General features: G+C 43.0%; 1 protein-coding gene across 2 annotated transcripts; it reads left to right on the forward strand.

The window, feature by feature from the left end:
- Positions 1 to 7,147: 7,147 nt before the first annotated feature.
- slc35b3 (solute carrier family 35 member B3) lies at positions 7,148 to 53,440 on the forward strand. 2 transcript variants are annotated; one of them, XM_078539937.1, is made up of 10 exons: positions 7,148 to 7,221; positions 8,654 to 8,900; positions 9,302 to 9,423; positions 24,118 to 24,272; positions 26,594 to 26,701; positions 30,208 to 30,305; positions 42,197 to 42,289; positions 45,779 to 45,890; positions 48,803 to 48,872; positions 50,033 to 53,440. In XM_078539937.1, the coding sequence occupies exons 1-10, from the start codon at positions 7,199 to 7,201 to the stop codon at positions 50,178 to 50,180; spliced, it is 1,176 nt and encodes a 391-aa protein (XP_078396063.1). In that variant the 5' UTR covers positions 7,148 to 7,198; the 3' UTR covers positions 50,181 to 53,440. The 2 variants fall into 2 exon arrangements, with proteins under 2 accessions (XP_078396063.1, XP_078396065.1); XM_078539939.1 differs by lacking the exon at positions 26,594 to 26,701.
- The last annotated feature ends 90,739 nt before the right edge of the window (positions 53,441 to 144,179 follow it).

The following is a 144,179-nucleotide window of genomic DNA, read 5'->3' on the forward strand; positions in this document are numbered from 1 at the left end:
CAGATTTTGCAATAGGTATAATGGTGAAGCTATCAATGTTCACTGTTATAACTGAGTAAATCAGGCATCCACAGAAATACAGAAACTGCTAACAGAGATGTCCCTGTTCCTCCACAGGCTGCACTGATACAATCCTCACTGCTAGGTTCAATATTGAAAGACATGCAATAGTGTGAAGTTGGAGCACTTGCATACTATTTCCTCACTAAAGGCGTCAGAAAATGTCAGGGCTGGTGAATTCAGGAATGATTTTTAACCAAGTGATAAAGGATAAGTACATCCAAACAACCTCTTGCCATAAAAAATTAACTTTATAAGTGTGTAGTCTCATTCCTTCAGAAGTTAATTTGTGCTGAAGATTAGAAATAAATGATTTTGTTTAAATCTTCAACACTAATTAACATCTGAAGAAATGAAACCCTACATTGTACTTTTTACGGATTCTGCTTTTATTTTTCATTCTTAATCCCATCTGCCTTTCCCAATCTTTATTTTGTTTCCTGTACATGATTTAAATCTAATTTTAATCTCCCGGTTTTACTTCCTGATCTGGACTCCACATGGCTCAGCAAGGATTCTTCAATCTGATTGGTTGAAGCACCTCACTGTTTCTTAGGTTATTCGCAGATGCCACAGATCCCCTGCAGAGCGTGCTGCACTGGGTCAGATGACCAATGACATTAAGCCTTTGCTCAAAAGTCCGCAAACCCTTTGCAGGTAGCTATCAACAAGCTGAACAACGAGCACCGTTCCTTCGGCACTGACAGCATAATCTGAGCTAACACTTTGTTCCTTTACACAAGCTGAAGAAAAACAATTCTTTGTTTCAATATGTATTCTAAAAGGTATCAAAAGCAAGAGGAAATTGGCATAACTTTTTGAACTGCAATACCAATGGTCCTCCATTAAAACAAGTGGCTTAGTGTTGCCAGAGAAGTCAGAAACACTGGGCAACTGCCTTATCATGATGTTACCTAATGACTTAACACCGTCATCATATATCTTATAAAATACTGGGCTGAATCTTCCGAGGACTGGCAATCACCATCAGATTGCCACTCTGCTCCTATATTTTTACCCTAAGATGGAGCTCCGCATTTCTGGCCCAGAAATCTGAACTGGGCCTCTTCAGGTATGCAGAGCATACTGTTCTCGGAGTCCTTCATCGTAGGGCAGGATCGTCATGGCGAAAGGACACCCCCTTTTTAAGGCACTAGCTGCCCTATTTTGGTAAGTCTTCATTCACTAACACACTGAAAAGCTTTGGGGCATTCACTATGTTAATGAATGAGTGTGAGTGAGGTAAGTGGCTAGCTTGGTTAGGATGGTAGGTGGCAGGGTGGGTAGGGTTGGACGGTGGTAGATGGCAGGGTGCATAAGGTGGCAGGGTGGGTAGGGTGGAAAAGGGTGGCAGGGGTGTAGGTGGCAGGGTGGAAAAGGGTGGCAGGGGTGTAGGTGGCAGGGTGGGTAGAGTGGAAAAGGATGGCAGGGGTGTAGGTGGCAGGGTGGGTAGGATGGTGAGGTCAGGTCAGGTTGGGTCTGGAGGAGTCGGAGATTCAAGGGGGTCAGAGGGTCAGGGGATTCAGCAGGTCATGGGGGAGTCAGAGAGTCTTGGGGGTTGGGGTTGAGGGGGCCAGATCCAGGGATTGAGGGGGGAGCCGGAGGGTCGGGGAGACTGGAGGGTCGGGTGTCGGGGGGGGTGTTGGGTGGGGGAGGTCAGTTGTATAGTTACCCAAGAGTTCAACATGTTTTTTCTCTGTCCAACATTTTCTGGTAAATATCTAGGCAAGAGTTGGAGGCTTTTTCGGAGGGCCCCAGGGAGCAGAATTGCTCATTGGAAGTTGAAACTTCCTGGAGGCGAAATGGAAGTGACCTGGGGCGCCTTCATACTTCAGGCAACCGATATCTCTCAGCAGCAACACCAGCAGCATGTGCAGAATAGCCTTCTGCCAAAATTGCATTCAGCAACCGAGCCATGAGCAAGCACCCGTGACAACGCTGCTCCAGCCTCAGAAAACCCCGGATCCCACAGAAGCACCCAAACCTACGGTAGAGAAGAAGACCAGAACACCCGTGATTTGCATTTTATTAATTACATTACATTAATTTCATGATAATTGCATTCCTTGTGCCCTGCCTTCCACCTGTGTCTGTCATTCTAAGTTTAGATTGATTTTTAAAATGGTTAGATGAGTGTTTTATTTTGCTTTTCCCAGCAGCTTTCTCCTTCCCCTCTTTTAATCGATGTGGACTCTTTCCTGGGTTACTGTTCCTGGAGCATAGTATAAGTAGTATGTCATAAATGATCAGCTGTCCTTTTTTACTAACAGGCAGCTTGATGTTCATTCTTGACCATGCGCAACTTAGAATTATCAAAAAGCAAAGTGTGATTTTCTTTAAAAAAATTTAAAAATAAAGTTCAGGATTAAGATCATCAGTTGAAACTTCCTGGGCAATTCCCGCAGAGTCCTTGCGTTGGAATTACGAGAGGTCCTGTAGTGCATCCTCCAGGTTATATCTGACTCCAACCACCCAGAGACCAGAAGATCTGGGCCATAATGTTCAAAACAGGTCCATCAAATGGGCAGCTGTTTGCTTCTCAAGTTCCTAAGATATTCCTGTTTGTATTGTTATAAAAGGCCAGAAGTCTGAAGTTCCTGGGTTGTGGAGAACAGAAATCAGGTGTTTTGCTAGGAGCACTTACTTTGGGGTGCAATTTCAAAATTTCAATTGCATTTGCCATCCATCAGAATCCCAATCGTGTACCTGTTCCTCACATCTCGAGAGAAATTTGGAGGTGTATCTGGGTGAATTTCAGGGATCCTCAAAAATTCTTCACAACTCACCCCTTTTAGGCCCAGCAAGTTCTCAATCAAGTTCGTCAACACTATACTTTTCCAAATACCAATTCATTTTGTCCAGGATTATTGTCTCTACAAGTGTCTATCAACATCCTGGGGGTTACCATTGACCAGAAACTGAACTGGACCAGCCATATAAATGCTATGGTTATAAGAACAGGTCAGGGGCTGGGAATTCTGCAGAGAATAACCCACCTCCCGACTCCCCAAAGCCTGTCCGCTATCTACAAGGCACAAGTCTAGTGTGCGATAGAATACTCTCCAATTGCCTGAATGAGTGCAGCTCCAACAACACTCAAGTAGCTTGACACAATCCAGGACAAAGCAGCCCGCTTGATTGGCACCCCATCCATCACTTTCAACATCCACTCTCTCCACCACTGATGTACAGTGGTAGCAGTGTCTACATCTACAAGATGCACTGCAGCAACTCCTTCGACAACACCTTCCAAACCCGTGACCTATACCGCCTAGAAGGACAAGGGCAGCAGATGCATGGGAACACCACAACTTGCAAATTCCCTTCTAAGCCACACACTATCCTGACTTGGAACTATATCGCCATTCCTCCACTGTCACTGGGACAAAATCTTGGTACTCTCTCCTTAACAGCACTGTGGTTGTACCGACAGCACATGGACTGCAGCAGTTCAAGAAGTTCAACTCATCACCACTTTCTCAAGGGCAATTAGGGTTGGGCAATAAATGCTGACCTAGCCACTGATGCCTACATCCTGTGAAAGAATAAAATATTTTTAAAAAGTTTCCCCAGCCTGTAGTTACTGTGGTTTATCCTTCTCACCTGGTTTAAACAGGTGTAACATTTGCAACAAAACTTACATTCACAATTCTCAGATGTACACCTGTTCAGCCAGTTGAATTTTCTACGTTTTTTTGTAATAGTTTCCTTCTGGATGTTTATCTCCAGCAATGACTCTTCTGTACCCTCCTCAGGCACCCTACATGCCCTTGTTTACTTTACTCCATAACAACTGAGCTGAAATATTTATTAAGCATCTCCATCATTAGCTCATTCCCAAACACAAGCTTGTTCCCTTCACCTCTAAGTGATCCCACACTTTTGTTAAGCAATGTTTGACTTTCATGTGCTTGTGAAAATCTTTGCTGTTTACCTTTCTGTTGGTGACCAAACACCTACTCAATCTCATGAGGACTCGAAACGTCAACTCTTTTCTTCTCCACCGATGCTGTCAGACCTGCTGAGTTTTTCCAGGTAATTCTGTTTTTGTTTTGGATTTCCAGCATCCGCAGTAGTTTTTTGTTTTTACCTACTCAATCTTCCTAATTTTCCCTTTCCTACTTTTTAATGTAAATTGTGCATTATACTCCGATACTTCCCGGTTTTTCTTCTTTAAACCTTATTTTTGCTCTAACTCTTTTATTTATTCTTGAATCCCAATATTTGACACGCTGGCCGCCGGAGTACTGCGGGCCGAGTGCACTCATGTTATGAATCAGCCAGGACTGACAGAAAAATAGGCCAGATGCAAAACATCCCGCACTGCTTTTCCCACGGCTTCCTCTTCCAGCAGATGCCCAAGATGCATTCAGGGATACCCAGCACAGCTACTTAAATGAGGTTAACTCGCCAGATCCTGAATATTAGAGAGGTCAGGAACAAAGGTCCCAGGCCCTTCCACTGAGGTCCATGTACTTTACTGATTTCTCATCTTTACCCAGAGTGGTGTGAATGTGGAATTCACCTCTACAAGGTATTGTTGATGCATAGTTTAGATATATTTAAGAGGAAGCTGGGTAATTACAAGACAAAGGATTAGGTTTATGGTGTGAAAGTAGTAGGGCGGGACAGGGTTTATATGATTCAGACACCTGTATAGACCATTTGGGCCTGTTTTTGTGTTACAACATTCTATTAAGTTTACATATTCCCCTATGGGTCCATTGTTTTGAGCTGCACCCACAGCTCTGCTTTGAACAAGGGGGTGGGAATGAGATTTTCAGGAGCTACAGAAGACAGGAAGCATCCACAATGGTAGCTGTATCTATCCCCCCTCCTCCTTCTTAGGCAGTCCCTCTGGATCAAGCATGACTTGCTTCCAAAACAAAAACAGAAATACCTGGAAAAACTCAGTAGGTCTGGCAGCATCGGCGGAGAAGAGCAAAGTTGACGTTTCGAGTCCTCATGACCCTTCAACAGAACTAAGTAGAAATAGGAAGGGGGTGAGATATAAGCTGGTTTGGGGTGGGGGGTGTTGTTGGGACAAGCAAGCAGTGATAGGAGGAGATAACCAAAAGATGTCACAGACAAAAGAACAAAGGTGTTGAAGGTGGTGATATTATCTAAAAGAATGTGCTAATAAGAGTGGAGAGCAGGACAAGCAAGGTAGCTCTAGTGGGAGTGGGGCGAAATAAACCATGGGTGGAATACATTTAAAAGTAATGGAAATAGGTGGGAAAAGAAAAATCTATATAAATTATTGGAAAAAACAAAAGGGAGGGGGAAGAAACGGAAAGGGGGTGGGAATGGAGGAGGGAGTTCAAGATCTAAAGTTGTTGAACTCAATATTCAGTCCGGAAGGCTGTAAAGTACATAGTCGGAAGATGAGGTGCTGTTACTCCAGTTTGCGTTGAGCTTCACTGGAACAATGCAGCAAGCCAAGGACAGACATGTGGGCAAGAGAGCAGGGTGAAGTGTTAAAATGGCAAGCGACAGGGAGGTCTGGGTAATGCTTGCCGACAGACCGAAGGTGTTCTGCAAAGCGGTCACCCAGTCTGTGTTTGGTCTCTCCAATGTAGAGGAAACCGCATTGGGAGCAACGAATGCAGTAGACTAAGTTGGGGGAAATGCAAGTGAAATGCTGCTTCACTTGAAAGGAGTGTTTGGGCCCTTGGACGGTGAGGAGAGAGGAAGTGAAGGGGCAGATGTTGCATATTTTGTGTTTGCATGGGTAGGTGCCGTAGGTGGGGGTTGAGGAGTAGGGGGTGATGGAGGAGTGGACCAGGGTGTCACGGAGGGAACGATCCCTACGGAATGCCGTCAGGGGGGGGTTAAGGGAAGATGTGTTTGGTGGTGGCATCATGCTGGAGTTGGCAGAAATGGCGGAGGATGATCCTTTGAATACGGAGGCTGGTGGGGTGATAAGTGAGGACAAGGGGGACCCTATCATGTTTCTGGGAGGGAGGAGAAGGCATGAGGGTGGATGCGCGGGAGATGGGCCCTGTCAACTACCGTGGGTAGAAAACCTCGGTTAAGGAAGAAGGAGGACATGTCAGAGGAACTGTTTTTGAAGGTAGCATCATCAGAATAGATGCGACGGAGGCGAAGGAACTGAGAGAATGGGATGGAGTCCTTACAGGAAGCGGGGTGTGAGGAGCTGTAGTCGAGGTAGCTATGGAAGTCGGTAGGCTTGTAATGAATATTGGTGGACAGTCTATCACCAAAAATCGAGACAGAGAGGTCAAGGAACTTTACAGCCTTCCGGACTGAATATTGAGTTCAACAACTTTAGATCTTGAACTCCCTCCTCCATCCCCACCCCCTTTCAGTTTCTTCCCCCTCCCTTTTGTTTTTTCCAATAATTTATATAGATTTTTCTTTTCCCACCTATTTCCATTATTTTTAAATGCATTCCACCCATGGTTTATTTCACCCCACACCCACTAGAGCTACCTTGCTTGTCCTGCTCTCCACTCTTATTAGTACATTCTTTTAGATAATATCACCACCTTCAACACCTTTGTTCTTTTGTCTGTGACATCTTTTGGTTATCTCCTCCTATCACTGCTTGCTTGTCCCAACAACCCCGCACCCCCCCCCCCCCCCCACCCCCTTAAACCAGCTTATATTTCACCCCTTTCCTATTTCTACTTAGTTCTGTTGAAGGGTCATGAGGACTCGAAACGTCAACTTTGCTCTTCGCCGATGCTGCCAGACCTACTGAGTTTTTCCAGGTATTTCTGTTTTTGTTTTGGATTTCCAGCATCCGCAGTTATTGGTTTTTATTTTTATGACTTCCTTCCACTCTGGTTCATGAGTTCTGAGATGGCTGATAAAACCAATGCGCAATCTGTCAACTCTGCCAGGGCAGGTGGTGCTTGACGGTTTGGGCAGGTGAGCAATGCCCAAACCAGCTTACACTCCCGGATTTCATTAATGATCATCTCCCGGAAATATATCTATTAAATAGTTTCTCAATCAAACAACTGAATTGGCTTTCATTGTAATTCTTTTCAGTCGCCAAGCAGCAGCACAGATGCGGAGTACGCAGGCTGGTCACAATTCAGGAAATTGACAGCATAATTTGATCCAGAAAGCGCCCATAGTTCATAAAGTCACTCAAAATTACGTACAAGGGATGACCAGCACGGAGACTCCCGGGTAAGACAATAATGCAGCTATTAGCAATTTTAATAACTGACCTACAATAAGAGTTGTGCAAAATCCACGCACATTTGCAGTCGTGGATCTCCTATGCACCGTTTGTAGTAGGCTGAGAGAATGCGGCTTTATGATAACCGAGGCATTGTGCCATGTAATATCGCAGTGTCTTGTCAGGGTGGATTTATATCAAATAGACCCAAGTTGCAGAATATTGTTGAATTGCTACCTGTATTTTGGAAATTGAATTCAGTGATTCTGTCCTTGAAAATGTTTCATCAGTGGCCTTACCGGCTATGATTTGTTCCTTTGCCAATGCATTTAGTTTTCTTTCCCTGATGCTTAGGGATCTGGGAGTGTTCCCAGTGTCAGGCAGCACTGGAGGGGTGGGACACTAAATCCAGTGGCACTGGGGGGGGGGGCCCTGTCCAGGGTTGCACAGGAAGCCGCCTCCAAAATTATGGCAGCACCAGAGAGAGACGGAGCCGTTCGTTTCCGAAACCTGATTGTCGGTAGACAGATTTAAGATAAGGCGCCTTCAGTGGCGGGAACTGCATTACAATGAGCACTGGGAGGGAGGAAGGAAGGAAGGAGGGAGGGAAGGAGGGAGGGACCACAAGCGACTTGGTCTCCCGGCGTCGACGATGCTTCACTGCGCCGGCGCGTTCAGTCAGGTGGGGAGGGAGCTGGGCGAAGTAAGAGAATGGGCTGGAGACAACTGCGCACGCGCGGCGGCTGACCCTTGCTCATCCTCATCCTCGCCCCGCTCCCTGATGGAACGGGGGCGGGGCAGACCTGCGCACGCGCGACGGTCAGCATTGCCCCCTCCTCCTCCTCCTCCTTCACTGATATCGACAGGGGCCCGCTCAGCGGCTGGCTCCTCCTCTCCCTTCAACCCCCGCCCCCTCACTCCCAGATTCCAGGGGCACGGCTGCGCGCGCACGCGCGGCGGCCGGCTCGGGCTCCTCCTCCCCAGGTTGGCTGGGGCAAGCTTGTCGGCGTTTCCGCGGCGACCACGATGACGGTTATGAATGAAGGCGGGTAAGGTAGGGTTGGGGCCAGGAGAAAAGAAGAGATCTCCGCCCGGCTGGAGGTACTGCGCATGCGCGAAGGCCGCACTGTGCAGGTGAGGCCCCACACACACCCCCCCCCCGGGGAGGGTGGGGGGGCTGGTTGGTAAGGACGAGGCCGCGCGCCTGCGCACGAGCCACGGCGGTGACAGTTGGCAGGTTGTTGTTGTTGTGGGGGAGGGGAATCCGGGGCCTAACCCGGAGCGGGAGAGCCGATCCATGGGCACCGGCTACAGCCATTAATAAGGGTCAGTGACATCGAAGCGGGGGATCGCGATGCCGATAAAGCGGTGATTGTGCCCCCGGGTGGCGGGTCACGTTCACGGCTCCCTATCCCGGTGTTCTCCTTGTGTTTACTGCAGCGAGGAGCCTACCGAGGGCGGACGGCCCTGCTGGCGGTGGCTGGAGGAGGCCATGAGCGGCTCCGGGCCCAGGAAGTACATCTCCATCAGCGTCCCCGACAAACCCGACTCCATGTCCCCGCACATCAAGTCGGCGGAGGAGCTGCGGGTGATCGGCTTCAACCTGAGCGACTTCTCCAGGACCGTGCAGTTCCTCGTCTGTGTGGCCGGCGTCTTCATCTTCTATCTCATCTATGGATACCTGCAGGTCATTAACACATTAGCACTTGTTAAATATTACAAAGAGGGGCATTTTTTTTTTAAATTCATTTCATTTAATCCCCCACTCCTTCAAATGCAAAACCAAATGAAATCAGAGCACACCGTGCAATCATTTGCAGAATTGTTGCATTTCTAAGTTAAAATTGGCATTTGCAGGAGCTCTATTTAATTCCCCATTTTTTACAAATGCAAAAAATAATCAGCACACCGTGCAATCATTCGCAGATTTGTTGCATTTCTCAGTTAACATTGTAGAAGCTCTATTTATTTTATTTAATTTCCCCCCCCCCCCGTCATACAAATGCAAAACAAAATAAAATCACGGCACCCTGCGATAATTTGGAGAAGTGTTCCATTCCTAAGTTAACCTTGTTTTTATTTTTGCAGGAGCTAATTTTCTCCTTGGAAGGCTTTAAACCATTCGGCTGGTACCTCACCCTGGTTCAGTTTGCTTTCTATTCCACCTTCGGGCTGATCGAGCTGCAGCTCACGCAAGACAAGAGGAGGAGGTAATTAATGGTCGGTGATTGTGTGTTTTTTTTTAAAAGGAGTTGCTGAGATCTTGCAGGGGAACTTGAAATAAAAACAGAAATGCTTGGAAATACTCAGCAGATCAGGCGTCCTTATTGAAAGGAGACTTGTTAATTCAGTGTAAATTGTTTACACGCCGCTTCAAATTGTTTTCCGTCAACTATCTTTTAAACCCTGTAGGTGGTGTAAACAGATGAAATGATCAGTATCAGCAATGATGCTTTGAACTACTTGGCAACAATGATTGCCTAGGGATCCCTGCTAACCACTCTAGCAGGATATCTGAACAGCAGATATTCAAGCAGAGAGGTGCACCAACTATGTTTTTCTCTAATCCTAAAGAAGCAAAGCTGCTAATTCCTATTCCCTGTAAATACAAGGACATAAGAGTTCCATGCATGTACACTGATACATTAACTAACTTGTCTAAAAATGGGAGATTGTAATAAAATTGCTTTGTTTTTTCAAGTATTAGAATTATATGATACTGTGACAGTCATTTACTTTCTGATGCAACTAAAGTAAATTAAAACTAGAGCAGCTGATTTCAAATGTGCGTTTTAGCTGTATTTAAAACAGCTTAATACATAAATGGCCTAATATTTTTTCACTGTTCAGTACCAACTCTTTGATGCTCATCAGGCTCATTGCTTAGATCATTCAACTCTTCCCAAACCTTTGGGAGGCATACACATCTTCAGATCTTGCAAACCACAACAGCTGTAATTTACTTTCTAATTTGACCTTTGTACATTTAGAATTATAGACTGGTCGTAGCACAAAAGGAAACCATTCAGCTCATCATTGCTGTGCTGACTCTCTACAAGAGCAACTCAGCTGGTCCCACTCCACTAGCTTTTCCCCATAGCCCAGCAATTTTTTTCTCTTCAGTTAATTATCCAGTGAAAGCCATGATTGATTCTATCCCCACCAGACTCTCGGGCAGCGCATTCCAGATCCTAATGACTCTGTGCAAAAAAAGATTTTCCCCCCATGTCACTTTTGGTTCTTTAGTCACACTGTGCACTCTTGCTCTCAACTCTTCTGCCAATTTCTCTCTATCCACTCTGCTCAGACCCCTCATGATTTTGATCACTTATATGAAATCTTCTCTCAACCTTTGCTTCTCTAAATACAACAGCCCTAGCTTCTCCAATCTATCCACATGGCTTCCTTCTGTGCTACAACCTGTCTATGATTCTAAATGTACAAAGGTCAAATTAGAAAGTAAATTACAGCTGTTGTGGTTTGCAAGATCTGAAGATGTGTATGCCTCCCAAAGGTTTGGGAAGAGTTGAATGATCTAAGCAATGAGCCTGATGAGCATCAAAGAGTTGGTACTGAACAGTGAAAAAATATTAGGCCATTTATGTATTAAACTGTTTTAAATACAGCTAAAACGCACATTTGAAATCAGTTGCCCTAGTTTTAATTTACTTTAGTCGCATCAGAAAGTAAATGACTGTCACAGTATCAAATAATTTTAATACTTGAAATAAAACAAAGCAACTTTATTACAATCTGCCATTTTTAGACAAGTTAGTTAATGTATCAGTGTACATGCATGGAACTCTTATGCCCTTGTATTTACTTGGCAGGCAATAGGAATTAGCAGCTTTGCTTCTATAGGATTAGAGAAAAACATAGTTGTAGATACTATTTCAAAAAGTACAGTTTTGAACAGTTTATAGTGTTTGTGAATGACAGAGATGCCTCGAATATGATGAGAGAAGAAGGCAGCTGAGAGGAGATTTGATAGAAGTATTCAAAAGATGAAAGGTTATCTGGGGTTGGTGGGAAAGTGGAGATGAAGTTACAATCAGAATAGCCATGATCTTATTGAATGGCAGAACAGGCTCGAGGGGCCAAGTGGCCTAATCCTGCTCCTAATTCGTATATTCATTTGTACGTTTGTTATGTTCAAGACCATGGGGAGTCGGGGCAGAATAGATAGAGAGAAACTGTTCCAACTTGTGAAAGGATCGAGAAGCAGAGAGCACAGAAAAGAAGCAAAAGCGACACGAAGAAAAACTTGTTTTGTGCCAGAGTGTGTGGTGGAGGCAAGTTCAATTGAGGCATTCAAAAGGGAATTAGACCACTACTTGAAAAAGAACAATGTGCAGAATTACCGGGAGAAGGGAAATAGCACCAGGTGAACTGCTCATTCGGAGAGCCTATTCAGACATCATGGGCCGAATGGTATCCTGTGCTGTAACATTTCTGTGATTCTGTGAAGGAAAGGGTAATGACAAGGGACACTGCACAATTAGATTTGGCTGTGTCCTGGATAGATCAGATTTATGACCGTTCCAGATTTTTCATGGCCTAGAAAATGTTTCAAGGCAGCTAATGTCATGCTGCAGTCACAATATGTTGAATTTTTATGGCTCTTTTTTAAGAAGCTGCCCTGCTTTGCAGTAGAAACATTTGCAATTGATGGGAAGAGTTACCCAATTCTAATGAGAAAGGAGATGAGTTAATCTTATACCTTTGTGATCTCTTCAGAAAGATGATATTTGTAGCAGCACAGAAGGAAGGGCTGATGTGGTTTGTGTTATCCTCAATGTGCTGCATGCAAATGATAATAGAAAGCTTCAGCAAATAAAGAAATGGTAGTTATTGGTTACTGCCTATTTGTGCAGTGTATCTAATTTAAATTACGTTCCAAGGGGCTACCCAATGGCTCTGATCTTTTGAAGATTTTGCATTTTCCTGAATGCAAATGAGTTTAAACATAAAACTGGGCAAAAAGAAACACCTAAAACCACCTATAGCACAATTTTGAGGATATGTTTGGCTCATTCATTTTCAAATAGACCTAATGGTTGTTTTGATCTGCTGTAAATGTTAGGATTGCCAGCGATAGATAGACCTTTTTTTCCATTTGGTTGTTATTTGCTACATAACTTAGTCTTTGTTATTTGTTCATTGTTTATAATCAACCCAAACATTCTCTTAAGATGTTCCAAGTACAGTGTACATCCAAGGCATTGTTACAATTGCTTTTAGTAGATTAAACAAAACTAGCACTGCTAATTACATTTGTAGTTGATGACAGTTTCCTGTAGCTACATTTTTTTGGCATCACAGTAAAAATCAATCATGTGTAGTGTCTGTTTTCAGTAGGCTAACTTGCTGCTCCTTATCTTTCCAAACAGAGAAATTTAAATACCATAACAAATTTATCATATTCTTTATCTTTTGAAATAATATAAATATTGGTAGGCAGAGACTTATGCTAGATTTAAAAGATGGGTAGGATTTATTTTAGAAAATTGTAAGCCAATTTTCTTCCTCTTCTGAAGACATTACTGGGAGCCATTTTACAAGCACTTCAGCCACTGGAGTCAAGAGACCATACGTATGCATGAACCTTGATTGCAATATAAGTATCAGCAAGCTATTTGACTGTAAGGAACACGACAACCAAATCCAACCCTGTCCTTTCTGATGTGGACTACTAGCAGTGGGCCACTGGATAATGATCCAAAACCAACCCAAAGCACTGCTGTCAATTGTAGTACCCAATCAACAGCCTGTCTGAAGCATTCAATAAGGTGCCAAATGCAAGGCTGTTCCACAAAATAAGGGCTTATAGAATTGAGGATAATATATTAGCATGGATAGCAGATTGGTTTATGGACAGAAAGCATTTTCATGTTGGCAGACTTACTAGTGGGGTGCCGCAAAGATCAATGCTAGGGTCAAATAGCTTGCTGATACTGATACTATTTAATTTCTCAGTTATTAACAATCATTAATTTAGAAGAAGGGACCGAATATAATATGTCCAACTTTGCTGGTGATACAAAGCTTGGTGAAAAAGTAAGCTGTGGGGAGGACACAAACTCTGCAGAGTGTTGTATACAGGTTAGCGAATGGGCAGATGGTGTTACTGTAGGGAAATGTGAGTTTATCCACTTTGGTAGGAAGAAATTATTAAATGTTTCAGTTCTGAGGGATCCTTGTGTCCTTAGACCTGAAGCACAGAAAGTCAACATGCAGTTACAGCAAGTAATTTTGTCATGGGGTTAAAATACATGAGTAAGGCAGCCATGCTGCAACTGTACATGGCCTTAGTGAGACCACATCTGGAGTACTGTGTACAGTTTCGGTCTCTGTACTGAAAGAAGGATATACTTGCCTTAGGGTGTATCAGAGGTTCACTAGATTGATTACTGAGATGAGAGTTGTCCTCTGAAGAGAGAGTGAGTAAAATGGGCCTCTACTTTTCTGGAGTTTAGAGGAATGGGAGTAATCGCATTGAGATATGTAAGATTCTAAAAAAGCCTGACAGGGTAGAGACGTGGTTTCCTCAAACTGGAGAGCCTTGAACTAAGCGCATAGTCTCAAGAGAAGGATTCAGTCATTTCGGCGTGAGATGGAGGCATTTCCTCACTGAGAGGGTTCTGCAAATCCTTGTAATTTTCTACCTCAGACTGTGGATGTTTGAGATGTCCAAGACTGAGTGTCATGAAGCTATTAATGTATATAATGTTATTGGAAATTATTTTTTTTAAATGGAGGTTTAGTCTTTGGGTGTGTCTTTGTGTGTCTTAATTGGTTTAAAGCCAGCTAGTCTGGGTGCTTTGATGTATAGTAGTTTTGAGATGTAAATAGAGAGGTATGGGGTATATTTGCATTTTGTTGAATAGAGCATTCAAGAAGGGGAGAGAAATCTTGTACCTAACTAGGAGAGTAATGTTTATATTACTAATAAAATTAGTACAATGAAAGGGGTTTTATTGTTAGAAGAGATGGAGTTCAAAGGGCCTGGTGATACAAGTAAAATTTACATTCAAAGAGAAGTACTGGGTATAACCTGAGGGGAGTTTGTGCACGCAAAGCAGAGGAATGTAACATCAAAGCAGCTGTGAGCCTACAACTGTCTGCAAAGGAACCAAATTCAAAGGAACCTTATTTTGAATTCGTAAGATGAAATGCTTTGCCTGTTGTCTGCTTAAAGTCTATTGGTTATGGTTGCCTTAGGGGAGATTAATTTGAGAAATTGTTAAAAAGTTATGATTTGTAGCAATGTGTATATGTTTAATTTGTTGTAAATTAATAAGTGTCTCATGTAGTTTGAGATAAACACCTCGAACTGGTGGCCTTATTCCTGAATTTAGAGCTGCAACTCAAAACATACACAATTGAAAATGTAGGTTATGACAGTTGTTTAAAGTTTCCCTCTGGGATTTTAAATAACAGCCTTTACCAACTGCTGTGTCATAACAACTGGGGGCTCTTGCGGGATAAAAATTATAATTCCTTGATTGGTTTGGAATTGGTGAATCTTAAGGTTACGAATACGAGAAGCACTTCAAATTCAGGAGTTGGTGAGATATTTTTAGAAGTAGTGAGACTGCAAGATGACTTTGGCAATTGCTAAGACTTGCCTGGGAGTAGAAAATATAACTCTGATTGGGTTGGAAAAAATAGCCAACAATAAGTTAAGAGTTGGCAGATAAGTTAAAATTGGGGTTACCTGAGGGTGCTAGGAAATCAGATATAATTAAGAGTGGAGCACATCATCGACAGTTGGAAGTGAAACCTGACACCAGTGAATCACAGCTGGAGGTAATGAGTTCCAAATGAAGATGCTTGAATTTAAACAAACAAAGGAACTGAAAAAGCTTGAATTAGAAGCAAAGGACAGAGAAATGACCAGGTAGAAAGGCAGGAGTGCGAAAGGGAGCTAGAAATTGTGAAGATGAAGGAGGAGGAAAGAGAGAGAGAGAATTCCAACTGAAAATGTTGACAGTTAAAGAGACACCAGTAGGTGAGGAAGGACTTATCTCCAGAGTAGAACCTAGTGGGGAGATGTTTAAATTTGTACAAGCTCTTCCAAAGTTTGAGGAAAAAGATATTGAAGCATTCTTTATTTCATTTGAGAAGCTAGCTAAACAGATGAAAATGGCCGCAGGAAAACTGGACGTTATTATTACAGTCTAAGTGGATACTCTTTCGAGTTACCAACAGTCACAGATTGCAACTTCTTTCGAGTACAATCACAGTTCTTAGTTTTCCAGGAGTGGGACATGAACCCACAACCCTCTGATTCAAAGGCGAGGGTGCTATGAACTGAGCCACAGCTGACACCTCCTAAGTTAGTGGATAGGGCACATGGGGTATATGCTTCGCTATCAGAAGAAATGTTAGTGAATTATGATGTGGTTTAAAAGGCTATTTTGAGTGCATATGAGTTGGTTCCTGAAGCGTACAGGCAGAAATTTAGGAATATGAGAAAACAGCCTGGGCATTATATTGAGTTTGAAAGAGTAAAACAAAGTAATTTTGACCGGTGGATACAGGCATTAAAAATAGAGACAACGTATGCAGCTCTTCGGGAAGTAATTCTTTTGGAAGAATTTAAAGATTCAGTCCCTTCGGTAGTGAGGACACATGTGGAGGAACAGAGGGTTGTTTCTGTAAGACAAGCAGCAGAGATAACTGATGATTAGTTAGTTCATAGAGCTTTTTTTGGTCACCCTTACAAATTGGAAAAGGATAAAAAGTGGGAAGGTGAAAGGAAGGTAGGTAGTCAGGGAAGAGGAGGAGTAGCTGGAAGTTCCCAGGAAGTTTTTTCTCAGGAAAAAAAAGGTGCTAAAGGTAGAAGTGACATTCGAAAATTGAGGTGTTTTCATTGTAATAAAGTGTGGGGCACACGAAGTCAGTATGTTGGAGATTGCAGGAAAAATCTGTTTGAATTGTTGGGATACAGAAAAGTTCAGGAAGTAGAAGTACTGTGTGTTCTGAGGTTCAAGCACAGGAGAAACCAGTGATTTGTGTACAGGTGAAACAGGGAGAATCAGTGATAGGTGAAGAAGTGGGAATTTTGTTCACGGTTTACTCAATCTGAGGATCAAGTTGCAGAAATGTTTAAATACTTTGTGTGTGAAGGGAAAGACTTTCCAGGTGTACAGGGTGGAGTAGGTAAAGATCTTAAAATTTTAAGAGACATAGAGCCAATCCTTAATGTTGTGGGATAGTGATATTTGTTCAAAAGGCATATTGCAGTAGCAGGTAATGATAAGTGCGGTTCACGGAGATGCTAAAATTATTCCGTTGTGGAAGGTAAATTTAAAGAGCAAATGGAAGGCAGGTGAAGTTATTGTTGGAGTGGTGGAAAAATTGCCCATTGCAGCGGTTCAATTTATTCTGGGTAATGATATAACTGGACCGCAAATGTGGATGATGCCTATGGTAGTTGAGCAGCCTGTAGAAGTGTTTTCAACAGAGGTGTTACAGAAGGAACATCCTGGATTGTTTCCTGATTGTGTTATAATGAAATCAAAGGCTCATAGGGAAGAACAAGAAAAATGAGAAAGGCAGGCAGTTCATAGGCAAGAAGAAGGTGTTGAAATCCAATTAGCTGGCACTGTGTTTGATAACATTGTTCAAGAGGAAAGAATACAGGACAATTCAGCTGAAGTGTTTAACTCAAGGAGGCTAGTGGAGTTACAGAAAAATTATTTGCAATTAAAGCAGTCATATCAGAAAGCTTATTCAGAAATAGAAGCAAAATGTATTCCAGTATGTTATTATCTTTGGGGAGATATTTTAATGTGAGATCATGTCTCAGCAAATGAAAGTTAAAGGGAGATGCATCAGATTGTAATCTCATTAGGGTATAGAAATGAGATTCTGAGGATTGCTCATGAAATTCCAATGGGGGGACATTTTGGAATTAGGAAAACACAGGAAAAGATAGAGGGGTTTTTTTGGCCAGGATTGCACAGGGATGTAGTCAAATTCTTTAGAACCTGTCATGCATGTCAAATAACAGGAAAACCACAAGCAATGATTAAGTCGGCACCTTTAATCCCAATACCAGCATTTGAAGAACCTTTTACAGGATCATAATTGATTGTGTACGACTAAAAGTGGAAATCAGTATTTACTGACAATAATGGATGTGTCTATCAGGTTTCCTGAAGTGATATCTTTAAGAAATATTACAACTAAGAAAATTGTGGAGGAGTTAATTAAACTTTTTACAAGATATGGTTTACCTAAGGAAATACAATCAGATCAGGGGTCAAATTTCATGTCATAGCTGTTTAAGGAAGTAATGAACAGCTTGGGGATAAAACAGTTTAAGTCAACAGATTATCACAAGGAGTTTTGAAAAGATGGCATCAAACTTTTAAAACTATGATGAGAGCATACTGTCAGGATTATGTACAAGATTGGGATACAGGAATTCCATTTTTGTTATTTGCTATTAGAGACACTCCTAATGCATCAACTGGTTTTAGCCCTTTTGAACTAGTTTATGGTCATGAGGTAAGGGGACCACTGACATTGATTCATGAGAAATTGGTGGGTCATAATTCAGAAACTATTCCCTGGATTACGTATCAAAGTTCAGGGGAAGGTTGAATAGAACATGTGAGTTGGCTAGGGAACATTTAAAGATATCACAACAAGTAATGAAAGTGAAGGCAAATAAGAAAGCTAAAACTCGCAGCTTTGTTTCTGGAGATAAAGTACTAGTTTTGTTACCAGTACTAGGTGATTCAATAAATGCAAGATTAATGGTCCTTAGAGGATTGAAAAGAAATTGAGTGAAGTAAATCATTTAATAAATACTCCAGATAGAAAAAAGAAGCAGAGGGTGTGTCATGTAAATATGCTTAAAAAGTACTTTGACAGGGAAGAGGAACAAAAAGAGGGATTAGTGATGATGGATGATGAGAAAGAGGTAGAAGTGCAGGACTCTGAAATTGATTTTCCTCTAATCAAATTGGTTAATGAGGGGCTGCTTGAAAATTTAAATAAAATATTGAGCTACCTTCCAAGCAAGTGTCAGTGATTTGGAAAAGCTATTGCAGTCACACACAAACCTATTTGTGGAAATAAGTTGGGAGAGGGACATTTAGCTATACATGATGTATGTATAGAAATTTCATCTTCAATATAAATTAAATCCGGCGAAGTTATCACAAGTACAAAAAGAAATTGATTTCATGCTTCAAAATGATATCATTGAGTCCAGTTGCAGTAACTGGAGTTCACCTATTGTACTGGTACCGAAACCGGATGGAACACACAGACTGTGTGTGGTCTATTGAAAGGTGAATGCGGTGGCAAAAGCAGATTTGTATACTATACCACTGTTGGAAGATTACATTGAGAAAGTGGGACTATCGAAATTTATCACAAAGATTGACTTGCTAAAAGGATATTGGCAAGTACCGTTGTCGGAGGGAGTAAAGGAAATATCAGCTTTTGTAACGCCAAGTGGACTATATCAGTTTAAATTCATGCCATTTGGTATGAAGAATGCACCTGCGACATTTCAAAGACTGACAAACAAAGTAATTGCAGGACTGAGCAATTGTGTTGTTTATATTGATGATCTAATCATTTTCAGTCAGACGTGGGAGAAGCATTTACAGCATCTGAAAGAATTATTTACTTGACTACAAGAACCTGATTTGGTGGTGAACTTGGCTAAAAGTGAATTTGCAAAAGCGCAAGTTACATATCTAGGCCATACCATTGGACATGGTAAGGTAGCTCCGAGAGATGCGAAAGTCAAGGCTATCATGGATTTCCAGGTGCCTACAACAAAACAAGAAGTTTTGAGATTTCTGGGCATGAATGGGTTTTACTGGAAATTTGTACCAAATTTTAGCGAGTGGTTGCTCCACTGACTGAGTTATTAAAAAAAGAACAAGAAGTTTCAATGGACACAGAAGTGTCAGAAGGCATTCGATAGTTTGAAGACTGTATTAACAATGACATCAGTTTTGGCAGTACCCAATTATGCCAAGCAATTCAAGTTGGCTGTTAACACAAGCGATATAGGCATTGGGGCTGTACTGTTACAAGAAGATGACACTGGAATTGAAAAACCGTTAGGGTATTTTTTACGGAAGATAATCAACGATCGAAAAAGAGACTGGGCTTGGTGTTAGCATTGCAGCATTTTGAAATTTATGTTGCAAACAATTCATCAGAAACAATTGTTTATACAGACCATAATCCTTTGAAGTTTTTGGGGAAATTTTGAGACAAAATTGCAAGAATTTTCAAATGGAGTCTATTATTACAACCATTTATTCTATGGATTATACATATTGCTGGAAGAGAGAATCTGCTCACAGATGCATTATCAAGAGTTTGAAGTTTAAAAGAAAATTGGACATTTTTTTAAAAACCTGGACACTGAACTGGAGTGAGTTCTGTTGATACCAAGGACTTCTGTATATATATATATATTATATATATATATATATTATGTTACTGCATGCATCTGGTAATGCAATCGTGTAATAAGTATAGGAAATAGTGTGAGATGGGTTATTACAAAATGAAGCCATCTTTTTGAATTATGACGGATCATTTTTTAATAAGAAGGGGGATGTCATGAAGCTATTAATGTATATAATGTTTTAGAATTTTTTTTTAAAATAAAGGTTTAGTCTGCGGGTGTGTCTTTGAGTATCTTAATTGGATTAAAGCCAGCTAGTCTGGGTGCTTTGATGTATAGTAATTTGAGATGTAAACGGAGAGGTAAAGGATACGTTTGCATTTTGTTGAACAGAGCATTCAAGAAGGGGAGTGAAACCTTGCACCTAGCTAGGAGAGACCACGCAACATTTTATTACTAATAAAATTAGCACTTATGAAAGGGGTTTTATTGTTAGAAAAGGTAGAGTTCAAAGGGCCTGGTGATACAATGAAAATTTACATTCAAAGAGAAGTGCTGGGTATAAGCTGAGGGGAGTTTGAATGTGCGAAGCAGAGGCATGTAACATCAAAGCAGCTGTGAACCTACAACTGTCTGCAAAGGAACCAAATTGAAAGGGACCTTATTTTGAATTCGTATGGTGAAAATGCTTTGCCTGTTGTCTGCTTAAAGTCTATTGGTTATGGTTGCCTTAGGGGAGATTAATTTGAGAAATTGTTAAAAAGTTATGATAGTAGTAATGTGTATATGTTTAATTTGTTGTAAATTAATAAATGTCTCATGTAGTTTGAGATAAAAACCTCTCGAACTGGTGGCCTTATTCCTGAATTTAGAGCTGCAACTCAAAACATATGCAATTGAAAATATAGGTTATGACAGTTGTTTAAAGTTTCCCTCTGGGACTTTAAATGACATCCTTTACCATGTCATAACACTGTTATATTTTAGGGCTCTAAGAGAATCAAGAGATATGGTAATCAGGCAGGAAAGTGGAGAATGAGATGGAAGTGAAATGGAGGCTGGAGAGATAGCAGAGGTATTGAACGAGTGCTTTGCATCTGTCTTTACAAAGGCAACTTGCTATCCAGGCCGAGGTGTGAGATGAGGTAACTGGTACACTAGAAGAACTTCCAATACCTCCCTCCTCTTGATTGTGAAGGCTATCTTTACTCAAAACAGATAAGGTGCCAGGACCGGATGAGATGCATCCAAGCGTACTGAGGAGAGAGAGCGTGGTAATTGCACTGGTGATAATCTTCCAGCCTTCCCTAGACGCAGGGAAGGTGCTAGAGGACTGGAGAACTATGAATGTTACACCCTTGTTCAAAAAGGGGTGCAAGGATGAAGCTGGCAACTACAGACCAGTCAGTTGGACCTCAGTGGTAGGGAAACTTCTGGAAACTATAGTATGGGATAAATCAATAATCACTGGCAGGAATAGAAGGACCTTGGTGTTTAAGTACATAGGTCATTGAAGATGGCAGGCTATGTTGAGAGAGCAGTTAATAAAGCATATAGTATCTTAGGCTTTATTAATAGGGACATTAAGTACAAGAGTAAGGAAGTAATGTTAAACTTGTATAAGACACTGCAGGATAATTAAGGAAAGTCAGCATGGATTCATCAAGGGAAAATCATGTTTAACTAACTTGGAGTTTTTTGAGGAGGTAACACAGATGGTTGATAAAGGAAACACTTGATGTGTTGTATGTGGATTTTCAATAGGGATTTGATACAGTGCAACACAACAGGCTTGTGAGCAAAACTCTAGGTCATGGAATAAAAGGGAAAGTAGGCACTTGGATAAGAAACTGGCTGAGTGACAGGAAACAGAGCAGTGATAAATGGTTGTTTTTCAGATTGGAGGAAGGTTTGTAAAGGAGCTCCTCAGGGGTCAGTGTTGGGACCCTTGCTCTTCCTGATATATGTTAATGACCTAGACTGTGGTGTGCAGGATATGATTTCAAAATTTGCAGATGATACAAAGATTGGAAATATTGTCAACTTTGATGGGGATAGTCTTGAACTTCAAAAGGACATAGACATGTCGGTGGATTGGTAGACAAGTGGCAGATGAAGTTCAATACAGAGAAGTGTTTTGGCAGGAAAGATATGGTGAGACAGGATAAAATAAAGAGAGGGCCTCTAAAGGAAGGGCAGGAATAGAAGGACCTTGGTGTATAAGTACATAGGTCATTGAAGATGGCAGGGAATGTTGAGAGAGCAGTTAATAAAGCATATAGTATCTTAGGCTTTATTAATAGGGACATTGAGTACAAGAGTAAGGAGGTCATATTAAACTTGCACAAGACACTAGTTAGGCCTCATCTGGAGTACTGTGTCTAGTTCTGGGTGCCATACTTGAGGAAAGATGTGAAGGCATTGGAGAGAGTACAGAGGAGATTCACAAGGATGATTCCCGGGATGAAGACCTGGAGATATGAGGATAGATTGGAGAGGATGGGACTGTTCCTTGGAGAAAAGAAGGCTGAGACTTGATAGAGGTATTCAAGATCCTGGGGATTATGCACAGGGTAAATAGAAACTGTTCCCACTCGAGAACATCAAGGACTAGAGGGCACAGATTCAACATAATTGGCAAAAGGAGCAAAAGTGATGCGAGGAAAAAAATTTTCACCCAGAGGGTGGTTGGAGTCTGGAACAAATTTCCTGAAAAGGTGGTGGAGGCAGGTTCTAACGACGTATTCAAAAGGGAATTGGATTGCTACCTGAAAAGAGAGAATGTAGAAGGTTACAGGGATAAGACAGGGGAGTGGGATTAGGTGGAATGCTCTTTCAGAGAGCCAGTGCAGACTCAATGAGCTGAATGGCCGCCTCCTGCGCTGTAAAGATACTGTGGTACTGTTATACTGTAAAAAAAAATTGAAAGTTTGTAAAATGTGTCCAATTAATGTCCTTGCACCACAACAAGCGGGTGTAATTGGCATACATGTACATTGCCAGATTGAATTAATCACCAATGTAGCCTGTTTCATGGACAGGACCAGATTCCAGCACAATTTTTTTTAAACTAACTCCAGGTTGTTGAAACCTGACTTGCAATGAATGTAATTTATGCTTGAAATATCTTGATTTTTTGCACTGGCTTGGCTAATTTTTGGAGAATTGTGCTGATCTCCCTGGTTCCTGTGGCTTAGGTATTTACTGATCCGTCAGAGGAGCCTGTGTTTCAAAGAAAATTGGCAGATTTGCTCTTAACTTTGACTTGTTTGCGGTTATTGTCTAGAACATGCCCTGACTTAAATGGTTGTTTTTTGAAGTTCTGTGGAATTGGGATAGACTTACTATATTCAAGAGCATATTTATTTCCAATTAACTAAAATTTCCAAACATTGCACCATTTTCAATTTTATATAAATCATATTCTGTATACATTTTAAAAATCAGATTGATGCAACTATGTTAACTTCTCAGCATAAATATTCAGAATAGTGCTATCAACTTGTATGAGCTTTTGGGTTTAATTGTATTGAGGCACTAATCTCTCATGTCCTGCCCAGCGGAGCTGGTTTTGTCATTCGTATGGCTGACGCCAGACCCCCAAAGCAACTGCTCTACTCAGAACTCTGTCATGGCAGGAGACTCCCGGAAGGACAACAGAAACACTTTAGGGATGGCTTCGAAGCGTCCCTGAAGGGATCAAACATCCCCGCCGACTCATGCGGGTCCCTGGCTTGTGAACAGTCAAAACGGAGAAGCTTCATTCGGGAAGGCACTGAACACATTGAAAGACTTTGTTGTGAGCATGTGGAGGCATTGGAGAGAGGGCACAAGTCTCCAATAGCTCATCTACCCGACCCTCCAAGCAGGTGGCAGAATTTGCAGATTGCACATTCAACTTAATCAACCATCTCAGAATCCATCAAACCAGAGTGGAAACAAGCCATCTTCGATCCCAAGGGACTGCCTAGGCAGAGAATCATATTTAAAACTAATTTATGTACAATGATGATTGGAATAAACACTTGGAATTGAATTGGACCCTTTGCTTTATGCAGGTCATTGATTCTCCGCAGCTAGCCAATAAAAAGAAAAGAAAGAATGACTTGCACTTCTAGTGCTTATAAAGCTTAAGTGCCACAGGACATCTCACTGTGCTTTACAGCCAATGAAGTTTTTTAAAGTGTCGTCATTGTTTAGGGAAACCACAAGGCACAGATGAGCTTATTGAACACAGTCTGATAAGGAATAGTTTCAAATGACCGTTGTGTTGCATGATGTAGCATTTTCAAAAGTAAGTCTGGTTTACGTTTGAACATTTTACCTGAGCATTTTTTGACTTGGGTATAAATGAAGTCGGAATCCCCCATGGAAGGTAGATGTTGTGTTTTTTTTAACTGTATAATTAAAAATTATAAACGATGATATAGCCATCGTCTACCAACAAAACCTATTGAGCATCAGCATTCACTGAATTTGGCTTTCAACCCTTCCTTTATGTCTTGTTTTGCAGAATCCCCTGGAAAACATATATGCTCATAGCATTTCTTACAGTGGGCACTATGGGCTTGTCAAATACCTCTCTGGGTTATCTGAATTATCCAACTCAAGTAATCTTTAAATGCTGCAAGCTGATTCCTGTTATGATAGGAGGAGTCTTCATACAAGGTACACACGAGAGTTGTAAATTCAGTTCCTAAAATGCAATGCAATGTTATCTGACAGAATTTTTGCAAAACCAAACTTTGCACGAGATTTGTATTCCACGTTCCTTTTGCTGAATAGAAGTGTTTTTTATAATTAGCATTTAACATGCCTTAATTCCTGTGCTGAGAGTAATTTTGCTGTACACAGTTTGTAAAACTCTATTTTTGGAAACATAGTTATCCGCAAATTTTCATTTTTCAGTGATTGGAATAGTGGCAGTTAGGTTACAGTATATTGCCTTTGAGTGTGTTTGGTTATTGTATTAAATATTCAATGGGGAAAAATATAGAATATTGTTTAAATGTGAATGATGACTATGTTACAACAATATGAGATTACTGCACAGTTTTTTTGGGTTTTTCATTTGTGGTTTTCACAAACCTAAGTACCTCAAATTGCACTTCGAGTGGACTTAATTCTGTTAAAAGTAACAGTAAAAACTGAGCAATTCCATGAATCTTAGAAGGTGCTGATCCCAATTTAAAATGTTAATTAGTAAAGATATTTGTCAGATAATTGTCATTTCAGACTATTATGTTGATAGAACACAAGTATGCACCCATATTTCCTGCTGTTTCCAATCTCTCACTTCAAGTTGGAAAACATAAAATAAATAGTGGAATTTCTCTCTTTTTGCTCTGGAGTCTGTCAGCTAAAGAGATGTGTGTTGGGTGATGCTGATTGCAGATTTCGAGAAGTAATGCTATTTTCAGGCTAGCTTGATGAACGAGAAAAAAGCACCTTGATTTCTGAGTACAAATGGTCCAGCTCTACAGATACTGTTAGTTTATTTATAGTTAATGTCAGAGATTTGTATAAAAGTTAATGAGATTGTCTATATCTAAGGTCAAAAAAGAGCATTTGTCTATCTAGCCTGTCTTTTGTACTGTCCTACCAGCTGCAACTGATAAATATTTCTCTTCAAGATACTTGCCTAATTTGGTCTAAGCTACTTGACCCGACAAGCTCCCTTGCTAACCAATTCCAAAAAATCACCTTCTCTTCAGCGAAGAAATGCTTTGCTACATCCTGCTCGAGTCTTTATCAACTTCTACAAGTGTAACCTTGTACTATTATCCTGCATCTAATCACATGTCCTTGACTGATGCCTGGTTCCTCTGAGCATTAGTAATTTAAATAACATCTTAAATCTATAAAGCACCTTTTCATATGATAAAATGTTCACCAGAGGCATGAGAAAAACTGACACTGAGCTGAACAAAGGAGGAGAGATTTCAGAGTGGCCTACACCTTGGTTTAAGAAATGGATTTTAAGGCGAGCCTGAATGAAGGAGAGAGAGGTAAGGAAGTAGAGGGGTTAAGGGTCAGAGTTCAGGAGGCAAGAATCAGGGATGGTTATAGGACTGGAGGAGGTTGCAGAGAAAGGGGTTGTGTGGCAATGGAGGATTATAAACACAAGGATAACCATTTTAGATTCAAGGTGTTGGGGGAGCCAGGAGCTTGCATAGATAAGGGATAACGGGTGATGTGGAGGATAGGATACAGGCTTCAGGGTTTCAGACGAACTAAGTTTATGTAAGATGGGAGGTTTGGGAGGCTGGTCAGAAGAACATTGGAGTAATCGAGTTTGGAGCTAACAAATGCATGTCCAAGAATTTCAGTGACAGATGGGCTGAATTAAAGTGTGGATAGAAATAGATAGTCTTTGTATTGGAGACGTTATGGGGTTGAGCTTCTGCTAGCGTTAACACAGGTTGCCAAGGTTGCATGTTCAATTTGAGGAAAAACAATGTGAAGCTGAATTTAATATAGCATTTTTCACAAAATGCTTCACGGTCAATAAAGTCTTTTTGAAATGTAGCCGCTACTGTATCTATAGTAAGGTCCTGCAAACAGCAGTGAGACAAATGATCTGTTTTTGGCACTGTTGGATATAGAATTAAATGTTGGCCAAAACACCAAACAAATCAATCTGCTTCACAAAGATTGCATCAATTCTTCCAGTGACCATTTGCTCCATTACATATTCTGTAATTTTACTTGGTCAATTTCACTGACAAGCGCTTAACGTTCTGCAAGGAAAAGTAGATACAGTGAACTGTGGATGAAAATTGATGGTATTACATTGTCATTTGGATCAGTATTAAGCAGAATAGTTAATTTTTGAAACCAAGCCTGAGTATCTTGTGATTATAGCCTGATTTACCTTGACCCCCACCACCCCAGACCTTGCAGGTTTTATCATTGGAAAGCTTTCTTAGAAGTAAAACTATCAATGTACATCCATAATCACTTGTTAATTTGTTTGCTTCCTATAACAGGGAAACGCTACAATATTATAGATGTGTCTGCTGCACTTTGTATGAGTTTTGGTCTGATTTGGTTCACTTTGGCTGATAGCACAGTGACACCTAATTTCAATTTGACAGGTAAGGCATGTAATTTCTGTCAATTTAAAAACTTTTGTTAAGAACTTGAGTGTTGGCTATTTTTATGCTATCCCTGAATATCTGGTTTCTCTTCCGGGCGGTTGTGTAATAGAGTGTTTTGATTCTTAACAGCTGAGAACTTGTGCAGTTAAGCAGTTGGGTCTGATTTATTGCATTTACGTTTAAACTGGTGTCTTTGGAACTTAGTAAACTTGCAGAATATCTTGAATTCCTTTTAACCATCCAATTTTTATATGTCCATCGATTGCAGTTATCATTCGCAGCACAGATTTTTAACCTACTGAACCAACATTTGTAGAGTTGCACTGAAACTAGCATGTAATGTATCACCTAAAGGAACAGATGTGCTCACAAATTTTTCATCTTATGAACCAAGTCAGAGTATAACTATGGCTTTGAATAGTTAACTTGCTTCTAAAACATTTGTTTCAAAAGTGCATAAGTGCATTTTTTTAAAAAATAAAAGCAAGCCTATTCAATATTGGCTGTAAACCTCACTGATAGTTTCTTGGAATTTGAACATTATTTGTATAAACTGTTCTGATATACTGAGTATTAAGTTTCAGGTAGTGAATACACATGAGGTCAACTGCCTGAGGGTTGATAGAGTGGCTGACAGTCACTTCAGAGACCAAATTTACTTCCCTAACGTATATTTGCTACTATTTTGGTATCACTGACACACAAAATAAAACAGGAGCACCTGCATTTTCACTGACCAGCAGTTTCTTCGGAGGAGTAAAATGCCTTGGCAGCTGTATAATCCTGAGTAAATCCGATTTGCACTGGACAGTTTTGCCTTGAGAAGCAAAATTTTGCCTTTTGAGTACAGTGGTGTGTGATGTTATGAAATAAAACTAGCCTTCTAGACAAAGTCAGTTGAAGCAGTAGAAGCTAGAGTAAACTAATGTAGAGAACTGCAGTCACCTTGTGGTCAAGGCTCTTATTAACAAATGGCTTTTGTGCCTCTCTAGGCATTCTCTGAAGGGCCTTTTGATCTGTTACTGCCTTCTAATAAGCAGCAACCCTCACTTGTCCCAACATCTCATGGATTTTCCCATCTAGCGCACCTGCTGGGGGCTAACCTTGTCAACCTTTAGTACATCTTGTCCACTACTTGGACTCTGCCAGTGGTTCAGCAATCACTGCCCCCCTTGCCATTTCCCGTCAGAGTGTCCATTCACTTATACACAACTGCTTTATTGTGGTCAATTCCATTCACATCCTAGCTCTGATTTGTACGGATATTTGGTTCATGAGCTCCATACCTTCTGTCATACTGAAGTTTCCAGCCTACGCTATGCTTTATATTGCCTACCCTGCCCAAGCCGCCATGGATTGGCGTAGCCCTTATCACCAAATCTGTCTCTTTTCCCTGACTTTTCTGGTGCTCCTCCTTTTTGAGCACCTTATCTTGACCACACACTTTTTCCACCCCACCCATCCCCACCTTCCCGCCAGTGGCAGTCCAAGTTTCTCTCCAAAATCTGCTGCTCCTCCTTCCACTTCGCCTCCGCATTGAGTAACTCCTCATCTTTGGTGATTTCAATCTTCACCTCAACTTGCCTTTCTCTCTCTTTAATTTCACTGTCTTTTTGTTCTCCTCCAACCTCTCCCTGCATATAAACTCTCCTACCCAAATTCATGACTAAGCCCTCAGCCTAGAAGTCCCACATGGCTGCACTCTTCCCATGATCTCTATCACTATCTTGAATCCCTCATACCCACATACTCCTACCCTCTTCCAACCCTACTTCCCATGTCCATGTCTGGGAATAAAAACTAACTTAGAATTGCACTTTTGTCATACTTCTGCAACTGTTGACATGCTCAGATACTCCCATCGCCTCCACCCATGAATCTGTTCCAAGTAAAATCTTAACTGGTCAACCCTCATGGTATGCAGCAACCCTGAACGATGCCTTCTCTCCTTGAAGTTGAGCTTATCAGACACACAACTGGCTTAGCCATCCATTACCAGATCTGATTGAATCACAACCATTGTCGTGCCTCACTCTCTGCTAAACCTGCTCCAAGATCATCCCGGAGATCCAAAGTAACTCCTGGCACCTTTGCTTGAGCATCAGCAGTTTCTTTAAATCCCTCCCCCTGTCCTCTTACTTCCAACAAGTGTGAAAAGTTCATGGCCTTTGAGTAAAGTTGAAGCCACCTATTAGCTGTTTCTGCTGCTCTCCCTTCTTCCCTTAGCCCTCACCCTAAACCTTTCACTGAATATTTCATGAGATGCAACTTCTGTTCCCTTGACCCCATTTCCACAAAACTCTTTTCTTAGTGTTCTTATTAGCTAACATTCATAAAATGGTTGACAAGAACAGAAAATACTGAAAACACTTGGCAGGCCAGGCAAAATCTACAGAGAGAAGTAGAATTCTCATTCCAGGTTGACCTTTCATCAGAATGGCCTGGCAAAAGATCATCGACCTGAAATGTTAACTTTGTTCCTCTCTGCGCAAACACTGTCTGGCCTGCTGAGCATTTCCAGTATTTTCTGTTCTTCAGATTTCCAGCATCCACAGTGTTTTACTATTGTAAATGGTTGTCTCTCCTCAAGTAGTGACCCCCTCCCTTTTTAAAATTGCCATCATCAAACAGTTCCTCAAAAAATCCATCCTCAATTCTTCTGTCCTTGCAAGCCACTGTCTCATCCTCGCACTTCCTATTATCTTGTGCATCTCTTTGCTCCACTATCTCTGGCTGTGACTTCAGCAAACACACTCTGAAGCTCTCTTCCCACCATACCCCCTCCCCTGACATCTCTGCCTTCCTCTCTTCTTTTAGGACCCTCTTTAAACCCACCTCTTTCATCAAGTTTGCAGTCACCTACCTAAATATCTCCTCCTTTGGCTTAGCGTCCACTTTTGTCATATTATGCCCCTGAGAACCGGCTTGAGCTGTTTTTTCTACTTTAAAGGCGCCATATGAATGCCAGCTGTTCTAAGAATTTATTGTCTATTAGAATGCTTGCTTCGTCGCTTTTTAATATTACAGTATATTTCAAAATAATATACATTTATTGGTTTTGAAAACCTACTTGCTTCCCCCTCCCTCTGTCCACATTCACCCCACCGCCACTGATGCCAGCATTGCTTTGATTGTTGACACTGTTGAGTTGACCAAATATTAAATATAAAATACTTTACTATAGAAGTTCTAAGTTGAATAAATATTGTACAGTTTTATTCAAGATGTTGCAGTAAATAAAATGCTAGCCGTCTTGGTAATTGCATGTCTTAGTTGAACGTTATTTTATCAAAGATGAGATGTTAATGCTTGCTTGCATCATTGGCAGTGAAAGCATGTGCAGTTTAATTACAAAGATTTTGTTTGGTCTTGCCAAGAAGGAAGAATTCTGAAACAAATATCTGAAGTGTTGTTTTATTAACATAGCACGTCATGTTTGACTAAAGTGGATGATTGTGATTTCCTTATGCTTACGGTTAGTTTGAAACCCTCCTGTTCTCTAGGAGTAGCACTTATCTCGATGGCACTTTGCGCCGATGCAGCTATTGGAAATGTACAGGAGAAAGCAATGAAACTACATAATGGTTCAAATTCAGAAATGGTAAGTGATTTCATGCCCTACCTCCTTGGCCAGTTATTTCGGTATCTGTTGAAGGCATGACAGTGTAGACCAAATTCAAATTAATGGAACCTTATTAAAATAACCTTTATGTTCTGCCGTTTGCATTTGGAGCAAGACATGCTTCAGATTTTCGCCACAATGGATTGGATCTCCACCATGGTAGAAATGCCCAAAAATTGGAAACCCCGCCCCCGAACACAGCACTTCCCATTTTCATGAAGGCAGGGTCCATTTCGCACATGCTCGGTTTACGGAGGCAGCTGGCCATTTAAATTGCCAGCTGCCTCCACTGAAGTGTGATTTTAGTAGATCAGGAGTGTGAAACCTGATGTGTGCAGGTAAGAGCAGGTCTGAACTTGGTGAATTTGTTTGGTTAGCCAGAGTACCCCTTTGGAGAGGTACGGTACCCTTTTGGATCTGGTCCCAGGGCACCTTTGGTGAAGGTTAGGTGCCCTTTGGAAGTGTTAAAATTAGGTATGAATGTGCGTAAAAATGCAGAAACTCATTACTGTCAAGCTTATTGAAATTGTCAATGGACCTGTCAAAAACAATTGTTATAATTATCAGAGCACCTGTCAAAAGAAGCTGTGAAGGCATTTAAAAGTCCAGCCATTTAAATAATTGAAAAATAAATGTCTGGAAAGTTTTTTTTTTAAAAAGTTATTGCTTGCTATTTAACTTTGCCTGTTGACATTAGCCTGAGGACTCTTATTAGTGGTTTAGTGCCGCCTGACTGATTTCACAACTGTGCATTATCACAGTAGGGTGCCTGCCATTTTACAGTTTATAGGACAGCTACAAGCTGCTATAAATTCTTTGATGTGGGACTATGAATTCGAATGCGTTTTGTTATAAGGGATTGTGCACTTGAATGAAATGTTTGTTGTTATAAGGCTTTATGTAATTGAAGAAATGTAAATGTAGTAAATAGCCTTTTATGAATGAAAGTATTTTTTTCCAATATGTTGAAGTCTGTAATAGACACTTAGAACTTTATAGAACTTTATTTTATCTAATCTCTGCATGGGCCCTGAGGTCTGCCGACGGTGGATACGAGGCGAGTTGGCATGGTAGGTGTAACTGTAAAGGGTGGTTGGGGGGGGGGCGGACATGGGTTGCATGAATTGGCAGTAAGTTGGCTATAAAGAGCCACTGGGTGTGGAGGGGCATAGGTTGGCATAGGGGCTATAAAAGGCCATGGGGGATGGGTGCAGGGCATAGGTTAGCATAGATGGGCTATGGGGGATGTGAGGTGGGGTGAGGGCTGGAGGGATGTTCTATGTTTTAATCTTTATTGTTATATTTGGACTCAGGCCGGAGCCCCAAGGTCTTGCACCCAGCCCGCCTCTGCACCCAGCAGCCTCCTCACTACCTCTTCCCAGGTTGCCTGCCCTGAATTTTAATCCAACCCAACTCCCAGACCGAAAATCTGACATCTGGGCAGCCATCTTTAAAGGTCACATTCGTGGAGCCAGGAATTCTCCTGACTCTGCGCACCCAACCCAGGAGTGAAAATCTGGGCCATGCTCTTTAAAGCTGCAGTATCCAATGTAGTTGGATTTTAAAAATCAAATTATTTCCAAGTGCCGTCCATTTTAAATCCTGTCTGGGAAAATATTTGCCTTTTACAATTTAATTGTCTTGATGTGCTGGCCCTGGAGAGGAGGTTCATGAGAAAGATCCCAGGAATGAAAGGCTTAACATATGAGGAACGTTTGAGGACTCTGGGTCTATACTCGATGGAGTTTAGAAGGATGAGGGGGGATCTGATTGAAACTTACAGAATACTGAAAGGCCTGGATAGAGTGGACGTGGGGAAGATGTTTCCATTAGTAGGAGAGACTAGGATCCGAGAGCCTCAGAGTAAAGGGAAGACCTTTTAGAACAGAGATGAGGAGAAACTTCTTTAGCCAGAGAGTGGTAAATCTATGGAATTCATTGCCACGGAAGGCTGTGGAGGCCAGGTCATTGAGTGTATTTAAGACCGAGATAGATAAGTTCTTGATTGGTAAGGGGATCAAAGGTTACGGGGAGAAGGCGGGAGAATGGGGTTGAAAAACGTATCAGCCATGATTGAATGGCGGAGCAGACTCGATGGGCCGAATGGCCTAATTTCTGCTCCTATGTCATATGGTCTTATGGCCTTATAATTCAGATTGTGATGTACAATTTGATATAAATATACTTTGCTAAGTTTTAGTTGTATGAAAGTTAGCCATTGATGTAGCCATTCCTTATGTTGCTCTTCCCTTTTTTTTTGCCACTCTACATACCACTGTTTTTCACAAAGGAGATACTACGTTTTAAAAAATGCTTTCCCATTCCTGACAAAATTCAATAGATGTGTAAAGCTGGCAGCCATGTCCCGTTGTTTTATTTTTGTTAGATATGGAAATAACAACTCTGGCTCAACTAAATGCTGATCAGGTGGAACATCTTTCAGTTTGCATAATGCATAAAATTTAAATATAATCTTCTTGGAGCTGCATTTTGCATTTGATAGCAAAATGCCTGTATGGAACCTGCATGTTGTAAACCAAACAGTTATTTGACAATTTCATGACCTAATGTTCATAGCCAATTCAAAGTGGAGTTCTGCATTAACATTTTCCAGATAATTAGAGTTATGTTAAACTGGCAAAACACCATGGATAGTGTCCTTAAGTGAATCAATTGGTAGCTCTACTGTACAGTTGCAAATTGTACTGAATAGCTGCTCATACTGGGGTGACACAATCTGTCATATTGGTGAAATCTAGCCATCAGTTCCATTAACTGTATTAATCAACTAAACAGAACAAAATATAATAGCAGGCTTCTCGTAACAATGCTCGCAGTGTGTTGGTGCTTTTTCTTAAGAACAGTGTCACTGATTTATCAATAAAGCTGGGTGTAGTCTAGAAGCACTGCGACAAGGGATCTGGGAGCAATCAGGAGAATTGTCTCGTTATTATTGATAATTTGGGAATGGTTCTGGGATCAGGAAGCACTGGAAATGCGCTGTTTAAGGGTTTGTGAGCATTGAAAGGTGTTCTCAGGCCCTCGGATGTGGGCTTTGCTGGCAAGGCCTACATTTATTGCCCTGGAGAAGGTGATGGTGAACCACCTTCTTGAACTGATGCAGCCCATGTGATGTAAATGTACCACAGTGCATTAGGGAGGGAGTGCCAGGATTTTGACCAGTGACAATGAAGGGGCGGCGATATCTTTCCAAACCAGGTTGGAAAATGACTTGGAGAGGAACTTGCAGATGGTGGTGTTCCCATGAGCCTGATGCAAGTGTTCTCCTAGGCATTAGCTGTCGCAGATTTGGAAGGTGCTATTGGTAAGCCTTGGCGCATTGCTGCAGTACAAAGTGTAAATGGTGCACATTGCAGCCACAGTGTGCCACTGGTGAAGTGAATGAATGTTTAGAGTGGTAGGTGAGGTCCCTGTCCCTGGTAGACAGACTTTGGGGAATTTGGAGGTGAGTTACTAGCCACAATAACTAACCCTGTTCCTGTAGTCGCAGTATTTGTGTGGCTGGTCCAGTTAGGTTTCTAGTCAATGGTAACTCCCAGGATGTCGATGGTGGGGCATTCAGCAATGGTAATGCTGTTGAATGTCATAAAGAGGTGTTTGGATGATCTCTTGTTAGAGATGGTAATTACCCATCACTTGGGTGGCATGAATGCTGCTTGTCACTTATCAGCCCAAAACTGAATGTTGTCTAGGTCTTGCTGTCTGTAGGATTGGCATATTGTGGTCATTTTGGCATTTGAGGTTGTTGGGCTCTGAGGGGAAGCTGGCCTTAGCTGTCTTTTGTGATCTCTAGGATTGCAGAATGTGCCTTAAACTGTCCATGGTCCCTTCTAAAAGTTTTCAATTCAATCCCACCACCAACAGCTCAATTTTTGCATCTGACGTTTAATTGTCCCCTCCCCACCCCCACTGCTTGTCCAATTGTTGCCAGATCTTGCCTTAAAAGTGTTACTGCTTCTGAAAGTTAATGGTCAAGATTACAGGCTTCAGCTGGTATTTTCCTAACATGTAGCCCTGTCTTGCACCAGGAGCATAGAAATGGAAAATCTGCTCTATACTGCACTTTAGGTGAGGATGCTGACTTGTGCAGTTTTTAACAAGCATGTATGTCCATAAACAAAAGTTACCCACAATAGTGCTTGTTCATCATTAACGGGGGAAAAATCCTTTAGTCTCTGGTTCAGAGAATAGGCATTTTTAACTGAATTTTCATGAAAGAAAGAAATGAGTGGTGAAGTGAGGAATTCTTTCTTGATAGACATTCTTTTGTTTTCTTTTTTAACCATCCGAGAAACACAGCTACTCTGATCAGAAGTGTTGTCTGCCTCAGCAGTTCAAAACAGAGAATAACATTTGTTGATCGATTAATTGCAAACAACCTGAAATAAAGCTTTGAAAATTAAATTTCCAGTTTCTGTTGAAGCCTTTTGGAAAAAGCAAAGAAACTGTCATTGTCATAGTATTAAAGGAGAGAATCTTCTACCTTTCATCTCCTGCTGTTACTCAGATTGCATGCTGTGAAATTCTACAAACTGCACATGCTAGAATGCACAGATGTGGTTGAAAGGTTGATGGAAATATTCAGTTGAAGCCAAGGCAATTGAGACGGGCTGAGGCCCAAAAGAAAAAGCTTCAATGAGGTTTTGAAGAACACACACAGTTCTGTGGGTAAATTCAATCAAGTTATTATGAAACGTGCAATTATTTTGTTTAAAAATTAGAAATTTCGATTACTAAACTGCCAATAAACATTTTGTAATTTGAATTGGTTTATGTGACCACAAAATATTGAGCTACTGATTTTTTTCCCATCCATATTTTGCTGAAAACTGTTTCAAGAAGTAATATTTAGAGTGCATGTGCGCACAAGGTTTTTAATTTGCTGATATATTTATGTATGAAATACATCACTTCAGATACAGAAGCTACTTCTATGGAAATACTGTGTGGGCAACATTTCCCCCCTCCCCCCCGTTGGGGGGAAGGTGCAGAGCTACCATTTTACGGGCCCGCCCAGCGTGATGTGCGCCAGGAAGTGCAATGTGCTCCCTCTGCTGGGGAGGGGGGTATTCCCTCAGCCGGGAGCGTGCTCTTTCGCGCATGTGCGTGAAAGAGCGCACAGATCTCTCTGAGTCAAAGTGCAGCTCTGATTTAAAATTTTCAATAAAGGTGATTAAATAATTTCCCTGCCATGCCCCCTCATGTGACACTGTCACACGAGTTGGGACATGCCCATAACTTTTATTGTAAAATATTCTGCATCTTTTAAATCACTCATGAAACCTCATCCCGCCCATGGATGAGGTTTTATGTTTTTTCACAAGCCCGCCTGGGCTCCCGGCCTGCCTGCCAACCTTAACGTTGAACGGGCAGGTCCATTAATGAGTTCATTTGGCTTTTTAATGGCCTTAATAGGCCGTTGACAGGTCGGAGGCCGTGCTTCCGAGTTGGATGTGCCGCCGAACTGACAATCTAAATGACGGGGTGACGTCAGGATACTTGCCTGACGTCACACCGCGTCATTTTACACTCCCGCTCACTGACCGGAGATGCTGGCCTATGAGAATTCCCTTGTATATCACTCAAACTGAGTGACTAGCCTTTTTTTATCAATCAGTTCCACTTAATTTCCCATGGAATCTTTTGAATTACAATTGAGTCCCAAAATGAATGGCAGAATTTAATCCAGATTTGAGGGTCTCAACTGGCAACAGTCCCATACCACCTCCTTTGGGGACGACCCACCATATCAAGTGCCTCTCAGGCACTTAAGCGTCCAGTGGTAGGCCTCTCCTAAGATCAAGGGTGGAAAACCTGTCCCCACCAACAGCAGACAGCAGCAGTGAGAGTGGTGGCAACTGCCAGGGCAGTGCACCCAGCAGAGGCCCAGGATCAGCGAGGAACCCCAAGCCACAGGCGAGTGAAGGCAGCAAGGGCAGGGCAGTGGATTTCGGCGGCCCCCCCCCACCACCACCACCACCACTGTCTTTTCCTCCCCATTCCACCCCTTCCCTGACGCTGGGTCCTTTGATCAGACACTGAGTGCCTTTGAATGAGGAACCCCTTCCCTCTTTCAAAGAGCTGGCAAAGGCACAATGGGCCAAATGGCCTCTCTCTCTGCAGTATGATTCTATGCATGTAGCTTTACTGTACTTTTTAAAGACCCTTGTTTGTTTTCATGAGTTTGTGCTCTTGAAAAACAAACTGACTTTGTCCAAATTTAGCAGGCTTTGTGGGGTCCAGTTTTCCCACTGAGTTTTCTGAGGGGGTTTTGTACCAATCATAGAACTTGAGCAATAAAGCTTTTAAATTGGCAATATAAACTGATTTTAACAATCCTTATCATTTACGGAAATAATAGTGGTGTAAGTGCCTTCCACCGTGTACTCTGGAATCTGATTGTCAGTTTGTTCAGTGGAAAGAATGTGTTTGAAAATGTTTAGTCACTGTACACGTAGCGCATGAGAGGCCAAAGTATTGCTTGCGCGTTCTTGTTGTCCAGCAAATAATCCATGATTCACAAATTACATTTCTTGTGTAGCAAGATGCAAGAGAAAGCATAAGTTAAGAATTCCATTTGCTGGAATCATTGGCACATACTCTAATTTCATCTTCTGTCACCCTTCTATATATTCCAGGCCAAACAATTAATAACTTCTTATGCTGTCAAACTTTAATCTCTTGTGCCTCACCAGCTTGTAGTCTTGTGTTCCTTTGGATTTTGAAATTTGGGTTATACTTGTTTTTTTTTTAAATCACATACTTACCTTCTACAGAGCATGGTAGTAAACTAGTTGGTGATCCCTCAGATCTGACTGTGTGATTGGCAATTTGCAGCCATGTTCTACTGTCTGATGGTCTCTCCTACTCCTGTCTTCTTTCGTGTAAATTGGAGGTTGTGCGTGCAACAGAGACCAATATTGCTTCCCCAGTAATTTCTCATCATTTAATTGGTAAAGTGTTGCTTTTCTGATGGATTGTGTGTTCCAGCTCCATTTCTGTACAAAACTTCTACATTAATAGAAAACTCACTCATAAGAGGGTCAAGTGTCTTGTTTGTTATATGTTAAACCATGGCAAGATTGAGATGCTGAGAGGAAACTTATTTGGTATTCCTAGGAATATTGTAAATTCCTCACATTTGCTAACAAATAGAAGCCCAGATTTCTAATGTGGTTTCACTACCAACTATGATTTAAGACCTTTAGAAGTCATTTGTGGTTTTGCTGCTCGTGAATAACCTTTCTTTCTTATTAAAAGACTGTATTCCATAGGCACAAGAGAGCGGTTGCTCCTTGAACTCACATTGATACATGTTGCTTTTTTCAGATAAAAAAGCAGCAAGTGGTAGCAATGAAATATGAATTTAAAAAACTCTTATTTAAACTGACCACACACTAAAAGAAGAAGCTTGTAGCTTGATAATGCACCAAAGGAAGCACAAGTTTTAAAGCTAACTAGAATTAGACAAAATACATTTTTCATTACCCATTTTAGTAAAATATTAACATGCTTGCACATTTCATTTGAGTTTACTGATCTCACTAAAAGGAGATTGTCTCATGTCCCTTTTGGCAGTATATTGTATTTTGGTATAATTTATATCCTAAACAGCTTTATTGTAAAACCTGAGGGCATGGGGTTGGTAAGTCTAATGGAGTCTTTTTAAAATCTTGCCATCTACAAATAAGATATTCAACAAGTTTATAAAGCTAAATGGGTAGAGATGGACCCTGAAGTTATGACATAGGCTTATAATTTACAAATGCTTAAATTTGTTTGAAATCCTTGACTATGCCATATAAATGTGAGTATTGAGAACATATGCCTAATGACTGTCAATTTTTATTTTCTAATCAAAAATGGAATTAGCCACATCTAGATTCCTGACGTGTGACTGTTGGACAATGCTGAAGCAGGTCTCCAGAATAGGTGTTCTGTGTTACAGCAGTAGTTTTTTGTTTTTTGTTTTTATCATTATTATTCATCCTTACTGAGATAATTTAATAGGCCTTTTGTTCCCATTGTTACTGCAAGAAATACGCAGCTGCACAAAAAGTAACCTGCTGTCTGGAAATTATGGGGGAAAACAAAAATTTTCAAAATACATAGTAAGTCAGCATAAGAAAAAACAGATTAAATCGGGTTAAAACCCTTGTCATTTTACAGTATTATAATTCAGCCCTTGTCTAGTAAATGATGACTTGTAATAATGTGCAGTGAAGTAGGCTGACTAGCTGTGAGTGAATTTACATAGTACAATCATGCAGAAAAAGTCTTGAAGAACAAAATGAATAACCCAAGTGCTCAATTCAGATTTATGATAATAGGTTTGAAAACTACTGGATTGATAATATTATGCTTCACCAGCTCATGATGTCTGGATTAGCCAGTATAAAGCGTACTCACCAACACTATTAGAAATATGGAAGGCTCTCCCTGATCTACTGCTGTGGTAAAGAGCAATAATGAAGTAATGAAAGTACAATTCAAGTTATCCCTCCTCCCTCCCAGTAATTTCGAGAAAATATATTTTTAAGAAGCTCAGTTAATTGTTCAGCTGCTCAAATATAATGATTTCCTTTTAGAATTTTGTGAAATATTTGGTTTGATGTTTGAGCAGTTGTATCAATTGTTTTGTTTTTTCTTCCCCTGCTCCCAGTATTTCTCCACTTATTGCATTAACTTCCCTTTTGAAGACCATTGGTGTCACCTCTGCTGACATCTCCAGACCTAGGCTGGTATTTCTCTGTGGTAACCCAGAGATGTGGGTGGGTGGCTGCTGCTGTCTGACCGTCCTCTGTACCACTGTATGTTATTTTAAGCGCCCTCACCTTTCTGGTTAGTTTGATGTATGTAACTGAAGACCTACTTTCCTGAAGAAAATAAGAGAATGTTAATCGGCATTGTGTTCTTGCTAGATATCATTCTTCTAAGTGCTTAAAAAAAAAATTCTCTGCTCCATTGAGACAGGTTGAGAAATTCAATTATTGGATATGTGTAGCAAAACAAAACAAAAAATCTAAACTTGAACATGAGGACTGAACAATTCTACAAAATGAGAGGAGGCACAATTTTAAGTGAAATTGAGAAGCTGTTAAGGATGCGTTGTTGTTGAATTTATTAAGTTATTGAATATGGTATGATCTCTTTTTCAAAAAAAGGGAAAAATCTCAATGTGTAAGTTTGTTAAAATTGAGGGCAGTCCAGCCTGATGGATGACCTTGCAAAATTGTCAACCAATCACTCCTTCAGTATTGTTAGAAATTCCTTGCACCATAATTGTATACTAGATGGCATTCTGAAAAGCTGCAACGAACCGCAAAAACAAAACTGTGGCTCAAATGATGACCGCAAATGTTGCTGTCGAATAGAAGTTACTTTTGTCTGTACCGGTATTGAGGAAAGCTGGCCAACAGTCCCTTTAGATTGTGATCTGTAGTGATCTTCCCCCAGTCTCTTTTATATACCATTCCCCTTTCATTAAAAATCTTCTTTCAGCCTGAGGGTAATTCCACAAAAGATTTAAGAATGTAGGTAGAGCCACAATGGCAGCTCCTGTGATTCCCCCCATGAGTACCTGACTATACACCTCTCTCTCCTTCTTCCTTCAGTGCATTATGTTGGTCCTCGTCCTTCTATGACAATTCTCCAGATGATTCAAGTCCTTCTATGTTTTAAAAAAAACAAATGTAAGATCAGTGGTTCTCAAATTGCAGTCTGCAGATCACTGCCTGCGGAGACCCTCCAAGAAGTCCATGACAAAGGGCAGCTTTATGGGTAGGCACCATGGTCAAGAGTAAAAGACCCCCCACGACGGGCTCCTGCATTCGCCAGGTCCGTGCACACTGACCCCTCTACCTGGGCAATGTTTCCCCGATGTTCTCGTTCCCTGAGTGCCTTCTCCATATCCTGCCTTCTGTGTTTCTGGTCACTACATGCTCCTGCCAAGTATAGACTCTGCAGTGAGAAGCCAGCATACCCATCTCAGATATATGTAAGCAAGTAACTGTTCAGTTAAAAACAGTATCAAGGCACTCTTTAAATATGGCACTCTTCATATTATGATTATTATGTAATATTGAGATTTAGAAGGGGAGTCCATGATTACTCATCCTTCAACCAAAAAAAATATTTGAGAACCACTGGGCTGGATAATGAGCACTGTCCTGTTAAAGTGTGTTATGACCATTGCAGTTGGTAAAGCGGAGTTATTTTTTAAAATCCCAGAGGGAAACTTTAAACAACTGTCATAACCAATAACACTTAAAGTTATGTTTGAGTTGTGACTCTAAACTCAGGAATCAGACCACTAGTTCTCGAGGTTTTACATTAAACTAAATGAAACATTTTATTAATTTACATAGGTTAAAATATATGTACACATGGCTACAAATTGCTACTATCATAACTTATAACAAATTCCCAAACTAACCTCCATTAAGGCAATAGCAACTCATAGGCCGGAAACTTACCTATGTTGGGCAGGGGCGGGCGCAGAGCTGATCGCCGCCCGCAATTGGCTGCATGCTGCCATTTTACATGGGTTGGCCAATTAAGGCCCGCCCAGTGTGACGCACGGCTGGTAGCGCTCAGCGCTACCTGTGTGGGTGGTGGGAGGAGGGAGAGTCAGGGCCTGCACTCTTTCGCGCATGCACGTGAAAGAGCACAGCAATCTCCCTGAGGCACCAAGCTGCCTCAGGGAGATTAAGTTGATGTTAAAATAATTAAAACATTTAAAAAGTTATCTAAACATGCCCCCTCATGTGACAGTGTCACCAGTGCCACCAACCTTAGGGTTGGATGGGCAGCACTGTTAATTGGCTTAATTAGTTTCCTAATGGCCTTAATAGGCCTTTACTGTCTCTGGCGCGCGCCCGCCGAACGAAAGATCTAAATGACGCGTGATGACGGCGGGACGCACGCCCGACGTCATCTCGTGTCATTTTGCACCTTGGCATGTTGGGCCTGCCCTCACACGTTGATGGCAATATTCTGGCCATAGACTTAACCAAACACCAGGCCAAAGCATTTTCACCTGACAAATTCAAAATGAGGTTCTTTTCAAGCCAGTTGGAGGCTTGCAGCTGCCTTTTGATCTTACATTACCTCTGCCTGCACACCCGAAAACTACTGAAGTTATACCTACCACCACTGATTGAATTCAAATTCTCATTGTCTCACCAGTCTCTTTGAACCTTACCTTTAACAATGAAACCCCTTTCATAATACCAATTTTATTAGTAATATATATAAACATATTGCTTGGTAGCTGCTAGAAAGGCGTCAAGTTTTCACCACACTTCTTGAATGCTCTATTCAAAAAATGCAAATGCACGCTATCTCGCTTACATCTCAAAACTAGTACATATCAAAGCACCCAGACTAGCTGGCTTTAATCCAATTAAGACAGACCCGCAGACTAAACCTCTATTTTAAAAGAAAAATATTCTCCAAAATAGTATATTCATTAATAGCTTCATGACAAGTATACATCATTAAATACATGACCACTAGTTGTGCGCAAACCTGCTACAGTTGTTGGAGTTTATTTTATTTGGCAAACTTGTAGGAGGGATCGGAAATTAGCTTTTTGGGGTATTTCGTGCCAATGAAGTACTCCAGTAATTTAATATGCTTTAACTTAGAAAGTAAGTCAGGTCAGAACCATGTTAAAACAATTTTAGATGTTTGCTATTTGGCATCTTCACTGCCTATTATTTATCACTTGCACCCATTCTCTGATTTATTATATCAGTATGTGTTTGCTTGCAAAATTTCTGCATTCATTTTGAGCAGCTACATATCCAAGGTTGTTGATGCACGTATTTGTCTCCTCTTGTTTCTAGGTTTTATATTCCTATTCGATAGGTTTTCTGTATATATTAATGGGTTTGTTTTGTACCCATGGACTGAGCCCTGCTTTTGCCTTTTGTTCAAGGGTAAGTGTGTTCAACTTTGTACTCTTAACTAATGTGTGCTTTTAAATCTGTTCACATTAAGTTCCAACAAAAAAAATTTCAAGGAATAATATTTATGGTCATCCAAGTGGACATTTATGACTAAATGAGCTGAACTCCATAATCCAGGACCCATTTCAAACACTGCTTTTTAGCCTAACCATTCATTTTATTTTTCCCATCTACAGTATAACAATTGAAATGGAGTATGGCTAAAAAGGGGTTTTAATAAATTAGGATTTTCCGTGTTGCTTTTTTCATTATTATTATTATTACTATGTAGAAACTCCCTACACTGATACATGCTATGTTATGAATACTACTTTATATGGCTTGACAAAAATGGAGCACATAATATTGGTGAATTAGTTTAATCCAATGATTCATTATTTTCCATTTTATCACCCTCCTAACTTTCTCACCTTTGCCCTGTGGGACAATGATTTTTGCTGGGATAGGGTTCCGTTGATACTGGCAACTCTTGGGTACTTTGCCGAAATGGCGATATTACTAGCTAGATATTGTTTATGTAAAAGGATCCCCAGTTGGGACGAAGGCATCATAGCTGACCCTGACTTCTGTTCAAATGCACATTCCAAAAAGTGTCTTTGGATAGTAAATGAGCGCAAGAGCTGAAACCATAGATCAAATCAATACAGACTGGGAATTGAACAAGATTTTCCTGTCTCTATGGCCAGGATTTTTCAGTCAGCGGCGGGGGCGGGCCTGACACACCAGCGCGTAAAATGATGCACGATGACATCGGGTGTGCATCCTGCTGTCTCGTGATGTTTCGTTCAGCAAGTGTGCGCCTGAATCAACTATACGCCTGCCGATAATTGAAAGGCCTATTAAGGCCATTAACTAGATAATTAATTTCAAGTTTACACTGCCTGTCCAACCTTGCGATTGACAGGCAGGCTAACAGGCCAAGCGGCCTTTACATTTTTAGGAAACCTCATCCATGAGCAGGATGAGGTTTCCCAAAGCTTTTACAAATGACATAAAAAGTTTTTCTGAAAATTAAAAACATGTCCCATCTCATGTGACTGTGTCACCTGAGGGGGACATGTTTCAATAAATTTTTATTACATTTACTTATGTTTTTCAAAAGCGCTTTAATCTTCCTGAGGTAGCGCTCAGCACTGCCGCTCATGTATTATGGTGGACAAGCCTTAATTGGTCGGCCCGCGTAAAATAGCAGTGCGGAGCCGATTGTGGGCGATGGTCGGCTCTGCGACCGCTCCCAGCCGAGCCCGCCCGACGCAGGAAAAATTCAGGCCTATGGGTAAATATGGTATTTGATTCATTGCACAAGACCTTCGAGGAACTATTTGGTTTTGGTACAAATTTTAAGATAAATTCAGGCTACCAAAGGTCATTCACACAAGACTATTAAATGTTCAAAGAAAAATTTTAGCGTGGGCTAAATTTGAACCCATGATTGAACTCCATCATTAAGTTCCTCTGTTGGTCTATCCGCAGGAAGCTTCTTTTGTTGTTGAATCTGCAACTACTGCTTCACAGTTTAGGGCATTTCTACATTCTGATTCATGCTTTGTGATATGTACATTTTTTGAAAGACTTATTTTACTGCTGTTCAATGAGAAATATTGTATGTATTGTAAAATGTCTCTGAGTGCACAGAATTATACATTATAAAAATTCTACATTAAATATGACAAATTGTCAAGTAAGCAAAATTCCTTTAAACACCTCTAAAACTACTAAGGCAACTGGTTGAAAGGGATCCCCTAAGGTAATATTTCTGCAACAAGATCAAAGCCATAATTTTGCGATTTAAGAAATTGTTTTTTTTTAAATTCTATTACACTTCCTTAGAAAATAATTTTGTAAAGTATATAAAGGGTTCAGCCCTTCAAATGTAAAAGTACTGAAGTGACCAACAGTTTGAAGTAATTGTGAAAATTTCCATTTCTAGAGCCCTAATATTCAAACACACAGTAAATCCGATTTATGAATATACAAAAAAACGAAAGATTGGCCCCATTCATCCTGGCATGGTGTGACTTCTGCATATCATCTTCCTGTTATTTCACTTTTCCTCTCATCTGTGCAGTCATGCAATCTACTGGACGAAGCAAAAAAAACTAATGTTTCTTACTGAAAAATGGCATTCAGTACAATAAATAAATTGTTGATAGCCTGTGCACTATTAAACATTCCAGCCTAGTAAGACTGCCAGTATGGTTTTCAGCATGGCCATTCCACTTGTGATTGTAGCTTATGATACACATCTTTGAAATTCTACTGTTGAATAATAATTGTCACTGCATTAGGCATCTCCAAAGCTTTTAATGAGATCTGATACTGTACATTTATTAAGAGTTTATCATGTGCTTTTCCACTAAAGCAACGATCACCTCAATTTATTGAGCTTCATCCACTCCTTTTCTGATTCTTTTATAGCAATCAGGTTATATCGATTGCATGACCTCCTTGAGTGTACAATTTTTTTTTCTTTCACGGTACATTGCTTGAATCCATATCCTTCAATGGGGCATATTTTACATTTCAGTAGTGCCCATGTGCACCAGTCTACACCAGGCATTACTGAGCTGAAAAGGGGACAGACCTGTAACTCTGGACATCTGTTCATTTTGTAAACTCCTGCCTATTTCATTATAATATAATGATGTTAAGAGATGCTATTATACCATTTTCATCTAATTCTATTTAAGAGACTGGTGCAAAACCTCCAACCTGCCCATTTCTAGTTTTAACAAAGGCAGGGCAGGGGGTTGGGCAACCAGTCCTCTCCCAGGAGGCACCTTGTCCACTTAAGTATTATAACGAGCTGCATGCCACACATTTAACCTGCCTTCTAGATTTAACCCTGGCCAGCTGGGTTTCCTGGGCTTTGGAAAAAATCTGGCAGCTAAAGGGCAGTGAGGACTGCACCGTAGAAAAATGTAAGTGCCGTTACAACGTTGTTTGTAGGCCAGGAGGAGTAGAAGTGCTTCGTCCTGCTCACACTGGTCCTAAGCTTTACCTTCTTCCCTGTCTGCAATTGCTGTCCCCCTCCTCTCGCTGTATTGTCCGCTTGTAAAATTTAAGAACTTTTGTGCAGTTTCCTACTCTTTTCTGTGAAAAATGTTGCCATAAACTACAATCTTTTAAACTCAAACTGCTAATCATCTGCCACTGACTTAACTGGTCATGTATTATTTCAACCTTGGTGATGTACTGCCAATCCATCTGTACTATCCTACTGCACACCTTATCCTATCACCATAAACTGGCAACTATTGATTTTTTTTTAACCAAGGACAAGAACAGATAATTGGTGTTACTGACTTGGAAAATTTATTCTTAGAGAATGCCACTTGTGCACGTTTTTAGCTTTTTAAATGTACAATGTCAGCCTATAACATGGTGTGCTAGGTACTGTTAATCTCTGTGGTTTTGGGGTCATTGATAAGCTATGATTTCTGTTTCCATGTTTTGCAGCATCCTGTGCAGACGTATGGTTATGCATTTATGTTTTCATTGACTGGATATTTTGGAATTTCCTTTGTACTAGCTTTGATAAAGCTGTTTGGTGCACTTGTTGCTGTAACAGGTAATATACACCTCACACATTGTTCATCAGAAAGGCAAGCTAAAATTGGAAATCCTTTAAGTCCTTGTTTCAACTGAAAGTATGATTTGGAGCCTCTGCCTGCGAGGCTACTGTAACCTTAAATAAAAACTTAATAGAAACTTTGTTTTTCCTCTTTTGCTAAAATTGTACATGTAGTGCACAAATTTTGCAAGGTTACATAAAATCTGTGAAGCAGCTAATGCTAGATCCCAAGTTTCAATCACTTTTTCTTAAACAAAACCCCAGTTTCACAGTAACCGTCATTTCTCTTTCTCTGCATCCATTATAAACAGCTAGGATAGGCCAGAATGTTCTTGTATTCCACCATAGACAAAAATCAAACAACCTTCCTTTAAGATGTTATGGTAGTGAAATGATGGCTACTTGTCATGCATGTGTCCTTTCCCACACTAGCACCATATGAAAGAATTGCACCCTTATTAATTTTTCAAAGTTGGAGGATGATGCTCCATGTAATGCATGTTTCTTAAATTTTTTTCTGTTCCTCTCAAAGTGAATTAATCTCATCAAAATCTCTGTCTAAAGCCCCCGGCATGCTTAACACTTTGTGCCTGATGTACGGCCCCTGCTGTGTTGCCAGCTGCTGATACTTGTTCATCAGTCTGACAACCTGTTTTACACGCCTGATGTTCTTCCCAATACTAGTTGGTTCTGACCAATCAAATATTAAAAAGCAGCTTGTTATAAGCTGATGCCAGTTGTTCAATACAACTTCGCACTACACGAATAAGCCAAACCAAAATGTTGGTTATCAGGACCATTGAGAGACTGTGACTCATTTGCGTCGTATATAAGTAATTGGCTCCAAGATGAGAGACTGTTGCTCCCTATTACCACTAAATATTATGGAGGCAATGATGCTGCTTGAAACCAACCTATTCAGAGGTATATCTGCCTGAAAACCAATATCTCAGCAGCCAGGACTGTTAACTCCTTGCTTTTAGATTCCCCTATTTTCTGGCCATGTTGGAGGCTACTCATACTGTTTCCTGTAACAACTGGGAGATATGCTCATCCTCAATATGATGTCACCTGGGAAAACAGCTGGTGTTTATTACTGTTGAAAGTAGTGGGACTTTGTGTTTTGGGGTTTGATTCCATCAGCTTTTCAGCTTGTGTCTTCTCCATGAGTAATACAGTCCTCATCCAAACTACCTGCTTGTAGCCCCACCAGTCAAAGTGCTAGAGTGCCTGGATGGAGACAAGTGCAGAGACTCATGGCGGGGAGGGGAAAGGTGGCCTAGGGTTGGGGGGTGGTGGTGGTGGGGTCATTGTGCTTTGAAGGCCAGGCAGGAGGGAGCACCTGGGGGTGCCTGATTTGATACTGGAGGCTCTCCCCACCCTCCACCACACCTGAGGCCCTACAAACCTACCGACAGGGGTGGTGGGGACAACAACATTTAAATTTCTGCCCATGGAGTTGAGCTTCTAGGTTTCCAGCTCAAAGCACCCAAAATCAGCAAACCAGTGCAAAAGATCAAGAAGATTCAAGTGCAAGTTAGACCCTGAGTTGTTGTAATCATTTGTGCAGGTTTATAAAGTCAACCTTGCCCACAAAACTGGCCCTACCCTAATTAATTAATCACCATTGTGAAGTTCTGCTAATTGCAACTGTTTGCGGGCCTTCAAGAAGGCTCTTAAAATTTAGCACATTTTTTAGGTACAAAGGCATAAATGACACATCTTAAGTTTTTAAATATTAAAAAAATAATTTTCTGACTAGTGTGTGCCAGTTAAATAGAAAATGGTTCTGTATAGACTTTTAAAGTAATTTTCAGTCATTTTAAATCAGGTTACAGGTGGTGGACTGGACTCTCTTTTAAAAATGCTTATTTCTTGTGATAAAGCTGAAAATGTACTTATTAATAGAGCTGCACCAGGTTACCGCTCTTGTATATACAGCAGCACAGGATATTTTTTAAAGGAGAAAAAAAAATGTTTTTTTTTACAACACTGCCTGATTGTACTGATTCATTGAAAATTTTACATTTGTTAGTGTGCTTAATAAATCTGAGTGGAAACTTGGATCATAACTTCACCTTAGAAAACTAGAGTAGTGTTGATGGCAATTGGTCCCCAAGATTGCACCCAAAGCAGAAAGTCTACCTCAATGAGTACAATCTTGAAATTTGCTGACAATGCAGCATAACAGCGAATGATGAGGAGGACTGTGAAAGGCTTAAGGTAGACAGGTTGGTGGAATGGCCAGGCAGGTGTCAAGTGCAAAGTCCATGTGGATAAGTTTGATACATTTCGGGAGGAGAAACAAGTAAAAGATACAGAAGGGTATGGATGAACAGAGACACCTGAGAGTTCAAACACATAACTCACTAAAAGTGAGTGCAGCCAGATGAGGAAGTAACGGCCAACAGCATTCTGGGTTTTTTAAAATAGGAACAGAGCGGAAAGAGATTTAGAGTACTATGTACGTTTTGGGCACTTTAATATTGAATGGTACATTGAAGCCATCAAGATTACCCTACCACAAAAATGAGCACATACTGGACTGGATTGCATCTTCTGTGCTGTAACATCCATGGCTCTTTCATCATGCAATCCAACTAATACTGGTCCACATTGAAGTGGGGTTGAAATCAATTGTACAGTTGAACTTACTGTTGCAAGCTAGAAAAGCAGTGCTTCTTTTAGAAATTTCATAGGCCGCCAATAATTTTGTTTATAGTGCTATTCATTCACTTGACAAGCATGGATGTCTCATTGTTAATTATCCGCCAACTGATTTGAAACTTGGAATTTTAAGCTTTTCACAGAAGTGTTCAGAAAATGACTCCCCAGTTTTTTTTCATTATCTTTGTAGCTTAAAAAAAATTTCTGAATAGAGGTGAACATCTGTTTTTATTTATTTGCAGTAACCACTGGAAGAAAAGCAATGACAATTGGGCTTTCATTTTTGTTCTTTTCAAAGCCTTTTACCTTTCAGTAAGTAAACCTTCATTTTGTGCAAACAACATGATCAGCAAGTGCCTTGCTAATTGTTTGAAATTGCATATACTTCTGCGAGACCACGGGAGCAAGAATACAGTATGATATTAGACTCTGCTTCAAGTAACTACAAGCAAATGCCCAAATAGGTACGGTGGTCCTGGCTAAGCAAGCAGTGAGATGCTTAACAGTATCTTGTCGTTAACCATTTTCATGGAGTAGTCCCACCTACCAGTAATTTCTCCATAACTCTCCATTCCATTTTCTCTAGAGACACATCAGGTAGGATTTTCAAAAGGGACCGGAAAAGGAGCAGGCACACCTTCAAAAGGGACCGGAAAAGGAGCAGGCACACCTTTAAATTGGCACTCCTGGATGACGGTTCAGTGTCTCAGCGTCTCCAGGATGCTCTGGAATTTTCAAGATGGGTGGGTGGGGTGCCAGGAACCTGCTTGCTTCCAATTAACAGCCTGTTAAGTTATTTGGGGAGCTTGTTAATGGGTCAGGGAGAGCTAGCGGACTATTTTCAATTCATATTTGTGTGTGCCGTGAGGCTGCTGCCCCTGCACTGCTGCTCCCTGTTTTCAGCAGGCCCTATCATGGTTGCCATCTGCCTTGCTCCTGGTACTCTTCACACTACTCCTGGTAACACTCGGTGCCCCTAATTAGGTGCCAAACACGCCGTTGGCTAAATTAGGGCATTTACATTTGAAGATTGCCGCATCTGCATCTCTCACGCAATGCATCGGGCCAGGACCTGAAAATTATCGAGATTGAAAATCAAGCCCTTTGTTTCTTGCTCTTGGGATGAATAAGTTCCATCTCTTTCTCCTAGCTTCCTAATTTTAACTTTGTCCTTTGGTGTTTGAATCCTTCACCATAGTGAACAATTTGCCTGGATCAATTTTGTCAATCCTTTTTGTTGTAAGTTATTTAGGTTTGCTTCTATCCCACTCCTGGCTCTCTCCATTCATTTTGGAGGTGGGGAGCACCTTTTGGGTGTGGAAATACAGGAATACTGCTAATGGGTAAACTTGTCAGAAGCCTCTGATATTTGCTGACATTGAGATGGTATTCTCAGGATTTAACCTTTAACTGTGAGCACTACAGATTCTATCAATTCGTACAATACTAATTATACTTTTTTTCTCTTTAAGCTACATATGGTCAGGTCTTGTGGTCATCCTTGGTATCTTCCTAAATATTTACAGCAAAAATATGGACAAAATCCAGCTGCCATCACTGCTTGATCTTTGGAATGTAATCAAGAAAAAACAAATGAGGTCAATGTCCCAGACTGTGTAGAGCCCACGGCAGTATCCACTATTGGGATTTGGTCAGACCAAGCAGTCATTAGTTGACTGAGTGAGGACATTCTGCAGCAGTAGACCTGTGAGATCGACCCATGATACGCATGCGACTGATGACTTTAGTTTTGCTGAAAAGCAAATTTGACTAGTCAACAATGGGGAAAATATGAACAGCACAGGTGTGGTAAAAGGGAACAATACAAGACTTGGTCAATGTTGTGCATAATTTCACAAAGATTGTTTACTAATAATGTATGTAAAATTCCTGATTTATGAATTTCAGTCACATCGCTTGGCTTGATTCTTATTGCTTTGTAAAAGAATCAAACATGTATTCTACATTTTTTTCATTCAGTGGAAATTACTGATCAGGGCCAAATGGTTTTTAAAAAACTCCTTGTGCGTGTACAGTTTGACAAATAATTGTGTGGTACAGTAGTATTTAAAGTGATTATTTATCATGATTGTACAATTAAATATACCTCTCGAGTACACTTAATGCATCTTGATTGTACTGAGTTCCTAAATCAATGCACAGCAGTTGGAAGATGTAAAACATTGTGGTTATGAAATTTTCATTGGACAGTGACCTTAAATAGATAAATATTTCTTTATTGCACTTAATTTATTTGAGTGCAAAAAAGTGCCATGTTAAGATATGATTGCCGAACTTTGCCAAAACATTTCCTAGTGCACAGCACCTCGGGTGAAGTGTACTGCTCATCTTTTTATTAACATAAGAAAAGTCAGGGACGAGAGAAGTCCCAACTATCCCATAACAAAATCAATTTTGTGTTGTGGCCTTTATATTATTCTGATTTTGCACAATGCCTTTTTAAGCCTTTATGATTTTTGAAAAGAATGATAAATTGTATTTTAATGTGTTAGAGGTAAATGTCTTTGAATACAAAAAAAATGAAACTGAGTAAAGCATATTGCTAAACTTTTGAATTTTTTGCAGTTGCGATCTTTTTACCTTGGATTCATGCAAGTTTGCAAGATGGTCATGCCCTCCACTTATATAATCATCATTGCTGAAAAAAAGACATGTTTAAGCTTTTCGTCTTGCACTCATCAGGACACTTTGCAAGAATACCAATATAAGGAGAAAACAACAATTTAAACTATATGTGAAGAGAGTGCTGACTAGTTGGCAAGTGGACTCTGGTAGAGGCATTGCCATGGAGAATGCACCGGTGATGATGACTGACCGTTAACTGCCAAGCATTATTTGAAATTTAAACCAGCCAGCTTGACTCTGGTTGAGGCAATGTCCTGAGGAGTGAGTCAGTGAACGGCTGTCACTTATTTCGTTTAACTGAAACAGGCGCAATGTGTGTATATGTTCTTTCTTTGTAAACATCTTTGTTGGGTTCCATGAGAAACGTGTCTTCAATGGAATGACACCTAACTTCATACCCCCTCGCATTTTTCTGATATGTAGACGATACATTCGTTATATTTAAACCCACAGCTGCATGTAATAATTCCTTACATGCCCTTGTGGACTCCATCCAATGCTCAAATTCACCTTTGAAATGGAGCAGTCAAATGAACTCCCCTGCTTTGATGTAGTAGTTGAGAAACCTGCTGGGGGTTCTCTACCATGGTCTACCACAAGGCTACCTTCGCTGGTCGGGATTCTTACGGTTCCACATGTTATTAGATTGGTCTTATTGGCAACCTTGTAAATAGAGCCCAAGCCATTCTCTTACCATGTAAGCCTGATGCTGAAATAGGGCGCATCAAAGTCATCTGCAGGATAATGGTTACCCTGATCAGATCATTTAGGGCTTAAAATCTCACAAACTCATGAACAAGCCCAAGGCCATCACTTTTGACCCTGAAAAGTGCCCAGTCTACCTAAGATTACCCTGGAAAGGCAAGGTATCTCAAAATTTTGAGCAACTGGTGAAGCTAAGTGTTTCACGCTGCTACTATGCAGTAGCAACGCGAGTGGTATTCGTCACTAATAGGATGCTGCCATCAAGCCAAAAAGACATTCTGCCTAAAGACTGTTCCAAAAATTGGCGGATCGTATCAAACAGCATGCCCAAACTACCGTTTGCAACAGGCAAGATACAGGCTACCCATGCTTGCAAAGCTCAAAACAGTGTCCAACATCAAATGTGATTCCGCAATTGGATAACATTTGTTAAATAATCCTCAGAGTGCGCTAAGAATTACACTGACGACCAATTTAAGATGGTCAGTTGGCCTCACAGTATGGCGCATTTGCTTGTACTGGAAGCTACATATTAATACACAGGGCCCTGTTCTTTGCAGACAGAAAGAACATGTACACACATTGTGCCTGTTTCAGCTAAACAAAATAAGTGACAGCCATTCGCTGACTCATTGGTCAAGGCATTGCCCTGAGGAATCAGGGTCAAGATGCCAGGTTTAAATTTCAGCAATGCTTGGCAGTTAACTGTCAATCACCATCACTAGTGCATTCTGCATAGCAACGCCTCTACCAATCAGAGTCCACTTGCCAATCAATCAGCACTCTCTTCACATACAGTATAAATTGTTGTTTTCCTCATATTGGTATTCTTCAAAGCATCCCGCTGAGTGCAAGATGAAAAGCTTTGACATGTCTCTTTTCTACAGCAATATTCAAGTTCAGTACTACCAGCGAATAATCATCATTGTTTAAATGGAGCACACTTTTTTATTGCAGAATATGAACAGATTTATTTTTCATTCGGTTTAAATACAGAGTAAACTTTTCACTGTGATTGGATCTTTATCATTGAATATAAAGCATTGTATTTGAGGCCAGTATTGAAATGCAACTCCAAGTGGATAAGTAGGAAATTGTAGAAGCATGTATAGTACCAATTAAGTCTGTGTGAATACTGCTTCATTTTAGAGTGCTGAATATTTTCAGTATCTAGATCCTAGAGTAACCAAGGTTGTGGACAATTGAACTTTAGATTGTGCTGTATTGGAATCCTGCATTCTGACTGGCTAGTAATTTGACCAAACTTCACATTAAAAAACCTAGTTTTTCTTTAATTTCGAAAAATGCAATCTAAATATATATTAAGTTCAGAGTTATAAGTGCAAAAGTCACAATAATGCAGAGGGAATCTTGATTTTATATCCACTGTGTTAGGCAGATGGTTCAGATGGAAATAAGCACCAAAATGTTTCACAAACATGTCTTGTTACACAAGAAGGTTTTTAAAACTTATAGCCATGACTACCTGGTAATGGTGAAAATGAATAAAAAGTAAAATTTGATATTGATCCCCATTCCAGCACTTTTTCAATTTGCATAATTTCAAAACTTTTTAGAAAAGCTTGCACATGATATGCCTCGTGCTTCTATTTGTGACGTCTCTTTTTCTCCTCAAATAACATTTTCTTCAGTCATCACTCATTTTGTAAAGGGAAATGAAGAAAACTGTTCACGTTGAAAATTGTTACAGATTTAGCAGATCGTGGTTGATCACTGGATCATTTTAGCTAGAGATCACTACAACTTTTCAGGGAAGCATAAGTAAACTATTCAACGTAGAGACAAGTACACATGAAGTAATTTCAAGTCAGCTAAAAATTCACCTTGAATGTCTTACTCATTTATTTATCAAACCTGGCACTAGAATGCATTACTAAAGTTTTACAGCTTTTCATTTTAGGTATACTTGACTAAGATTCAGAAATGAATTGGCTAATTGAAACAGACTGAAGTGCTTTCACCAACTGCATGCGTTCCACTAGCTGGGTCATTGTTTAGTATTCAAGTTTCATAACTAATAATCTCTCAGCATTTAGTGGTGAACATTTTCCAGAAAAAATGCACCAGAATAGAATTATACATATCACTTATTGTCTTGTACTCAAGGTGTACGATGTCAGTACTGTGCAAATGGAATTCTCTCCATATGAGTGTCTTTTTTTTCTTCCATGGGATATGGGCTTGCAAGCTAAGCCAGCGTTTATTGCCCATCCCTAATTGCCAATGAGAAAGTGGTGGTGAGCTGCCTTCTTGAACTGCTACAGTCCATGTGGTGGAGGTACACCCAGTGTGCTGTCTAGTATGTGATACACAGTAAGAATACTTTCACTGCGCCTCCACAATGTAACTCAGGCCCAACCTTAAGAGTGGCCACTACCCCACCAGTAGTAGTGACAATGGGTTGAATTTTACAGAGTGCTGGCATCCCCTTCTCTGGCAGCTAGCCTGCAGGCATTTAACACTCAGGTATGTTAATTGGTTTAAGGCAGGACTTCTGCCCCCCTCTGGGCAGGAATCCCCACTTTTGAGAGTTGTTGGTCCATCAAATGGCTGGCAGTTCTCCAGTCCCAGCAGTGCCACCCGGAGCGGTGGATGCTGCAGGGTGGACTGCATTCTGCCCCCAACCACGAGGAGTAAAAAGTAAGTGGGGTGGCGTGGGGGCATCACTGGGAGCTAGGCTAGACGTCCCTAGCGAGGAAGATTATTTGGGGGGTGTGGGCAGGCCTCCAATGGATCCAAGGGTCCTGTTAAGGAGACACCTCACCTTGTCCGCCACCAGTCCACGCAGTGAAAGCTGTCAGGCTGGATACTTGGCATAGGCCTCTCCCGCAGCTGTTTAAATCTTTGAGAGGCCATTAATTGCACACTTAAGGGCATCAACCAGTCCACGTGTGTGTGAGCCTCCCAACATCCCCCACCCCCCTGCTGCTGGTAAAATTGTGGCAGCAGTAGGTGGCGGGTATGGTGCCCATGCTATTTTTAATGGGCCTCGGAGCCCATAAAATCCAGCAATTATTTCCCATTTCTCACAAACGGCCATCCTGAAACCTGTATGAGCGACATTGCCAATGAGTTCTCAATCAGAAACATGCTCACTGACTAGTGGATTGACGGCAAGGACATTTCATTGGATAAAACTCTTATCAGTCAAAATTTGAATCCAGTTTCCAGAACTGAAAGGCCACTCCCAAGATAATTTTGTTTTTCAATAATTGGCCAAGTAACCCAGTAAAGAGCTTTCTTGTGAATTAAATAAAAAGATGTGTTCAAGTCTGTTATATCCTTGAATTTGTCTGTTTCATCCTTAACTCTGATGCCAACTAGGGTGTTACAGGAGTACAGTATTGGTTCTCTGATTCGTAGTAATTAGTCCTGTATTATCAGTAAACCAGTTGGAGAATTTTACTGGCCTGATTGAACTGGTAAGATGTGTAAAATCACACAGCAAAGGAAAGCCATTCAGCCCAAGTATGTATCCAATTTTAATTTGTAAATGTTATTGAACCTGCTTTCACTTCTCAGACAGTGGAATCTTAACATCATAACTCTCTGGATAAAAATAATTCTCCTTTTCCCCTTCCTTTTTGCCAATTACTTTAAATCTCTGCCCCCTGCTAATGGAATCATAGAATGGTTACAGCTCAGAAGGAGACGATTCTGTCCTGTGTGTGTGCCGGTTCTCTGCAAGAGCCAATTGACGAGTCCCACTCCGCAGCCTTTTTCCCCGTAGCTCCACGGTTTTTTTTTCTCTAGTCAGGTGCTTATCCAATTCCCTTTGGAAAGCCACGATTGAATCTGCCTCCATCGCCCGTCTCTGGCAGTGCATTCCAGATCCTAACCAATCGCTACATTTAAAAAGCACAGCATTTCCTCATGCCACCGTTTAGTTCTTTTACCATTCGCCTTATATCAATGACCTCACCCCCGGCTCACTGCCCTTCCAGCTGCTCCATATAGAATTCTTACAAAAATAAAAACTGTACTAAACTATTTCAAAATGGTATTTGTTAAGGTTCTGTACAAGTGAGAAGAGATTTAAGATATTTTTAAGATGATGGCAGCTTTTTTCCTGTCTTGACTACTGAGAAAAGAATATTGTGTGGTTATGAAGTAGCACCACTAGATGCCACTGGTGCACTCAGTTACAAAAGTTTGCAAGTTCAATTACGAAAAGGCGCAATCGGTTGTACCTATAGCAGCCATTGTTTTCAGAATTTTAACTTAAGTTTGAGAAGTGAACTTTCCAAAGAAAAGTGATCATTCCTTTTACAGTGCAGCTTCTTACAAATTCATTTTATAGTCACTTAAGAATCAAGCTTTCCTTTTTCAGTGCAAAAGCTACATTTTAAACTTGCTCCCAACTGTTCATTGGGGTACTCTGTGGAGGCCATCCTTTCCTTTATTAATGTCAACTACATCAGTTAGATCAGTGACCTATGGTTTTCTTTTTCCACTGGTTCTCTAATAAATTATGGCAGATGTCTGGAGCTCATCACAAATGGGTGGTACATAATAATGTCACTACAAATAGGGTGGTATATAATAATGTCATTACAAATAGGGTGGTATATAATAATGTCACCCTCTCAAAATTGCCACAGCAGGGAGGGCTGGCAGCCCATCCATTACTCGGTTATTTCAGGCTAAAGTTTTTTTTTACTTTGTCCTTGGACTTTGGAATGGAGCCTGTAAAGTTCAATTGTTAGAAGAGGCATTCTGTGAAACCCTTACACTTGGAGGGCTGATCGATATGGACCTGTGAGTTTAGTTGATAAGAGTGTAGACTGTTTCTGCCTCTCTCTCCTTCCACCCTCTCCAAATAAATCTAAATGTTAAAATTGATGGAGCCTGATGTTTTCTTTTCCCTAAAGTTGACTGGATTTTGCTTCCAAAGTAATAGATGAGGTTGCACTACACGATGTTACATTTGAGACCTGCAAGGATGTTAATGGTTTTTTTAAAGATGTAATAAAAACCTTTTCCTCCCCTTTTTCAAATAATGAGCATTAAGAAATCTAATTAGTTAATGCTATTATTACCTTTTTTTATGTAATCTTACTGACACTGAGTATTGCAACAGGGTAGGCGATGAACCTTTGTTGGAGATTCGCTCTGTCAGCATGCAAGAAACAAATGAGTTCCATTCACTTCATTCACGTCAGAATTCAACAGCTTGAGTTGTACGCACATTCTGCAGTCACTCATGAAGAGAAATTTTTAATAATAAATATCTAATAATTAATGGGCTAGTAGCTGTGGTTGTCTTCGGGGCATAATATCTAATTTCCTTGCAATGTTTCATATCCTTACTTTTCACGCTGCAACAGTCTATCATTAAAACCAAATGTAGGTTTCTATCACTTTTATTTATTTTTCAAATCAACTTATAAATCAGTGCCAGGACTTGTTACAGATGAGTTCCAATAAATTATCAGCTGTGGACAAATTCCGCATGTTAAATACTTTCTTTTCAACGCAGTTGTGGGAAGTCCTGAGGGCCTGGTTTGTGTAGGTAATTCTGTTTGGTATGAAACTATACGTTAATTAAATGCTGCAAATAATACATGCACTATTTTGCGAACACAGATATGTTAGATTTACTTTTGAATAGATTTTACATATGAAAAATTAAAATAGCACATTCTTTTCTAAATGTGTTCCAGAGCATAAATACAGTAATAACTTTACCAGTTGTGTCTTTTCCACAAAACAAGGAGTAATTTAACGCACCAGCGGCAGTTGCCTATTAATTTGAATAGAAATACAGAAGCCTGGAAGGGTGGATTTAAGCGACAATATGGCATCAGAAAGTATTATGTATTGCTTCTGATGTAAACAAGCATCATTGATGCAGTTATATTCCAATATGACACAGGTTCCTAAAATGAAAATTATGGCTCAGGAGAAATCAAAGCAACGTTAATTAATGCAGCTTCAGGGTCCTTTCGTTTAACCCCTTCAGTGTTAAAGCCTGAAGGCTGGCAACCAATAACAGGGCCTGAGGTCCCAATCAACAAAATCTCCCAATATCTCTTATATTTCCCCCTTGGGTAATTGGAAATTTTATAAAGTGATCTGAAAGCATGTTTTGGAATTTTATCAATTTATTAAATGTAACTGTATCACTGATTTAATTACTTGTATCACCAAGAAATAAAGTATTTTACTGTCCATTGTGTGGCTGTTCAGCTCTACAAGCCTTCAGTGAAGCTAGGAATGAATGAGTACCGTTGTTTTCTTCCTGCTTGTTCATAAGACATGCAAATGCAGCATAATCCTTCCTGACTAGCTCACCGTATTTCCTGAGCTTAGTCAGTGGTAGGATACTAGTCAAGCCAGTGGTAATTTAATTTCTGAGCACAGGGTCTCAGAAAATGTGAAAAATGGTTGTGCCACAAGATGCCGCAGAGGTTGCACTTTGGGACCTGAGGTCACTGGGAATGCAGCTTTGGAGCTGTTTAGCAAAACCCCGCAGCTATTCCATATTTGGCTTTAGAGCCTACCATTATTATACGGTAAATCAGGAACAGAAGCGCAAAGGCTGTGTACTTTCTTTTTGAAAATTTAGAACCAGCAAAGTTATTTATTTACAGACAAGGTTTCTGTTGTTCTAATTTACTGACTGACCCACATGGACATTAGCAGATAAAGTGAGGCACCAGGCTTCTGTATGAGCACCATAGCAGGCAAAAGATTGGAAGAAATCTTTTGCCTGATTTTAACCCCCTTCCCCCTGTGCCCAACAAGGAAAGGAGGCAATGTGTGAAGGATTAAAACCAGGGAGCATAGTTCCTTGTTTGTTCCAGGCCATCCAGTTTTCAACAGCTCCAAGTAGGAGTGGAAAAGAACCAAGAAGATGCGTTCCCCTAAAAGGTGGATGTTTTCATATGGGATAGGAGGAGCAGAGGTTCTTCACTATGCTCCACAATAACACTATGGGCCTTCCCTACCTCGAGCTTCCCCAACCCCAGTCACCTTTAGACAAGGATGAAGGTGTCAAACTTGGCCAAATCCCTAATTCTGTGCTAATGACTTTTGAATTTTGTCCCATATCGTGTTCCCTAAAAGTGAGTTGACAAATTATATTAATGCATTGTGGCAGAATTATGCTGAATATCAAAGCAGGGGACGGAGGAATTATTGGTGGAAGCAATGAAAGGTCTGAATAGAACTATTCAACTTCTTCAATTAAAAACTTCAGGAAAGGCATGAACATCAAATACAACTAAATCAAGCATATTCATTCCCCAACCCCACAGTCTGCCACACTTATTTTTAAGGTACCACAGTGTTACCTACATCCAAATGGCTTTAAGTGAGTGAAAAGGACCATGGATGAACTATCAATTATCCTTTAATTTTTGTTTCCTTTATCTTCAATGTGAAACAGATAAAACAGATAACCCTGTGATAACACAGCCAGGGTCAGGATCTTGCAATGCTGGGGATGATGATTAGAAATTCCAAACAACATCCGGCCAGACTTGCTAATTTGACATTAATAACTAAACAGGCCTATAAAAGGTAGAAATGAGCCCACATGATAACCATAAAGTTCATCTGAGGCATTCAAGGGGGCATTGGATGATTATTTAAATAGAAACAATGTGCAGGATTATGGGGAAAAAGGCAGGAGATTGGCACTGAGTTAAAATGCTCAGAGAGCCAGTGCAGACCCGATGGGCCGAGTGGCCACCTTCTACACTGTAACAATTCTGTGATTCTGTGATATTAAGGCAATTAAAGAGAAGCAAAATTATTAAGTGATTAAATAAAGTTTTATGTGCTGGAAGATGAATAATGAACTGATTAAAATTTATCAAATCTATTCAAATCATTCACAAGGTTTCTTGAGCTAAGTGTCATTGCTACCCAATGTAACTGCGTGAAATTCCAGGCAGTTCTGGATATGGCCAGGGGTGAAGGAATTTAGCCATAAGGTTAGTTTGGAGAAGCTGGGGTTGTTCCCCTTGGGGCAAAGGAGATTGAGGGGAGATTGATAAGATTATGACATTTTTAGAAAAAGTAGATAAATAAAAGCTGTTCCCATTAGCCTATGGTACAAGGACATGGGGACATAGATTTCAGGTTTTGTGAAAGAGATACAGGGGGATTATGAGGGACAACTTTTTTTCACGCAGCCAGTGGTAATGAACTGGAAGTCGCCGCCTATGAGGGTGGTTGGAAGCAGAGACAATCAATCATTTCAAAAGGAAATTGGGTAAGCATGTGAGGGAAATAAATTCACAGGGCTACGGGGATCGAGTGGAGGAATAAGGCTGACTGGATTGTTTTACAGAGAGATGGCATGGATTTGATGAACCAAATGGCCTCCTTTTTGCTGTAATGACCATATGACTCTAACGTTTCTGAATGTGCTGCTTTCCTTGGGCAGAATTTTTAGCTGAGTGGGCAGATGTGCGCCTGGCCCACATCAGGCAAACACCCCGATGACATTGCGCACTCGTGCCATATTTTGGTCAGCAGGCCCGCTGCCAATTAAGGCTATTAAATTAATAATTAAATGGAAATTTTCGCCAGGTGAATCAGCCAAGTGGCCTTTGGATTTTTTATGAAACCTCATCCACGGGCGGGATGAGGTTTCCAACAGGAATTAAAAATGCAATAAAAATGTTGGAATATCATTTATAACATTTCCCTACCCATGCGACAGAGTCAAATGAGGGGACATGTTTTTAACATTTTTAAATCCTTTATTTGTGTTTGTAAAAACCTTCAGCTCCCTGAGGCAGCTGTGTGGCCTCAGGGGGATTTCATTGCACGTGCCTGCATGCATGCGCAAACTTCTGCGCTCACCCTCCTCCCGCCCTCATCCAGACAGCGCTCAGCGTTGCAGCGCGCGATTTACGCTGTCCATTCATTGGCCAGCCAGCGTGAAATCGAGGTCGGGGGCCCGATCGCGGGCAGTGGTCAGCTTCGCAACCGCTCCCGGGCCCGCCTGCCACGCCCGCCTGACAAGGTAAAAATCCTGCCCTAAACTCTCTATCCTTCACACAGCCGCACACATTCTCCCTTTCACGCAAACAGCAACAGACAACGTACACTCAGTGCGCACTTCAGATTGCAGGAAATACCTCATGGAAACTCCTTTCTTTAAGTTTTATTTAGGTGGTTTTTCTTTCTTTCAGCTTCTATTGTTTTTATTTTTAAACCCACGGATAAGTGAACATTTGGGCCCCCAATGGACTGATAATACAAAGGTTTTTGCACAGGGCGAAAAAGCAAGTCACAAAAGGCGAGACTTAACGATATCAACAAATATCTCTGCGTAAATAAAATAAGCATCTGCTGGGTATTTTGGATGTAACGATGTGGTACTATTTATAAGAATATGGGAACAGGAGGAGGCCACTCTGCAAACCTGTTCTGTCACTTAATAGCCGATCTATGACCTAACTCCATCCCACACCCCATAATACCTTCGTTTAACAAAAACCCATCAAGTCTGCATTTTAAGAATCGACCCAACATCAATTGCCATTGGCAGAAGAGAATTCCAAACTTCTAGCACCTTTTGTATTTTCGCTGGTAAAAAGCCTGGCTCCAATTTTTATATTATGTCCCCCAGTCTTCGATTCTCCAACCTGCGCAAAAATAGTTTCTCTCTGTCTGCGCTTTGCATTCCTCTTCATATCTTGAAAGCTTTGATCGATTCAAATTTGATCAAATGACCTTCTAAATTCTAGCCAAGGTTGCGCCATCTCTCCTCGAAAATTTAACTCTTTAACTTCTGTCAGTTTTCTCCTACCTCCAACCATAATTTCAGCAGAAGATCAGTGGGATTCTTAGAGCAGTGCCCTAAACAGGCATTAAACCACGTTTCAATGAAGATTCAGGAAATCCGCCCTGCAGAAAACCCTGGATTTGAGTCTGTTTTTCCATCCTGGTAGCAACATCCCTGATGGAAGGGGATCATTTCTGACTGCCGAATTATAGAATGGTTACAGCATAGAAGAAGGCCATTTGGCCCGTTGTGCCTGTGCTGGCTCTCTGAAGGAGCAATTCACTTAATGCCACTCTCCTGCCTTCTCCCCGTAGCTCTGCACATTCTTCCTTTTCAGATAATAATCCAATTCCCTCTTGAAAGCCTCGATTGAATCTCCCTCCATCACGCTCTAAGGCCATGCACTCCAGATCCTAACCACTCGCTCCATGAAAAATATTTTTCTCATATTCGTCATTGTTCCTTTGGCCAGTGACCTTAAACGTGTGCCATCTGGTTCTCGATCCTTCCGCCAATGGGATCAGTTTCTCCCTATCTTCTCAGTCCAGGCCCCTCACGATTTTGAATGCCTCTATCAAATCTCCTCTCAGCCTTCTCTCCTTCACGGGGAACAGTCCCAGCTCCTCCAATAATTCACCTCAATACAGAGGTTCCCTCGCTGGGCTGCACAGCACTGCAGCAATGAAGAAACGCTAAGCCGGCAGGTCCATCAAGATGGAGGGAAACCGCCCTCCACTGGATCGAAATAGGCTGAGGCAGTGGCCTTTCATGCTCACGGCCCCACTCCAGCTCCAATGACCATCCCCACTCCCTCCCCCCCAGCCTGCCGCAGAGAGGCCAGCTCCAGTGAGCTGGCAGCCTCTGTGCGCAACAAGGGGCTGCTTCACTGGCAGAGAACCGCTGCAAGGCTGGAGAATAACTTTTAATCGGGGCTTTTACCCATCATAATTAGTTGCCCGCCTCTCCGGAGTGGACAGCTGGTCCTATTCCCAGCCCAGCCCTGGGAAAGTTCTCTGGTGGCAGCAGTCCATAGGGAGCATCCCCCAACATGGCTTCCCCTATTCTCACAGCTTTCCCCCCCCAACCCCCTCCCCCCACCTTCCAAAGCCCACCACCATGGGGGAATTCAGCCCATGAGTTCAAACCCCAACATGGAAGTGGGAGATTTAAATTCATTTAATTAAATAAATCTGGAACAAAAAGCTGGATATCAGTGATGGGGACCATGAAGCATCCAGATTGTTGTTAAATGACACCTGGTTCGCTAATGCCCTTTAGAGATGGAAATCTACAGAGCCCACCCCGTCTAGCCTGTGTGTGAGACTCCAGATTTATTTAATACGCTCTGAAATGGCCTTGCAAACCATTAAGTTGTATTCAAGAGGCTGGTTCACTGCCACCTCCTCAAGGGCAGTTTTGGGGTAGACAATAAATGCAGTCCTTGCCAGCAACCTCCTGTGCATAAGTTAAATGGGGTGAGAACATATAGTTTGTGATCACAGCTTTTTCTGTGCCCTATTCCAAGTTCACTTCTGCATTCTACCTGGGGGTCTGAGAATCATAGAACAGTTACAGCACAGAAGGAGGCCTTTCAGCCCATCATTCCTGTATGCAGCTGGTACAAAACATTATGAACCTCTTAGGATGGCGTGACCCTTTTCTCTTTTGGGATGGGCTCGGCACAGGGTAACTCATAGAAACATAGAAACTAGAAGCAGGAGTAGGCCATTCGGCCTTCGAGCCTGCTCTGCCATTCATTATGATCATGGCTGATCATCCAACTCAATAGCCTGTTCCTGCTTTCTCCCCATATCCTTTAATCCCTTTCACCCCAAGAGCTATATCTAACTCCTTCTTGAAAACACACAATGTTTTGGCCTCAACTCCTTTCTGTGGTAGCGAATTCCACAGGCTCACCACTCTCTGGGTGAAGAAATTTCTCCTCATCTCAGTCCTAAATGGTCTACCCCGTATCCTCAGACTGTAAACCCTGGTTCTGGACTCCCCCACCATCGGGAACATCCTTCCTGCATCTACCCTGACTAGTCCTGTTAGAATTTTATAGGCTTCTATGAGATCCCCCCTCATTCTTCTGAACTCCAGCAAACATAATCCTAAGTGACTCAATCTCTCCTCATGTCAGTCCCACTATCCCAGGAATCAGTCTGGTAAACCTTCGCTGCGCTCCCTCTATAGCAAGAACATCCTTCCTTAGATAAGGAGACCAAAACTGCACACAATATTCCAGGTGCGGTCTCACCAAGGCCCTGTATAATTGCAGCAAGGCATCCCTGCTCCTGCACTCGAATCCTCTGGCTATGAAGGCCAACATACCATTTGCCTTCTTTACCGCCTGCTGCACCTGCACGCTTACCTTCAGCGACTGGTGTACGAGGATACCCAGGTCTCATTGCACATTCCCCTCTCTCAATTTATAGCCATTCAGATAATAATCTGCCTTCCTGTTTTTTGCTACCAAAGTGGATAATCGCACATTTATCCACATTATACTGCATCTGCCATGCATTTGCCCACTCACTCAGCTTGTCCAAATCACACTGAAGCATCTCTGCATCCTCCTCACAGCTCACCCTCCCACCCAGCTTTGTGTCATCTGCAAATTTTGAGATATTACATTTAGTTCCCTCATCTAAGTCATTAATATATATTGTGAATAGCTGGGGTCCCAGCACCGATCCCTGCGGTACCTCACTAGTCACTGCCTGCCATTCGGAAAAAGACCCATTTATTCCTACTCTTTGTTTCCTGTCTGCCAACCAGTTTTCTATCCATCTCAATACACTACCTCCAATCCCATGTGCTTTAATTTTACACGCTAATCTCTTATGTGGGACTTTGTCGAAAACCTTCTGAAAGTCCAAATAAACCACATCCACTGGCTCCCCCTCATCAACTCTACTAGTTACATCCTCAAAAAATTCCAGTAGATTTGTCAAAAACGATTTCCTTTTCATAAATCCATGCTGACTCTGTCCAATTATGCCACTGTTTTCCAAGTTCTCAGCTATTAAGTCTTTTATAATGGACTATAACCCCACTACCGACTTCAGGCTGACTGGTCTATAATTCCCTGTTTTCTCTTTACCTCCCTTTTTAAATAGTGGGGTTACATTAGCTACCCTCCAATCTGTAGGAACTGTTCCAGAGTCTATAGAATCTCGCAAGATGACCACCAATGCATCCACTATTTCTGGGGCCACTTCCTTAAGTACTCTGGGATGTAGATTATCAGGCCCTAGGGATTTATCAACCTTCAATCCCATTAATTTCTCCAACACCATTTCCCTACTAATACTAATTTCTTTCAGTTCCTCCCTTACACTAAACCCTGTGTTCCCCAACATTTCTGGTATGTTATTTGTGTCCTCCTTTGTGAAGACAGAACCAAAGTATGTATTTAGTTGGTCAGCCATTTCTTTGTTCCCCATTACAAATTCCCTTGTTTCTGACTGTAATGGACCTACATTTGTCTTCACCAATCTTTTTCTCTTCACATACTGATAGAAATTTTTACAGTCAGTTTTTATGTTCCCCGCAAGCTTACTCTCGTATTCTATTTTCCCTTTCTTAATCAATCCCTTGGTACTCCTTTGCTGAATTCTATAGTGCTCCCAATCCTCAGGCTTGTTGTTTTTTCTGGCCAATTTGTATGCCTCTTCCTTGGATCTAATACTATCTCTAACTTCCCTTGTAAGCCATGGTTTGGCCACCTTTCCTATTTTACTTTTGCGCCAGACAGGAATAAACAATTGTTGTAGTTCACCCATGCGCTCTTTGAACGTTTACCATTGCCTATCCTCTGTCATCTCTTTAAGTAACGTTTCCCAATCCATCATAGCCAATTCGCGCCTCATACCATCGTAGTTTCCTTTATTAAGATTCAGGACCCTAGTCTCAGAATCAACCATACCACTCTCCATCTTGATGACGAATTCTCTTTACCATGAGCTCTTTGGCAACTATGAAGGTTTCTGCTGAGCTAATGGCTATAGCATCTCAGGAGATGACCACAAATGCATCCACACCAGCCTCTCCATTGATTCTGAGAACAGGACTCTCGTTGACAATGATAAGTGAAAGAGCGCGCCCCACAAAATCAAAAAGGTCCTCCAAACCCTGGGATTGAGTCCACTGAATATCATTCCCTACCTCCAAAATACTGTGTAATTTATAATCTGGTTAACAATGACCTCTCCAGATGGTCCAAACAATAACTGGTGTCCCACATTTACCATTATTTATTTTACAATCAACATCACTAAAAACGGATAATCTGTTCATTATCACCTTGCTGTTTTTGTGGGAGCTGCAGTTCCTAAACTACACGCCTGGCTACACTTCAAAAGTCCTTCATTGACTGTAAAACTCTTTGAGACATTCCAAGTTGTGAAAGGCGCTATACAAATGTAAGTCTTCCTTTCTTTAGACTCTCTTGCCTGACTTTCCTGTTGTGCGAGGGAAGGTTTACAAAGGTTCCTGTGGCTGGCCAGTTTCTCCAGGCTGCCCTGCAGTAACATATTGCTGCTCAGCATAGGGAGTGACCTCTGCTGACATCCAAACCATTTGCCTCATGGTTTGGGAGAAGTCGTGCAGAACCTTCATGTGGTAGAAGCCCCAATGTCCCTAGGACCCCTGTGGTCATTGTCCGCTAGCTCTGAAGCCAGGGGCTGACATCCATTATGCCTCTGCTCAACTATATCCAGATCCAGTTCCACTTTTTTTTTTAATTCACCCAGGGGATGTGGGCATCACTGGCTAGGGTGGCATTTATTGCCCATCCCTAATTGCCCTTGGGAAGGTGGTGGTGAGCTGCCTTCTTGAACCGCTGCAGTCCCTGTGGTGTAGGTACACCCACAGTGCTGTTAGGGAGGGAGTTCCAGGATTTTGACCCAGCGACAGTGAAGGAACGGCAATATATTTCCAAGTCAGGATGGCGAGTGACTTGGAGGGGAACTTCCAGGTGGTGATGTTCCTCTGCATCCTTTGGCGTTCCTGGTGCTCTGTATCTCACTATCACTTTCTCATCCATCATGTATCTTCTCGAATGGTTATCTTGAGGCTGCTGAGTGCAGTAGAGAGGCTTTATTAATGGGGTAGGTGAGTCTCTTCATAAATCTCTGCTGCATCCAGATTTTTAGCCTCTGGAAGAAAACGAATACTGTTTGGCATACTTGAGAAGCTTTCAGCCCTCATCAGCCACTAGATTTCTTATGAGGAAAACGAAAGCTGATAGAGAAATTGAAGAGTGCACAGAAACATTTTTTAAAAAGTAAACGTTCTCATATACCCTCTGAACACAGAGAGAATCCAACATCTTCAACCTCAACCCCAGGGCCAGAATTGAAGTTAGTTATTGCCATTGTTTGCTGCCAAATGCCAGGTATGGACACATCCAGTAGCCCAGTGTTCCCTGGCATGGTGTGCTGTATTCTGCTACAGGAGACATGTGGAATGTGTTAACTAGTTGTGGCAGTCATCAGATCCTGCGGTCACAGACAGTTACAGGACGTGAAACACTGATGGTGGCTGTTGCCAAGTTGCTTTGCTTCTGTGATGAGGGGCAAAATGTCATGTGATGCCCTCAAGAGCAAAGTTTGTCTACTGTTGCTAGGAAATATCCAGGTGCTGCTCAATTATTTGTCTGATAATTTTCTTACCTTTGCTGACCTGGTGAGGTCATTAAACGTCTTTTGACACTGCAAGTGGGGCCTGGGGTTATGGTTTCCAGTCACAGCCACAGTCACTTCCTTCCACATGGCTACTGTGTACTGATGGCCTCTCCCTGGTACTCCAACACTGGTAGCCCTCCATTTTCTCATTTGTGACAGGAGCCTCGGAACAGTTATAAGCTCCTTTTTTTCCTCTTCAGCTCCAGCTTCAGTGCCATAATTTTCTCAGCCTTTTAACTGTAAATGGGGAAGTGATGTCATTTCTCTGACCCCACTCTCCCCCCGTTCTTTATGATGGGGCTCCCACACTCACTCCAATAGTATTGCTTTTAATCTTGCCTCAAATGGAAATAGAAATCAGGAGAAAGGTAACATGGACTGTCGACTCACAATTTCCCTTCTTACACTCTATCGCACAAAGTCAAGCTCTACTCCACATTGTGCAAAGCCTCCCTGTATTGGGAAACTTTGAAATGCGCTTGAATTATCTGCCCTGTCCATCAGGCATTCTAGATTCACCTGGCCCGATTCAGTCCCAGAACCTGAGGGTGTCCCATGACTGCACTGTTGTTAAATTGGCTTTTACCTGCAACTGAAAGAGACTCAGCTTAAAGTAAGATCTCTCTCAACCAATTCTATCCACTGACTTAAAACATTTTTATTGATGCAGGCATGCAAAACAAAAGTCACGGTAAAAACAAAGCAGGTATTTCTTGTGTCGGGATGCGAATAGATGGAAAATGAATATACCGAGTGTCATCTTAAATCTATTAATACAATCTAGGTAAGATTTGTGCATTGTGGAATATTAGTAGCTTTGTCTAGTTAAGCTGAGGTACCTTCAGCTTAACATTAAGAATCATTCGGGTGGAGTTATCTTTTGAATATAGCAAATGTCATTTTACATATAGACGTTATCGTGTAGTAGCTTAAACAAAATTCTTTATGCATTTCTAATGGCAAATCTTACGAAATAGAACAGTAATGAAATGAAGCACATTGTAATCATGAAGCATCAAATTGCCCTGTTTATTAGGATCTTTGTGCTGATAGGAGATGGAATGCAAGATGCAGCTGAGCTCCATCAGCACTTACGTGTCTTGCTATTGGAGTATAACTGGAGCTGGCACAATGCAGGAGAAACCAATGTCTATTGTAACATTGACACAGGTTATAAAAGCAGTTTCAGGTGCAAGAAGGCATATGAGAAATACAGAATTGCAGCCACATTCTGGATTTTCCCTCCAGAGTAGGAAAACCAGAGGTCAGGACTGTTTCAGGGCAGCAAGCTAAGCCCCAGGAGAAATCAGTCACTCATTGGGATTTTAAAGGGGTCACACTTCCCCCTCACCCCCCATATTGTCTGGAGACAGGGTCTCCATCCATTTAAAGGTGGTGGGCGAGATCTCAAAGTCAGAGGGTCAACCAGAGGCCTTCCAGCTTGAGAGGTGCAGAGGCTGCAATGGAAGGTAAGTAGAATTGAGGGTGCTCCAACATGAAGGTGCCCTCTCTCCAACTTTTTAAATCTTCAACTGAAAAAAAGAGATTCAGGCCACATATCAGTGCTGCAATAGTGCACTTGCATGTACTCATTTAATATATAATTTTGTAAATAACTATGTCATCACAGGAAGTCATGCAATGTCACATGATGCAGAAGCCATCTTAGTTAGTTAGTCTGCACAGTGAGCAGGAGTAAGAAGAAGCCTCCATTAAAGAGCTATGTCCAACCTCTACACCTGCCGACAACTTCATTTGTATCAGTCGAGGAAGAGATAATGCAACATGGTGGCAGTGGTAGTGAGCCAACAACATTGAGCAGCGGCTGAAAACAATGATTTAAATTGGACACCCGACTTGAAACACTGTGGCTGTATCATCATTTTCACATCAGAGATCGCCTGTCTGAGCGGTGTAACCTGGTTTTACCCAAGTCAGTAAAGAAAAGGCAGTTTCAGCTGCAGAGTTCAGTGCAGCGTCCTGTTGTGGTCCTTCCTGTCATCGCTGCATTTGCCTCCTATGAGCCAAGCCCAAAGTCTGGGCCCCTCCTGCCTGAAAGCTAAAAGCCTGCCCTGCTGCAGCACAGCTCATGGTGCAGGTCGCTATAGCTCTTCAAACAACAGCTGTTCCTTGGGGGAGAAAAGAACGGAAAGGCTGAGGCAAGGGCAGCAAGATTTCCACAGATGGACTGGAAAGTACCCAATGTCCCAGAAGAGTTCAGACTGTTCAGGCAGGGGATTGAACTATGTTTCCATGTGGAGAAGCAAGCTATGAGGATTAGGATTGCCATGGGAAATGAAGGTTTGCACAGGATGAATGCCCCTGGTCTGCCTGAGGATGACTAGAAGAATCCAAGGAAGCTATAGGCAAGATTGGAAAATCAGCTTAAGATTAAAGTGAATTTCAGGCTACCCCACTTGGAATTCATGCGGAACAGACAGAAAAGCAACAAAGGCCTGGACGACTTTGTCAACTGGTACAGGGAGAAAGCAAAAGACTGATTTCCTTGATGCCGAACTCTCGGAATGAATTATGGAGTTGGTTATCGCCTCCACCTCTGTTGGGGCATTCCAGAAGGGCCTCCTGGAAAAGCCGAAATGACACAGCGTGGAGAACATATTACAGGATGGGTGCAGATACAAGGCAATTGCCACAAGGAAACAATGTTTGGGAGCCTTAGGGTCTAAAATGTCTGTAGGTACAATATCCAAGGCACCCAGGAAGAGCAAGATGTGTAGTAAGTGCGGACTCACCCATAAACCATAAAGATGTCCGACATATGCCAGCACATGCAAAGCCTGTGAGCTTAGAGGGCACTGGGCCAAACTTGGCAGAAGATCCCAGCAGCAGGAACGTAGGGAGAGGCCAAAGTCGGAAGTGTTCAAACCACAGAACTACATCAACAAGAGGCGAAGGGAGGTGAGAAAGCGTCAGGAATTGCCAAAAGCACAGACCCACACGCAAAGTGGGTGAATGCCTGGCCAAAATGGCGGAGGTGGATCGAGGTGTAGACACTACAGGGGAACAACTATTTCACTCTATCACCTCAGTGGGCCAGGCCAATTCTGTTAACAAAATGGAAGCCTTTGCAACACTCCGATTGTGTGCCTGAACAGGCCTGACGAGCGTCAACAGAGAGTGAAGATTGACACAGGTGTAAGTGCCAACACTTAAACTTTCCGCATTCTCAAAGGCATATACCATGAGGCATGGAGGTCTGGGATCCAACCCACAATCATGAAGCTCACAGCATACAACAGATTGACAATAAAGTGCCTTGGATCCCTAGACCTGGAATGCAGGTATAAGGAGTCAACATAGTCTACTCAGATATTCTAGCAGCAGTAGCAGGTTCGCCAGTGTGCAACCAACTTAAAATGGTCACCATCCATGAGCTAACCCAGTCCAAAGACTGCAGCAATCAAGGTGTGTATACAGCCCGAGAACCCAAACAGAATGGTTCAGAGTCCGTTCGGGAAGTTGCTGATCTGGTTGTGGCTTAATTCCACTTTCCTGCTTGCCTCCCATAACACTTGACTCCTTTGTAGATCAAAAACCTGTGTAACTCAGTCTTGAATATATTCAATGACCCAGCTTCCATTGCTCTGCCGAGCAGAGAATTCCAAAGATTAACGACCCTCGGACAGGGGAAATTCCTTCTCATCTCCATCTTAAATTGGAGACACCTTATTTTGAAACTAAGCTGATGACACAATTTGCTGCTGACACAAAAGCATATGGTTTGGCCAAGAATGAGAAGGGCTGTAAAAGACTTCAGGAAGATGTAGATGGGTTAGCAGAATGGGTGGACGGTGGCTGATAAAATTTAATGTTTAAGTGTGAAAGTTAGTAAGAAAAACAAGTATACCCTCAATGGAAAGATGCCAGGGTGTGATTGAGCGCAAAGATGGGTTCAAATATACAATTCCCCGCAGAGGTCTCAGTCATAAGAAAGTCAATAGAAATTTGGATTTTACAAATATGAATGTAGTAAAGAATTAATGACAAATTTACTCAAGACATTGGTGAGGCCACAGTTAGAAAGCTGTTTGATTTGGACACCCCAATAAAGAAACTACATTAAAGTGGTAGAAAGAACAAAATGTAGATTCACCAGGATGCCGAGGATGACAGGCTACAGAGCTGAGACAATAGGACTATATCCATTGGAGCAGAGAACTCCAAGAGAAGATTTAAGAGAGCCGTTCTTAGAATTATAAAGAATTTTGATGGTGGAGAGAGAAGATCTGGAGAGTGGATAATGAGGATCCAACAATTTATAACTACCATTAAAACAACGAGGCGTGAGGTTAGAGGGAATTCCTTTATACAAAGGCTTGTTCTAACATGGAAGACTTCGCTACAGGGATTGGTTGAAGCAAGGTCCATTGTGTCTTTTAAGGGAAAACTGGATAAATTTATGAAGCAGATGAAAATACGGGGCTATGGAAAATGGCAGGGATTAGTTTCCAATTGGTCTAGCAAAGAACCAGCACGGTGGGTTGAATGGTCACCTGTACTGTAGATGTTTATGGTTCCAATGCGATTTTTGCTGTGTGACATTTTCCTTCACTAAGCAGAGAAACCACAGGCTAAAACTTTACTTTGCCCATAAGCATTCTTCTTAAGTTTTTTTTTCTTATTTTTTTCAATATATTGTGGAGGCCCTGGTGGTGCAGTGGGTAGCACCCCTGCCGCTGAGCCAGAACATCTGGGTTCAAGCCCCACCCCAGCACTTGGTGGCTGTAGAAGATGTGTTCATAATGTGGCCAAACAGGCTGAGGATCAACTTGCAAATTCTTCCAACACACACCAATGGCAGGAGGTAAGTGTGGGAAAGATTTCTGGTCACCCATGCGATGGAAAGACATTGGAGCCTCTACCATCGCAATCCGTAGCTCTGGACTACAACATGCATGTAAAAGTGTGTGTTGCCATGGCAACTCAGACTCCCTGAGTGAACTGTAACACACCACCACCACTCAATCTTTCAATGGTTTAGACTTATTCAGCTTTGATGCTAGGAATGTCTTCCCAGCACTCAGAGGGTGAAAGTGTTAATTGCCGGATGCCACTTTATTTTAAACCTGAAACTAATATTTTTCGTCAGCCAAGAAATACAAGCATTCCCCAGCAGCCCGCTGTTTGAGCAACAAATATGTGACAAGATTAACCTGTGCGGTGCTCACCACTGAAACAGTACAATTCCAAAGCGCATAAATAATGAACAATGAAGAGCTGAGCTGGAGAGACGACAGTATCTTTAATCACCATTTTATCCTTCTGCAATTTGAACACAACAGAGCAGACATGGGAAGCTTTCCTTGGGCTGGGAATGGACTTGTGCAACGAGAAAAGAAACCTGGAACCAGGCAAGGTTGGAGACGTCATAAAAATCAGAAATGCTGGAAAATATTCAGCAGGTCAGGCAGCCTTTGTGGAGAGAGGATTAGAGTTAGAGGACGGAATTTAATGCCCTCTCCTGAGTGGAGTTTGGTAGCGGGAGGCATTGAATCGGGCAGGAGGGTGGCAGCTGGGGACCACGCCACCTTCCTGCCTCCACCCCAATTAAGCCCAGGCGGGCAAGGCTCGTGGACAACCTTCCCGCAATTAATGCCCACCTAAAGGCCACATCCCGCTGCCGTTGGCCTTCACCCAGCAGCGGGCAGGGGAGGTCACCGTGCGGGAAACCCGACAAACAAATCCTTTTGGGGTTGCTGAGGGATTCCATGGGAGTCCCCTGTTCAAAGGCACTTGGTGCCTGATTGACAGACCTGGCACTGGGAAGCGGAGCCCCCTGCCCTTGTTGCTAACGCCCCCCTTCCACCACCTCCCCTCCCCAGGAACCCCAGCCCCCTGGGTCCGTCGTTGGATCTTGGACGTCGGGTGGGTGCATGGACGGAAACTGCCACCCCCCTCCCCCCGAAGCGCTCCAAATAAAAGTGGGGAATGTAGTCACGTGCTGCTCCCTTCAGGGCCAGGCGATGTCAGGAGCTTGGGTCTGCCCAGGAGGCTGGGGCTGAGTTAAGCCGTCACCAGCTCGAAGCGCCTTCTCGCCAGCTGCACATTCCCCGCTGAGTGCCACCTGCCTATCAGCCCACCCCACACTGCACAGGGGACCCCCCCATTGTCCTTAATCTCGGGGAAGGCCCTCCACTGCCCGGTTAAGTGCCCGAGAGACGGGCCATCCCAAAAGGAAGCGACGCGGGCTTTTCTCTGGCTCTCCAGCTGGCAGAAGAGACCCCCCCCCACCCACACCCACCCCCATCCCTACCCCCACCCCCATCACGTTCAATAAATTCCACTCAATGTTTCAGATCAACTACCTTTCGTCAGAACTGGAAGTTACAGATCAAACAGTTTTTAAGCAAGTAGGGAGGCTGGGATAAGGGGAAGAAAGGACAAAGGAAAGGGTCTACGATAGGGTGAAGGACAAAAACAAAAGAGATGATGGTGCAAGGCAAATGGGGACGGTAATGGGCCAATAAAGAAACAAAAGGTGGGTCTAGAGGAGGTGTGAATGGCAACAGCAGAACCATTGCCAGCATCTGCTGCCCTAGAAAATGGGAGCAGGGGTTATGACCTACCCTGTGGGGTGAATTTTGCAGTTGCTCCTCCATCACCATTCCTTTGCCGAAGTATCTGCTGCGCTATTGGCCGAGCGGGAACAGCTTTGAGGACGTTCCCGGCCGAGGACAGGCCGAGTAGATGAAGCACACGAGAAAGGTTGAAACACTGCACAAGCAATTTGCTATTTCTATTCAGTCACAGCATAATGTGTACTGTATTTCAGTTCATCACGTTCTTACATTTCAAATCTTTCTCAATAAATGTTGCGTTTTCTTTCACAATTTAACCTTCTTCCTGCCTGTGTGTGTGTGTGCAGTCGGATCCACATGACCTCTTATCACCCCCATGAGGACAAAATGAGCTGAACTCTCCATCTGTTATGGATTAGCACCACCGTAGGAATATTAGCCACCAGCCTGCCACAAACCTGCTTCAGTTTAATCCCGGGGCCCTCATTTGCTATGCCAGGCAGGTCTAAAGTGATAATACCATTCCTAACAGGTTTTTCCATTACTGCAAGGGTGGGAAACATGATTCTGGCACAGCTTCTGAAGGCTGCAACCAGTTAACAGGAACCATAATTTCTGAGTAGGAGGAATAAAAATGGCAGAAATGTCTGAGGTAGTACCTCAATAGCACCTCAGGGGTCAGGGGAGGGGGGGAAGGGGTGATCAGCAGCTGCAAGGGCCACCCGGATTCTCAGATGTCTCTCTGCAAGAGTCGCCGGCTACAGTGAGGGCCAGAAGAGGTAGAATCCCGAGCTTGGTAGGCAGGAGGTCCCCCAAGGGCATAGTGCATCCTGCCCAGAGGCAGGCAGCAGAGGCAGTCTGTGTAACCTGCGCCACCCAAGCGCACAGTGCAAGAAGAGGTTGAATAACTCCACAAAAGCGATCAAGATAAGCCGAGGCACACTGACCAATAGTAGGGTTGCCAACCCTCCAGGATTGGCCTGGAGTCTCCAGAAATTGAAGATCAATCTCCAGGATAAAAACAAAAAACTACTGCGGATGCTGGAAATCCAAAACAAAAACAGAATTACCTGGAAAAACTCAGCAGGTCTGGCAGCATCGGCGGAGAAGAAAAGAGTTGACGTTTCGAGTCCTCATGACCCTTCAGCAGAATCTCCAGGACTCTGTTGTGCGCAACCCTGAAGAAAAATCACCTGGACATTAAAAAAATATTTTTTTTTTTGGCATTTTCTTTGAACATTTCTCTTTACCAGATATAAAAATATTGAAAATGGGGTAAAAATAAAAAAGCCGTTTGGCTGATAGTCAACCATCATCCAACTGAATAATGAGTCTTTTCACTTTCCTCTTGGCGTGGGATGGCAGTGCATCACCAGGATGGATGTGTTGGCCAACTAATGGCTGGAGTGTGGGGGAAAGTCATGTGATGGAGCCTCCAGGACTATTTATCACAGTTGGCAACCCTAACCAATAGGTATTCTTGACTACTGTGCTCGCATCCTTAACCACCACGCTCCTTAGGGTTTACTTTTAGATTCACTGACAGCTCCACTGTAGGAATTTACTGCCGGGATCCACAAATTCAATCAACTACTGCCGTTCCCACACCAACTCCGTCACGTCCCCTTACTTTTGCATGTGCCAGCGGACAAACACCCGCTAGGGAGGGAGCGGCTGGTGAGTAAGACAGGCTATAAACAGGTGGAGCCATTGTGTGTGATGAGCATATGAGAGACTGGGAGTGGAAAAGAGGGACAGTGCAATCCCTCAATGAAGATTTGAAGAGCGAATGCCCTTGGCTGAGCAGCCTAGAAGCCTGGGGGCCCACTCTCCGAAAGGACCATGTTAGAGAGCTTTGATCTTACAAGGAGGCAGTGAAGACTGTTCCCACACATTCTCATCTGTATTGGGCAAACAGAACGATGAGTAAATTTGGATTAATTCAGAATTATTAAGATTATTTTTTGGTAAGGAAATTACCACAGGGTAGTTACAGTACAGAAGGAGGCCATTCGGCCCTTCACAATCTGTGCTCTGTGCTGTCACTCTTCAAGAGCAGCACAGATAGTCCCATTCCACCAGTTACACAATAAAATGATTTATTTGTGAGCTGGGATGCGGTCTGATGAGCCTCTGAAATGGGAATATTGGAGTTCAGGGCACAAACCAGAAAACAGGGGCCGGAATTTTCTGGCTCTGTTGGAGTCGGGCATCACGGTGGGGAGGGGAGACAACTTGGTGAGCCAGCGAAAAACCAGTTCCATGCCATTGTGAAACCAGTTTGCGATTGTCCACTCCAGCAATCAATGGCAGGCTGCATTTCCTGCTGCCGCACATCGGGAACTTAATTTCAATACTTTAGCATCTCATCAGAAGCCCTGCTTACAGGAATCATCCCCCCCCACGTTGGATCACCTGGGCATGACAGCAGGATTGCGCACCGACGTGTTTCACAGCTGTATATAAGCAACGTGCACCTGGCCAGCTACACTTCAGTCAGGACTTTGAGGTTTGTTTACCTACCTTGCTTCGGACAGTACTCACAGTCATCAGCGCCAGGCTTCACAGACAGCACCACATCACGGGGCTCACGGGCAGGTCATAAAATAGGGGCGGCTTTTCAACGGATACAGGCCTAGGGCTTGCTTGGGGAAGGGGGAGAAGTGGCTTCCGGGATGAGGCTGCAGGGCGAGAGATGTAATGGGGAAGGGGGGGGTATCCCAGGGTCTGTGTGTGGGGGCATATGTTGATCTGTGCAAGTGGACTCAAGCAGGTGAGGGCTGAGGAGGCAGTCTCCAGAGGAGACTGGAGATGTGAGGGTGTGTGTGTGAGAGAGTGAGTGGTGATGTCCCTTGAGCTGGCAGTGAGTGAGATGCCAGTGAATGTGTGATGGGCTTGCGAGTGTATGAGTTTAGAGTGATGAGATGGTTGCCTTACCCTGGCAGCACGGATGAGATCATTCATCCTCTTTCTGCACTGGATGGCCGACTTCTTGTGTGCAGCATTGGTACTGACCACCTTCGCCACCACCTCCCAAGCCAGAGTGGTGAGACTGAAGGGCCTCCTGCGGCCAGAACGAGGGCAGAGGACATTGTGGCAGGTCTCAATGGTGCCCAGAAGGGACCCAGGGATGCGTCACTGAATTAGGGGGCTGAACTCTCCTTGGCTTTTGGGGCTATGTCTTCACTGGAGCAGTCCTGGGCTGTGAGCATTGAGAAGTGTGCTGTCGGCTGCAGTTTAAATATGGCGCCTTGCATGAGGAAGGGGTGAGGTAACAGCGTGGCAGGCAAATCGGAGGCTGCCCGCCAGCGAGACGGCGTATTTCCTGTGGCTGCATAATTAATGAGGCAGGAATGGGACAATACAGCGCGAAAAGCCACCATTGCAGCTAGCGGGTAAAATAACTTTCTTCCCGCCTGCTACCACACTTTAAGCGCATCTGGGACGATTCCGCCCAGGGTGTTCCACCTTAAACTCAGGCTTACGCAAATCCTGCTTTGACATTCCATGCCATAAATTATATTTCAGCATATATCTTTGTCGTTAGCCTGTAATGACTTCCCTCTTACTCACTGGGCCATCAGGTGCTTGGGCCTCTTTGCTTTGCCGGGAACACTTAGGGTCCTCGGCATTGCATAGCCTGGTTCGTGAAATCACAGATCGGCCGGAAACCTATGAAGACACGAGTAGGGTATTTTTTTTTTTGGATCATCAAGCTGTTCCATGTCAATTCAATGCCCTTGTGAAACTGCGCAGCCTCAAGGTTGTCGCTAAGTGTTCAGAGGTGCCCTAATCAGCAAAGCAGTGAGTGCTGCTGACGCTAAGGTGCTCATTCAAATTAGATCAAGTCTGGTCAATAGCAGGAAATCTCCATCAGGGACCTGACGTTGCTTAATGTGACACATTTTTTTTTTTTTTTTTTTTTTTTGTAAAAATATACTTTATTCATAAAAAATCTTCAATCACATTCAAAACCATTTCAAAAACAACATTACAAGGGTACAATCCAGGTTAAACTTTTACAAAATGTATCACCAGGTGCATCAGTACAAACAATGTTACAATCATTTACAGCCTTTCATTTTGATCTGTACAGCCCGAGGGGCTCTAAACAGTTCCCAGTCTCTCGGTGCGCTGTGGTAGAAAGGTCTTAGACAGCGACCCTTCCCCATTGCGCCTTTGCGGCAGCTGCCCCAAGCTTTAGTGCGTCCCTCAGCACGTATTCCTGGACTTTGGATTGTGCCAGTCCGCAACAATCGGTCGGGGACAACTCTTTGTGCTGGAAGACCAACAAGTTTCGGGCAGACCAAAGCGCCTCTTTCACCGAGTTGATGATCCTCCAGCTGCAGTCGATGTTTGTCTCGGTGTGTGTCCCTGGGAACAGCCCGTAGAGCACAGAGTCCTGTGTCACAGAACTGCTCGGGATGAACCTCGACAGCAACCACTGCATCTCTCTCCAGACTTTCTTTGCAAAGGCACAATCCACAAGGAGGTGAACAACGGTCTCTTCCCCACCACAGCCACCTCGAGGGCATCGTGCAGAGGGGGTGAGACTCCTGGCGTGTAGGAAGGATCTGACGGGGAGGGCCTTTCTCACCACCAGCCAAGCTACGTCTTGGTGCTTGTTGGAAAGTTCTGGCGATGAGGCATTCTGCCAAATGACTTTAATGTGACACATTAGCATATCACTGGCAGGAACGGTAGGAGGGAAAGGAGGGGAGGAAGCCACAAATTATCTCAATCAACCGTGATTTTAACCCTTTGAAGGTTAGGGTAGCACAAGGTTGAAATTTTCCAAGGGATAACACATTCAGGGAATATTGGATTGTTTTTCCACCAAAACGCACGCACTTGAAATTTAGGTCTACGTGGTTTATTACAGATATATTACAGATATGAATGATGGGTTTTTTTTTCTAAATGATACAGCAAATTATTAAAACTAAAAAAAAACTACAGTTAGGGGATTATGGTGTTTTCTCCTCTTTTGTGTAGCCATCTGCAGAAGAAATTAAGATCTGCCGCACTTGGCTAAGTTTCATTTCTTGAATTTGCATTTTAACAATAGAACTCGTGTCAATCCAAAGTCATATATTTGCAATAAAAAAATGAATTTTCCAATTATTTGAATGAATCAAGTTTGCATTAAGAATAGAGAGATCAATATCCAATTCATTGTGTTTACACCTGCGATTTCTGCCAAAGTTCCCCAGTGTGAACAGAGATCTAGATCTGCACTCACGGCCTCAGTGGTGTGGGCATCCAATGGGCCATCGATCTCCTGACCAATTCACCCTCATGCAGCATGTAGAATCCTGGCCTCTTGTGCATGAGGTGAGTGAGCAAAACTGTGGGGTCCAATGGGGATAAGTCAGAGGTCATCTGGGAGCTGGGAACTGTGGAGGAGCAAAGAGATTTAAGGGGTGCATGTACAGAAAACAGCTATGGGACAGGTACAAAAAAAAAAGCCTATTGGAATTTTGGCATTTAAGGATTGGGATCCAAAGGAGCGGAAGTTATGTTAAAGCTGCAGAGAACTCTGGTTAGACCCCAAATGCAGCATCGCATTTAACTCTGGCACTGTTTCACAGGAAGAGTCCATTGGCCTTGGATGGAGTGTACTACAGATTCACCAGAAAGATACCAGGCCTCAAAAGGGGTTAAGTTGTGAGCACAGGTTCCATAGATGAGGCTTGTATTCCTTTGAATATAGAATATTTTTTTAAAAGTCATCTAAATGTAGCGTTTAACATGGTTAAGGTATGCAGTACTTGGCAATGAAAAGTGAAAGCCACGATAGTCCCACTAGACGCTCTCTCATCAGAGAAAGATAGCTGGTGATGGGTTTAACCTGAGGGTGACCACGCCTCAGGCAAGGGGTGAGGTTGAGAAGGCAGGGCCCTCATGATTGATCTGAGCCAGTAATGGAATTGAGCCCGTGCTGTTGGCATCACTCTACACCATGAACCATCTGTCCAGCCAACTGAACCAACCGACCCCCTAGATTGCAGTAGAGCCCAGAACAATGTCGGGGTGCCTACACCATGTGGACTGCAGCGGTTCACGAAGGCAGCCCACCACCGCCTTCTCAAGGGCAATTGGGGATGGGCAAAAAATGCTGGCCTAGCCAGCAATGCTCACATCCCGTGAAGGAATTTAAGAAAAAAGGGGTGGGGGGCATTACCTTAAAATTAGAGCTCAAGCGTTCAGGGTGTGATGTCAGGAAACGCTTCTTCACACAAAGGGAAGTGGAAATCTGGAACTCCCTCCCTCACACAGAAAGCTGTTGAGGCTGGGAGTAGATTGAAAATTTCAGAACTGAGGCTGATAGATTTTTGTTAGACATGTTAATTGTATATCAATTAGGTATTAATTGTATTCAGATGGTGGGGACTCACCTGTGCACATAATATGTGTGTATATATGTATGTATATATATATATATATATTTATATATTATATATGATATATGGGAGTAGAATGAAAGAGGGTTCATTTTCGGCTGTGTATGCTATATGTCTCTGTAACCAAAAGACTTATAAATGTAGTTTTCTTTCATTCTTTCACAGGATGTGGACATTGTTGGCAAGGCCAGCATTTATTGCCCATCCATAATTGCCCTTGAGAAGGTGGTGGTGAGCCATCTTCTTGAACTGCTGCAGTCCATGTGGTGCAGGTACACCCACAGTGCTGTTAGGAAGGGCGTTCCAGGATTTCGACCAGTGACAGTGAAGGAATGGCGATACATTTCCAAGTCAGGATGGTGTGTGGCTTGGAGGAGAACTTGCAGGGGATGGTGCTCCCATTTGTCTGCTGGCCTTGTCCTTCTAGGTGATGGAGGTCGTGGATTTAATGATGAGGATTCGGTTCTATTCTTCGCTGCTTGACTACCTGAGTGCTAACAAAAAACAAAAAAAACCTCTTTAAGTGGCTTGGTGTCAAATTTTGTTGAGTACTGCTCCTGTGAAAATGCATTGTGATTTTTCCTTTAATTTATTCTTTGATGGGACGTGAATGTCACTGGCAAGGCCAGCATTTGTTACCCATCCCTCATTGCCCTTCAATTGAGTGACTTGCTAGGGAGTTAAGGGTCAACCACATTGCTGTGGATCTGGATCAGGTAAGGATGGCAGATTTCCTTCCTTAAAGGGCATCACTGATGGGATTTTACAGATAGTTGTCATGGTCACCATTATTGACAAGCTTTTAATTCCAGATTCATTAATTGAATTTAAATTCCACAGTGGGATTTGAACCCATGTTCCCAAAGAATTAGCCTGGGCCTCTGAATTTCTAGCCTAGCAATGTTGCCACTGTGTCACATCTTTTCTGCTTTCTTATTTTCCACCACCAACCTCACTTTCCCCCACCTCCCCCCAACCTCCCAGTTTTATCTATAGTAAAGGTGCTATATAAATGCAAGTCGTTATTGTTGCACAAGTTTCGACTAATTAAAAAAGGCACACAAAACACTTACTGCATATATTTTAAAAACAAAGACACTTAGTTGTATGGTATAAACAAAATACATACCATATTACAGGTATATTCAATAAACAACAAGGGAAGGAGCTAATATAACTCCGTCACTTCCCTACGGTGTTCCTGAGCCTTGACTTATTATTGTCTTATTTTTCACAATCCACAATTTCTTGATCTGGATCCTCAATATCTGCTGGTAATCTATTCAGTTTGCACTAACCTCCACCTAATCAATAAACCTGTGTTGGCCATTATCGCAAAGGCTGCATTTTGCATCTACTGACATTAAATTATGAACCTGGTCATCCAGGTAACTCAGTCCGGAACACCGTGTCAATAAACAGTTCAACTTTCAGTCATAAAACTGAAAGTTACTTATGTATTAAATGAGAAGAGAATTCCAAGCATGCTATTTTGTGGGTTTGGAGGATAGCTCACATTGATGGCTTGTGACTTCACCTGAATGCCTTAATTGTGTAACTATTCACTAATTAACATTTACTCACCCCTCCTGGCAAATCCTCCATGCCATTTTGCAGATGTATTAAAAATGTCTGGTGATGCCAAGCACAATTACAAAAGCCACTCGATATTTTAATGGTTAACTTCGTCCAACTTTTCCCTTGACTGCTTGCATTTAGCTAACCTGGCCTCCGTGGCTTAATAATAAGAAATGGTCCGATATATATTTTGTGGAGATTTGCATTTAATTTTAGTTAATTGAGTGCTTTTTTGTCTTTTTCTTTCCTGCTCAGCATAAAATAGCTTTCAATTTTTCAAGCATTTGTGGCTAGAAATCTCTTTTGAAACCTCATAAATGGGCTGCATTTATTACCTCGCCATTAATAATGGATAAATGTCTTTGCTACTGAATGTTCTTCAAGATCCACATAAATGTCAAAAAGAATATTTTCATATAACCCAAGGTTTTACCAGCAGCACATTATTGAAAAAACAATATAATACAAGCTTTAAAATTAGAATGTCTACTGTTAAAGGTTTGCACTATGGCATTGATTCCTCTTCTCGAAACTCCAGCAGTCAGTTTGTCTTGGCAGTCACACGAAATTAAACTACTGGTTTGTAAATCTTCAGAGCGTGAGCACAAATCCCACACCCCACCTACACCAACCCCCCACCACCCACCACCCCCAACCCCACCCCCACCTCCCCACAATGACCTCAAACAATAGAATTTGTGTGTCTTGTTTCTGTTCCCTCATCTGCTGCCAGGGACATTATTTTAATCACCTCTAGAGGGGTCAGGAATGAAATAAATGGTGTAATAATTGCTGTCTTTGGCAAGAGAAACGCGGCCTCATCTGAAATGCAGAGGCTGCCATCCCCAGATGTTGCAGAAGCATCAACTACACCCAAGAAAAATTGGATTAGTCACATTCTTGTCTTCTAATGGATACACTCTGTGATCTTTAGAGCTTCATTTACTGTGTTAATAGTGCTTTGCCTGAGTTCCTTTCAGAACCTGTAAGAAGAAATATTCCTGTGCAGGCCGCAACCACTGACACGAGTAATATCATATTCATCACAAGCAGACCTCATATCTCATTACTGCACGGAGAGTTTGCCTGAGGCTTCTGCGCGCAGTCAGGCCAGACCATCATGTGGAGTCATACAGGTATATTGTGAAATGATTTAATGCGATAATAATGTCCACTTTGTGAGACAGATTGTGTTTTTTATAGTAGCTGATGGTTAATGAATGATACATTAGCAAACACACTAAAACATTATTGGGAAATGTAGATGAAGACACAGTCCTCTTCTCTGAATAAAAGATGAAAGACGGGACGATGGAATCAGTGAGATTGCCAGGCTTTACTTTTGAAATATGTCAACAAATTCACTCAGGAATATTAAAGAAAAAGCCATAAAATTATTACTGACATGGACTGATATACCTCATCTTTAATCAAATGAAGAGCAGCGAAATGGCAAAGTGAACAAGGGCACTATTGTGCCAGTTTATTAGATCAACATTTTGTGGATTAATCTGGCTTGGTCTTTATCTAACACCGCGGTGAACGTACTGCTAGACTGTGAAATGACTTAAGAATAGAGAGTTCTGCTCCAGCAGCTCTCTCCCAATGCAGAAGAAATTATACCGAACCATTACTTTGCTCAGGATCTCTTTATTACAGTTTTATGATTGAAAGAACAAATGCATCTGCGTGCTCTTTAACATTAACAGCAAGCGATGCCAACAGGCTAAATCTGTATAAAATGACTGGAACTCTCTGAGGTCTGCGATAACATTGTTGCACCACATTCACAAAATCTGTCATACTTACAATTATTTGGTTTATTCAGTGAGTGTTATTAGTGAAGGAGTACATCAAATGCTGGCAATCTCTATTTTTCATTGCTCATTGATTTTTAGAATGTTCACTGTTGGAATGTGACAGGACATATCTTCTTTGGGTCTGTGTTAAAAAGGAACAAATGTTCTTCTTCGTGGCATTCGCCAGTTTAAAGGTTAACAAAGGCAACATGTTTAAGTACAGTATCAGCACATTAGGACTTTTTTTTTTCACAATAAGGTGCGATGACATAACCTCGTTTTTTTTTGGGTCTGGAGAATGAATTATGTAAACCCTCTCAACCTAAAACTGTTTCAAGTCAATTAATTGTTGTAATTACTTAAGATTTCTTCTTGATGACTATTGTTCTCTGGAGGATTAGATGATAACCTGTCATCTGTGTGCCTGATAAATTAGACCTGATTTGTGCTTTGCTACAAGCCCCTATTTTTGCTCTGGGATGAAAGCAGCCACTGAAAAGGAGCAATGAAAAAAAAAATCACTTAATCACTGCGTTAGTTTTGGAAATCAATCTTTCCATCACACACCCGACCTACAACAATAGATAGCAGCTACACTCACTTTGTATGTCCCCTTTACACCCTCACAGAACTCAGCAAGTTCCTTTTCTACTGCAGTTGTTCTGAGGCGTCACGACGTCAGCCACACAAAAATAAAATTTAAACATTGAAGCGGATTATATTGATTTTTTTTGATCTGAGCACTGACAGGGCTGCTATAACTGACTCAGCACCTCTGGGCTTAGCCTGAGCAAAAATCAATCAGGGTCCCGCCTGTCCGCTGACCCCTGCTGGAAAGTGTCTTTGCTTGGACCTGGGGGGTTGCAGGCAGGATTGAGCGCAGCTGTGCCGCCCTCCACAGTCGAGCAGCCAGCTAGCACACACTGTTGACTCTCAAATACGAAGAATGGGGCTGTGAATGGGGCCAACTGGTGTCCGTGGAAACATGTCCAACTTCAACCAGTGACCTACAAAAACGTAAGACAAGAAGGCAGACACACCTGAGTTATTTGCAGTTAAAATAACTAACATTCTGCAAGATACGAGGCTTCACTTCTGTGGTTATTAGTTTCGCTGACTTGGCAGGTAATTGCCTGAGTTGGAACTGGGGTGCAACCAAACAGGCAAATGCAAAGAATTTAAATACATTCACACAAATACACATGCTTACCAAATACACACAGGTAAGAAACAGAATAAGGATGCTTAACGTGTTTTCATATTTCAGTTCCTCCCTCAGTGTAATCACTACATCTCACCATCAAATCCATGGTTAAACTTCATTAAAATGAAGCCTTATACAGTTTAAAAAGCTGCAGTGTTTCTCGTGCCCCTCGTGGTTCCACAATACGAATGTGAAATGGACCTTCCCAAGGCCTCTGCAGCTGTGCTGCCAGCTGATACTAGTCTGAGTTTATAAGGCGTTGTCCAGCCCAAAATTGACATAGGGGACCCATAGGCGTCCTGGTCTGACTCGACGGGGCAGGGGGCACTCTCCGTCAGACCACCTGTAGGCCAGGGGGTGGGTGGGTGTGTGGGGTTGTAGATAACGCCACGGCTACAGCAACAGTGGCAACTATACAGTAAGTTATTGCTCTGGCTGCTACCGCCCTTACCTCAGCTGGGCAGGAGATTTGAAAATCCATATCCATATACAGGCCCTCATTTAAAGATTGCATAAGAGCTGTAAAGGCCCCATGTGCTCTTTATTATATGCTAATGATTATTACCTGTTGGCTGTTTGTTCAAGCCCCATTAATCGGTGGTTCCATTCCATGCTATTAGTATGTTACCCGCTTCTGCATCCTGCTGTGACCTATGGTCCTCAGGGATCTTCTGGAGGTGATGTCCTTTCAAGATGTGATTTCTTTTTTTATATTCATTCAAGGGATGTGGGCTTCATTGGCTAGACCAGGATTTACTGCCCATCCCTAATTGCCCTTGAGAAAGTGCTGGTGAGCTTCCTTCTTGAACCACTGTAGTCCATGTGGTGTAGGTACACCCACAGTGCTGTTAGGGAGGGAGTTCCAGGATTTTGACCCAGCAACAGCGAAGGAACGGCAATATATTTCCAAGTCAGGATGGTGAGTGGCTTGGAGGAGAACTTGTCCTTCTAGATGGTAGCAGTGCTGGGTTTGGAAGCTGCTGTCTAAGGAGCCTTGGCGAGTTTCTGCAATGCATCTTGTAGATGGTACACACTGCTGCTACTGTGCGTCAGTGGTGGAGGGAGTGAATGTTTGTGGATGGGGTGCCAATCAAGCGGGCTGCTTTGTCCTGGTTGGTGTCAAGCTTCTTGAGTGTTGTGGGAGCTGTACTCATCCAGGCAAGTGGGGAGTATTCCATCACACTCCTGGCTTGTGCCTTGTAGATTTTGGACTGGCTTTGGGGAGCCAGGAGGTGAGTTACTCGCCACAGGATTCCTAGCCTCTGACATGCTCTTGTAGCAATAGTACTTATATGGTTAGTCCAGTTCAGTTTCTGGTCAATCGGAACCCCCAGGATGTTGATATTGGAGGATTCAGTGATGTTAATGCCATTGAATTTCAAGGGGCAATGGTTAGATTCTGTCTTGTTGGAGATGGTCATTGCCTGACACTTGTGTGGCATGAATGTTACTTGCCACTTGTCAGCCCAAGCCTGGGTATTGTCCAGGTCTTTCTGCATTTGGACATGGACTGCTTTATTATCTGAGGGGTCGCAAATGGTGCTCAACATTGTGCAATCATCAGCGAACATCCCCACTTCTGACCTTATGATGGAAGGAAGGTCATTGATGAAGCAGCTGAAGATGGTCGGGCCTAGGACACTATCCTGAGGAACTCCTGCAGTGATGCCCTGGGGCTGAGATGACTGATCACCAACAGCCACAACCATCTTCCTTTGTGCTGGGTATGACTCCAACCAGCGGAGAGTTCATCAAATCGATAGTCCCTGATGCAGTGGAACACTAACCCCAATTCAGAAGCGTGTGGAGACTTTCCATGAAATAATGTACCCTTCTTCAATGACAGAAGAGTGGTAAAATTCACTGATCTCCATGTCCCTGAGCAAAACATGTTCAATGCCTAATAGTGATTGTGCTGGCATAATAAAACAGTAAAGATCTGCAGGGTTATCGGGTCACTATTCCAGAAAGGGTGGCAGCTGATGAACGGCGCAGGGAGCAGAGTTGAAGGCTTTGGCTAAGCAATGGAGTGGTCGTGCTACAGTGGCTTCTGCCTGGTGATCTGCTAGTAATGGCTTTTGAGGCAGCACATACTACCACACCAGTCATACTCCTACCCATTGAAAACTAATTCAGACCACCCAAGGCACAGGATAATGATGTGTCACAACCAATAATAATGTTTTTTTTTTGTCGTCTTTTCTGTGTTTAAAGTTTTCCGGGTACTTTTTCAGTTATTGTATTTTTTAAAAGAATTCCAATCGAATTTAAAAAATGAGTTTTGCATTTGTTGGTTGAAAATCAAAAATAACTCAAATGTTTCAACAACATTTGCATATCTTTTACCCACCTCTAATTTTTCTTTTGAAAATACTTATTCTTCAGATTTTATTTGATTTAGATTAGGGGTGAAAGGCTCACAGAACCAATCTTGTGAGGCTCCTGAAAAATGACATGATGTTAGTTTAGGTTGACAGCCCTGCCAACTTCCAGGTGAAAGCCAGTTAAAAATCGAGGAGAAATTATTTTAAAAGGCAGGAATTTGTCGGCGAAAATCACTAAATACTGATAACAAAGAAATCCACTAGCAAGTTGGCATGAGCTTCTCATGTTTTAATATAAGCATAGACACACAAGCAGTCAGAATGGAGAAGCCCTTTGAAGTGGAGTTCTGACCCTGTTGTCCGTGTTTCACAACTTGCATGAACATAGTGACAGCTGTCTTAAACAGCCTGTCGTCTATAAGATCCTTCCAAAGTAGTTTTAACTTCTCGACATTTCTCACATTGCATGTTTTTGTAAAAATAGAAATGCGTTGTGCTTTGTCGATGGTTCTTTGACAATTGTCATGGGAAAGAAGGGCCCAATTTTAACTCTTGAGTGAGTGATGGGTTAAAATTGGGCCAAAGCCCTTTGGAACCAAAATCGCCCAATTGGTGAGGCCTTGGAGAAGCCACTGCGAAAGATGTGCTTCCAGGAACTTGCCTCTTAGAGGAGGACGGGTAGCTGGAGGAGTTCAACTCAAAGCCGTTAACCCTTTCAAGGGGGTCACTCCTTTGAGTTAGGGTGCAGACAGCTGGGAAAAGGCAAGGTTTGAAAGCTACGGTCAATAATGGACTTTGAGTTTTGCCGCCTATTCCTTAACATCGGTTCGTTAATAAAACTGGGAGCTGCGGAATTGGATTTCATTGGGTTTGTCTGTGGGGACTAAATGACAAAAGTAGGCAGCATCCGTCTTTTATCCCCTACCTAGTGTACAACATTTGAAGGACAGTAGATGCAGCTTTGCATTGACCTTTAGTGCCTGTGTGTTGCCTGGAGCCCTGTCATCCTGCAGGGTTTGATATATTTTCACGTATCGCAGCATGACTTGAATTTCAAGTCGAGATCGACAGGAGCTTTCCAGAGTGTTGACCCAATGAGATATATTTTCTTTGCCGTTCTGTTTTGCTGCAGAGGTTTATGACCCAGCCTGGAGAAGCCCACTTGATAGCATAAACCTCATTAAACACAAATCCGACTGAGCAACTTTCTTTATTGCTGATTTGCTGCGTTCATCAGCGGCTGCGATCAGTGCATTTCCAGCAAGGTTACGCCCACCCACCCCCCCACCCCACCTCCCCCCCACCCCCACCTCCACGCCACCACCCCACCTCCCCCCCTGCCACCCCCACCTCCACGCCACCACCACTCTCTATCTGCTGCACTGAAGGAATGAAATCTCCCCAAGTGGTATTTACTCGAAAGCATCTGTTTTCTTTCACAAGATCAAATCTCTTTTGACTTCGCTGCTCGTCCTGGGCCAGGAAACCATGATCTCTGGTTACCTAGCAACCGGGATGCTCAGCAGCCAGTGTAGATGCAGAAGATGAGCTTGCAAAGGTCAATTGATTGTGGCTGCCTTGTCCTTTGGTGATATGTTATTGTTGGCACACACTTCCAATGTTACACTAATACACCATGATTAGTTTTTATTTGTGTTTGTGTACCGAGGTTTATTTGAGTTAAAAAAAAAATACAAGCAAGACTTGAGGGGAAGTCTGAGTGAAAAGCAGCCATGGACAAAAAAGCTGAAATCATTGAAATCATCTGACTGCTGACTATCCTGCTGTGCTGCCTTAGGCAGTTACATATTTCCATTGAGTTATTTTATGATCAGGCCAGTATGTTATTGAAATATTATCCCTTTAGACGAGCTCATTCTGGTAGAAGATGACAGATTCTCAGCGCAGTGATTTAGTCCACAGACCAAACACAAGATTGTGCCCAAACATAGTTTGAGAGAGTCAGGTCACTGTGGCAATCCAGCACACCAGAACGGAGGCGTCTAAAGTTGAAAGGAAACCTTGCCGCCATGTCTGTCAGGACTGCAGACTGCAGACGCTGTTAGCTCACAAAGACAGGGAGCAGCAAGTGAACGTGCGCAACCCGATCAAAATAAAGAAACTCATTTCACTAATCCTCAATTCAGGATATTTTCTTGTGCGATAAAGCTGATTAATACACGAGATTACCGAGCAGTTTAAGGGTTCAAGTAGTGATGCCTAGGAGAGATAATAAAACTTATCAGAAGCAACGACCCTATCAGATCGCATCTTAATAAGATCATATCAAAGGGGTTCAGTTGACCTCATGGTCTTCAAGACCAGGGATCAAGAATTTTATAGCCATAAGCTGAACAATGAGGCAAGATGAAATCTCAATTATTTCTAATAATGTGTACAGTGAAGATCACAGAGTCGTTTCATTCAGTTTTGAAATCTTTTAGGCAGCCAGTGCACTCACTGTCGTTCACTTGTGATCATGTTTGGGCTGTGATGTACTCATTGAAACTTTGTGGCATAACAAAAACAATTGGTCACCAAAAATGTTCCACTGGTCTTTATGAGAAAATGATAAGTTAGGAGTTAAGAATCAAATGTAAACAAATCTTAAATTCAGTGAACAAGTACAGATCAGAGAACAAAAAAGGCGTAATCAGGTTTATTCCTAACATTTTCCTATTTGGAGCTTTGAGCTCACAAATAGCTGTTAATATCTATATATGTTTATCTATCATTTATCTATCTATCTCTGCTCATCTTTGAACGATCCATCTAGGAACATAGGAACAGTAGGCCATTCAGCCCCTCGAGCCTGTTCCACCATTCAGTTAGATACTGGTTGATTTGTATCTTAATTCCATCTGCCCACCTCAATTCCATATCCCTTAATGCACTTATTGAGCAAAAGTCTACCAATCTCAGTTCTGAAGTCTTTGGTTGACTCCTAGCTTCAACAGATATTTGGGGGAGAGAGTTCCAGGTTTCACTATTGATTGTGTGAAAAGGCTACCCAGTTATGAAAAATGGAAATGACACAGTAAGATCATAAACTAGCTGTAGGATTTCCGAAAGAAATATGAAAACATCATTTTAAAAGTATGTTAAAGGTGATGGCAAGCATATGCCAACAGCTGAGTGCCTCTAAGGCATCATTCAGAATCACCCGGATTCACAACAATGTCTAGTGTAAAGAATTAAACGGAGCTACAGTTCAGTTGCATTACAAGGTCAGAGGCGATTGAACTCTGTACTTCCGATTACTATAGGTCCTATTGTGTTCTGGAATATTCTGGAAGATATATGCTGTAAGATTGGCAATACCACTTGTCCTGCATTGCACAACAGTTTGGAAATTCTGCCCCTTTGTTGAGAGAAACGTAATTGTACATGAACACTTGCTATCTACAGGTATCATTGGGCTAACAAGTGAATTCAGATACCAAACATATATTATTTGGAGTTTTGTTCTTAAAGTTGACGATGTCGGGCGGAATCATCCAGTCTCGTTGGCATCGGGCATCATGGCGGGCGGACAATTCGGCTTGAGGGGCAGAAATCAATTTCACGCTGGCGTGAACGCACAGCGGGATTATCCAATGGTGTCTGCCATGGCGGAATGCGAATCCCACTGGAGGCTGTCATGAACCCGATTTGCATCGCAGCAATGGGATGCAAAATAAGGCCTGACCTGAACCGTGTCCCCCATGCCCAATTTACCGTTGTGCCAGCGGAAAAGCACGCCAGACCAGAACACGTCTCGACAAGCACAACGTGCAGAAGTCGCGACTTACCATTACGGCCTTGCTCAGATCGCGGACATCCAAGGAGAAGAAGGTGCTGGAGCCCTACAGCTACTGGACCCTGGAGGAACACGTGGATCGCATGGTGGGTGGAGTTCCACCCAGGGGGGAAGAGTGTCTGGGGGCATAGGAATGTGTACAGGGGAAGGAGGGAGTTTGGAGATTGAAGGCGTCTGGGGAGGGGAAGGGAGTAAGGGTGGAGAAAGGACTAAGGGGGGGATGTCTAGGTGAACGTGAAAAGGAGGGTTCTGTGGAGTCAATGACTGTCTTCTGGGGAGCGAAAGGAGGGTGGGCATGGTAGGAGGTAATGGCGAGTAGGAGATGGGGCAAAGGGAGCTGGAAAGGTGGGGGGGGTGAGGGTGCATCATTAGAGGTAGAAAGGACAGTGAGGGTGGTTGGGGGGTCTCGGAGGCAGACACGGACACTAGAGGTGGGAAGGAGGAGGTTGGGTAGGTCAATGTGGATGGGGGTGGGATTCTCAGGAAGGTAGGGAACGTGCATGTTCCCCAAAACATCCTGGAAAGACAAGGGTTCGGGTTGTTAGGTGATGGTTGGAGGTGGAAGGTGATACCAGGGGGGTCAACAGTGATGAAAGGGCATGGGTGACTGGGGGAGGGGAAAGGGCGGGGAGCTGATCAGAAACTTAACGACTACCATGGTTTTCAAAATCGTAAGTAAGTAGAGTCCCGTGTTGGACGGGCACAGGTGCTGCATGGGAGTGTGATGAGTCGGTGGGTGGAGATGCAGGTCAGCTCAGATGGACAACTGAAAGAGAACCCCAGCAGGCAGCATTGGAAATGCTCAGGACAGTGAGGTGACTGCGATGGATGAAGGCTCCGTGTGTGTGGGGGAATGTTTGCATGAGGCTCCGAAAGGCCCTGCCACACACACACTTCTCCCTCCAGAATCACTCGTGGTCTGGCTGCATGCAGCTGAACTGCTAGTGGGGGGGATGCAGTGAGTGGACTCGCGAAGCCTGTCAATGAAGCTGATAGACAATGTTGCACATTATTCAGTGAAAGTGAATGTATTTTCAGATTATAAAGTGAAAAAATGTGTTCACGTGTGCAACCACTTGTGATCAGAATTTCTTAACTATCACTTCTTCTAGGTGCTGCCCTGACATCCGCAGCAGGGGTGGAGACAGCCTGTGCAATGGTTGGCCCTGTTGTATCTGATGACTTTGGTGTGCGTCCTCTAGAGAGCCGAAGCCTTGAGGGCCCAGGCTTGCTTTGGCTGTCCTCCTGTGGGCCAGCTGCTCCCTCTGCAGTGGCAGAGGATGAGGTTAAGGGAGTCCCAGGCAAAGGGGAATCGGAGAGAGCAGACAGCCTCTGAGATTCCTGAGTGGATGACCCAGGAGTGTCCAGCTGCCACTCCTCCTCCCTTCAGGTGCCCGGGGGCCCCGGCCTGACTCCTTGAGGGGAAGGAGCACCTGGAGGGACGTCAAAGTGCCCCATTTCCTTGTTGTGTTGCCACTGCAGGAACTCACCCATGGCTACAGCGATGGAGTGCAGGTCTGCGCGCATCTCCCCGTTCTGCTGGACCGGGGTCTCCATGGTGTCCGCCATCCTTCCCATGGAGACCTCGATGGACACACATGTGGGCACCACTTCATCAGAGAGCAGGTGGACGCATTCCTCCGACTCGCGTGCCACTCTGTTGAGGGCTTCCAATAGCTCTGTGTGATGTTCCCCCACCTTCTGTTAACTATCCACAATGAGATGGACTGCTGCATCCAGAAGCTCGTCGTCTGGCTCGGACCTCACAGCTGCCTCTCCCCCGGCAGTCCTCCGACTTCCGGGGAGCTCGGCTGAACCTGTCCCCTCCTGCTGCAGACACATGCCTATGAGGTGACCACCAGATTGTGAACCCGAGCCTGCTCTGGATCTAGGTCCCACCGAGGCGTGTGTCTCTGTACTGGTGGAGGGTGTGGGTAAGCGTTGTGACGGGTCTTCCAGGCTGCTCATTTCCAGCTCTTCAATGGAGGAGGTGTCCTCTTAGCTGGAGGTGAGGACATGGATGGAGCTGAGGGATTGGCCGGTTGAGGGCATTCAGCTTCTTCCTGCACTGGATGGCTGACCTCCTCTGTGCTTTGGTGGTGCTGACCGCCGCTGCCAGCTCATCCCAGGTCCCACTGGTGACTCTGGTGGACCTCCTGCAGCCAGAGCAGGGGCAGAGGACATTGCGATGGCCTTCCACTGTGTCCAGCAGGTGCCCCAAAGAGGCATCACTAAATTTGGAGTTGCCATGTTGTTTGCTCTTGGGGCCAGCTATCGCCTGGAGCAGTCCAGGTCTGAAGACATGAGGTAGGCATGTGCTCTGGTACGAGGAAGCGCTGAGGTCATGGTATGGCGGGCAAATCCGAGCCCGGCTGCCAGCGATCTGGAGTGTTTCCCTCGAATGCATTATTAGTGAGGCAGAGCATGCTGGGAATAGGATGAAACGGCACAGAAAGTCGCCATTGTGGCCAGCAGGTAAACCAAATTTTCACGCCCGCTACCGCACATAACGCAAATCTGGGACGATTCCGCCCGCCATCTGGAAACCTCCGTTGAATTGTTACCTTGAAAATCCGCTTGAGATGCGCCCATTATTCCAATTAATTATATGAAAATAAATGACGTTAAAGCTAATTAACATGTTGAAAGTGATCCAATAGTTTGAGTAGCCAAATATTTGACACCCCACGTCCAACTGGAAGGATCCAAATTTGATTGTGATCCAGTGCTAAGAACCTGTCGCTTTATTTTATTTCAGTTATAGCTGGGATGGTGGATGAAGGCAGTTCAGCCCATCGAAGTCCAGTCTTGTATCTCAGCAGCAGGAGGAGGTAGGGAATGGAGGAGGAGGCAACACTGGTAGGACCATGGTGAACTGCCCCTCCAAATAGCCATTTGAGCTGAAACAAAAGCAGATGATAAAAGTACCAAACAAAATCACTGTCTACACTTGCCTATAATTTAACAATCCAATCCAGAAAGATTCTCCATCTCTTCTGATGCAAATAATCAGATTATATTATTAACGTGAGTCTTGAGGTATAGTTACCTTGTCGCTATTATCTCAGCACCTCTGCAAATAATCTTGAAATACTAATGAGCTGTATCTGTTACGTTATTGCAGTGAGGTACAGACGGTTTTGAATTCTGAAACACAGCTGTAAACTAAAATGCATTTTTGATCATTCCCATTTAACTTTCCCATAGAAATTTCACAGGCAAAGTCTTCCGTGATGTCCTGTTTGTCGCTGAGCCACTGCAGCTAGACAGATTGATTCGAAACAGTGATTGCTTCAAGTTTTGCTTCAGTTAATTCTGAAAGCATTGTCATGTCCCTGTTAGCTGCACAGTAGTCACTATGACATGATGAATTTAATTCATTAAAGTTATATTGTAAGCAGCAGCGTTTAGTGTGCAGGCATGCTACAACCAAACTACAATGGAAACCGATAGCCGCAGTATTTGGACCAGGGGCTGACGCTGAACTCTGCTAGAAGAGGAACGACATTAACCCCAAGAACAATAAAGACAGAAAGATGGAAAGGAAGGGAGGAATATAAGAAAGACAGAGGGAAGTGTGGAAGGAAGGAATTGTGACACAATCGGAGGCACCATCTTATGGATGAGATGTTAAACCTAGACCCTGTCTGTTCCTTCAGGTAGATGTAGTGCCATAGTGGTATTGTCACTGGACTAGCAATCACAGAGACCCAGTGTAATGCTCTGGGGACCTGGGTTCGATTCCGGAATTAAAAGTCTAATGATGACCACAAAACCATTGCTGATTGTTGTGAAAAAAAAAAACCATCTGGTTCACCAGTGCCCTTTAGGGAAGGAAATCTGCTGTCCTTACCTGGTCTGGCCTACATGTGACTCCGGACCCACAGAAAAGTGCGGTTGACTCTTAAATGCCCCCTCTGAACAAGGGCAATTAGGGATGGGCAATAAATGCTGGCCTGGCCAGTGATGCCCACATCCCATGAACAAATAAAAAAAGATGCCACAACCCTATTTTGATGTACAGCAGGGGAGTTATCCCTGGTGTCGTGGCCAATATTTATCCTGCAATCAACGTCACCAAAGAAACAGATCACCCGGTCATTTTTACATTGCAGTTTGTGGGAGCTTGCTGTGTGCAAATTGACTGCCATGTCTCCTACATGACTACACTTCAAAAAATAAAATGTTTCATTGGCTGGTAAAAGTGCTCTGGGAAAGGTTGGTGTAAGATAAATGCAAGTCTTTCAGCCACTTGTACTATAACTTGCATATGTGTGGAAAACTGGGGAGGGCGGGATCAAGCGTAACTCTGATTCCCACCCATGGACCAATAGCCTGCAGAGACTTGGTATCCAATTTGTGTTGAGACACATCTAGATCAGGGTAAAAGCTGATGGCAGTGACACATGTTTCTGGTCAATAACCAGCTTCTCAACACCTCTGGAACTGTGCCCCAGGAAATATCAACACCTTTGGGTGTCTTAAGATGCAATAAAAGCAAGTATTTTCTTTTCAGGAGGATGGGGAAACATTTGGAATGGGGGGCAGGTGGGGGTGCGGGTAGATGAGGGGGCGGAATAGTGACCACACACAAGGATGCAAGATTTTCATTTCCACAGTGGCAGATGTGTTAGAATTTTTAAAAATCTCACATGCAGGCAGACAGAGGGAGCCCTCTATTGAATTGTCCGGTGTTTCAAGGTTGACGGACAGTACAGAACCAGATTCACCTTTTGGTGGTAATGAGTGCATTTCCCGTAATGCTGCCAGTTAACCACCCAATGAAAACACGATAACTTCCCACGGGTGGTTTGGGCGAGGAACACGGTCCATGCTCCCAGATAGAGGGCAGCAAGTTCCACCCCTACCCATCCCCCAAAAAACCCCCGAGATCTCTGTTCTGATCCAAGCTAAAGGGCAAGCTAAACACTTTGCCTAAGCACATTAAGCACCTGCCAAAACATCAGAAAACCTGAGAATAGAAGTACCAATCAGTGATTCTCTCATACCAACATTTATTGCACTTGCAGTAGAATTTTATATACAGGTGTTAATCCAGTTAAAATAGAGATTATTGCAAGGCAAACATAACACACGGAGGAATTTAGTACAATAAACAATCATATGTTGACTTCGCCAGCTGGTGTGCTGTTTGGCTGATGCTTGTACCCCAAGCGTAGCAGCGAGGGGAGGATCCTATATGTTCCACTCTATATAAGCGACGTGTTTTGTTTCCACTAGCTTGCTTCATGTTTAACCAGAGTCCCAAATGGCTGCAGGTGTGTGCAACACACAAAAACAACTGGATCCACATCTGGAGGAGGGAGATTGTCAGTTTTTGTGCTGTTGGTGTTCTTAGCAAAGGACAACGGAAATGATCCAGAAGCAGGCTTCCTGCGATCAGCAGGATGTGGCTTTTATTGCTACTTAGGCCGTCCACCACTCAGGCAAGACGGCATTGGCCTTGATGGGCTGAATGGCCTCTTTCTATGCCATAATGACTCCAGGGGCTGGATTTTATGGGGCGGCGTATTCCCCACCCCCTCCCCAGACTGAAAAGTCTGTCGTCTTCCCACCCACTTACAAGCAGGCTGCCCCTTAGCCACTTTACACTGGGAGCAGCCTTAAGGTTTTCAGCGTGAGCCTTCCGCCCCATCTGGGGAGGAGGTCCCGCCTTAGAGAGCTGCCGGCCAATCCGATTGGCTGGCAACTCTGTAGTCCCGACAGCGCCAGGTTTGGTTGGTGGCCATTGCTGGAACTACAGGCAATCCCCAAGGAAGAAGAAGTGATGGAGCCTATACTTCAAAGGTAAGTCTGAGGTTTTGGACAGGCCTGGCTGGCAGACCCCAGCAGGTGAGGGACCTGGGGAGCTGGGTTTGAGAGGCTGTGGCGGAGGGTTTAAGGGGGGGGGTTATGATCTTGGAGTCTGCCTCTGATGGGGACAGGGAGGACCTGCCACCCCCACATCACCACCTCCCCCCCACCCCATCACCAAAGGAGATAGACCTCTTCCTGCCTGACAGCAACCCGCACAGAGAAAGCTGCTGGGCTACCTGCCTTGCCTCCGCCTTCCCCTGCCGCATGCAAAATAGCAGCAGAGGTGGAATGAGGCCCTTAAGTGACCATGAATTGTCCACTTAAAGACTTCAATAGGCCTAAGGGTGGCCAGGATGCCTGACGCCTTCCCCACCCACTGTAAAATGGGAGACAGGTCGGAGCGGGCGGGGAGGCCACACACTTAATTTTACGAGACCCCCACTTTCAAATAAGCCTGTGAGGATTGGAAGATCCAGCCGTATGACTCTAGAACTTGGTCACTGGCAAATTACAGCACCAAGCCTCTCATGTACATATTATACTGCTCTCTGTCAATATTCTATCACTAAGACTCCATAGCATTGCCCAAATCTGCACCTGTCTCAGCTCATCTGCTGCTGAAACCCTCATTCATGCCTTCGTTATCTTTAGACTTGACTATTCAATGCACTGCTGGCTTGTCTCTCACATTCTACCCCCTATAAACTTGAAGTCATCCAAAACTCTACTGCCCGTGCCTTGCAGTGCGTCCCAATCTATCACCCCAGTGCTTGCTGACCTACATTGGCTCCCAGTCTAGCAACGTCTTGATTTTAAAATTCTTATCCTCTTTTTGTTCCGAATCCCTCCATGGCCTTGCCCCTCCCTATCTCTGTAAACTCTTCCAACCCCACATCCCTCCAAGATGTCGACATTTCTCTAATTCCGGCCTCTTGGACATCCCTGATTCTAATTGTTCCACCAATGGTGGCCACACCTTCAGTTACCCAGGCCCTAAAGCTCTGGAATACTCCCCTTTTACCTCTCTGCCTCTCCACCTTGCTCTCTTCCTTTAAGACACATCTTAAAATCTACCTCTGTGATCAAGCTTTTGGTCATCTGACTTAAGATCTCCTTATGTCACTCGGTGTCATAATTTGTTTTATAATGCTCCTGTGAAGCACCTTGGGATGTTTTATTACATTAAAGGCACTACATAAGTATATGTTGGTTTTGAAGAAGAACCCTTTGGGTGGAATTTTATGGCCCCTCCCACCGGCAGAATCTTATGGTCCTGCCGAAGTCAATGGAGTTTTGAATGGCTTGCCGCATTTTCCGGTCTTGGCCCCACCCCCCCCCCCCGCACTGTGATGGGACCATAAAATTCTTTCCCTTGTTCCAAAGGGCACACAGCTCATAAATGGCCATTAGGTATCTGTTTAAGTGAACCTTGGATAACTGTGCCTTTCTGCTGACTACTAGTGAAAGTTCAGCTTTGTGAGTAGACAGGTAGAAAAATAGATAGTACAAGTGAAGAGGGCAGTCAGTGGAGCACATAGCTTTGCCATGCTATGTCAACACAACGTTATTACAATTATGCAGTTCTTCCTTAAAGCTTTTTGCTGCCTGATTGATGTCCTGTAACTGCAAAGCTGAAAAAAATATTTCTATTAAAAGCTTCCATCTCACTAAAGAAGCATCGACTCAACCCACGTCCAACAACCTGCTCTGAAAACTCTGCTCACATTTTGACAGCTGTGACAAATTCCACCACAGCAGCTGAGGCAATCCACAACATTCTAAAACAATTAACAACATTCTAAATAAAACAACCCACAACATTCTAAAAAAAACAAGTCAATTTGCCCTATCTTCCAGTGCTAACTAACCTGGATCTTTGCCAAAAACTAACCAGTTCTTCTTTGGGCCATACCCTATCTACGTATCAAATTTTGTTGAAATCCACCCATTAGTTTCTGAGGCATATTGTTTGCAAGCAAACAGGCTAACAAACAGGGGCAAAACATTACCTCCACCCACTTTCAGTGGCGGAGGTAAATATATAGGTGTACAACTGGAAAAAAAAGCCCTACTGTAGAAAATCCTATCGATTCTAATTAAAAGAAAACAAAAAGAATTGATTTGATTGGGGGGAAAATCTAGCAAATTACATGCACTGCGACATTTGACCTGCACAATATCACAACCGGGCATTATTAAGATTGGTTGGGTCACCAGGTCTTACACTTGATTGAGGTTTTTTTTACTAAGATTCGCCAAACGCATTCTCCCATCTATTATTCTTAATCTTCTGCCGCTTGTGGATGGTTCTCTTGGCTAGAGCTGATGGAATCTTCAGTTGCCTGCACTATGTGCAATCAGCAGGATTCAGGAGAGCACATCTGACAAATCTGACGTATTGATGCATGACTGTGTGAGGGGAAATGGAAAACAATATACAGAGAAAATACAATGCAAAAAGCCAAGGGTTTCAAAGCGATTATCAGAATAATCCAGTTATTTTTTCTATCTTTCTAGGCCTGTGCATCACTGCCAGAGTGAGCAAATACCCTATTTTTTTTTTTACAGAGATGGATCTAATTATTTTCTGGTCCTTCTCAAGTGGAATTCCATGGGTGTAAAATAATCAGATAGGTTTACTTATGTCAAACATCATATAGTTAACACTAGGGTAAAGAGTTTGCAATCAAAACTAAATGATTTGATGCTCATTCTGTAGAGGATTTACAACTTCCCATTAGACAGGGATATATAAATATATATATTATATATATAAATACATATATAATTCTTAAATATATATATATATATAAATATATATATAATTCTTAATCATCTGACTGAATTATTCTTTGTTTCTCTTCAGAAAACATTTCTCTTAATAGATTCATCAATAGAAAGGTGATTGACTTGTGTTAAACTCTTGTTTACCTTTGATCTCTGGCCCATTGGCTGACATTATATTACTTGAATTTTTTTGCCAAAGACATACCGGTGGTCACCTTTTCAAACTTCAAAAATGTTTGCTGTCTCTTTCTAGGCCTTGGGGGGGCTGAACTCAACCGAGCTCTTTGTCATAGTGACAGCACTTATATCACTAAGATCACCAATTACACCGGTATGCAGGTATTGACTACCTGCGCAATGAACCACAAAACGTCCACATGGGATGAGAAACTGTTTGATCAGGGTATAGCACCTGCAGCAACTCACCACACCTGAAGGACACCTCGCAACTCCATATTGACACCAGCACACTGGGCATCTGCCCATCCTCAGTCTTTGCAACAACTGCATATTTGAGTCGTACCTTAGGTTTTCTTGCCACTGTTTGCGACATCAGCACACCCCTGAATCACAAATCAACGCAACTTTTTTTTTAACCATCAATTCGCCATCTACCTTTGTTTGCCTCAATAATAAACTAGTACAACCCAATACAATCGTTACTCTTGTCACAGATGTGATGCCAGCTCAATAGATAGGTTTTTGTTGGGCACCTGAAGTCGCTAGATTTTTGTTGGCTGAGGCTATCAAGGGATATGGAGCAAAGGTGGGTAAATTGAGTGGATGTGCTCATCAGCCATGATCGAAATGAGTCAAATCACAGACTTGAGGGGCTGAATGATCAATTGAACTCCTCTGCTAGCAAGTCAGCATCAATTCCAATGCATTTGCCTAAAAAAAATTGGAGCCAATGAGAAAAGTCATTCTCACATGGAGCACATCAACAAAGTTATCTTTAAGCTTGGGGAGAAAAAAGAATCTGTTTGTTGTAGTATGATATAACATGGAGCAGTTACAAGGCTTAATCTGATTGAGGGATCCCTCTGATATTAGGAACAATTAATAAGATACGATGGGTCAAATGGCCTTTCATGTTGTAATTTTCTATGATTTTTATGATTCTTTGATCCAAAGCACTTTACAGCCAATGAAGTGTTTTTTAGAAGCATTGACACTGTTGTAATGTCAGACAAGCAGCAGCCAATTTTGCATACAGCAAGATCCCACAAACAATGATGTGATAACGACCAGATAATCTGGTTTGGTGATGTTGATTGAGGCATAAATTGGCCAGAGCACTGGGGATAACTCCCCTGCTCTTCTTGAAAATATTGTAGTGCCATGGGATCTCTTGCTGCCACCTGAGAGGGCAGACCGGGCCTTGGTTTAAAGTCCATCCATATGATGGAAGACATTCACACCCACGCCCACGTCCACACCCACTGCACCCCTCCCCGTAATATTCTGCCCTTTATGTCCAAGGGCATGAGCTCGATATATCTTCAGGACATGCACTACACGGCTTTTTAAAATGGTAACGGAACTACAATCGCTCACATTTTTAAACTTCAGCCCAAGAGATGAACCTAGAATACTTTGTGCAAATATTACACAGTAGAGATTATGGGCTGTAATTTTACAGTTATTAAATCGATTGTACTATTCAAAGGAATAAACTTTAATGTGTATTATTTTCTCAGGCCAAACTTCTGTTCACTTCGGATTCGGATGTTTGCATAAAACATTGGCTTCAGTGTTCAGGATGAGTAAAATCCTCCAGCACGGCTCTGGTGTATCCCATGGAATTACAAGGGTTAAAAACTGTCAAAAAGTCACATATTCCTGGTCAGGCAGATCAAAAGTGGCCTCTGTGCTTAGTGAACAGCTTGAAGCTGCCTTTGCTGTTCAGCAAAAGGCAGCTGTAACCTTTCAGATGCTATACAGGTCAGCGGGACTGTAGAAAGGATCACAATCTACTCATGTACGCATTACCCCATTCAGGCTCACACAGGCCTCTGAACTTCAGGATTAGTCAAATAAGCAGTGAAGTGGACTTGCAAACATGATAACTAGCCGTCAGCCTTTATGATACAAGCCTTTCTTCTTGAAGTGAACGTTCCAGGTGTGGGGTGCAGAAGGTTAAGACATGTCTACAAAAGTAATAACCCTTTTTTTTTCAGGGTCCGTGACAGCACAGAACAAGATCACCAACACAAGTGGGCAGGCAACACAACAGGGCCAGGTCAGTGAATGGGCTCACGGTTTAAGCTTCATCGTATTAGAGAATCTTATATCACAGAAGGAGGCCATTCAGCCCATCATGCCTGCGCCAGCTCTTTGAACCAGCTATCCAATTAGTCTGCTCTTTCCCGATAGCCCTGCAATTTTCTCCCCTTCAAGTATTAATTCAAATCCCTTTTGAAACTCACTATTGAGTCTGCTTCCGCCACCTTTTCAGGCTGCGCAATCCAATTGTAACAACCCGCTGCGTAAAACAATTCTCCTCACCCCTTTTGCAAATGAGCTCAAATATTAAACTTATTTTCTTTTGCTGCTCGTGAAAAGTTGTTACGACCTTTAGAAACCTAAAGCGGCCATATTTCAACATTGCAAGACACGGAATTAAAAATGAAAAATCCATGCTCCTGTATTAATAAAGCAAAACGGCTTTGGAGGTCTGGCTTAAATTTCAGAAGTTTCCAAACTTGAGAGCTGCTTGGTCTAAAACACAGGCAGGTGACCCGCTTAAACACATAAAATCATGGGGAGGTGCAGCCCACGGTTTTGCAGTTGTTAAAACTAATCGATGGTAAGTGGTGATCTGCAAGCACCTGACTTGCTGATGCTGCAAGGCTCTGAAGTGGGAATGTACAAAGAGAACATTTTCTGCTTCGTGGGAACATGACTCAAATTCCTGTGCAATGAAAAAACCTGTGCAACATGCACAGAATCCCCCATGGTGTAATTAGGCATTCTTTCAATCCCTGTCATTGTATATATGTGAGCGCACATGTTTTAAGGACCTCGTGAAAATGTCTCCCTGCTCCAACATTGAGTTTGTTATCAGAACTATGAATCCACAGAGTAATTTCAAAACCAAGGTCTCAATCTATCTAGACACTCAAGCCTTGCATTGCTACATCTCTCTTTTTAAAAGGGAATCAAGATGTGAATGAAATTAAAAACGGAAAATGCTGGAAAAACTCAGCAAGCCTTGCAGCATCTGTGGAGAGAGAAACAGAGTTAATGTTTTGAGTCCGTATGACTCTTCTTCAGAGTAAATGATGTTAGTTGTTTTGAATAACCAATTTCTTTGATATTGTACTGATAATGAAAGGCTCACCTTCCCAAATGCTATATGATCATTTGAAATTCAAATAGTCTTGTTTATTTTTATATCAAAGGAGATTGTATCCTTTAATAGTAAATTACTGTATACTTCTAGCATTTTATAGGTATGGTAAGCAATGGGTCTATTTTGCACTGGAATCTTTCTCTTTTAATTGGCAACTAACTAGAATGGAAATTATCTTGACCATAAAAATCAAATGGTGGTGATAAACGTCCAAGGCTCTACCTGGAGAGTAGTGCCTAATGACGGGACGTAATGGGTCTAGAAACTGCATTTAATGTTTTTGAGAAATGTGAAGCATTAAAGGTGAATGTTTGTAACCTCGGTACAGTGGAAATGTCAGAGAATGAGGCGCTGAATGCTATACATTCAATAACAGCCATCTCGGCTGAACATGAGAAAGGAGGATGATGTGCAGGCAAGGAAGGGATGAGGCTGGAAGCTCGGGAATCATATTGCTCTTGACATCAAGATGACTAAGAGCTGTCGGCTGTTTACTCCTCACCTCGCCTCCTTCACCAAGCAACGCATTTGTTGAAATGAAACTTTGGAGCAAAATACAATTCAAGAGACTGATCTGATTGTCTGCTTCATAGCCAGCAGCAATTTTTACTTCATTCTCAGGACCGGGCCTTATTGACAAGGCCAACGTTTATTGCCCATCCCCAGTTCAGTTGCCCTGAGGAGTTGGGGGTGGACCTGTTTCTTAGATCCCTAGTTGGTATTTATTTGTCCAGTGCCTCACAGAATCATACAGTACCAAAGGAGCCCAGTCACCCCATCGTCACTGCGCCAGTTCTTTGTAAGAGCTGTTGTAATATGTCTTTAAGGGATAGCAGCATGACATCACTAGAGGGGAAGTATGTCATGTGATCCAATCTTAGCTCCACTTTTGCCTGTGAGCAGGACACAGCACAGCTCTGATGTCTTTATCCTTTATACCTATATATAACTGTTCTCATGTGCCTAGCCTAAATAAATGAACCCACAGTGCATTTACTAAATCTCTTATGGGCAATTGGTGCCTATATCTAATTAATCCCACTCACCTGCTCTTTCCCCATAACCCTGCAATATTTTTTTCCCTTCAAGTATCTAGCTAATTCTGCTTTGAATGTTACTGTTCCATCTGCTTCCACCACCCTGTCAGGCAGCGCATTTCAGATCAGAACAACTCACTTGCATATAAAAAAAATTCCTCACGTCACCATTACCCTTTCATTAATCACAGTAACTCTGTGTCCTCTGGTTACCAATACTTTTGCCTCTTTAAGTGCCTCCCTATTTAAACACTGTATTGAATCTGCTCTTAACTCTGGTCTAGGGAGAACAACCCAGCTTCTCCAGTCTCTCCACATCGATGAAGTCCATCATCCCTGGTACTATTCTAAAAAATCTCCTCAGCCCCCTCTTCAAGGCCCTGACATCTTTCCTACTGTGTGATGTCCAGAACTGAACACAAAGCTCCAGCTGAGGCCTAGCCAGTGTTTTATGAAGGATCAGCATTACTTCCTTGCTCTTGTATTCTATGCCTCTGTTTTAAAATGTAGGACTCCAGTTGCTTTTTAACAGCCTTCTCAGCCCTGCCACCTTCAAAGATTTATGTACATACACCCCGAGGTCTCTCTGTTGCTGAAACCCCTTTAAAATCATACATTTAACCTCAGCTAGGTATGAGATCTGTTACATCAAGTTTACAGCGAGTCTACACAACAGCAGTGAAACAGGCCATACAGTCCAACTGATCTACGCCTGTGTTGGTCACCTCAATGTCCACTTCTTGGGCATTTGTATGAGGAGATTCCACACTTAAATTCTTATGTTCTGGAATCTCCATTCACAGTGAAACAATCAGTAAGGGTGAAATGAGAATCAAAGTCTATTGAACACTATATGGCTGGGAATGAATGACAAGATAACAGAGACCATCTAGTTTTCATATAAAACATGAGCTTCCATTGGTCCACAAGACAGTGACAGAGGGACACAAATTTAAGATAATCACATAAAGAATGAAAGAAGGTTACAAAACGTTTTTACACAGAATGGGGCTAGAATATGGAATTCTCTGTCAAGAACCATGGTTGAGGCCGAGTTCATAAATTATTTTCAAAGGGAATTGGATATTTGGCTGAAAGTGAACATTAATGGGTATGAAGTAAAGAGATGGGTGTGGGATTTAAATAGATGACCCATGAGAAGACTCAATGGCCAAACGGGATGACCTTGTGCTGTGTCATCCTATAGTCCTATGGAAACTTTGACAGTTTCTAAACATCACAAACAAAAAGCCTCCAATTCAATTCTTGTCTTAAACTCGCTGACATTCCTTATTCTTTAAGAATTTCGAGTCTGCAATTTTTTTCACTCTGCTTGTCACTATGCAAGGGGAACTTGTGCGCTGTGGAGGTGAGGGGGGTGGAGAATGAAGGTGATTGTGATGGACAGGTAGAATGGACAGTAAAGGCATGAGAACAGTGCATCACTGAGTCATTACAGCACAGAAGAAGGGCATTCAGCCCATCAAGTCCATTCCGGTTCTATGTCATGCAATTCAGTCACTTCCATTTCCCCCACTCTATCCATATATCCCTGTAAATTTATTTCCCTCAAGCACCCATCCAATTTCCTTCTGAAATCATTGATCGCCTCTGCTTCCACCACCCTCCTAGGCAGTGAGTTCCAGCTCTTTACCACTCTGCATGAAAAAGTTCTTCCTCGAACCCCCCCCCACTTCGTATTGTAACACACAAATATTAATATTCATTATACTCAGTTTTGGTTTCCTTTTATCTGTAAATTTATTCCCTGTCATATAATATTCTGGATTCTATATTTTAGTGAGTTGAATCAAAACCTAAGATTGAAAAACCACAATATAACCAAGGAATGGCAATCATCATCTGATTGTAAGTGGGTAAGTAGGTAGGGTGGATGAAGTAAGTGGGTTGGTAGGCTTGGTGAGGTGGTAAGTGGACAAGGCGGCAGGTGGGTGAAGTTGTAGGTGGGTGAGGTGGCAGGTGGGTAAGGTGATAGGTGGGTGAGGTGGCAGGTGGGTGAAGTGGTAGGTGGGTGAGGTGGCAGGTGAGTGAAGTGGTAGGTACATGAGGTGGCAGGTGGGTAAAGTGGTAGGTGGGTGAGGTGGTAGGTGGGTGAGGTGGCAGGTGGGTGAGATGATAGGTGGATGAGGTGGTAGCTGGTTAGTTGGGTGAGTGAGTGGGTGGGTAGTTGGCTCGGGAGGGATAGTCAGGTTGGGGGCTAGTCAGATTGGGTCAGTGGGTAGTTGGCTAGTGCGGGTAGTCAGGTCTAGTCAAGGGGTAGTCAGGTAGCTGAAGGGTAAGCGGGGTCGAGGGAGTTGGGGGGCTGGGCGTGGGGTCGAGGGGGGAGTGGTCGGGGGGGGTCAGTGTGAGTGATTGAGGGGTTGTGTAGTTACCCAGAAATTAGAAAATGTTCTTTTCTGTCTACCATTTCTGGATAACTACCCAGGTAAGTGCCGCAGAACTGTCCCAAGTCTCCAACTCTAGCCCAGAATAGGAGACATACACGGAGGGTCCCGGGAAGCAGGGGAATTGCGCAACACAAGTTGAAACTTTCCAGGCAATTCCCACAGAGGTCAGCAGGTCAGGACTTCCACAGGGTCCCTAAGTGCACATTGGGACGCACATCCGGTCTTCCACGATCCAGAGACCAGAAAATTTGGGTCAATATTTTCTTCAGTTAAGACAATAAGGTGTATTTCGCACGTAGGCTGGTGACATGTCACAAAACCAACTAGTCTCTATACAAGAAGCAGGAGTTTTTAGGAAAGCAATCAAAACACCCTCAGAACACCAGCGGCCTGCTAAGCATTGGCCATCTGAGAATTTTAGGGTTAAGATTCTCAATGTGAATTTGGCCGTTGAGCTAATGGTGCAGATTGACCACTCATTATGGAAACCACCTGATTTTTAACTCCGGTGAAATGAATGGAAATGAAAATTGGACTTTTTTATTTCAGGCGACAGAACTGGACGTGTTTAAAATCTACCTCATGGAGAGTAACGTGAGCAATCACTAAATGTTATATTTTGGCACCTTAGCTTCCACTTCCCCACATGATTCACCAAGACAAATATTGGGTACTTCTGCCATGGGATATCCCAGCGTAAACGGCTTTACATGTGTAGAATCTCCACATTACCTTTTGCTCTGATAGAACTGTGTAGAATAAGATTAAAATAAAAGGGGGATTTGTGATATTTGGATCTTATTATTTCAGCAGAACGAGTCTCACGGAACTACTGCTGATCCATTTGTGTCCATTTTTACAAGCAAAGAAATGGGTGCAGGAAGGGGCCATGACTGCAATTCTCCACCAGGTGGCACAGGTTCAGGCAAGTTTTGAACAAGTGCAGCTCCCCAGTCTCTTAAACACTGGAGGGAATGCTAAGGGAGGGAGGCAGCTGTGGTTCCAGCTATATTTGCAATCAGTGTCTCTTCTCTTCCCTCAGCTCCTTCATCCGACCAGCCCACATTTTCAGTGTCAGGCTTCCTTTGTTGGAAGTAAACAAATAAAGGAGCTTGCGTCTATTCTTTGCCTACTTATTAAATGCCCCTCATGACGTGTGGTGGGTTGTTCCAGACTCTGAACAGTTCCGACAGTGGACTCACATTGTAATGTGCACCTTTTCACCCTTTAGGTTCTTCTGACAAGATTGTGCTTAATGGTGAAAATTGGTGAGTCAATAGCACTGCAAAAAAAAAATCAAAAAGTGGGCCAAGACGCAACTCAGAGCATAGCTTTGACTAAAGCAAACTCTTAGCCAGTGAATCTTTTTGCCTCTTCAAGAAATATTGGGTCTGGAAATGGAGTCCTTCACATTTTAAAAAAAAACTCCCAATTTTTTAGACCTCAGGGGCACTTATTTCAGCAGCAATTGCAGGATTGTGAGTTTGACATTTTAGTTTCCCCTCTTTTGGGCTTGATTTTGTTACTGAAGCTATTCTGCCATTTTGTACCTTACCAGCCTTGCCCACGAGTATCTTGTTCAGCTTAGCTCTGTCTTCTAAGGAGATTGGTAAAATAAGAAAGAGTGTGCATTCCCCTAACCCCCTCCTCGTTTATAAGGTACTGATTGGCATAATCCACTACAAATTATTGCAAAATGGCATCCCCACAGTTCCTTAATTAAATGAGAATTAGTGAGAATTATTGTAATTTCTGTGCACGGACCTGTTGACATAAGACTGGTAGACTGACATGTCTCATTGTACACTGCCCCACTCGAGTGTGACTGACCTACCATAACTCAAAATACAGAAGTCAGTTAAAACATTGCAAAATTCTGAGCGCAAATTGCATATTATGAGGATGTAACAAGTTGTGTTGTTAAGGCTTTAGAGTAAGTTCTCAGTGACAACAGTTGTAAGGTATGATGAAGTACGGTTGGATTTCTAGTTATTTTGAAGATGATTGTTTGTTTATAAATATAGTGGGTTGGACAAGGTCTTTATACAACAGGTCTTTTTATTTGCAAAACTGAATGTTAATGGGCTCGTTTGGAGAGTTTGTGGAGTTCTACGTTCCTTTGACTGTAGGCAGCCGTGCCTATTTACAGAGAAACAAGTCCGTTTGTGACGTAAGTGCCGTTTTTCATAAGTCCCAATGAGTAGAAATTGTAAATCCACTTTTGCATCCGTAGTGCCTAAGAAATTTGTTCTAGGTGCAGGGAATGAACCAAGTAGGTCAGCTGTTTCCAACCTGAAAAGTGGGGGGCGGGGTGAAGGAAGTCTTAAACTGGGGAGGAAACTGATCTGCAGGGTGCAAAGTGGTGTAGTGGCAATGCCACTAGACTAGGAACCCAGAGCCCCAGGCTAATTCCCTGGGAGCATAAGTTCAAATCCCTCTGTGACATCTGGTGGAATTTAAATTCAATTGGTTAGTAAACACCTGGAATTGAAAACTAGCCTCAGTAATCGTGACCATAAAGCTACCATTGATTGTTGGGGGAAAAAACCCATCTGGTTCACTAAGGTTCTTTAGGGGAAAAAAATCTGCTATCCTTACCTGGTCAATGGCCTAGAAAGCCACTGAATTCAAAGGTGATTAGGGATGGACAAAAAATGCTAGGCCTTGCCAGTGATGCCCACATCCCACAGAAATAAAAAAAATTCCATTTATACAACAGTGGCTGCGCTTCAGAGATGCTTCATTTGGTGTAAAGTACTTTGGCAATCTTTTGGGTGCCCCAAACATGCCTCCCACCCCCCACCTCAGCCCCAGCTCAGGACCATTCCACCAGCCAGCTTAGCACAGATGGGGTCAATTCCCACCAACAAGTGAGGCCCAAACATGAAACTGGATTTAAGTGAGCAGTGCATTATGCCTGTTTTGGTGAGAATCCTTAATGAAAAATTTGTCTAGAATTCCTCTTGTCAAACATTTACTGAACAAGTCATAGTGCGTATAAATTGTAGACCCATTTTGTGCTCTCTAGTGCATTAATTTTGACTTTGGGCAATGGTTTTCAGACAGTCAATGTTGGATCAGACATTTATTATTCATTTTTCCCAATTCCCACTTTCTGGAAAGACTGGTGTGGGGAGATGTATAAAGGGAGATTGATCGGATATCACCCAGTAACACCCCAAGCTGAATAACTCCCAGCGGCATTTCACTGAAGTGACCAACATGGGGGAATTCTTCACGTTCCTGAAAACTAAAATTAAACCACAAACCTGATAATAGACACCCTGGACTGAACTCTCAGGCAAACCCCCAAATCTGAGGTTGGGAACGGAGGCAGTGGGGAGTTCGAAAATACCGGGGACGGCTGCGCCAGTCTTGAGGCGCCTTTCCCGGTGCCGCCATCTTGGGGGAGTTAGGCTCAGAGCCCAGGGAGGCCGCCCGGCCCCGTGAGATGAGCAAACAATTCGGCTCATGAAGAGCCTTGTTAAAGGGAAGTTTAGGAGGCCATCTGGTGTTTTCCCAACATGACGGAGGGGAAGATCAAGGGCAGGTCTCCAAACCTCCTTGCCTGTGGCAGGTTGAAGGGGGTTGGGTGCGGGGAGGGGGGGGTAACATCCAAAGACCACCCTATAGAGAGATTCCCTCCCCCCCAAATGCCCCCTCCCCCACTGTTGCACATCACAATGGTGGTCTCGCTGCTTTTTGTATATTTTTTTAATTGAATTTTTCAGGAAGTAGGTAAGAGGGTATTTCTTGCTGAGGCGTCCTCTCAGTTATTTACCTTTGCAGCCGAGTGCTCTTCTGAAACGGGAAGGCCTCTGCTTGGCCCTCCAGCTTTGGGAGCCCTCCCGCTGCTTTGAACCGGGGAATAAGTCTCCATGCCAACTTGGGGCTCACAGCACGCGAAAATCTGAACTTTAGTCAGTTTCCCACCAGAAGCAGATTTCTGACCCAAAAAAAAACCCAGACTTGTCTCCTATTCCCATGGCCAAAATTTAGACCCTGTCCGTACAAATGTTACTTTGAAGGGAATATTTGTTGAGGCACAGGTCCACTATATCTGCTGGAGCTAATTGGATAAAAAAAGCATTTGATCGCACACGAATCAATTGCTCATAGAGTCTTGAAGGGGCTCTGTTGCCACGTCGACAGTTTAGAAGCAGGTTTTGATCCTTGCATTTCAGTGCAAATTGTTTTTTTGGTGTGTTCTGGGATGCACTGCCTGATGAGGTGATGCACAACAAATTGGATAGCCCTTAGGAAGAGCCAGCACTGGAACGCTAGACTGAATGGGCATCTTCCGTGCTGTAAGAATCTATGATTCCTCTCCATTTCCTACAAATGCATTTTTGTAAATTGAGTTTGCAATGAAGCATGAAATAGTTACAGGAACAGATATGCAGGGTGAACTCCACCCCCCCCAACCTCCTCCCCCGCCCAGTAAAGTTATCAACTCACTGGGCAGGGAATTTTACACAAACCTGGTGCAGGCCTTGTAAAACACTTCACTGGATGTTGGTGTCCCTTTGATGGAAAGTAATGAGTATTGATAACTCCACAGTGGGGTACTTTCAGCTGTGGCTCAGTTGGTAGCACTCTCACCTCTGAGTCAGGTGGTTGTGGGCACAAGTCCCACTCCAGGACTTGAACGCAAAAGTCTAGGCTGAAAATCCAGTGCCCTACTGAAGGCGTGCTGCATTGCCAGAAGTTCCATCTTTTAGATGAGATGTTAAAATGAGGCCCTATCTGCCCTCTTAGTTGGGTGTAAAATACCTCTTGGCACTATTTTGGAAGAGCAACAGAGGAGTCCCCCCACTGGTGCCCTGACCAGTATTTGTCCTGCAATCAAAAACACAGCAGATTATCTGGCCATTATCACATTGCTGTGTGTGGGATCTTGCTGTGTGCAAATTGGTTGCTGTGTTTCCTACATTACAGCAATGAATGCACTTCCAAAAGCACCTCATTGGCTGATCATGAAAGGCATTATTATAAATGCAGGTTTTTGTTTAAATCTGCTGTGCTGTGAACTGAAGAATAAAAATCTAATTCATTCAACATAATGTTATCAAATTCACCCAGCTGTGGACATTATTGCAGCTTGGAACATGGTTAACTTGGCTCTTTTACAACCAAAACTAACTGTTCATTAATGTAAAATTCATGCAGAAGTTTTAACTGTGTGCTCTAGATAATTAATCCTTTGGGTACTGAATGCCCTTGGTAGCTTTCACAAGTTCATTGTCGCCTTATACCTGAAGTGTCTGGACAGAAATGCTGAATGCTAGGCTCATTGCTCTAAAACCTCAAGCTATGGGCTCAAGTCACAACAATTCTTGACTGAACACGGTGTTCGTACCTTGGCAGCTTGGAGCGCTTGTCCGCGTGAGAAAAGGGGCAGAGAGAGCGAGACAGTGAGAGAGAGAGAGAGAGAGAGAGAGAGAGAGGGAGACAGGGAGAGAGAGAACAGGCATTTAACTAGGAACCACTGACAAAAACTGAAGCAACGTTCATTATGTGAATTACCTCAACCACCAACAAAAGAAGGGGGACAGTGAAGGACTGGGAGAATAATAATAAAACAAAAGCGAAAATCAGATTGCTGCTCTGACTGCTGTTCGCGTGTGCAGTGATGTATGAGCAGTAAGACCTGCTGAGGGGGTTAGCTCACACTCAGAGGTCACAAAGTTGCTGATTGCCAGGTAGGTTTCCCTGTCCCCGTGTCATCAAGCAATCTGTGCCTTCATAAAATTACCCATAAAACATTCATAGAGGTAGATTAGCTTTTAAAATCTACCTAATGTAGCATGAAATTCCGACTCCATGCTCCGGCGATCATACTTGTGAGTGGTGACCTATTTTTTTTTCTTCACTTTGCAATCACAATATTCCATCTTTACCCTTTTCAACCGTTTCCTTCGAAAGATTAAGACCATAAGAGATCATAATTTCCTCAGCCTTTCATTACGCAGCGTGGTCAGACCAGACTGTTCCATTACTCATGTAATTTAGTTTGTTCACTAGTGCCTTGACATTTGACGAAATTGAAATTTCAATAAATATTCAACTGTGTGGACATTTATAGAATAAAAAATAGCTGCCTTTCAGTCATGAAAAATACAATTAAAATAAATTCCGGGATGCGACCCTTACAGATATTTGGTTCCCCTGGTTTATATATATATATATATATATATATATATGTAACATAGAAGGTTAAGGGGTGACTTGATCAAAGTTTTCAAGATACCAAAGGGAAGCTGACAGCAAAGATTGGGAGAAAGTATTTCTGCCGGCTGGGGATTCCAGAACTCAAGACACAGTCAAAAAATTAGACTCAGGTCTTTCAAGAGTGAAATCACTCAAAGGCTGGCAGAAATTGGGAACTCACTTCCGCAAGCAGCAATCAATGCTAGATTCATTGTTAATTTTAAAACTGAGATTGATCATTTTTTGTTAACCAAAGGTAGTAAGAGACATGGGGCAAAGACCATGGGGGCAAATGTGGAGATAAATTGCAAATCAACCCATGGTCACATTAAATGCAGAACCGACGTGAGGGGCTAAATGGCCTCCTCCTGTCCCTATACAGCTTTAAAAGTGCATTTTTTCCATAGGTAAATGTATAGTTAGAATCACACCTTGCATTTCCTGTTCCACAGGTGAACTTTATTCTTCACTTTACTTTCATGCAAAGGGAAAGACAGTAGATCCTTCCGAATGCTGGCTAGATTCACTTTTATTCCCACAAGTTAATTGTGTAGTCGAGGATTCATGGTCAGTAAGGAGGGTGCAATCAGCCTGACAAACAGAAATCAGAAAAATTGATCTCCACAAAATGCCTGCTCATGGTCCTTTAAAGAGATTTTGGTCTAAAGGTGTGAGGACCACTGCCTTGTTCCTTTCTTCATGTTAATATGATTATAAACCAGGTGTTAATCCCATACTGTTTCGTGCGGCACCACCTTAAATGTCAAAGTAGGAGTTTATTTGGGTTAATTTAAAACCAGGTGACTGCAGTAATCTGTGCAAATTCACTGCTTCAAATAAATTCTGCAAGTGCACAAAATGTCATTTAAGCCTGCAAACTGCATCTATGTTACCTATACGCTTTTAACATGGTTTACTGTAAAGTGTAAATTTTAACCCTGCATTTTAAAAAGTAGCTCTAATATTTTTTATATTGTTTGAAGAAGCCTGACATCTGACTTATTTTCATTTCATCTAGCGAATGTGTGTTCTTTACATGGGGTGGTTGGGGGGTGGGGGGGGTGTAATTTCCTGTGAATTTTCAAGCAGATCGATACATGCTATGCCCAAATTTCCTCACTCATTTATACCCGCCTAGTCACTCCTGTGTCCAATTGCACTGCGGCCCAGTATAATATCTTTGCCACCCCCCCTGCCAAGAAAGAGCCTTACACGCACATTTCCCACAATTAAACTGTTTAACAATGGGTGTAAAATTTTTTAAATAAAACCACTGGCGTTTGCCTACGAAGTTTTGAGCTCCTTTTTTAAATTGATCCTCACTGAGATCTGCACGGCATTTTCAATTTCTTTGAATGCATTTTTGTGTCATTAGCATGGATCACGTTAAAAAGTGAGAGGATTCCACAATTCCATGTTCTTAAACATGCTGTGCCCAATGTGCATGAATATGATGATCAAACAGTTTGAAGCTTTAATATTCACATTTAAGGAAAGAATATGTAATGTGAGTCCAGCACTCTCCTGGGCCCCCGACTTTGCTGATTTTCACATTTGTTTGTGCCCATTTCAATAGTCCATCATTTGCTAATGAGACTGGCAGGAAATTTAGAATTGACATTGGCACGATCGGCATAATTTTTAATTCTAATTCCAATTCTAATTCTTACTTTTTGATCTTTAATTCCAAGGGCCTGACCTCTAAAGAGACACTCAAAAATAATTGACTTTTATTTTCAGTACTGCATGCGGTTGAAAGGGGCGACCCCTGCATTTAATAACTTCTAAAATGGTTTTGTGTGTAAAAGTCCACCCGAGATGGCGGGCCTTAACTGGGACTCTTCCTTCTCAACGCGACTGAAGATCAGGCATGGAAACATGATCATGCTGTGCCCCTGAGTTGTCTCGAGCTCCTTCCGGCAGATGGGGCAGGATTTGGCAGCCTACCTCACCAGCGGGATTTTCCGGTCCCGCCGAAGCCAATGGGCTTTCGAACAGCTCGCCGCATTTCCTGGCCCCACCCTCGACATAAAATTCCACCCATGGTTCAAGAATATGGGAACCAGGGTGAAGTGAGCAAAACGCACTTAAGCAACTTGACTCAGAAATCCCCCAAAGTCAGGGAATGATTTGCAATATTCTGAGGGTATTTTTTTTTTAATAAGTTTTATTTCCTACACTTTGAAAAGTATTTCAATAGCTGTGAGGCACTTCGGGCCATCTTGAGATTGTGAAGGAGGCTATACAAATGAAAGTTTGTTCTTTTTTACTTATTTCGTCTTTTGGTGTGATTCTTTCCGGATATTTCATTGTGGGTTGGTAGATGCTAGAGGGAGAGGTTGGAGTAGTGTCACTGGGGTTGGTAATACTGAAAACCCAGGCTAATGCTTTGGGGGTTCAAATCCCACCATGGAAACTGATGGAATTTAACTTCAGTTAATAAATCTGGTATTGAAAGCTTGTCCCAGTAATGGTGACCATGACAACTATCATTGATTGTTGTAAGAGCCCTGGTTCACTATTCCCTTTAGGGAAGGAAATCTGCCATTGTTGTCTGGTCTGTATGTGACTCCAGGCACATGGCAATATGGTTGACTCTTAACTGACCTAGCAAGCCACTCCATTTCAAGGGCAATTAGGGATGGGCAACAAATGCTGTGCTTGTCAGCAATGCCCACATCAATGATTGAATGAAGAGAGAAAAAAAACATGTCAGCTTTGTGACATGCTGGAATTTTTAAAGGGCATGTTGTATATTTTATATCTCGGATCCATGCAGAGATGACACTAGCTTCTCTGTGTAATAGGTTTTATTCACAGTGCTTTAAAATGTCTGCTCCATGTTTCTAGCTCTAGCCCCAGCACTTTCGATGTGGTTTTCTTTTTGTTTGTTTGTTTTTCTCTGAGTCCGCACCCTGGCTTAACCATTCAAACACAGTGAGCATCAATAATAAACAGACTCACATAAGCAAACACAGTTGAACACAACAGAGAGGGCGGGAAGAGAGACAAAGCTGCCAACCCACAGATCTCCAATTAACTTGCTGTTAATCTTATTAAAGAGCTTGTTATTGGGTTGGAGAGGGAAGTATTCAAATTTTCAATGCTAATCCAGAGGCCCAGGCTAGTGCTCTGGGGACATGGGTTTGAATCCCACCACGGCAGCGAATGGTCTTGGACATGTTAGCGTACAGCTGTTGGGAGCATGGCAGGGAAGCATTATTCATTGTGGCTGCTGATGACAAGTCTTGTATAAAAAAGGAACTCATGCAGTGGCACAATGTCACCATTGCTTGAGCAGAGCAGATTAAACACCTGAGGAGTGAATGTTCGGGCACTTGTGGAGCATGAGGTTGCTGGCCCTCTGTCCTCCTGCCTGCTCCATTCCTCCAGGCAACAGCAAGCCTAGTAATGGCTGCTCTTTGTCTTCTAAAATTGCCCTCCAGAACTTGTTGCCACCTCCTCCCCCTGCCAGCTGCCACTAATTGGGCGCCAATCTTGCCTCGAGGCATTTAGGGCCCTTCCCTTTAAAAAATCACGTGGTGTTACTGAAGCAGACATGGCATGGGGGTCAAGACCCAGAAACAACCTGGGCATCGAGTTCCTGACCCAGGTTGAAAATCTAGCCCCAGTTCTCAGTGAATTTCCACAAACTGTTCCCAGCATGGTGATAACACTGATACAGATGGAAGAGGCAATACGGTCATTTATTTGGCTTGTTGGTCACTCTACAATCCAGGTCCTCTCAGTTTAAAAAAAGATTGCTTATCCTTTGACGTAACTGGGAGAGAAAAAAATCATTTCAGTGGATTTTCTTAAGTCCAGCTTCCGTTTGCAGATACCTTTGAGTTTCAGTGGACTGAGAATCACAAAATATGAAAGCAATTGTCACCTTGGTGCTATTGTACATGGTCATGAGCCCTGAAGATAGGTCATCAACCTGAAATATCTGTTTCCCTCTCCATAGACACTGCCAGGCCTGCTGAGTATTTCCAGCATTTTCTGTTTTCATTTCGGATTCCCTGCATTCACGGTATTTTGCTTTTGTACACGGTTATGAGATTTTGTCGCAGCGTTTAAACTCCACCGACATTAATGGAGGGGCACATGACATGAAAGTTACCTTTTATTCAAGCCGATCAGTTTCTGGCTTTGTCAGTTCTGAAACTCACATAGTCATCTGTTCCTTTATTAAATTGAAATCAATAATGTTGTAGCATTGGGTTGTTTGAATATTCCATCAAAAAAGACAGTCCCTAAGGAAATGTTTTCCCTGCATACCAGGCATACACTGGCTTGAGTTTTGGCAGGGACTCTACTTACATCTGGCCCTCCTCTACATGCAGATATAACCTTACAATGTCTTAACAAACATGCACATTCATGGACCCCAATGTTTACACTAATCCTATTCAGGTATCAGATGAAGCCATTACAAGGAAGAAATACTAATTGAATCACTGCAGCAACCAAGGAGCTGAACTTAGAGAAATCTGGATAATGAGCAACTCAGATGGAAGGTTTATCAGAGGTAGATCAGAGTTAAGATTTTTTTTTCAAAATAGCACTGCTTGTGACATAAGGAAAACCATTAATGGCAACAGGCTTTCCTATCCACAGAAATTCAAACGCTTCAGCACTTCTCAACATAAAGTTTGTAAATTATGGGGTTTTACAGAAAAATGAGGCTGAGTTTTTAGGCCATAAGTTCAATGCAGTTGATCTCCATAACCTGTGTGGAGTACTGACTCACTTGCGAGTGTGGTCACTTTTCTCAGCTTATGCAGCCTGCATCTTGCGTATCGCATGACTGGGTCCCTGTGCCCTGCACTTCCACCCTAAGAACATTTCCGAATATGTGGAAAGAATAATTGAAAGAAAAGTAAAACTGCTTCGTTTTGTACTCAAGCAGGAATCTCAGATCTGCAGCAGAGAGAACTTGCCCGACGGCTAAAGCGACAGCATCTGAACAGAGATTTTGCACAAAGGGTTGACAAACACCCTGGCAAACATCTCTAAACGGTGACGATCGATGTTCTCCAAACCTCCATGTAGCTCTTGTAAAAAAGTATTTATGTTTCTATAGCACCTGTCGCAATCTCAGGACATCCCAAAGTTCTTTATAACCAACTAAGGCGTAGTCACCTCTGTCATGTGGGAAGCGCAGCAGCCAATTTGCACACAGCAAGCTCCCACAAAAATGCACTTTGGTGCATGACCAGATAATCTGTTTTTTGTGACGTTGACTGAGGGATAAATATTGGCCAGGGCACCGGGGATAGCTCCCCTGCTCTTCAAATAGTAGCTATCCTTTTATATAATTTGATACCCACAGTTTGGCATCTGTACTCAAAGAGCACAATTAAAAATTGACATCAAACAAATGTAAATAGTATCAACTTTTAAAGTATGAGTCAGGCATAAATGGTCTAACAGTAATTAATAATAGTAATCCTGTTGCCAATATTAATGAGCATAAAGATAGTGGATTGGTACAACACTCCTTGTCTACTGTTTTAGCAGATGCACCAGGCCCTTTAAAATCATAGAATCATACAGCCCAGGAGGAGGCCATTCAGCCCATCATGCATGTGCTAGTTCCCTGAAAGAGCAACCAATTAGTTCCACTCCCCTGTTCTTTTCTCATAACTCTGCAATTTATTCTTTTTTAAGCCTTTATTCAAATATACTTCTGATAAGTAGATTAACACAATAATAGAAAGTTCCAATCATTAAGCAGTCAGCCTCTTCTATTGTTTATAAGTAGAGGCTGCAGTTCTGGGGGCTGAGGATAGATTTCATTTAAGGTTCTGTTGATGGTCTTGTTAGAGCGAGCCCCGTTTAGCTGATCCAGTTGGCTTAATGATTGATAAATGTCACAGTTTAATTAATTGAGCTGATTATTGTGTTTATGCGATTCATCTGCCGGCAGTGATCACACGGAGAATCCCGATTCCCGTTGAGGCTGCGTGCAGAATTCCCTTCCGGATCTGGATTGGTCCCACAGTCCCTTTATCGGTTAAAAAATGCATTTGAATTCATTTCCCTGCTTGCCTCAAACTACTCTTGTTCGGCTTCATCAGTACCCGTCCCCCATCCAGACAGAACCTATAAGTTACAACTGACAAAGAACAAAAATCCAGGGGTTTTACCGATATGAAGATGGACACTTGGATTTATCATAACAAGCAGGGCTGCTGGTGTACAGTGACTGAATAATTCAAACCCTGTTTTTTATTAGATGGGATTCAGAAATGTTTTAGGGATCGCATTTCGCAATTCCATTTGTGTTTCCATGAAAATGGAAATCTAGTATTCCCGGTAATTAACCATGGCTGGTTCAATAATGTTTAATCGTCATGTTTAAGATTAGCTCCATCAGAATACTTTGTATTATTGCGTGATAAATATTTATTAAAAATCAAGCTCAATCAATAACAACAGCCAAAATTGAACAGTCAAATGCTGCACAGCAAACAACAGCAGACACAACTTTGCATTGGTTGGAATGATTTGAAAGTAAAGCAGTCATAGCATTCGCGACACTTTCACATCTCCCGCGCAGCGACTCCCACATGGCTGGGCATTTTATGACAGCGCCAGTTTTGAATGGCCTGCTTCAGCCAGAACCAACCTCGTGGACCCGACAAGGGAGAATTAGATGGGGAAAAGTGAAGCAAAAAAAAAAATAAAATAAAATAACTCTGTCAGGACCATCTGCACCTGATCTTGTCTTCTTTCCTGCTGACTGAAGGTTGAAAGACATGCTATGGAGTGAGCAGTGCACAGTGAATAGTGGCTGCCTTGTCACATTGTTGGCTGGCCGCTATCAGCCTCATTGAGCAGGCCATTGTTACATTAAACATCATTACTGGTTTCAAGGAAGCATGACCATTTTTTTTCCTCTTCTGGAACACAGGGCTTACTGCTGTAGGCAGAGTTAGCTAATGATTATTCCTGCTTTAGCTGCAACCAGTAGCTTATATCTTATGATTTATGGAAAGGGAAACATTAGACTTCAGTGTAATGGCTTTAAAGTTGAGCAAAGACTAATGTGCCTCTGTAACCAGCCAAAGCAAATGAGTGGGCAGGTGCTTGATATGTTTAAGTGTGTGTCAAAGATGGCAAATGACTTCATTTTGATAATGATGATAAACTTTATTTTTTAACAATGTCACTTGACATAATGATCTTTTTGTAGCATAAGTGACTGAGGCAGGCTGCAGAATAAATTATATCAGTGTGTCTTAAATGTGAATCTCTCTAGCTAAGAAATATCATCTGAATTGTAAATGTATTTCTCTGTTGCCATTTATTCCACATTAAATTTCCTGAAGGTGACTAGAATGATAAGCAATTGGCTTGTATGGCACAGTCAGTGATGGGATGCAATCTTCTTTACTGGTTTAGCCTAGCCCTGACTGTAACACTGCCCTTGTACCTGTTGGCAAGAGACTGAGAAATCTGCGTGGGACATGCTGTCACTGATCATGTTGTCAGTCACTGGAGTTGGATATTTTGAAGCGGAACATTTCACTCTCACTGACGGGAAAATAAAACTCCACAGTCCCGGCGACGTGGCTATTTGGAAATGATTATCATTTCGGCAATTACTCTTGTCCACATTCCTTTCTCAGAAGGCGTTTTTTACAGTGGAACGGTTAAAAAACAAAAGCAACTTGACTGTCAGACTATCCAACAAAATTCCAGTAGTAGAGATGACATTGAATTTCGGTGCAGTCTTGACCAATGTTTTTTAATTACATATTTTACATCCTTGCCACAAGCCCTATTAACGTTCAGTCACGTTTCACCTTTAAGCAGTATCGTATCGTGGTGGCTGTGATTTATCTGGTTATGCAGAAAGGGAAAAAGGAATTTGTATTTATGCAGCACCTCTCATGATCTCAAGACATCCCAAAGCACTTTACAATCAATAAAATACGTTGGAAGCATAGCCCATGCTGTAATGTATTAGCCCAACAGTTAGATGTATGCTATTAGCAACAAGTACAAAAACACATTCATGCAAAATCCCATTGTCTGCTATCTTAACAAGGGCGCAAAACCATTTTGTGTTAAAGTCTTCATCAAAATACCAGATAGAAGAACTCCATGCGAATGAGATAATGTTTATTTACTAATATCGCACGTTTTGCACCCCGAGCTTATTATTCCTGCTACTAACCATAGTGGAAACAAGCCACATGGAATCATGGTTTTATGTTTTGAGCCTATGAGTTCACTAGTCAAGTAAACTCGAATTGCACGCCTTCATATACACTTGTTAGTTGAAGCTCGCTATCAATGACGGAGAGAGACTGACATAAGAACAAACTGTGATTGTTTATTGCAACAGTAGGCAGAGTGCTAAATACTTGCATGCTCCCTCTACCATCTCTACCTCTAGGCTTACAGTTAACCAGTAGCCCGTGCTGTACAGTGATTGGTCAGTACTGTCACATGGTAGGTGCACTTGCATTCTCTTAAAGGTACATGGTACTTCGCTTTACCACATCCCTCCCCCTTTACTTAAAAGATACAGTTGACAAACTTAATAATGTGAACTATTTACACTAATAACTATTTACAAATCAAGTCTCTCAGGAGGCTTTCTCGGACGAGGTGAGCGTTGCTGTTCAACAACCTCGGCTGTTTTTTCCAAGACACATTTCAGGAGACAGTTGTCCACTAGGTTCCTCAGCGGATGATTTCACCATCTTCCAGGTGCAGTCATGTTCACTCCTGCTGCCCCTCCCCCTCCAAGCTGAAACAGATAAAGGGCAACAAGCACAAAGCAACACAGAGAGAAAAAAAATTGTTTTTCTTTCCGAGGATTGTTAATAATTCCTCTTTTTCTTCCTGCGTGTTCTTTTCTTGGTAGCACTGACCCCGTATCTCTGTCATCTCTTTAATTTCGCTATTGGCTGGACCGGACTCAGGTATGAGCTGAACGTGAGTGAGCTCAATAGTTGGGTTTTCCGACAGCTCTTCTGAGAACTCAGGACCTTCTAGTTTGAAAACTTCAAGGTTTTTACGCAGCTGCTGCTTCAGCTCTTTCAATTCTTTCCTATTCTCATTAAGAGTTTCCTAGAGAATCACATATCATTGCCCCTTCTCAGCTAATTCATTCTTTAACTCAGCTAGAGACAGGTTTACCTCTTCCTTTCCTTCTTCATATCTTTTCAATGGCACAATTTGGGAACTGATTGAATTTTGTAGCACACGGAAGTCCTTTAATAGGTTTTGCTCTTCTTTTCGAAGGATGCTGACTTCAGCTTGAGCTCTGTCCCGGGGTAACTCTTCTGCGGGCTTCTCCCATCGGGTCTTCGCGCACTCATTTTTTTCTACAGTAACGCTTCTGCTTTCCAATTGGGAACTTAGCGAGCCCTCAAGGTTTATCTCTCCCAGCCAGTTCCTTCCGAGGAGACTCGGTCCCCTGCCTGACATTACAAATAGGGGTAATTTTGCAGATTATTCCTCATACCGCACCTTAACTTGACATATCCCTTTTGGCCTTATTTCTTCACCCATACATGTTTCCAGTTTAGTGTCCGAAACTTCCAATATTAAAGGATGGGCACCTTTATTCAAGTATCTGAATGTATGTTCTGCAATGTTGGACATGGATGCTCCAGTATCAGCTTCCATCTTGACGGGTTGTCCATTGACTATAATGACTGCTTGGGTCGGCTTGGTTCTACCTGTTTTCGGGTTATATAATGAATGGATGTCTGATTCCATTCTGATTCGTCCATGAGACACACGTCACGATTTCTCCCTTTGTCTTTAAAATGCTGTCTCAGCCGATCTCTGCAGTGCCGCATTATGTGACCATAGCGGTGGCAGAATAAGCATTCAACTTGTTTGAACTATCGATCACCCACTGGATGCTTGGATGCATTTCTCTCATTCATTTTGTGGGTTTTCACTGTGGTACTGCTGTTTTTTTACTGATCTGTACTTAGGGGGCGTTTCCCACCTTTCTGTGGGTTCTGATGTTTTTGCGCCTTTTGTTGCCGGTCTGTCCCACCCTACCAGATGGACAGAGGCATTTTGTGCATCTCTTATAGCTTCCGAACGTCTAACAGCATTTTCCATGGCTGTGGCTAATTATAATACCTTACTGAACTCAAGATTAGCTTCGTCTAGCAAACGCCTTTGAATAGCATCATCTCCAATCCCGCATATCAGTCAGTCACTCAAGACATCGCTAATGGACGTTCCGAATTCGCAATGTTCAGTTAATGCCTTTAAAATGGCAACATAATCAGCTATTGTCTCCCCTGGAAGCCCATTCCCTGAACTGAACTTGGAGCGCTGCATGGTAACTGAGGGCTTTGGTCTCAGGGGGTTTTGTACAATTTTTATTGACTAGTCGAAAGTCTTTGAGTTGGGGGTGTTGGGTGATGTGAGGCTGCGAATCAGCCCGTACATTTTGCTCCCATGTGTGGACAAAAGAATCGCCCTCTTCTTTTCCTCCTCTGCGATGTCATTAGCAGTAAAAAAGAATGCTAGGCATTCCACATACTGAGACCAGTCACCTGAATGAACCGACATGCCCGAACTGTGGCATCGTGAATGACTGCAAGGGGACTGTGCTTCCGATGGCTTCCCAGTTAATGATGAATTCAGGTGTTTGGCTTACCGTGGCTTTCTTGACCGCCGTCAAGCGATTTGTGTTTTGCCTTCCACAGAGTTGCCTTTCTCTGGGGTCTCTTGTAAATTTTCTGTCCATAGCCATTTTTCTTGAATGTACCTCTGTAAATGTATTGCCGCTTTAAGAGCAGTCACCAATTTTTTTCAACTCCGCCTCTGCAGCTGTCAGGTTTTTTCTGTGCTGTGTTTCGAGCTCTTTTCATGGGATTCCCGCGAACGCGATTCTATAATTTTTTTTTCTTTTCTCCTTTTTTTTCAAATTTAAAACTGCGGCACTGCTTTCTGCTCTGATTGCCATCTATTTTACAACTTCAGTACAGATTCTCTTTCTAATGTTTTACTCACCTGTCTTGTGGATTCTCGTTCAGCGCGCTATTTTTTGCTATATCCCATCCTCATCACCAGTTTTATGTTTTGAGTCTATGAGTTCACTAGTCAAGTAAACTCAAATTTCATGCCTTCATATACACCTGTTAGTTGATGCTCGCTATCAATGACAGAGAGAGACCGACATAAGAACAAACTGTGATTGTTTATTGCAACAGAAGGCAGAGCGCTAAATACTTGCGTGCTCCCACAACCACCTCCAGCTCTAGACTTACAGTTAACCAGTAGCTCACGCTGTACAGTGATTGATCAGTACTGTCACATGGTTAGCCCACTTGCATTCTCTTAAAGGTACATGGTGCTCCAATTTACCGCACATGGGTGCACCCTTAACATGAAGGGTTGAGTTAAGAGACACTGGTTGCCAAAGGGTTGGAAAAGGCTCCATACAGGCAGAGGGGATCACAATATCAGAGGAGGATCAGAGTGGGGAATCAATAAAAGTTAAGGGGATGGAGGCAATATCTATCCCAGTCAATATTTGCACAGATGGGGAGGAATTATCAAAATGTGGCAAGAGATTTAGAGGGTTAGAAGGTCTTGCTGTTGTGTGCCAAATAATGCCTGCAATTTGGGCCACAGGGAGGTAAAACTGACGCATTTAGGAGAACAGGGAACATTCAAAAGGAAAATCAATCTGAAACACCTGGACATCGTACTTCACCCTGTTGATTCACTTGGTGCCCCCTCACAGAAGCAATTAATCATTCAATAAGGTGAATAATTAAATTATATTTCACCATTAAATTATCTTTCACCATTAAATTATGTTTCACCAGGAGGTTCCACAAATATCCCCATCCACAATGATGGGGGAGCCCAGCACATCAGTACAAAAGATAAGGCTGAACCATCTTCAGCCAGAAGTGCTGAATGGATGATCGATCTCGAGCTCCTCCAGATGTCCCCAGCATCATAGATGCCAGCCTTCACCAAATTTGATTCACTCCATGTGATATGGCTGAAGGCACTGGGTACTGCAAAGGCTATGGGCCCTGACAACATTCTGGCAATAGTACTGAAGACTTGTGCTCCAGAACTTGCCCCATCCCTAGCCAAGCTGTTCCAGTACAGCTACAACACTGGCATCTATCCAGCAATGTGGCAAATTGCCCAGGTATGCCATGGACACAAAAAGTAGGACAAATCCAACCCGGCCAACTACCGCCCGATCAGTCTACTCTCAATCATCAGTAAAATAATGAAAGGGGTCATCAACAGTGCTATCAGACATCACTTGCTTAACAATAACCTTGCTCACTGATGTTTAGTTTGGGTTCTTCTAGTTCCTTATTTTATTCATTCATGGGGTGTGAGCTTCGTTAGCTGGGCCAGCATTTATTGCCCATCCCTAGTTGCCCTTGAGAAGGTGGTGATTAGCTGCCTTCTTGAACTGCTGCAGCCCATGTGGTATAGGTACGCCCACAGTGCAGTTAGGAAGAGAGGGGAACTTCCAGGTGATGGTGTTCCCATCTATTTGCTGCGCTTGTCCTTCTAGATGGCAGTGCTCATGGTCCTGACCTCATTACAGCCTTGGTTCAAACATGGACAAAAGAGCTGAACCCCAGGGGTGAGGTGAGACCGCCCTTGACATCAAGACAGCATTTGATCAAGTGTGGCATCAAGGAGCCCTAGCAAAACTGGAGTCAATGGGAATCAAGGGGAAACTTCTCCACTGGTTGGAGTCATACCTAGCACAAAGGAAGGTGGGTGTGGTTGTTAGAGGTCAATCATCTCAGTTCCAGGACATCACTTCAGGAGTTCCTGAGGGTAGTGTCCTCGGCCCAACCATCTTCAGCTGCTTCATTAATGACCTTCCTTCCTTCATAAGGTCAGAAGTGGGGATGTTCACTGATGATTGCACAATGTTCAGCACCATTCACGACTCCACGGATACTGAAGCAATCCATGTCCAAATGCAGCAAGACCTGGACAATATCCAGGCTTGGGCTGACAAGTGGCAAGTAACATTCACACCACACAGGTGCCAGGCAATTACGATCTCAAACAAGAGAGAATCTAACCATTGCCACTTGACATTCAATGGTATTACCATGGCTGAATCCCCCAATATCAATTTCCTAGGGATTACCATTGACCAGAAATTGAGCTGGACTAGCCATATAAATACTATGGCTACAAAAGCAGTGGGAGATGGAGCTGACCAGAGGGCCTAGCACTGTCAAAGGCTTTATTTACATTAAGGTCCCTCATTACAGAATATAAAATGTTGAAACATTCCTGTAACAAGTGATTGACAGAAAGAAATTGGAACATCAGAATTTCTGAAGGGTCTCAAATTGGCGTGCTCTAGATCCCTTTAAGAACCCACACCCAACCTTATTATAGCCCCATAGAATAGTTTAATTTGACAATTTGGTGCACAGTGGGAATTCAGTGCAGAGGGGAAGATGTGCTCTTTGCATGTTTTTTTTTTCTATCCAACTTCTTAAATCTTCAGAGAGTTGTCTTGCCCTGCTGCAGCAGTAGAGGCTACAAGGGAGAGAGATGACTGGTAAGTAGTGGGCAAGGTCAGGTAAGTATTTACTACTTTTATCGCTTATAGTTTAAGGTCTTTTTTGTGGTTAATAGTTTGTATATTCTATAGTAACGAGGATCAGCAAAGAAGGGCCTTAGAGTAATTGATTTAAAAGGTTTAATTTATAGGGATAAGTAATGGCAGGAGAGCTCAAAGCCATGGTGTGCTCCTCATGCTCCATGTGGGAAGCCAGGAACATTTGCAGTGCCCGGGACCAGCATATGTGCAGGAAGTGTATCCAGCTGCAGCTCCTGGAAGCTCAGGTTTCAGAGCTGGAATGGTGGCTGGGGACACTGTGGAGCATCCACAAGTCTGAGAGCATCTTGGGTAGCATGTTTAGAGAGGTGGTCACACCGCAGCTGAAGGGACCTGAATAGTTTAATTTGGCAATTTGGTGCACAGTGGAAATTCAGTGCAGAGGGGAAGATGTGCTCTTTGCATTTTTTCTTTGCTATCCAACTTCTTAAATTTTCAGAGAGTGGTCTTGTGGAAGGGAATGGCTGACCACTAGGCAGTCCAAGAAAAACAGGCAGGTAGTTCAAGAGTCCCCTGGGATCCCACTCGCAAATCGGTATTTCATTTTGGAGACTGCTGAGGGTGCTGTTTCCTCCAGGGAGTGCAGACAGAGCCAAGCTTCTGCACCACAAGCAGCCTGTCTGTACAGGAGGGGAGAAAGAGAGCAAGAGCAATAGTAATAGTGGATTCTATAGTCAGGGGAACAGATAGGCGCTACTTTGGCCGTCAACGTGACTCCAGGATGGTGTGTTGCCTCCCTGGTGCCAGGGTCCAGGGTGTCACTGAATGACTGCGGGGCATCCTGAAGGGGGAGGGTGGTAAGGCAAAGGTCATGGTACATGTTGGTACCAATGACATAGGTAGAAAGAGGGATGAGGTTTTTCATCAAGAATTCAGGGGGTTAGGCAGGAGACTGGAAAGCAGGACCTCTCCGGTTGTAATCTCTGGATTACTCCCAGTGCCATGTGCTAGCGAGCACAGAAATAGGAGAATAGCGCAGATGAATACATGGCTTAAGAGTTGGTGCAGGAGGGAGGGTTTTAGATTCCTGGATCACTGAGGCCATTTCTGGGGAAGGTTGGGACCTGTACAAATGGGACGGTCTACATCTGAACCAGAGCGGGACTAACATCCTTGCGGGCGGGTTTGCTAGTGCTGTTGGGAGGAGTTTAAACTAATTCGGTAGGGGGAGGGGACACAGAATGTTAGCAGAATAGGGACACATCATAATACAGTAAACAATCAAGTCAGAGGGAGTACAGCTGCATTAAGTTTCAGGGGAGTAAGGCAAGGCTGGATGGCCTCTACTTTAATGCCAGGAGTATTACAGGTAAAACGGATGAGTTAAGGGTGAGGATTGTCACGTGGAATTGTGATATAGAAGCCATCACAGAGATGTGGTTGAGGGAGGGGCAGGATTGGCAGCTCAATATTCTGGGATATAGAATCTTCAGGCGAGACAGGGGAGGGGGTAAAAGAGGAGGAGGCATTGCATTATTAGTTAAGGAGTCAGTTACTGCAGTAAGGAGAGATGATATCTTGGAGGGGGCATCGAATGAAGCTTTGTGGGTAGAGCTTAGGAACAAAAAATGGGCAGCCAAATTGTTAGGTGTTTATTATAGAATCCCCAGATAGTCAACGGGAAATTGAGGAGCAAATATATGCACAATTTGCAGAGGCGTGTAAAAACAATAACAATAGGATAATTATATTAGGTGATTTCAACTTTCCCAACATTAATTGGGATAGACATAGTGTTAAGGGCTTGGATGGAGTGGATTTCTTGAAATGTGCACAGGAGAACTTTTTGGGTCAATATGTAGAGGGTCCAACAAGGGACGGCGCAGTGCTGGACCTAATTCTGGGGAATGAAGCTGGACAGGTGGCTGAGGTGGTGGTGGGGGAGCATTTTAGTGATAGCGACCATAACATGGTACAATGTAAGCTTGTTAAGGACAAAGAAATAGACAAGTTGCAAAAAAATGTTTTGGATTGGGGGAGAGTGGATTTTAGTAAAATAAGGCAGGATCTGGCCAAGGTAGACTGGGAACAGCGACTTGTGGGGAAATCTACAGAGGAGCAGTGGGGGGCGTTCAAAAAGGAAATGGGGAGGTACAGGCTCAACTTGTTCCCTCTAGGGTGATAGGAAGGATTAACAAACCCAGAGAACCATGGATGGCCAGAGATATTCAGGATACGATGAGAAGGAAAAGAGAGGTTTTTAGCAGGTACGAGGGAAGCAAATCAGCGGAGGCATTAGTGGAGTACAGAAAGTGCAGGCTGGAGCTTAAGAAAGCAATTAGGAGAGCAAAGAGGGGATATCAGAAAGCTCTGGCTGGTAAAAGTAGGGAAAATCCCAAGATATTCTATAAGTATACCAATGGGAAGAGGATAACCAGGGGAAGAGTAGGGCCCATTAGGGACCAAGGGGGCAATCTATGGGTGGAGCCAGAGGACATCGGTAGAGTGTTGAACGAATACTTCACATCCGTCTTCACCCAAGATAATGAGGATGAAGGTATGGAACTCGGGTAGAGGGACTGCGAGGTTCTTGAGCAAATTGATATAGGGAGAGACAAGGTATCGGAGGTGTTGGCAGGCTTAAAAGTGGACAAATCTCCTGGTCCGGATGATTTGTATCCCAGACTGCTGAAGGAGGCAAGGGAGGAGATCGCAGCGGCTCTGACCCAAATTTTTAATTCCTGTCTGGCCACGGGGGAGGTGCCAGAGGACTGGAGAACAGCTAATGTGGTTCTGCTATTTGAGAAGTGTTGTAGAGATAAGCCAGGAAACTACAGACCAGTGAGTCTCACATCAGTGGTAGGGAAACTATTGGAGAAAATTCTGAAGGAGAGAATCTATCTCCACTTGGAGAGGCAAGGTTTGATCAGGGATAGTCAGCATGGCTTTGTCAGAGAGAGGTCATGCCTAACAAATTTGATTGAATTTTTTGAGGAGGTGACTAGGTGTGTAGATGAGGGTAGTGCAGTTGATATAGTTTATATGGATTTCAGCAAAGCTTTTGACAAGGTTCCACATGGGAGATTTATAAAGAAGACAAATGCACATGGGATACAGGGTAATTTGATAAGGTGGATTCAAAATTGGCTTCGTTGTAGGAGACAGAGGGTGATGACAGAAGGCTGCTTTAGTGACTGGAAGCCAGTGTCCAGTGGCGTACCACAGGGATTTGTGCTGGGTCCCCTATTATTCATCATTTATATAAATGACATAGATGACTATGTGGGGGTAGGATTATTAAGTTTGCGGATGACACAAAGATTGGCCGGGTGGTTAACAATGAGGTTGAGTGCCTTAGGCTACAGGAAGACATAGACGGGATAGTCAAATGGGCAGATAAGTGGCAGATGGAATTTAACCCTGAAAAGCGTGAGGTGCTGCACTTTGGAAGGAGTAATTTGACAAGGAAGTATTCAATCAATGGCATGACACTAGGAAGTTCTGAGGAACAAAGGGACCTTGGCGTGTGTGTCCACAGATCTCTGAAGGCGGAGGGACATATTAGTGGGGTGATGAAAAAGGCATATGGGACACTTGCCTTTATCAATCAAGGCATAGATTACAAAAGTAGGGAGGTCATGTTGGAATTGTATAGAACCTTGGTGAGGCCACAGCTGGATTACTGTGTGCAGTTCTGGTCGCCACATTATAGGGAGAATGTGATTGCACTGGAGGGGGTGCAGAGGAGCTTCACCAGGTTGTTGCCTGGGATGAAGCATTTAAGTTGTGAAGAGAGGTTGGATAGACTTGGGTTGTTTTCGCTGGAGCAGAGAAGACTCAGGGGCGACCTGCTCGAGGTGTACAAGATTATGAGGGGCATGGACAGGTGGATGGGGAGCAGCTGTTCCCCTTAGTTGAAGTGTCAGTCACAAGGGGATACAAGTTCAAGGTGAAGGGCAGGAGGTTTAGGGGGGATGTGAGGAAAAACTTTTTTACCCAGAGGGTGGTGACGGTCTGGAATGCGCTGCCTGGGAGGGTGGTAGAGGCGGATTGCCTCACATCCTTTAAAAAGTACCTGGATGAGCACTTGGCACGTCATAACATTCAGGGCTGTGGGCAAGTGCTGGTAAATGGAATTAGGTAGGTAGGTCAGGTGTTTCTCATGTGTTGGTGCAGACTCGATGGGCCGAAGGGCCTCTTCTGCACTGTGTGATTCTGTGATTTTGTGAATTAAATAAAAGTATTAGTTACATTTCTGGCATCTTCAGTTAAAAAAAGGAAATAGGATGAAAACCAATGAAGGCTGGCTGGGCCAAATGGTCTATTTTCATGTTGCCATTTTTATGCAATTCTATGCAATACTCACCTGCTTCTGTCTATTTCATAATGCAGAGTCACCTTCTCACAGTTAATCTTGTACCAGCATTATGTATTTGTGTTTGTATATGCGTCTATCTAAATACATGTGTATGTGAATGTGATTGTGTGTCCATGTCAGGGCAGGAGACAGTTCCAATGTCAGTGCAATGTCAAGTGTGTTGAGTAGAGGGTTAAATGGGTTAACACTTCCAAAAAAAAATTGCAAAAACAGTCATCCACTAATCTGTAACAGTCCTCTCAGGGCTCACATAATGAGGCAAGGGCCCGTCTTACAGCCTCAATACAGAAGCTTAGCATTTGCTAAATTGATCCCAGGCCAGCATTATCCTATTTCCCAATGTCTACCCCATGTTGTACGCACCTCATGTTCAAAAGCAGGATTACCCGAACTTTCAGGAGCTCTGACGTTGGGGGTTGGGGGTTGGGGTAGAGTGAGACAGGAAAAAGTGTGGATTTGCAGCATCAGCATATATTATTGGAATCGTGAACCTGTAATTGACATGAATAAAATGTAATAGCCGTAACAGTTTTGTATGGCAGTGAACAAGCATCATGAGCACAATGCATCCCATTGATTTGTCAATCTTTAACTTCTTTATGGTAGACAATTTGCACCATCCAACTTACTTCCAACACCAGCATAATGGCATTAATTTCTGTTGCAGTGAAAGCATTACACTGTGGACAGTCAAATCCCCTTTGTTATATAAAGGCAGAATACTGCGGATGCTGAAAATCTGAAACAAAAACAAAAAATGCTGGAAAAACTCAGCAGGTCTGACAGCATCTGTGGAGGGAAAGACAGAGTTAACGTTTTGAGTCTGTATGACTCTGCTTCAGAGCTAAGGGGAAGCAGAAATGTGGTGAAATATATAATGTTTAAGGGAGGGGTGGAACAGGTGAAGCTGGATAGAAAGCCAGCGATAGGTGGAGGCAAAGGAATGCAGCTGCTCCCAATGCGGTCTCCTCTACATTGGAGAGACCAAATGCAGACTGGGTGACCGCTTTGCGGAACACCTTCGGTCTGTCCGCAAGCATGACCCAGACCTCCCTTTCGCTTGCCATTTCAACACTCCACCCTGCTCTCATGCCCACATGTCCGTCCTTGGCCTGTGGCAATGTTCCAGTGAAGTTCAATGCAAACTGGAGGAACAGCACCTCATCTTCCGACTAGGCACTTTACAGCCTTCCGGGCTTAACATTGAGTTCAACAACTTCAGACCTTGAACTCTCTCCTCCATCCCCACCCCTTTTTGAGCCCCCTTTTTACTATATTCATTTTTATTTTTAAATTTTTATTTATTTTATTTTTTTCCACTTATTTGCATTATTATTTGTTTTAAAATTTATTTCCATTTTCATCCATTGTTTTATCCCCAGCTTTTAGCCTATTTTTGATCTTTTTTCCTACCACCCTCCCCTCCCCCCACCCCATCCCCACTCGGGCCATCTGTCACTTTCCAGAGTGCTTACCCTGGTCCGGCCATTATCATATTCTGCTTTCCACTCTTAATGTCACCATTAGCACCTCCTTTAGCCAGAACCACCACTATTAATAACCTTTTGATCTTTTGTTCATGACATCTTTTGCAATCTCTCCTTTGCCTCCACCTATCGCTGGCCTTCTATCCAGCTTCACTGGTTCCAACCCCCCTTAAACATTATATATTTCACCACATTTCTACTCCCATTTGGCTCTGAAGAAGAGTCATACGGACTTGAAACGTTAACTCTGTCTTTCTCTCCACAGATGCTGTCAGACCTGCTGAGTTTTTCCAGCATTTTTTGCTTTTGTTCCCCATTTTTATATATTGTTGTGTTATCTGCAAAGAGCTAGGAACTAAATAGGCATAAACTAATTGATATGTGTAAGTGTTCTGGGGGCATATTTCACAGCTGCACTAGAGACTCATGTGATGTAGAACAGAAGCAGTTCAAGCCAGTCCTCCTTTTGTACTAGGCAGCATGGCCAGTATTAAACATAAAGAGCTCTCATCTTTCCAAGCTTAAAGTGTGATTATTACCGACATCAGGGATTTAAAAGACAACAAGAACACAGCACCCATTGTCACAACTCACCACACGTACTTCGCAGCTGGGTGTTGTTCAGTCAACTCTGTGGCCCCTCTTGCAGAAACTGAAGTACTGGGTGCAGTCAGGTGTCACTGCCTGAAGCCCCATCAAAGTTTCTTAATTCACATCATCAACTATCACCATGCAGTTGGCAGTTCCATTGCTCACTATCCTGGATGTACAATTGGCTGAATTTTGGAACACAATTTCCACATGGCAAGGACAGACTGGTGTCTGGTGTCATTCTAAAAGTAAAGACACCCGTGTCACCCGTCTGCCAAACGCATTCCCAACTGAGTTCACCGGTGAAGCAAATGCCGGCACAAATGTGACACAATTTTAAGTTCGATTATTTATCCTTCATTACAGCACTGATCACACTTCAAAAAATTTCTGTCAAGCACTGTGCAACGTCTTGAAGTTGCGGAAAGCACGATATAAATGTAGGCCTTTCTCTCTTCTGTGTTGTATTAAGTTCCAAATCCAGGACTAGCCAGAACACCAAAACCCATCTCATGCTTCCAAATCAAAGATGACATTGTTAGAGCATGTTATATCATTACCATTGGAAGAAATGTCTCTATTGTTGCAATGCAGTGATCTGGAAGACCTGCCATGTACATTTTTCCCATTCCCCAGCATGCTTAGTGACATGTAGGGCCCGAACTTCCCCAGAGTTGCAATCACCATCAGAAAAAAATTGAGGTGAAGAATTGGGAATGGAGTGGCATTCAGGATCGGATTGCCACTCCATTCCCAGTTCCTTACCTTAATATTTTTCCAATTCTATCTCGCCCAAGCTTCCGACTCAGGCTGGGCAAGATCCAGGCAGTGCAGCGCACCCCCCAGGGCCCAGCGTTGAAGTCCAGCAGAGTCGGAGCGGAGGAGGCTACGACCCCTTTTTTTGCGGCACCAGCTGCTTCAAGCCAGGTAAGTTTAAAGGTCCATTGAAATTTAAATTTCCTTGACAAGCCTGGGTAGAGGTAAGTGGATAGTGTTTGAGGGGTCGGGTGGGCTTCGGAGATCAGTGGGCGGGATCGGAGGTCATGGGGGCGGAAATTGGGGGTTGGAGGTCGGGCCTTGCGTCAGGTCAGGTTGGGCCTGGAGGTCGGGGGGGGGATGGGGTGTGAGTCGGGCCCTCAGTGGAGAGGTGGAGGAGTCCTGTGTGGGTGGGGGGAATCCCGTGGGAGGTTTAGCCAGTGGGTGGGGAAAAATCCCTGGAGGGTCATGGGGATGGAGGAGTCCCAGGGGTGTGGTAGTGGGGTCATGGAGTGCAGTCTCCTGGGGGATCGGTGGAGGCGGGCAGGAGTCCCATAGCTGGGGTAGTCAGGGGGGTGGCGGAGTCCCTTTGTGTGGGGGGTAGGGCGCATTCGGTGGGTGGAGACTGGGTGGACCCATGTGATTTAAATCGCATTTTCAGATGGTTCCCATTGAAGGGCAGTTGCCCGGGGGAAGTTTTCACTTCTGGCCAATTGCCATGCAAACCTTGCCTGGGAACTTCTGAAGGGGATTCCCCAGTCTACCTTTGGTGTATCCCCCAATATGACACCGGGAGCTGTTCAAGTGTCCCCTCATTCAGCTTCTCTACCTTGATCACCCAACGTGACCTCTGGATTTCCTACTTTCTCTAAGAAGGATGTCCTCAAGTCTAACTTCAGAGTCTCTAGGAAGCTCACCCATCATAACATTGACAGACTACTTCCCTTCATGAAACCTGACACTCAATTGAGACACATCAGGGATAGTAGAAGCCCCTGGAACATAAACTTCACTGGCATCTCCTACAGCAGGGGAATCACAATGAAGATCTCAACTCGTATGGAGCTCCCGAAAAAATCCTCATCTATAAATAGAGACAGCAGATATCCCAAAAAAAAACACAGAAGGAGCGGCACAAAAATTGTGTCTGGTCTTCATCGCAGATGTCAATCATGTATCAAAAGATATTCTGAAAGTGTGCTGAGAAATCTTGTAAAAACTGGACAAAACAATCCATAGCGGGAACATTCATGTGACTCCAGGAGATGCAATTTTTTACCTACTTGGTAGTTTGTACTTGGAACACATGACTCCTCAGCAGTAGATGACCTCTGACCCCTCTGCCTCCCTAATGTTCAGATAAGTTGTCCGTGGACAGCGAAGAATGACCTCAACCGTTCACATGATGTGAAAGCCAGGAAACTTCCCACAAGTCTTCAATTTATTGATTCATTATCTATCCTATCTGAATCTGAGATGAGCTCCCAACCACATATGCACTCCTTCACTAAGACCGTCTATTTCCACCTGCATAACATCACCTGAATTTGCCCCTGCCTCAGCTTATCTGCTGCTGAAACCCTCACTCATGCCTTTACTCCCTCTAGGCTTCACTATTGCAATGCAATCCAGGCTGACCTCCCATCCTACACCCTCCATAAACTCAAACTTATCCAAAACCCTGCTGCCCATAGCCCAACTTGCAACACGTCCTCTTCACTCATCACCCCGTGCGCACTGACTTGCATTAGTTCACAGTCCAGCAATGTCTCAATTTTAAAATTCGCGTCCTTCTTTTCAAATCACTCCATGTCCTCACTCCCTACAACTGTAACTTCCTCCAGCCTCACAACCCTCTGAGATACCTGCACTCTCCCAATTCTGGCCTCTTCTACATCCTTGATTTTAATGGTTCCACCATTGGAGGCTGTGCCTTCAGCTGCTGAAGTCTTAAGCTCTGGAATCCTCTCTTTAAATCTCTCCTCTTTTTTCCTTCCTTTCTTCTTTTAAGACGCTCCTAAAACTTACCTCGTTGACCATAAGCTTTTGGTCATCTACCCTAAAGTTCCCTTATGTGGCAGGGTATCAACTTTTGTTTGATTAGACCCCTCTGAAGCACTAGAAGTCCTGTATAAATGCAAATTGGTGTTGTTGTGCTGCATGTCAAAGGTACTACCCCAGAAATTTGAGCATGGCCTGAAGCTGTGAGAAATAATCACCGCACCTGAATGGATAAGCCCATTGAGGTGACGTTACAGTTCACTCAGGAGTCTGAGTTGCTGTGGCAACATGTACTTTGGCATGTGTGTTGTAGTCTGGAGCTATGGATAGTGATTTTAGAGGTTCCAACTTGCTTTCCATTACATGGCTGACCAGGAATCTCTCCCACTCTTACCACCTGCCATTGGCTTTTGTTGGAAGGACTTGCAGGTTGATACTCAACCTGATTGGCTGCATTATGCGCACACCTCCCTTGGCCATCAAGTCCCAGGGTCAATCTCGAACCTAGACCTCCCAGCTTAGAAGGAACAACACCACCGACTGTGGCACAAGGCCTCACATAGGCCCCTTACATGTGTGATATCAGGCCTCGGACCTCATAATCATCCATTCGCTGAGCTGAAGACACCTAATAGGTGTCCTGAGACAACTGGCAGGACTCAAAGATCGGGCCTCCATGGCACCAACAACAATCCTAACATAGGTCATTAAAGGGGCTTAGGAAGGCAGCACGATCAAGAAGGGAAAGAGAGTAGTCAGTGATCAGGGAGGGTGGTTAAAGGGCAGTGATAATAGAAGGGAGCCAAGTCTGGGATCAAGAGGGGTCATAGGCCAGGATCAGGGAAGGGGTGGATTCAGGAGAATGACGTTTGCAACTGGGCAAGCCAAGTCCCTCCCTTCCTCTTCCTCATCAACATGTTGCCTGTTGGCCACTCCCTCCGCTGACTCAGAATTAGCTGGGAAATATGCTGGAAGTTCCAGGCTGAGAATCATGAATCAAAGTGACAGCAGTGCCAGTGATTATTTGGGAGGGAAACCTGAGGAGAACCCACCTTGAAAAGATTGTACTTTACACAAAACTCATAGATTGTGAGTATTCATCATGTCACTGGGTGAAATTTCTCCACAGTCATGTCCCTTGTCAAGGTGGGGACAATTTTATTGCCCCTTCCCTCTTTTATGCTCCAAAAAAGCTGTAATTTTGAAATGACTAATCAATTCTCAATGAATGCTAACCAAGATGACCAAGCAAGGCAGTCAGTTATACAATTGGCTTGAGTTAAGAGCAAATCAGTTTGATTGTAATCATTTGAACCATGTTATGTCATGTGACTTTTGACTGAATGGTCATTAGGGGTTAACTCACCTCCTGAGTCCCCAAAGCCATCATCTACAAGGCACAAGTCAGGAGTGTGATAGAATACTCTCCACTTGCCTGGATGAGTGCAACTCCAATAACAGTCAGAATGGCCAACACCATTCAAGCAAAGCAGCCCGTTTGATTGGCACCCCATCCACTGCATTAAACTTCTATCCCCTTCACCATAGAGGTGGCAGTGTACACCATCAGCAAGATGCACTGCAGCAATTCACCAAGCTTCCTTCGACAGCACCTTCCAAACCCTCGACCTCTACCCCATAGAAGGACAAAAGCAACAGATGCATGGGACTCAGAGCGACATCACCGTTCCTTCACTGTCGCTGTGTTAAAATCCACGAAGCCCCCTACCAACCTCAGGTGTACCCACTGTCATGACTCACTGGGGATGGTGCACTACAATATCAAGCCCCACTGTTCCCTGAGCCACGACAAATGTGAAAAGTTTGATCAAACCACCAGATTGCCCCAATTCTACCCAACTGTTTAATTTAGGTTAACAGAATACAAGCACCAGGTTTCTAAACTTTATAGGTAAATAACTGTTTATTGAAAAAACTGTCGTTAACCAGTGGCAAAAGAAAGAAATATGAATTGCTACTTCTAACACTTTTACTTAAACTCTACCCCCTTCTTACACACATCATGGATTTTAAGGGTGGGTTAAACAGTTCAATAGCACTAATTCCAGAGTACAGGATTCGATGTGTTGATTTTGATCAATGACTTCCAAATTCCTTTTAGTTCTTGTTGATGACGTGAGGTGGTCTTCCAGCACTTTCAGTATTTAGTTCACTGGTTGAGCACTTCCCTTTCAATGTCTCTAACAGTGATTTCCCATGAATGATTTTTTTAAAATTCAACCTTGTTGTCTGGGCAGTAACCTGGACTCATAAGGTTGAAAGAGGGGCAGGTTCTACAATGGGTGGGCTCGCCATTCCCCCAGCTTACTGCCTGGCCACGAGATCACAAAGGATCTCCATTTCCTCAGCAGGAAATCCAAAATGTACCAGCTTCAGCAGATGTCAATGGCTTCCTAAGCAACACTTTTGCAGAGAGTTGGAAAAAAAAAAGTTTTACTAATTAAACATACACACAGAATATAGTTTGCTATATCTGCAATATTTTGCTTTTCTTACAAAAGAAATTGTCTTCAGGAGATATAGAACAAAAACAGAAAATGCTGGAAAATCTCAGCAGATCTTGCAGCACCTGTGGACAGGGGAACAGAGTTAACATTTCGAGTCCGTATGACTCTTCTTCAGAGCTAAAGAGAAGTAGGAATACAATGGATTTTATACCGTTTAAGAGGGGGTGGAGCAGGTGGAACAAGATAGATTGGGGATAGGAGGCAGCTAAGGAGACAAGATTGTTATTCTTCAACGTTAAACCAAGGCCTTGTCTGCCCTCTCAGTTAGACATAAAAGATCCCACAGCACTATTTTGAAGAGGAGCAGGGGTGTTCTCCCTTTGATGCCCACTTAAGGGTCTCATCCCACTGCCATTGGTATTCGCCCAGCAGCGGAATGGGGGACTCACCATGGGGGATGCCTGAAAAGCAAGATATGGGATGTTTGCTTGTGGGCTCCCTGAGCCCAGGGAGGGGGGGAGGGGGTTTCCTCGAAGTCAGATCTGTGCCTGATCAAGGGACCCAGCATCGGGAAGTGGGGTCTGCAGAAAGTCAGATCCTGCCCCTGCTACCGAAACCCCCGCCCCCAACCATTGACCTGCCTCTCGCCGTCACTCACCACTGTGCCTGGTCCATGGTGATTCTAGGCCTCAGATGAGTATAGTACTGGCACTGCCTCCCTGGTGGTGCTGCCAAACAATGAAGAGCTGCCAGCCTCTGATTGGCCAGCAGCTCTCAGCGGGCATGACTTCCGCCCCCAAGGTCCTTGATCCCAGGGAATGCCCACCACTGCCCATTGAAGTGCGGTGTCGGCACTTAATGCGGTGGGTCTTCCCTAAAAGAGGTGACACAGAGCTCTCACTGGCTCTCCAGACAGAGGGCGAGACCCCCATCACCTCCATTAAACACCACCCAGTCTTTCTCTTATGGTCTAAAAATAGATCTTCAATAAACTGCTATGCAGATGGGAATTTCTTCGGCAAATTTATTGTAACATCACGCCTCTCACTCGAAATATTATCTTGCAACGTGATTATTCAGTTTTACAGCTTTAGTGATACCATGAGCCCCTTTCTAGTGTTCTATAATACGTCGTATGATTTGTTGGGGTAGAAATTGGGCCTCACTACACCAGTTTTCAGACAGAAGGCCAGCATTTATTGGTCATCCCTAGCTGCCCTTGAGAAGGTGATGGTGAGCTGCCTTAGAACCATAGAACCATAGAAAAGTTACAGCACAGAAGGAGGCCATTCAGCCCATCTTTTCCATGCCAGCCTGAGGACACCCAGGTGCCCTTTCTAATCCCACCTTCCTGCATCCAGCCCATAGCCCTGCAGCTTACAGCACTTAAGGTGCAGATCCAGGTACTTTTTAAAAGAGTTTAAAGTTTCTGCCTCTACCACTAACTTGGGCAGCAAATTCCAGACACCCACTACCCTCTGTGTAAAAAAGTTCTTCCTTATGTCCCTCCTACACCTTCTGCCACTTATCTTGAATCTATGTCCCCTGATTCTAGAATTCTCCATCAAGGGAAACAATTTTATCCTGTCCACTCTATCTATTCCCCTCATAATTTTGTACACCTCAATCAAGTCACCTCTCAGCCATCTTTGTTCTAAGGAGAATAACCCCAACCTATCCAATCTCTCCTCGTAGCTACACTTTTCTAACCCTGGCAACATTCTTGTAAACCTCCTCTGCACTCTCTCCAGAGCTATTACGTCCTTCCTGTAATGTGGTGACCAGAACTGCACACAATACAGTTGTGGACTCACCAGTGTTTTATACAATTCCAACATTATATCCTTACTTTTGTATTCTATACCTCTGCCAATGAAGGAGAGCATTTCATATGCCTTCTTTACAACCTTGTCTACTTGAACTGCTGCCTTCAGGGACCTGTGTACTTGTATGTCAAGATCTCTCACTTCATCTACCCCTCTTAGTACATTCCCATTTATTGTGTAATCCCTGTAACTGTTTGACCTCCCTAAATGTATGACTTCACACTTCTCTATGTTAAAATCCATCTGCCACTTTACCGCCCACTCCATCAACCCATCTATATCGTTTTGGAGATTATGGCTATCCTCTTACACTATCCACTACTCGGCCAATCTTTGTGTCATCTGTAAATTTCCCAATCGTGCCCCCCAGGTTCACGTCCAAATTGTTAATATATAACACAAACAGCAAGGGTCCCAACACCGAGCCCCATGGAACACCACTTGAGACAACTTTCTATTCGCAAGGGCATCCATCAACCATTACCCTTTGTTTCCTGTTACAAAGCCAATGTTTTAACCAGTTTGCCACATTACCCTGAATCCCATGGGCTTTTACTTTCCTGACCAATCTGCCATGTGGGACCTTGTCAAATGCCTTACTAAAATCCATGTACACAACATCCACTGCACTACCTTCATCAACCCTTCTTGTCACTTCCTCAAAGAATTCAATCAAATTTGTGAGGCAAGACCTTCCTTTAACAAATCCTTCTTGAATCCCTGCAGTCCGTGTGGTGTAGGTACACCCACAGTGCTGCTAGGGAGTTCCAGGGTTTTGACCTAGTGACAGTGAAGGAACAGCGATATGTTTCCAAGTCAGGATGGTGAGTGGCTTGAAGAGGAACTTCCAGGTGGTGGTGTTCCCATGTATCTGCTGCCTTTGTCCTTCTAGATGATAGCAGTCGTGGGTTTGGAAGGTGCTCTCTAAGGAGCCTCGGTGAGTTCCTGTAATGCATCTTGTAGATGGTACACACTGCTGTCGCTGTTCATCGGTGGTGGAGGGATTAAATGTTTGTGGATGGGGTACTAATCAAGCGGGCTGCTTTGTCCTGGATGGTGTCAAGCTCCATGAGTGTTGTTGGAGCTGCACTCATCCAGGCAAGTGGAGAGTATTCCACCACACTCCTGACTTGTGCCTTGTAGATTGTGGACAGGCTTTGGGGAGTCAGGAGGTGAGTTATTCATTGCAGGGTTTCTAGCCTCTGACCTACTCTTGTAGCCACAGTATTTATACGGCTGGTCCAGTTCAGTTTCTGGTCAATGGTAACCCCCAGGATGTTGATAGTGGGGGATTCAGCAATACTAATGCCATTGAATGTCAAAGGTCAATGGTTAAATTCTCTCTTGTTGGAGACGGTCATTGCCTGGCATTTGTGTGACGCGAATGTTACTTGCCACTTGTCGGCCCAAGCCTGGATATTGTCCAGGTCTTGCTGTATTTGGACAAGGACTGCTTCAGTATCTGAGGAGTTGCGAATGGTGCTGAACATTGTGTAATCATCAGCGAACATCCCCACTCCTAACCTTATGATGGAAGGAAAGCCATTGATGAAGCAGTTGAAGATGTTTGGGCCGAGGACACTAACCTGAGGAACTCCTGTAGTGATGTCCTGGAACTGAGATGATTGGCCTCCAACAACCACAACCATCTTCCTTTGTGCTAGGTAAGACTCCAACCAGCGGAGAATTATCCCCCTGATTCTAATGCAGACACAATCCAATTCCCAGGCGGCTGTTTTTATTTTATTTATTCTTTCATGGGATGTGGGTGTCACTGGCAAACCTAGCATTTGTTGCCCATCCTAATTGCCCTTGAACTGAGAGGCTTTCTAGGCCATTTCTGAGGGCAGTTAACCACATTACTATGTGGTCTAGAGTCACATGTAGGCAGACCAGGTAAGGGGCATTAGCGAAAACATGTATGACAATCAATGATAGTTTCATGGTCATTATTACATTACCAAGACTAGCTTTCAATTCCAGATTTATTAATTGAGTATAAATTCCAACAGCACATGTCCCCAGAGCTTTGTCCGGAGACGCCCAGTCAGTGTGCAGGACAGTTCAAGGCAAATAAAAGGGTGACGAGAATTCAACGTGATAAAGTGAAGAATGTGAAACAATAAAAACACACGGATACAGAAGATTAACGGAATCAGTGCCTTTTGTTGCAGCGAGTGGCAAGTTGGGCTTTATACTGTGTGCTAAGTGGGGACTATAGTTTATACTTTATGCACCTGTATCATAATCTGATTAGCATCAAATGAGCAAAACAAAGATAAGTTCAGGGTGAAAGGAGACTGGAATTTAGTTTCGCAAATCAAAATGGTTGGGGTCAAAAGCATGGCCTAATTTTGCCATTAGTGTTCCTGACCTCTTGACCCTGAGTCCTTCTTATAACAGACGGGTGGCTTGGCAGGTCTCTGTGTTTCAAATAGTTAAAAACACAGCTACTCACGCACATCTGCTTGCAGTAGATTGGATGTGCACTGCTGACTGCATTGTTTCAGAACTGAACACCAAGGCATTTGAAGCATCAAACATGTCCTTCAGATGCCAGCTCATTGGCATTCCCTGATTGATAAAGTGCAAGTTAAAGAAACCCAGTTAATGAAGTGTTGACAAAAAAGAAACATTTGCAGAAAATAGCCATCGACACTATCGTCTCTGCAGGTCTGGAAATCATCCTTTGCTTTGTCAGGGGTGGGAGGGGCGTCTGTGAAGATTCTGATGCTTGACTTTCACAATCGTGTGAGATTCAAATATTTTCATGATTTTTAAAATGTACCCTGCTCTGAAGAACGGTTTAGAATTCCATTTTATTTTTCCCAAATATATCTCCTCTTGAGAGAACAAGTTGAGGATCAGGCGCATTTTCACAAAAAGCATCAAGAAAACTTAAAAGCCTTTCCAGAAAGCCCCCACAAGGGGCCGACCAACACTTAAAGGATGCGTCTATCTGCCCCAAGATAAAATAACATCCTTTTTAGGGGCCTGCTTCTGTTTAAAGAACCTGACACTGGAAGCCATGGAGGCAGAGAACCAGTAAGAAATCTTGCAGAACTCCTACATCCAAATATTAATTACCAGACAATTCCCTTCTCCATCTGTGGCCCAGCAACCAATAAAGTGAAAGTGCAAGATATTTTTTGAAAGCATGAGGTTTTTTTTCAGCCAAACTAACAGGGAATCTAGGCTGACGCTTCATTGCACTACTGAGAGGATGCTGCACTGTCAGAGGTGCTGTCATTTTGTATGGGACATTCAAGCCAAAGTCCGATCTACTCTTTCAGGCGGATGTAAAATGTGGCATGGCACTATAGCAAGAGGAATACAGGAGTTATCGTTAATGTCCTGGTCAGTATTTATCCCTCAAACAACACCTTAAAACTGATCATCCGGCCATTATCACATTGCTGTTTGTGGGAGCTTTCTTTGCGCATATAGGCTGCCACGTTTCCTATATTATGACTGTGACTACACTTCAAAAGTACTTCATTGGGTCTAAATATAAAAACATAAGGAATAAGAACAGGAGAAAGCCGCATGACCCCTTGAACCTGCTCCATCCTTTCAATCAGATTATGGTCAATCTTCAAACTCACTCTACTTTCCTGTCCGATCCCAAAATCCATTGATTCCCTTAGCGTTAATCATATAACACCACCACCTGGAAGTTCCCCTCCAAGCCACTCACCATCCTAATTTGGAAATATATTGTCGTTCCTTCACTGTCGTTGGGTCAAAATCCTGGAACTCCCTCCCTAACAGCACTGTGGGTGTACCTACACCACAGGGACATCAGCGGTTCAAGAAGGCAGCTCACCACCACCTTCTCAAGGGCAACTAGGTATGGGCAATAAATGCTGGCCTAGTAGTAAGATGAATTTTAAAAACAATTAATTGGATGTTTAATTGTATTTTAGAATGTGGACATTAACAGGGGACTCACCTGAGCTCATTTATTAACAGACTGAAGGTGTGGTTGTTAGGTTTGAGTTGCATGATATGTAATGTGTCTTTGTAAATAAAGGCTTATAAGTGTATAAGGAGAGGACATCTTATGGCACACTGAGTAGCATCCCTGCCTCACAGCCCGAAGATCTGGTTTTGAGTCCCAGCCAAGGAAGGCGTAATTCAGAGTACCAGGCTGATGCTCTGGGAACATAGGTTCAATACCCACCACGGCTGGTGGTGGCATTTAAACTCAATTAATAAATCTGGAATTGAAAGCTAATCTCAGTAAAAGGTGACTCTGAAACTATTGGGGATTGGCCATAAGATCCACTTGGTTCACAAGTACCAGGCATTGACCGTCTCCAACAAGGGAGAATCTAACCATCGCTCCTTGACATTCAGTGGTATTACCAGGGTTAAATCCCCCACTATCAACATCCTGGAGGTTACCACTGACCAGAAACTGAACTGGACTAGCCATATAAATATGTGGCTGCAAGAGCAGGTCAGAGGCTAGGAATCCTGT

This window comes from Cetorhinus maximus, chromosome 4 (assembly GCF_964194155.1).
Source record: "Cetorhinus maximus chromosome 4, sCetMax3.hap1.1, whole genome shotgun sequence".
Taxonomy (NCBI): Eukaryota; Metazoa; Chordata; class Chondrichthyes; order Lamniformes; family Cetorhinidae; genus Cetorhinus; species Cetorhinus maximus.

What these genes read in the sequence shown, in the direction of transcription:
- slc35b3 (XM_078539937.1), top strand. Translation starts at nt 7,199, where the DNA reads ATGACCAGCACGGAGACTCCCGG. An exon ending in CTTTTGCCTTTTGTTCAAGG is followed by an intron (nt 42,290 to 45,778) that starts GTAAGTGTGTTC and finishes CATGTTTTGCAG; the next exon opens with CATCCTGTGCAGACGTATGG. An exon ending in TCAAAGCCTTTTACCTTTCA is followed by an intron (nt 48,873 to 50,032) that starts GTAAGTAAACCT and finishes TTTCTCTTTAAG; the next exon opens with CTACATATGGTCAGGTCTTG.